This window comes from Lynx canadensis, chromosome E3 (assembly GCF_007474595.2).
Source record: "Lynx canadensis isolate LIC74 chromosome E3, mLynCan4.pri.v2, whole genome shotgun sequence".
Classification (NCBI taxonomy): Eukaryota; Metazoa; Chordata; class Mammalia; order Carnivora; family Felidae; genus Lynx; species Lynx canadensis.
In genome coordinates, this window is record NC_044318.1 from 40,583,274 (window position 1) to 40,700,590 (window position 117,317).

Sequence of the window (117,317 nt, forward strand, 5' to 3'; positions counted from 1 at the left end):
AGGACAGGTGAGCAGGGAGGACAGGTGAGCGGAGGACAGGTGACTGTGCACAGGAGAGTGTGGGAGAGGGGCACAAATATCTTCTGTCCCTTCAAGGCCTGGGTTCCCTGTCCCTTCTCCTGGTATCTGGACCACTCTGTGGCAAGGGTGGGGTCCCCCAGCAGACTGAGATGAGTTTCTGCCCCCACCCTGCCAGAATGGGGGCAAAGCGTGGTTTGGGCAACAGGAAAATAAGGACAGTTCCGTTTTCTGCAGGTCTGGGCTTACAGATTAGGAAGTCATGGGGGGGGGGGGGCGCGGGCTCTGCAGGGCTCGGTAACCTCGTGGACACCGGGGGGTGGTGGGAAGAAATTAGGATGACCCCCTGATTTCCCACTGGGACATCTGAAGGAAATCGGCTCACCTCTACGTCTGGGCCCATCTGGCCCCCTCTTCTGGCCCTGACTTGGGGCCCTCGACCCAGAGAATGGGTGCACTTGCTGGAACCAGTACGCTGCAGGCTGTGTAGCAGGAACACGCCAGGTGTGAGCAGTGGGGGGCCCGGCCGTGACCCTGATGCCGCCTCAGCTGCAGCCAACCAGGGTGCAGGGGAGGGGGGTGAGGAGGTGTGGGCGGTGGGCGGCGGAGGGCGGTGGTCCTGGCCGGCCGTGGGTTTGTCCAACTCGAGGCCCTCCCGGGCTTGGCCAAGGCGGGGAGGGAGGGGGGGGGGTGCAGAGGTAAGCTAGGGGCGAGGGGACACCCGCGCGGAGAGGCCTGCGGTCGGGCAGAGGGAGGCTCGCCGCGGTGCCGGAAGTAGACGAGGTGGGGGGCGGGCGAGGGGGGAGGGGGCCGGCCGGGAGCCGGGGGCGGGTCGGCGCGGCGCGGGGGCGGGCGGAGGGCGGCGCCGCTGCAGTGCGGGGACCCGCTCGCCCGCCGTCCCCGCGTCCGCGCGCAGCCGCCTCGGGCTTCGGGCGCCGCGCAGGCAGGTACGCGGGGCTGCGACGGGGTCTGCGTAGGGCCCCCCCGGCCTGCGCGGGCTGAGGGGTGGGCTGGGCCGGCCGCGGGGCCCCGGGAAATGTGGGCCTGGGGAGCCCCCGCCCCCTTGGCCGCACCTGGGCCCGTCGCGCCGTCGAGAGGGGCGCGCGGGCTGGGGGCTCAGGGCGGGGGCGCCGGGCCTGGGGAAGGGGTGCGGGGGCCCGAGGAGGTGGGGCCTGGGGAAGGGGCACAGGGACGGGGTGGGGGAGCGCGGGGCTCGGAGAAGGGGCGGGGGGCGCAGAGGTGGGGGGAGGGGCGCGGGGCCTGGGGAGGGGATGCAGGGGCCCGAGGAGGTGGGGCCTGGGGAAGGGGCGCAGGGACGGGGTGGGAGAGCGCGGGGCTCGGAGAAGGGGCGGGGGGCGCAGAGGTGGGGGGAGGGGCGCGGGGCCTGGGGAGGGGATGCAGGGGCCCCAGGAGGTGGGGCCTGGGGAAGGGGCGAAGGGACCGGGGGGGGGGGGGTGGGGGGGGGCGCGCAGGGCTTGGAGGAGGGCCTGGGGCGCAGAGGCGGGGGAGGGGGCGCGAGAGGCCTGTGGGGGGGTGCGCAGCCTTGGCACCTTCCTGGGGTCCCCGCGAGGCTGGGGGGGGGGGGCGGCTGGCGGGAGCTGTGCAGCCCCAGTTCCTGACCTGTCATTGTGACTTAGCCCCCAGCGCCGGGCTGAGAACTGCGCGGCCCTGCCATTGTTCCCCATGTTCCATCCTTCCAGAAGGCCCCTCAGCTGGCTTTCAACTGTTTTCCTTGTTTTCTTTCTGTTCCTGCAAAGCAGGCTCCTCGACCCTGTAGCAGCACCCCTTCATGTCCTCGGTTCACACAGCTGTCCCTACAAAGGGGGGAGGGATGGTCGCCACTCAGGTTCCCAGGGCCCCCACTTTCCGCCTTCAGGTTTCTCGGAGACCAGGGGTTTGCTCATCTACAAAATCTGGTTGATCCTCCCCCATGCCCACAAAGATCTTCGCGGTAAGGCTTTGTGTTGACGACTCATCCAGCTCCTGAAAAGGAAGACCTGTGACAGGTGGGGGGGGGGGGCACGTCTGCGCGTCGTGGGGTTGTTGGATTTGACATCGACACACCCCAGGTGCCTTTCAGATGCATGTGTACAGTGGCCTGGGTTTTCTTCCCCAGGAGGCCAGAAGTGGGGCCACCATGGCGTCCCCGTCCTCTTGCCCGGCGGCGGAGGAGGACGAGAGCCTGAAGGGGTGCGAGCTGTATGTGCAGAAGCATGGTGTTCAGCAGGTCCTGAAGGACTGCATCGTGCACCTGTGTGTGTCCAAGCCGGACAGGCCCATGAAGTTCCTGCGGGAGCACTTCGAGAAGCTGGAGAAGGTCAGTGCCGCCCGGTGTCCCCCTCCCCGCACAGGGGTGCTGGGCCCACCTGCTGGAGCTCGAGCTCAGGAGAGTGCCCCGCGGCTCTTCCAGGGCCCAGCCCGGGAGGCTGACCTCACCTGATTCATTCTCCTGCTCCGAGGTCCCAGCCACCACCTCCCTGCCCCCCTGCCCTCCCAGCGGTTCGGGGTCTGCCAGGCACAGCGCCTTGGGGAGAACTGACTGGGAAGATGGCCTACGGGGCCCACTCACAGTTTTCTTTTTTCACGTTTATTTATTTTTGAGGGAGAGAGAGAGAGAGAGAGAGAGAGAGGGCGCGCGGGAGCCCAAGTGGGAGAGGGGCAGAGAGAGAGGGAGACGCAGGATCCGAAGCAGGCTCCAGGCTCCGAGCTGTCAGCACGGAGCCCGCCGCGCGGCTCGAAGCCAGGAACCGTGAGGTCATGACCTGAGCCGAAGTCGGACGCTCAACCGACTGAGCCCCCAGGGGCCCCTTCGGGGCCCACTGAGTTTTCAACTAGGGGGACAGAGACGGGGACTGGGTGTCGTTATGGGTGCGTTGACATTTGGGATGAAAGGACGTAGGTCTGAAGTGCACGTGACCCTTGATTCTGTAGCAGTCTGCCTCTGGGAGGAGGTGGGCGCCCGCAGAGGGAAACGCCCCTTAGGCGCATGCAGCGTGGGGAAGTGCACACGACCCACGCCTCTCTTCTGAGGAGCGACCCTGCCACCCCCTGGCTCATTCCTCCATGAACGGTCTCCCTCACCTCTTCCTGGTCCATCGGTGGGAGGACGGGCTCGGAGCGGGAGGGGGTTCCCGAGCCCCTTGGCGACCTGCCCTTCCGTGGCGGGCTCCTTCCTCTGACTTCCCACCCTGAACCCTCTCCGGGGGGCACCTGAGGGTCCTCCTCTGGGCCCCTTGCTCACAACCTAACTTAACTGTCCCTGCCCTAGTCTCACAGGGTGGATAGAACCCTGGGGTCAGACTCAGGTCTGTTTTTTTTTTTTTAATTTTTTAAAATGTTTATTTTTTGAGAGAGGGGGAGAGAGAGTGAGCAAACCAGGCAGGGGTAGAGAGAGAAGGAGAGGCGAATCCCAAGCAGGCTCCACACTGTCCGTGCAGAGCCCCATGCAGGGCTCGAACTCATGAACGGTGACATCATGACCTGAGGAAGCTCAGGTTTGCTCTTAAGCCTCTCTGAGTCACCACCCCCCCCCCCCGGGGCCTCCTGTGACCCTTAGCCCCGACCCAAAGGAATTCCTTTCTTTCCTTTAAAACAGTCTGTTAGTGGCACCTGGGTGGCTCAGTCATCTGACTCTTGATCTCAGGTCATGATCTCACTGTTCGTGGGTTCTGGCCCCTCGTCAGGCTCTGTGCTGAGAGCATGGAGCCTGCTTAGGACTCTCTCTCCTCCCGTCTGCTCCTGTCCCACTCTTGTCCTCTCTCTCTCTGAAAATAAACAAACTTAAGAAAATTAAAACAACCTGTTAAACATTTTCGAGTAAGGCCTACCTTTAAAACAATTTTTTTTTTAATGTTTATTTTTGAGAGAAAGACACAGTGCGAGCGGCGGAGGGAGACTCGGAATCAGTCGGAAGCGAGGCTTCAGGCTCTGAGCCGTCAGCACAGAGCCAGACTCGAGGCTCAAACTCACGGACTGTGAGGTCACGACCTGAGCCGAAGTCGTACGCTCGATTGACTGAGCCACCCAGGTGCCCCAAGTAATGCATACCTTTTAAAGAAAGTTTGAAAGGTTCAGAAACAGAAAGAAGGAGTAACAGTCATACGTGGCCCCCCTCCACCCAGTTGCCCCCTCTCCCCACGCTATCGTGTCATAGATGCCATTTTATATCGCGTACTTGTGCTTTTCACGGACCTCACTCGGCTGGGTGTGTGACCCTATGTTGAAGTTTTCTCAACACTGTCCCTCATGACGAGACAACTGAGTTGTTTGTGGTTTTCTTCAAAGTTGAAAACAACGCCACACCAACACATCTGTACGTGGCCTTTTCCCCCTGTGTGTGGCATTGTTTGTTGAGTGCAGTTTTTGGAAATGGGATTATGGAAATTCCAGATGGCATTGTTGAGCGGCTACGGCTTTGTTGGGTGGAGGAGGCCCCGTTGGGTGGCTGTGGCCTTGTCGTGGCAGCTCACGTGCCCACCGCTGACAGAGTTTGGCTGTGGGTCTGCCCATCGTAGCCGGCTTGGGCAGTTTTCATTTGAAAGGCTGTCGTTCCCAGTTGACGTGCAGCAGTCCTGTGGCCCTCATCCACTTTGCTTCCTCTTGAGGTCACGGTTGTGGAGCGGTGCCGTGGGTGTGAGTGTTGGCCACCAGGCCCACCCGCAGGTGACGTGCCTGTCCCTGCGGCCTCCTCCCTTGCCTCAGACCCTCACTGTCAGGGCTGCAGTCATTTGCTGGGGTTGCTCCCAAGTGGTGCCCGCCAGGCGACGTGTCGCGGAGGTGTGGCTGACGGGCATCGGCGTGCGATGGAGAGGAGGTTCTCCACCGGGGACGGTTGGCCCCCAGGGGACGTGCGGCGATGGCCGGAGACGGTTGAGCATCTAGCGGGGGGCGGAGGGGAGGCAACACGGCTGTCAGTTGTGGCTCAGTGCCCAGGGCTGGCCGGCAGAGCGGACGTAGGAGCGGGGCAAGAGGCTTTGGCGTGGACCTGAGTGAATGGCGGTGCCACCTGGCAAGAAGGGGACAGTGGGAGCAGACGGGCAGGGCGGGAGAGCGGCGACAGCGCGAGTCGTCAGGAGGCCGTGAGCTCGCGTTGGGGGTGGGGGGTGGCCGGCAAAGGGCAGGGGGCGGGAAGGTGCTCTGATCATACTTGCCCTAGGAGGTGACAGGTGAGGACCGGGCTCTGGAAGAGGAGGGTGGCCTATCACAGTCGGGAGAGGAGACTGAGCACTTTCCTACTACTTGACAACGAGGGATTCGTATCCTCGCCAAGTCATGGTCACCGTAGCCACCACGTCAGCCTGCCGGGGCCGCCGGGTCAAAGCACCGCAGGCCAGGCGGCCACACTCGGTCCCGGAGGCTGCGGGCGCGGGCCCGGCCTGCCCCAGACGCCTCCCCCAGGGTCAGCCTGCCGTGCTCCCGTCCCGACCTGCATCCACCCTCACACGGCCTTCTCTCTTTCCATGGGGACACGTCACCTTGCCTGAGGGCCCACCCTGTGACCTCATTTTAATGATCACATCCGCAAAGACCCTGTCTGCAGATGAACTTACGGTCTAAGGTCCTGGGGTTGGGAACCCGACAGCTGTGCCCTGGGGGGTTGCAGTCCGGCTGCAAAGGGCTGCTTTGCTTAGACCGCGAGCCACTGGTAACGGGAAGAGCGGGTGACCAGCCTTCACGTCTTTGTCAAAGGCAGCGCCAGACGAGCTCCGAGGTGTGTGACAGACGTGGACAGAAGCCGGTGCCTCAGGGCCCGGCTGCGGCCTGTTGTCACTTCTCCACCACAGCTAATGCGCTCGGGTGCTGGGGGGATTTTGCGGGTTCTCCGACACCACGTGCATGCTTTCACGTGTGGGTGACTCTACTAGGGAGTCCGTCCCTGGTGCCAGATCTGAGACCCCTGCCTGAGGGCGTCCTGAGGTCCCACGGGAGTCTCACTCGCTCAGCCAGCGTTCGTTAATATGGGAGCAGGAAGGCTCTTTGCCCGTGGCTGGGGGAGGGGTGGAGTCCCAGGCCACCTGCTCCCTGCAGAGACCTCCGTGAGTGGACAGCAGGCAGACGCCCGCGGAGGGGGAGTTTTCTCGTGTGACGAGCGGGCAGCGTGTTTGTGCGGCCCGAATAAAGGCCCGGCACAGGGCGGCGAGGATGGCCCAGCTCTCGGGGCGCTGCCCTGGCCGGGCCTCGGGCCTCGGTGAGTGACTTCATCGCGGGCCATTTAAGCAGGTGCTTCTTCTAAGGTCCAGACTTGAGGGGGCCAGACGGTCCTTATGCACTGACGACACGGCCCCGAAGCTTCTCCAAGATGTTGTCTTTCAGAAGATCGTGGGCGATGAAGTCGTTCGTTCTTTCCAGAATGGAGTTTAGACGCTGTAAGCAAGAGTTCCCTCCATAAAGATACACCTGTTACCGTTCACGTACGTACCAACCCTGCGTTTTCACGAGGACTGTTCCCGCTGTGCGGCAGACACGTGCACGTGCAGACGTGGGTCGTTGTCACGTACGTGCACTTTTGGTTTGACTTTTTGTTAGGGTTCTTTTATTGTAGTAAAATGTACGTGATATCAAGTTCAGTCTGTTGACCATTTTATTTTTATTTATTATTTTTTAAAATGTATTAAACATTTTTTAATGTTTAATTTTGAGAGAGAGAGAGAGAGAGAGAGAGAGGAACACAGAGCATGAATGGGGGAGGGACAGAGAGAGAGGGAGACACAGAATCGGAAGCAGCCTCCAGGCTCCGAGCTGTCAGCACAGAGCCTGACGCGGGGCTTGATCCCATGAGTCATGAGATCGTGACCTGAGCCGAAGTCGGACGCTCAACTGACTGAGGCCCCAAGGTGCCCCCTTGAACGTTTTAAAGTGTCCATTTTAGTGGTGTCAAATGCGTTGATGTTCTCAGTAGCACCGTTATGGCATCTGTGGCCATAAGATCACGTGGATGTCGTGGCCTTTGTTTGCATTGTTTCGTGTTTGGTGGTTTTCAGTTTCTTTCTTTTTTTTTTTCTTTTTTCCTTCAGAAAACAGCTTTGTGCCTTTGTGCTGCAGTCAGGGCCTGTGCTCTGGGGTCTGTGTGTCTGCGTGTTTTTACAGCTCTAGAGCCCCGTTCCTGGTTTACTCCACAGAATTAGATGAGTTTGTGGTTTCCCTAACACGCGTGGCTCGTGCCAAATTCCCAGATCCTCACCAACATTGGCTTCTATGACCGTTGTTTTGTGCTCATCTGTGGACATCGATACCTCTCTGCCGTGCCTGCCCCCCCACCCCCCACGCCGGATACCGGTTCGGCGGTGGTGACACAGTCCGAGCGGCCAGGCTCACTGCTATGTCTTTAGTAAAAACTAACAAGTCACGCGTTTTGCTTTTGGAAGGAGCGGACACAGCTCAGAAGGGGCAGCTCTCCTGGGAGACATCCGTGGCAGTAAATGGCATCCCACCCAGACACCCGCTCCTGAGGGCGGTGGGTGGGCGCTGGGCTACGGGATGGGTCTCTGGTCGCTCAGTTTGGAAGCTCAGCACGTGCTTCCCGGTGACCGGCGCCATTCTGGTGGCGCACAGAGGCCCTGACGGACGGACTGCTTCGTTGCACACCCGGGGGACCCAGAGGGGCAGGGTCGCCTGGAATCACGACCTGCCTGCTCCCCGGCACTTAGAGCCGCCAGGCCTTCCGGGCTCCGAGGTGACTGCTGCCGTGCCCAGGGACGAGAGCGGTCGCGACAGCACCCGTACCGTCAGTTAAGGCCCCGCGTCGGGCGGGGGACAAGACAGCTTCTCAGAGCAGGACGCCCTACTGGATGCACGTGCCAGTGAGGCAGCCCAGAAAAGTGATGTGCGTATGGCACAGAGTCAAAGGTGTGGAAGCTAAAAGTCTCTCACCCCCACCGCCCCTGCCACCCAGAGCCCACCTCTGTTGGTTCTGTTGCCTGAGATTTCTCGGGAGGATGTTACGCATTTTGGGCAACGTGGGTGCGATTTCTGGGCTGAGCTGCACGTGGGCACGCTGCCCTGAGCCTGGCCCGTCCCCGCCGACGGGTCACTCGAGGGGACGCTCCACGGCAGCACGGGTAAGCCCGCTCCGCTCACCTGTTAAAATTCTCCTTGAATTTAAATGCCCTGAAGCTCGTGCTGTGTGCTGTGCAACCACATGAGCTCTGACCGTAGTGTTCCTGCCACCGTAACCGAGGCCCAGACCTAAGGTGCCGCTGTTCTCTCGTCTGCCCCCCCCCCCCCCCGCCCATTTCTTTCTGCCCGTGCTGGTCAGACCATCCCCCACCTGTAACCCTTGGCACCACTGGAGTGTCCGAAGCTCTGCATTTTCAAGAATGTTCCGTCAGTGGAGTCCTACGTGGCATGTGGCCTTTCGAGGAGCTTGGGTTCTTTAACTTAACGAAGCGCCTCTGAGATTCCTCGAGGTTTTGTGAGTGTCCTGAGTTTGAGTTATTTTGCTGAACTGCACTCCGCTGTGTAGACGGAGCACAGTGTGTTCATCCTTTGGCGGGTTGCATTCCCACCAGCGGTGGCTCCTGGCCCTCACGTGGCCAGCACTTGATGTTATCAGGTTTCAAAGTTTAGCCATTCTAATGGGCATGGGGTGGCCCTTCAGGCCACTGTTGCATTTCCTAATGACCAGTGTCGCTGAGCGTCTTCCCGTGCTCTTCCTATGCCCTTACTTGCCCTTGGCCTGTCTCCTCACTGAAGTGCCTGTTCATGGCTCTTGTCCATTTTCTTTCTTTTTTTTTTTTTTTCCTCGTCCATTTTCTTACCAGGTCCTTCTCTTACTGTTGGGCTTGGAAACTCCGTGTGTTCAAGTCGTGCCCTTCTGTGCATGGATGCAAGTCCTGCGTCAGGTTCTGGTTTGCAGACACCTCCTTCCAGTCCGTCCTCAGCCTGTCTGCCTGGTTTTCTCACTAGTGTGTTTCACAGAGTGGAAGTTCTGGTTTCTGAAGTCTGGTTTTTCAAGGTATTTGTTTTAGTGGATTGTGCTTTTGTGTTTAGGTTTGTGTGAAGAACTCTGCACTGAATTTGGGCAGACCTTTGACCTCATCAGCTGGCCGTATGTGCTGGGGGCATGTCTCTGGATCGTTCTTTTTTTTTTTTTTTTTAATGTTTTATTCATTTTTGAAAGAGAGAGAGGGAAGGGGCAGAGAGAGAGAGAGAGAGATAGAATCTGAGGCAGGCTCAGGCTCCGAGGTGTCAGCACGGGGCCCAACGTGGGGCTCGAACTCATAAACCCTGAACTCATGACCTGAGCTGAAGTCGGACACTCAACCGACTGAGCCCCCTGGCGCCCCTGGATCATTCTGCCGTTATGTGAAGATCGAAGTCGGGTAGTATGAGCCTCCCTGCATTGTTCTTTTTCTCTTCTTCTTCTTCTTCTTTTTTTAAACGTTCATTTATTTATTTTGAGAGAGAGAGAGAGTGAGAGAACGATTTGGGGAAGGGGCAGAGGGAGGTGGAGAGAGCGAATCCCAAGCAGGCTCTGTGCTCATTGCTTAGCGCAGAGCCTGATGTGGGCCTCGGTGTCACAACTGTGACATGACCTGAGCCAAACTCCAAGAGTCGGATTCTCAACCGACTGAGCCACCAGGCGCCCCTGCATTGTTCTTTTTCAAAATTGTTTTGTCCACCCCGGTTTCTCTTCCTTTTTAGGCGTGTTTTAGCGTGATCTTGGTGACATGGACCAAAAAATTCTCTTGGGATTTTGAGTGGGTTCACGTTGATACGTAAATCAGTTTAAGGAGAATAGACAACAATCTAGAATCTTCTAGTTATCCTGCAGCTAACTTTCCAGGATAGGTCTTCGTTTATCTAGGTCTTTGATTTCTAATGTCAATGAAAGAAAAACTTGTATTTATTTAACTTTTATTTATTTATTTTTAAGGAGAATAGACCACAATCTAGAATCTTCTAGTTACCCTGCAGCTAACTTTCCAGAATAGCTCTCCGTTTATCTAGGTCTTTGATATCTAATGTCAATGAAAGGAAAACTTGTATTTATTTAATTTTTACTTATTTATTTTTATTTTAGAGAGAGAGTGGGTATGTGCAAGTGGGGAGGGGGCAAAGAGAGAATCCCAAGCAAGCTCCACACTCAGTGCAGAGCCTGACGTGGGGCTCGATCTCATGGCCCTGGGATCATGGTCTGAGCTGAAATCGAGAGTTGGACGCTCAACTGACTGAGCCACCAGACGCCCCTTTATATTTTTAATACACAGCTCCTTCACGTGTTTGGTTAGATTTACTCCTGTTTCGTTTTTTATTGTTATTTAAGTGGTACTCCTGTTTAATGGACAGGTGTTATCTTGTGGGAGCAGTTTTAGGGCCGCAGGGTTCCCGCGCGCCCCGCTCCGTGCGGCTCCCCACTAGTCCCGCTGTGTCAGTGGAGCGTGTTACAGCTGGTGAGAGCCGCCGCCCTCGACTGAAGCCCGGAATTTATATCAGGGTCACTCCTTGTGCCCCACAGTCCTGTGGCTTCTGACAGATACCTGATGTCACATATCTGTCAAAGTATCATTTTGATTAGTGCTGCTGCCCTAAAAACTCCGAGCTCTACCTATTCATGCCTCCCGCTTTCCCTCTGAACCCTTGATCTTTAACCGGCTCCCTGGCCCTGCCTTTCCCAGAAGGCCACTCGGCTGGGATCACCCAGGGTGCGGCCTCTCCAGACCGGCTTCCTTCACGCGGTAACCTGGATCGAAGGTGCCTCCGCGTCGTTCTTGGCTTCGCGGCTCCCTTCTTTCCGGGGCAGAGTAAAACCCCACCGCCCGGATGGAGCACGGTTGTCCACCAGCCACTGAAGGGCGTCCGGTTGCTGCCCGGGTTCGGTAATCACGGATAAAGCCGCTGCAAACCTCCGCGTGCAGGTCTGCGAGCACGCACGTTCTCACATCTTGGAACGTGACTGCAGGACCGCACGGCGAGACCGTGCTCGGTTTTGTAAGACACCAGCGTCCCTCTCGGAGCGGCCGCGGCATTCTGCGTCCCCGCTGCTCCCCGTCCCGCCAGCACCCGGCGGTGACGTGCTGTGGGCCGTGGCCCTTCTGACAGGCGGTGGCGGCCTCTCCTTGCTGTCTTGCTCCCCGTTTCCCTGACGGCACACGACGTGGAGCACGTGCCCGTGCGCGCCTGCCCTCCCACACGCGTTCTCCCCCGGCTTCTGCTCAGATCTCCTGCCTGGTGTTTAACTGGGTTGTTTGCTTTCTTGTTGACCTTATGAGGTTTCTCGAGCATTTTGGACACGAGTCCTTAGCGGATGTGCGTTTTTGAGTATTTTCTCCTAGTCTGTGGCTTGTGTTTTCATTCCCTTAACTGTATGTAATTTTGACTCCTGCGTTTTTTTTTTAATATTTATTTTTGAGAGAGGGAGAGAGAGACAGCGCGCGCGCGTGCGAGGGAGGGGGCAGAGAGAGAGGGAGATACAGAATCTGAAGCAGGCTCCAGGCTCTGAGCTGTCAGCACAGAGCCTGATGCGGGGCTCGAACTCATGAACCGCGAGATCATGACCTGAGCCGAAGTTGGACGCTCAACCGACTGAGCCACCCAGGCGCCCCTGTGATCATCTCTGTGACCGTTAAATGTTACTAAAAACATGATATAACAGGCCAGAGTATTCTATTACGTAGATATTTCTAAATTATTTAAAAAAAAATTTTTTTTAACGTTTATTTATTTTTGAGACAGGGAGAGACAGAGCATGAACAGGGGAGGGGCAGAGAGAGAGGGAGACACAGAATCTGAAACAGGCTCCAGGCTCTGAGCGGTCAGCACAGAGCCTGAGGCGGGGCTCGAACTCACAGACCGCGAGATCATGACCTGAGCCGAAGTCGGCCGCTTAACCGACTGAGCCACCCAGGCGCCCCTTACGTAGATATTTCTAAATTGATTCAAGCAATTTCTTGCTGCTAGCTGGATTAAAAATTTGTTGAAACACTGCAGAGAACATTCTAGTACAGATATCTCTGACACCTCTCATTGCTTCCTTTGGATATATTTTAAGAGATAGATTCATGGGGCCTAGAAGTACCCATCGATTTGTGGTGACAGTTCTCCAAAAAGGTTTTATTCACTTACTCACTTAGTCGACAGATGTTTATTGAACACCAGCTACGTGGCAGGTGCCGTTCTAGGTACCGGGCCGGATCTGGGAGCACATCAGGAAGCCCAGGACTTCCCCGCTGTGCCGCCCTGGGCGTGCACGCTGCCCTTCACCCAACTGCACGAGGCAGCAGGGCCACGGCTGGTCAGGGCCCCAGGTCGGCTCTGCGCCCTTACTGACTTACGTTCTTTCTGGGACGCGTCAGTGTGTGCTCAGGCAACTGACGAGATCCTGGAAAGGGGTGTGTAAATCAGAATTTTACAATCAAGTACATCCCCCGATGAGGTCAAATCTTTTTCTTACTCAAAAACCATATTGTTTGACCATAACCCAATAAAGTTGTTTCACTCTCATTAATAAAGTGCTTAACCGGGAGAAAACGGAGGAAGCCAGCCTCCGCATACGCTTGGAAACCAGTAATGAGCGTTTGCGTAATTTGTGGAAGAAGATTGTCATAGTAAAAAATTACGAGATATTTAGAATTAAGTGACATTTAAAGCATCCCAGTTGGTCTTTTTTTTTTTTTTTTTTAACGTTTATTTATTTTTGAGACCGAGAGAGACAGAGCATGAACGGGGGAGGGGCAGAGAGAGAGGGAGACACAGAATCGGAAGCAGGCTCCAGGCTCTGAGCCATCAGCCCAGAGCCCGACGCGGGGCTTGAACTCACGGACGGTGAGATCGTGACCTGAGCTGAAGTCGGACACTTAACCGACTGAGCCACCCAGGCGCCCCCCAGTCGGTCTTTAGAGGGGAAATTATTGCTTCACTGGACACTGAGATTAGGAATGACTGAACCATGTGTCTCCAACTCCTATAGCACCAGGGCAAATCCTCACAGACTGGGGGGCCGCGAGCAGCAGGAATTTTCTGCCCCACGGCTGGGAGGCCGGGAGCCCAAGCTCAGAGCTGCAGCGGGCACTTCCTCCTGGTGGTCCCGACACGGGTCCGTCCCGGCCTCACGTTGCTCTCAGCCCCTGACGTGCAGACACATCACCCGGCCTCTGCCTCTGTCTTCACGGTGAGATCTGCCCTGAGCCGTGTGTCCAGATCCTCCTCCTGTTACGAGGACACCAAGACCTCATGTTCACCTGTGTCTACAAAGGTCCTGTTTCCAAATAGAGCTGCCCTCTGAATTTTCGAGGGAGCCTATGGAAGCCGCTACGGTGTGTGGCCTGGGAGGTTGGAAAGAGGGTGAGTGACAGAGCCACACGGTGGAAATAACAAGGATAAAGCGGAAGTTAATGAAACGGAAATGGAGGAGGTGACGGCAGACGGTAAAGGAGGTGACTCTGGGGATGAATAAAATGGACATCTGGGAAGGTGGCTGCACAAAGAAGGGACCGTGTAAACGGGAATCTGCCACAGGTCCGGAGAGGGCACCTGGGGAGGTGGGGGGCTGAGCTCCCAGCCACCCACGGTGTCCCCTGGGTTCGGCCTGTCTCATCCGGGCGGGCTCAGAAGGCCCCTCCTCCAGGAAGCCCTCCCGGCCTCCTCCTTCCCAGGGGTGGCCTAGGAGCCCCCTTGCCTGCACAGCCCTTGTATCCAGCCCTTCATGGCTCAGCCCGTTTCTGTGTCAGACTTGGACCCATCTTTCCTATTAGATCGAAACCTTCCGTGACAAACCGTGCCTTTTTCTCTGTATGAGGGCTGGTATTCCGAAAGTGCTCAATAAATGGCTGAAACTGCACCTTTCTCTCCTCTCTTTGCCACTGAAGGTCGAGTGCCCCTGGACATGCCCCTTGCACTCTCCGGGCCTCGGTTTCCTTGCCTTGTAGGTGGGGATGGCTGGCCTCGGGGCCTGCCTCGTGCTCTGAGATGCTGCAGCCCTGGGAGGGGGCTTGTGGTTGGTCCAGGGGTGGCACCATGGACCCCTGTCCTGGACGCCGCAGGTCCCCAAGTACCACGGCTCTCCCTCGGTCGGAGGGGACAGGGAGGCAAGGGTCAGTCCCCCTGGGGGGAGGTCCAGAAACGCCAACTTGGCCACCGCCCGGGAAGCGGCCCCTCCTCCTGCGGGGTGTTCAGGACCAGCATGGGCAATCAGGCTGGCGTGGTCCGCTGCCCCAGGAGGCCTCTCAAAGGGACCGGCAGGCTGTGTCCTCAGCCAGAGAGGGGGAGCATGGGGTGGAGGGGATGACTCCATCATTGCCGGGTCCCAGGCACGTGGGCTTCTCAGCAGCGTCTACTCAGTTCCAGAAAGTCTCCCGACATCCCGCCTCCCGACATTCAGAAGAGAATGTCCTCTCCTGAGGCCGCAAGGCCGCATTTTGCCCCTCGTGCCGGAAAATCATGGTCAGAAGACAGTGAACGTCATATGCGGCCTGGGGAGAACGTGGCCCCGGGGCAGAGCAAGGACGGTCCCTGGGGCGGCGTCAGGCATTTCTGGGGAAGGTTCTGGCCGCAGAGCTTTCTGGAATCGCCGTTCCCACACTGTTGTGAAGATTCCTCTGACCTCCTGCCCTTGACCATCCTGCAACCCAGACAGTTCATCTGCGTGAGAGCAGGAGACAGGAAGGGGGCTCTGGAAAACCAGAGGCTTTCCTGGAATCCCGAGGAGGAGGGGAAGGGGTGCCGTCCAGAAATAACGGTCCCGTTTCCGCCCAGCGCCTCCCCGAGTGGCCTTGCGTTTGGAAGCCCCTGGATCCATGGAAAGTGGCTGGTGCCAGGACAGCGATGCCCACGGCCCCATGGAAGGGGGGGCCCTGACAGTGCTTCCCTTGAGGAGGTGGCCTCTGGCCGGTCTCTTGCGTGCAACCCCGCCCTTCCCGCTTGGACCCCCCTCGCCGCACCCGAGCCTCTCAAGGGGGCCGCAGGGCTGCCGAGATGCACCCGGAGCCTGGGCCCTGAAGGGCGCATCCCTGGCCCCGGCCCCACGTCAGCCCCTGAGCTCTGTGGCCAGAGGCTGGGGTAGCCGAGTGGTGCTTTGTGGTCACAACGGCTCATGTAGCTTGAGGACATGGGGCTCGATGTTTTTTAAAGGTCATCTTTTAGGAGGCACATACTAAAAGGTCTCAGATGAAATTCATGGGACGCCTGGGTGGCTCTGTCGGTTGAGCGTCCGACTTCGGCCCAGGTCATGATCTCGCGGTCCGTGAGTTCGAGCCCTGCGTCGGGCTCCGTGTCGACAGCTCGGAGCCTGGAGCCTGCTTCGGATTCTGTCTTCCTTTCTCTCTGCCCCTCCCCCCTCACGCTCTGTCTCACTCTGTTTCTCAAAAATGAATAAATGTAAAAAAATTTTTTTTAATCTTTTTTTTTTTTTTAATTTTTAATATTTATTTATTTTTGAGACAGGGAGAGAGACAGAGCATGAATGGGGGAAAGTCAGGGAGAGAGGGAGACACAGAATCCGAAGCGGGCTCCAGGCTCCGAGCTGTCGGCACGGAGCCCGACGCGGGGGTCGAGTTCGTGGACCGCGAGATCATGACCTGAGCCGAAGTCGGCCACTTAACCGACGGAGCCACCCAGGCGCCCCCCAAAAAAGAAAACTTTTCAATGAAATTCATAACATCCGGGATTTGCTTCCATCTCCCGTGTGTCAGAGGAGTCTTGTGTGTGTCTTGTATACACGTATGTGTTACACGTGCAGAGCTGTGTACGCATGTGTGTGTATATGTCGTGTATGCGTGTCTGTGTGTGTTGTGTGCGTGTACATTGTATGCGTGTGTTATCACAGGTGCATGTACCTTGTATACATGTTGTCCTAGGCACACGCGCACTATGTGTGTGCTACGTATGTGAATATACTGTATACGTGTGTTACGTGTACCTGTATTATACGTGTGCATGTTGTATGTCTGTCATATGCGCGTTCCATGTATCGTGTATATATCGTGTGTATCATGTGCACACATCATCGGGTGTCACGTGTGCATGCATGTATACGTGTGTGTTGCACACATGGACACGTGCACGTGTTACATGTGTGCGTGCGTGCGTGTGGAGTGCGTGGAGGTGAGCTGAAGTAGGTGTGCCCTGTTTTGATGATTGTTGAAGATGTGTGATGGGATTTTGGTGATCGTCTGTCACTCCCTCTGCTACCCTACGGACTTGAGGGTTTCCACACTGGGACGTGAAAAGGGGCGGTGGTAGGAAAGGAGGAGCTCACCTCTGCACACCTTTCTGAGTTGGGGGGTGGGGTGCCGCGCCCCAGGGTGTGGCTCCCTACGGACCCGGTGGCCCTTGCTCCCCAGGGTGTGGCTGCCCACGAACCCGGTAGGCCCCCCTGTCTGCCTGGAGGCTCCCTCCCTGGATCCGGGGCCCTGTTCCCTGCACACCCTCCGTGTGGCTTGCTCTGAGTGCCAGGCAGCTTGCTGTCCTGTTTTCCAGAGACCTGTGGAGGCATGCCCCGTGGTCCTCACCGTGCGGACTCACCTCCACTCAGGCTTTAATGTTACCATCATTTAGGGGAGGGGGGAGGGAGGATGCGTACCACCCATCTGCTAACCCTTTTTTTGGAGGTTCTATAAAGATACTTTATTCTTTTTTTTATTTTTTTTTATTTTTTTTTTTTTTGTTTTTAACGTTTATTTTTGACACAGAGAGAGACAGAGCATGAACGGGGGAGGGTCAGAGAGAAGGAGACACAGAGTCTGAAACAGGCTCCAGGCTCTGAGCTGTGAGCACAGAGCCCGACGCGGGGCTCAAACTCACGGACCGTGGGATCACGACCTGAGCCGAAGTCGGCCGCTTAACCGACGGAGCCACCCAGGCGCCCCTAAAGATACTTTTAAATAGCTGCGTGAAGTCGCTTTCAACAGTCCTTGATGGAGGCACAGAGAGGTGAAGGGATTCACTCAGGATCGCACAGTGCCTTCCCAGCTCAGTGTCCTGCCCGCTGGGCACACGTACCTTCCAGGCTGTCCTGACTGCTGGTGCTCTGCCCGCCCGTTCATCTTCTCTCTGTCTCGTTCCCTCCTCCCTGCAAGGGGCAGGATTGCACCTGGGGGGAGCCGGGGCCTCTGCTTCTGCTCTGAGCTCAGGCTGCAGCAGGTCATGGGGCACAGGGGGCAGCTCGTGCGTGGAGAGCTACGGTGCCTTTAAAGGCCTTGAAATTCCCCGCAAGGAGCCTGGTTTGTGGGCCTCACCGGAGGGGAAGTAAGGGAGCAGCCGCGGGCCCGCGAACACTGGTCTTGGGCCCAGGCGGTGGCCGCAGGCGGGCGTGTCCTGTGGTCCACGCCACCAGCGTCCCCCACCCGGGGCACAAGTGCCACGTAACGTCCCACAAAGCTGACGTGCGCCGTGTCGAACTTTCGCTTGGCTCTGTATTCTTTGCTTGTTTTTAGTGGAAGAAATAAACTTGTTTGAGGGAAAAGCAAAACCCCGACAACAGCACCTAGCATGCGACAGGCGGCCCTCCTACGAGGAATAATGGCAGAACTGTGTTGGTTTTGGGTGGACGACAGCTTCTTGACTTTCTTTTTCCTGCGGGTTCCCAGTCGGAATACCACACCTCCCGTTTGAACTTCAGAGTCCCGTCTGGGGTCTTTTAAAACGTCGTCTTTAGAAAGTACAAGCCCTCTGGGGGAAGAACGCCTCCAGAAGTCATTTACACTGTAGTATGAATTAGGATAGCTTCAGGGTTCTCTCAGGGTTCACGGGCTGCCTGGGAAGCAGGGAGGGGTGCTTTGGAACGTGGGGCAGTGGGAACCCCTGAGGAACCGTGGGTGGGACTCAGTTTCCTTCCTAACTTCATGTTTTTGCTGGGTCGCTGCCTGGTAAAGTCGGATTAATTGTTGTGCTGGGTTGACCCGGGAGGTTGCCGGGTGTGGGTGTTCTGGGGAAGGTGGCCCTCACCGATGAGGGGACGGAGGCCTTGTCCTAGGTAGGTGGGGAGACAGGTGAGGGCCTGCTTGCCTTGGATCCCCACCTCAGTCTGTGCTGCCCCACCGGTCTTGAGACTGATTTTGGGATGTGGGGATGTGGTGGCTGGAGCGTCAGGTGTGGGGGCCTGCTTGTCAGTGTGCAGTGCGTGTTCCTTTACACTTTTGGAATTCTGTGCCCTCTGCACGCACTCACAATTTGTAAACCATTTAAATAACTAAGGGAGGGAAGAAAACAAAACATTTCTTTTCCTTTTATGTATCCGCCCACCACTTCTTGCGTGTCTGCCCGCGTGGGATGCGGGGGTGCAGGGGTGAACGGAGCAGACGTGCCCCCCCCGCCCCCTGGGCCCGGCCATCAGGGCCGTGTGGGTGGGGGAGGGGGACTTGGAGGTGGTCTGGGCGCGGGGGGCTCTTCCCGGCCTGGAGAGGCCATCAGAGGGGAGCCCTGGAAGGTGCTGAAGGAGCAGGCTCGGGGTGAGCCCGCCCGCTGTCTTCCCCACAGGAGGAAACCAGACAGATTCTGACGCAGCAGAAGTCAGACTCCCACGACGAGGAGGTCTCCCCGACCCCGCCGAACCCGGTGGTGAAAGCCCGCCGTCGCCGAGGGGGTGTGAGTGCCGAGGTGTATACGGAGGAGGACGCCGTGTCCTACGTGAGGAAGGTGGGCCCCCTCCCCCCACCCGGCCCGGGCCCTCAGGGTCCCGGCTTCCGGCCACGCTCCCTTCTGGTCGGGGAGGGGCCGGTGTGATGGCAACGTCATGGTCAGGGTCACGGTCATGCCCGTGGGCTCTCCTGTGGGGTTTCCTGACCCACGTGTTCCAGGGAGGGATGGGACAGCAGCTCACAGGGTGTGGGTGGAGGGGCCCGAATCCCGATCCTGTGGTCCCTGTCCTCCTAGACTTCTTTATGCCCTGGAGGCTGGCGCCTGGCCTCGGAGCCGCCTGGTGGGAATTCCCTCCTCCATGTTGCTGTTCCTCAGTGTCCCTCCCTTGGGGACGGCGACCAGCAGGTGTGCCTGAGTCAGGACATGCTCTGGAGCACGAGGACACGTGGTGCCCCTGTGCCTGTTGGTGTGCCCGGCCCCCTGCCTGCCCTCCGACCTGGCCCCCTGCCCGGCGCCCCCTGCCCACCCCCCACCTGCCCTTAGACGTGGGCTCTGTCGTTTCCGTCTTGTGTGTTTCTAGCCTCAGTTTTAGTTTCTTTTCTTGGTATTTTTAGTTTCGGACCTTTTAGGAAATCTAATCAGGCAAATACACACAACGTAGCTTATTGTCTCTGTGAGCCTGCATAGCTGGTGCAAAGACGCTCGCTCACGGTCTGGAGGCTGGACGTCCGGGAGCAGGTGCTGGCTGGTTCTTGGTGGGAGCCGCTCGGCCTCCTGTGTCCTCGGGCATCCAGGGGAAGGGAGAGTGGGCTCTCGGGGTCTCTTGCCAGGAGGGTGCTGATCTCTCAGGGCCACCTCCAGACACCACGCACTGGTGCCTGGGCTTCAACACACGGGTTTTGGGGGCAGCTGGGTCCCGGGGCCACTGAGCACGTTCACGCTGCCGAGCGGCCATCCCCACCGTCTGCCTCCAGAACGTGCCATCCCCCTGCACTGAGACTCTGGCCCCGTTACATGCCCACCATCAGGGATGAGAAACCACCGAAAGTGTCGTTTAAAACCCCCAGGGCACTTCATTTCTGTCGTCTTCCCCCCCCACCAGCACCCCCTACCACCTCGAGAAGATCCCAGACAAACCCAGGTGGATGGACGTTCTGCAAAGTAACTGACCAGCACTCCTCAGACCCGTCCAGGTCATCAAACCAAGGGCGCCCTAAGCAACTGTCCAGAGCGGGGGGCTCAGGGTGCAGTCACTGAATGTGACCTGGGTGAGGCCCAGGGACAGGGTGAGCGGCTCGGGTGAAACTGAGGACAGGACGTGTTGCCAGCACGCACCGTGGCTGGTTCCGTGGCTGGTTCCGTGGCTGTGATGTGTTCCTGAGCAAGGTCAGGTGCCAGCAGTGGGGCCAAGTGGCTGCAGGGTACGGGCACTGCCTTTGGCAACTTTTCCCATAAGTCTGAACTATTCTAAATTTTTTTTTAATGTTTTATTTATTTTTGAGACAGAGAGAAACAGGGCATGAGCAGGGGAGGGGCAGAGAGAGAGGGGGAGACACAGAATCCGAAGCAGGCTCCAGGCTCCGAGCCGTCAGCTCAGAGCCTGACGTGGGGCTCGAACCCACAGACCGCGAGATCACGACCTGAGCCGAAGTCGGACGCTTAACCGGCCGAGCCACCCAGGCGCCCCAAGTCTGAACTATTCTAAAATAAAAGGCTTATTTTTTTTTTTTTAATTTTTTTTTTCAACGTTTATTTATTTTTGGGACAGAGAGAGACAGAGCATGAACGGGGGAGGGGCAGAGAGAGAGGGAGACACAGAATCGGAAACAGGCTCCAGGCTCTCAGCCATCAGCCCAGAGCCCGACGCGGGGCTCGAACTCACGGACCGCGAGATCGTGACCTGGCTGAAGTCGGACGCTTAACCGACTGCACCACCCAGGCGCCCCAAAAGGCTTATTTTTAAAGAGTAAATCTCTAGGGCTTGAGTCCCGTCTCTCAAAGTCCCTGGGTGAAGACCCATGGTATTAAATGTAAGGCGCACATGTGCTGGGGCCTAATGTCACCCCCCAGCCTGGCAGAGCTTTCTGGCAGCTGAGCTCCAAGAGGGGGTCACGTTACGGCCCAAATAGCCCTCCCACCGGTGTCTTTTATTTTGAGGGAGAAATCTTGGCGTTTGAGATGCTTGTAATGTGAGATGCAGGCACTTTGTGCTGTTCGGTCGGTGATGGAGCTCTTGGGCATGTGCTTACTGGGAGCTCTGGCCAGGCAGGTCTGCTGTGGTGGATGCTTCCCCGCGCCCAGTTACTGGCAGGGGCTGAGCCCCCCTTACTAGGCCCCCATAGCCATGCCGAGGGTCCTGAGCCCCCCCCCCCTTACTAGGCACCCCCCCCCATCACCACACCCAGTTATCAGCAGGGTCCTGAGCCCCCACCCCTTATAAGGCCCGCCCACCATCGGGCTCAGTTATCGGCAGAGCCCCCCTTACAAGGCCCGCCCATCACCGCCTCGGAGGGTGAAGGTCAGCCTTGGGTGTGGCTCCAAACTTGGCTCAAGTTGTGTTTTTTTTTTTCAGTCTTCAAATATTTACACAAGTGTTTTATTGCCTTAAAAACAAAGCCACTGAAATAAAACAGAAGAACTGATAATCCAGGGGACTGGAGTTCTTGTAGCATCCTCTAGGGGTCCCTAAGGCCCGCCAGGGCCAGTCCACCAAGGCCCCAAGTCCTCCAGGTTCTTAGGCCACCTCTCAGATCACCGTGTTTTCTTGTCCTCCCTTTCTTTCGTCATGTTGGTTCCAGCTGCTTACAGCGATGGTGACATACACATCCCATTCCGGGATCACACTCCGGGCTGTCTGTCTTTGCGGTCCTTCAGCAGTAACACGCTGAAGGCTGGACCGTTCTGTGTCCAGCCACGTCATGGTTTCTCAGGGTCCCTCAGGTGCTGGGAGGGGCCGGGCCCCAAGCCCTGACCCTCAGGGGTGCCCGTACGTCTGACTTCCGCTGGCTTCCCCTGCAGGTTATTCCCAAGGACTACAAGACCATGACTGCGCTGGCCAAGGCCATCTCCAAGAATGTGCTGTTTGCTCACCTGGATGACAATGAGAGAAGGTAGGAACCTGGGAGGGGCGGGGCTGGGATTGACACCCCTCCAGGGAGGCCTTGCTGGTCACCACCAGCCCTGAACCCCAGGGACCCGGTCACAGAGCATGCTTTTGGAAGCATGTGCTCACAGAACATGGGCGGCTTCCAGAAATAATGTGCCCTGTGCACCTGCTGTCCTTCTGCATACCAGGTTAGGATCTGCGGGTTCCATGTGACTTTGTCGTCAAGAGACACTGTGGGTCTCCTCGCTCTGACCACTGGGGGCCTAGTCTTCCAGCAACTTCTACAAGGATCTGCCTTGTTGGGCTGAGCTCACTGCCTGGTGGGGAGATGGGACTGGCAGGCAGGGCTCGGGGGTCCAGGAACGTGACTGACCAGGTGCTGATGTCAGTCACATGGTCTAGAAGGGCCGCAGGAATGGCCGTGGGTGGGGTCTGTCCAGGGACGGGCACCCGGCAGCTGTGACGGGCTGGGTGCCATGCTTGGGAATTAAGGTCCTACACATAGTTGGGAAAATCGGACTGGGAGCGTTTTGGGGTGATCCTTGAGGGTTTACTTGAAGTGTGCACTCTAATTCCGTGTTGTCACAAAATAGGATCACATTCCACGAGTTTGTCATGCTTACGAGGTCACGGACATCCCTCTTTGTCAGTAAAGCCTTTTTCAGGGCTCATTGTACGGATTTCTGTGGAGTTGCTATAACTTCCTTACTTCTCCTCTGTGTCTGTTTCTTCCTTCGAGCTAAGCTCCTCGGGGTGGATGAAAGGCTGTGCAGTGTTTTAATTCTCTTTTTTTTCCATTTTTGGTGAATTATGTTTCTTGGTTCGATAACCTAGTGTTCTGATGACAGTCCTATACAGAATCTAAACAACATGCAAACCCACAAAATAAGAGAACGTCCTCTCGCAGCCTCATTCTGTGACGCTGGTGGGTCCTTCCGCGTGACTGTCTGGGATGGTTAACATCTGCTGAGCGCCGCACCGTGCGGGGAGAGAGAGGGTCATTGGGAGGCTTGCGGTTCTTGGATGCCATCATGCCCCGGTGGACAGGAAGGAGCGGTGTTTACGCAGGATGGGCCCCCCACAGAGGAGCTGGGCCAGAGAGATGGGGCGTAGGGTCTCCGTAGGTGCCGGTGCGTTTTCCAGGGTTTTTGGCAACACGGCACAGGCTGGTCACCCAGGAAGGCCGCAGGGAAGGCCTGCCCACACCTTGGGCGCTCCCGGAGTCTCCGAGGTGAGGCCTGGCTGGCGCCGTGTCCTGGGAGTGTCTCGGGGGCATTTGAGATGTCCACCCGTCAGAAGCACGTGGGGGCGTGACGGGCAGGGCGGGAGGCCACTTCTCCACGTGGGCCCCCCAGCTGGGCTCACGCCCCAGGAGGGTTTTGACACGGAGAGGTGGTCCGGGATTCACCCTCCGCAGGCCCTAAATGCAGGCTCGTGTCCTTGCAAGAGGGGAGCATGGGGGGGATTGCTCCGAGGAGAAGCCCTGTGACTGCTGCTGCTGCTGCTGATTCTGGGCTCCTGGCCTCCAGAACTGGAGACAGTCCCCTGTTCTCAGCCTTCGTGGAGGTGTCCACCTGGCAGGTAGGTCCTCGGTCACCAGGTGGGACCAGATGACTCGGAGTTGTAGCTTTATTAACTTGAATGTAAACATCAAGAACTCAGTCCAGATTTAAACCCAGGCTCTGACTGGATGGTGCGTTCACACGGGTCGAAATTCAGAAGGTGCCAGGGGTCCAGAGTGAGAGGTGAGCCGTCTGGAGATGGCCCCAGGACCCTGGCTCGTCTCTGTGGACAGACTCCGCACCCTCGGGCAGAAGGTCAGACGCTCCCCACAGCGGCCACACAGACCACCGTCAATTCTTTTTTTTTTTTTTTTTTTAATGCTTATTTATTTTTGAGACAGAGAGAGACAGAGCATGAACGGGGGAGGGGCAGAGAGAGAGGGAGACACAGAATCGGAAGCAGGCTCCGGGCTCCGAGATATCAGCACAGAGCCTGACGCGGGGCTCGAACTCACGGACCGCGAGATTGTGACCTGAGCCGAAGTCGGACGCTTAACCGACTGAGCCACCCAGGCGCCCCCACCGTCCATTTTTACCCGGTTTCAGTCCTTAGGGAAGGGATGGACCGTGCCTGGGTCCATCGGGGTCCTGGCACTTTGCGGCCAGATCGGTGGGGGGGGAGGAGGCGCCGCTCTGGGTAGAGGAGACGCTGTGGGCACGCAGCTGCCGGGCGGTGCGGGGCGGACCTTGCTGCCGGAGCCCGGCCGGCGTGTGCACCTGACCTGTATGTGTGCTGCAGCCGCTGGCCCCGTCGTCACCGGGTCGGGCCCGTCCCCGAGTGTGGGGCGGGAGTTCCGGGGCGCCGTGATTTGGGCTGTCCCCCAAAACCCAGCTCACACGGAAGGTTGGTTTTGTTCTCTGGGCCTCGGTGTCCCGGTCTGGTCCGCATCAAGCACCGCGGTGGCGGTGACCGTCACCTCCAGGAACTTCTCCTTGCTCGTGTGTTTCCGGACGCAAGAGCAGCGCTAGCCTGGAGCCTGCGTGAGCGGTGGTGGGTGGGGCTGAGGATGGTGGGTGGGGCTGAGGGCGTGGCATGCGTGAGCTTTGCGTTCTCACAGGTCCGCGCCTGAGCCGTGGTGGGTGGGGCTGAGGGTGGTGGGTGGGGCTGAGGGCGTGGCATCCCCGGCCGCGTGAGGGTGACAGCAGGAGGTAAGGGTGTGAGCAGCGTGCCCTGGCTGCCGCCGAAGTCGACTTCATCTGAACCGGGGCACCCAGCTGTCACCCGTCATTCGGCCCCTGACCTGATAAAGTTGACGGTGAAAGAGGCGAACAGACGGAGGTCACCCCGAGTTTGTGTGTCCGGCTCCACGGAGGTCAGGGCGCGATTGCAGAGCGTGTGCTGGGCTGCGCGCAGGTGCTGGGGGCGGCGGAGCAGAGGACGAGGTCCTGCCTCACGGGGCCGGCCTCCCCCGAAGTGTCCGTCAAGGGAACGCAGACGCCCGCAAGTTTTGAGGCTGTGCTGGGACGGTCGTCCGGGGAGGCCCCAACGTGTAGCATGGGGTGACTGTCCCCAGGTAGGGCGCAGCCGGGTGGAGGTCGGGGGCAGGAAAGCTCGGTTGTGGCGGCCCAGACCGGCCGGGTGCCCCCTGTGCTCCGGACACTGCCGTGCTGGCGTCACAGGGCACAGAGGGGTGCTTGGCGTGTGGCCAGAATCTCGGGACTGTCCCAGGACTCACGGGATCGTCCCCTCCCAGGGATCCTCCCAGAACACTCGCCTGGCCTGGCCTGGCCTGGCCGCGGGGACGCCGCCTGAGGCAGGGAGGCTGCAGACGGGCTCCCGCGAGGCCGAGGTGCGGTCTCGTCAACGGCACCCACCCGACCTCCCCCAAGTGCGGCTTCACAGACAGACCCCCGGAACAGTCACACCGCGTCTGTCCTCTTGTGTCGGCTCGCACCCTCGGGGTGCGCCGGGTCAGTCCTCATTTCTTTCTGAGGGTGGGGGTTCTCACCGTTGCAGGGGGGCCACCATGTGTTTATCCGCTTCTCCGCTGACAGATGCTGGGGCTGCTCCTACCTCTTGGTCGTCGGGCAAAATGCTCCCGTGAACACGGGCGTCTGGGTCTTTTGGTTGCAAACCCAGAGGTGGCTCGCGGGGCAGATAGTGTAACTTTGTGAGGAACCCCACACTCAGCTTCCCTTCTGGCCCCACGGAGCTTCAAGTCCCCCCTTCTGTGGAGCCCGGGTGCCCCTTGGGGCGCAGTTGTGTTCGAGCCACGCCCTCCACACCCTTTGGTGGCCCCTTCCCCGCTCCCAAGCACTGGCTGGCCGGGGGCCGGTGTGGCCCGAGGACGCGTTGATCCAAGTGGTGTCTCTGGCCACGTGCGTCCAGGAACTGTCTGTGCCGGGGTCCTGTGTCCTTGGCCCTGACTTTCCAGACTCGTGCAGTTCCTACCGCCTCGGACTTTTCCAGATCTGGGAGCCAGGTGGACAGAAGTTCAGGAAGCAGATGGTTGGATTGAAAATTCCTCTTTGCGAGGCTGGCTTAGGAAGAGAGCTCTCTGTCAGGGGGTGTGTCTGTGGTTCAGATCTTTGTTTTGCCCTCAGGAAAGCTCACTTTCCATATTGAAACCCTGGGGGGGCTCCTCTTTCTGGCCTCTGAAGGAACAGGCCTCCGGGGGAGCTGGCGGCCAGAGACTCGTCTCTTGACCTTTCCCTTGATGTCCCCTGTGTGACATGCAAATACTTGGCTTTTTCCAGTTCAGGAGAAGGCGGGCTCAGCAGCTTGGGCTGTGGTTTGGGGCCCATTCTTTCCAGATGCGCGTCTCGACTCAGAGGCTGCCTCCCGCGTGAATCCCCAGGAGTGAGTCCGCTGGGGGCGAGCGCACCTTTGTGCTGAAAGACCCGCCCCCAGCTCAGGTGTGAGACCAGTAACCCTGTGGTCACGGGCTGAGGGTTTTGCCCTTGTCGGTTAACGACGGCATCTGTCCTTCAGTCTGTGTGCAGCTACTTGTGCTTGCGAAGACGTGAGCATTTTGTTCAAAATCTTTTCTTGAAAAGAGGGTGATGCAACATAGCCTTGGGGGAAGGGTCCTAACCCCCAAACCGCCACCTGTCTCCTAGGAGAGAGTGTCCGTCGAAGGCTCTCTCTGGGCCCCTGCCTCGGGCACCCCCTCCGTGCATAAAAAGGGGGTGTCTTTTGACCAGGGCCCCACACTTGTCACAGCAGAGCCAAGACTCCTGAGTCTTGGGGGCTCCGAGGCCATGCTCCCCCTCCCTCACTCCTCTGATGACAGGTCACATACACCTGCAGGAGGAAGGAACACTGGAGGGTGGGTGATCCAGACGTGGTCATTGGGGGGGTCCGCAGGTATCCTGGGTGAACTGGCAGTGGGGGATCTGGGGAGCCAGAGGGAGGACCAGAAGACCCCTGAACACGGTGGCAGCTCAGAGATTTCTTAAGCACATACACACCCCAACTCACACACACGTGTGTACAGACACAGGCAGGCATACTTACACATGCACACATGCACACATCCACGCTGCAGAATCCCACGTGTGTTAAAATGTCTTTTGGAAGGAGGCAGTTGAATCATGTCTTGAAGTTGCGTGACGACCTTCTCGGGGACTCCGTTTCCTCAAACGTGTCAAAAGTGTCAAATGGGAGGAATAAAACCCACTTCGAGGGTTGCAGTGACGGTGGATTGTAGTAACGTCCATGGGAGTGTCCTCCCGTGTTGTGTCGTCATCCCCATTGTCATCGTCCCTGTCATCGTCACCCACACCGCCACCGTCACCCCCACCCTCCTCCCCCTCCCCCTCCCCATCCTAGTCACCGTCGCCATCCTCTTTCCGGCAGCCCTTTGGCTGTGTGGAGGGCAGACTACGTCACCGGGCTTCTCCCTGCCCACGGCCGTGCTGCTCTGATGCTGGCCCCGACGCCCACACGAGCCCCACAGCCCGGCCTCACTCCCTCCCAGTGCTCAGTCCGTGGCCACTCCACAAGGTCATGCTCTGCTCCATCCTGGGCCTGAGGTGGGTCAGCTGGCTGCCGGATGCAGCGGGAAGGGCTGTGGGTGACCAGCTCATCTCCCACCCTCAGTGTACAGATGGTTTCGAGGCCCAGTGAGGGGAGGGCCTTTGTCCTTTGCTCCAGGTCACGGTAGGTGTCCGAGCCGGGGCCGGAGCTGGTATCTTCACGCCCCTCCACAGCCCCCCTGCTAAATTGAGTTACTCCGGGTGAGGGTCCTGGGGGCAGGGGGCAGGTGCAGGCTCCTTGCTTGGTGTCAGGTACGGTGAGCAAAGTCAGATCCTTTGTCCTTCCTGGGGGTGCTCGGGGCACGTACGCTGCTCAGGGACACAGGCGGCCTCAGAGGGCAGCCTGCGGGGCGCTCCACAGCCCTGGGAAGGGCCATGAACTGCGGCCTGGCCCCGAGGGTGCATCCCAGGCCTGAGGGAGGGAGGTGGGAGCCCCCGGGTTCAGTCGAGCACCGCCGTGCCCCTGGGAGTCGGGAAGCGAGGCCCCGTGTGTGTGTGTGTGTGTGTGTGTGTGTGTGTGTGTGTGTGGTGCTTCGGGCCTCGGCGGGGGCCTCGTTGCTGGAGCCGCCCGCCCCACGAGCGGGCGAGGGCATCTCACCCTGGGGCGGTCTTCCTGGCTGGCCTTGCTCTCTGCAGCTCTAATTAGAACGGGCCTCTGGCTGGAGCGCCGCACCGCTGGCCTGAGCGGCTGTCTCCTGCTACCTGCCGCTGTCCCTCTGCCTCCCGCCTGCGCATCTCTGCGGTCTGTTTTTCCACAGATTGGCTCGGGTTCCCAGGTGATGAGAAAAACACGCTGCGGCCGAGGCATGGCCTCTGCCTGGCCCTTCTCTCCCGTCTGGCCTGGCTCTGGCTTCAGGGCGTGCTGCTTCCCTTTCAGGCAACACAAAAAAAACAAAATTAGCATCTTGGAGAACGCAGGGCCTCATCTCAGGAGGAGCTTAATGGCTTGAACACGCAACGAATTTGGTTTTCGTCTTGCATAAAGCCTCCAGCTCCGGGCAGAGGAGACCTTGAGGACTGGAGCTTGCGTCACGTGACCTGTTCCGAGCTAGTCCCTGGACCTCGGGCCTCACGGGCACCGTCTCGTTAGAACAGCGCTGGCCGGCTTCGCTGCTGGGGCCTCTGATGAGGCGTAGAGGCACAGAGAGGTTAGGCAGGCTGCTCAGAGCCCCCAGCTAGGACTGGGAGAAGCTGGGCTTGCACCCCACCAGGACAGGGCTGCGCTGGGCCGGCCGGCCTCCGCGTGATGGTACCCCCCAGCTCAGAACCCCCCCAGGGAAAGAGAAGAGTTCTTTCCCTCGTGCCCAGAATTAGTCCAGCTGATGGGGAGTCGTGTGGTTCCAGAAGGAGAACAAGGCACAGCTTTGGGGTCTCTGTGGAGTCTGTGCTGAGAAGAGCTGCCCAGGCTTGTGAGCACAGAGCGGTTAGAGCCCGGCCCGTCTGTCGCCCAGCTGTGGACATGTGGCGGTCTGTCTGTGGTCTTGGTGGCTGGGTGCCACAACGCTTTGGATCTTCTAGCATTTGGCCGTGTGCCGTTCCCAGAATGCCGCAGACCCTCCTGTTCCCCTTCTCCCCACCCAACCGGCTCTCCTGCTGATGCCACCTGGCGAGGCCCCGTGGACGATGGGTTTGAGCTGCCCGATGTCTTCTGTCGCCAGTACCCGTTCCACGGGCGAGGGCGTGGGGGCCCAGAGAGGGGTGGGACAGCCTGTTGCCCAGGGGCAGGGACTGGGGCCGTTCCTTCAGCACCGAGTCCCTGAGGGCCGCTCCGCAAGATGCCCCCTGGCGGTGAGCGGGCCCACTGCACCTCTGCCCCCCACCCCCAGGGGGCGACGCGGCCCCAGGAAGGGGGCAGGCGCTGGCTTTGAGACCCAGTGGGCGCCTCGGGTCCTGGCTCCGCTCCATTCTTGAGCCGTGGTCACTAAACATGGGTGAATTGCCTGCCGGCTGGGGTGTGAGGAATTCACCAGCTGGCTGGGGTCAGAGCGGGGATTGTAGGGAGAGGCCGGGGTGAAGGGCAGGTGGCCGAGAGGACTGTGGTCACCCACACTTGTCCTCATCTCCAGGGGGACTCCGTGGGGGCCTGGCCAGCTTCCCCGCTCCCGTTTGTAAAGGCGGGAACATTGAGGCCCGGAGGAGGCGGGTGACTGACTGGAGGTCACGTGGGTTCCTTGGGGCAGCACCAGTCTTCCCGAGACAGTCGTGCACGCGCGCGGCTTCTGCAGTGAGAAAGCCTCGGGTATCTCGGTGTAACTTTAGGTGATGCTGCGCTCTGCATCAGGGCCCTGGGTCTGTCCCGACCCGCACAGCTGCCCCGTGAGAGTCAGTGATGGGGTCACCTGTGCTCCAGCCGAGGGCGAAGCCGCTTGCCCTGGGTCCCACCACCCGCGACCAACCGTGGGGATTCCCGGTCGAGGCGCTGTGTGGTGCGTGGCCGTGTGCCATCAGGACCCTGCCCGCAGCTGTGCCTCCCTCCTGCTGCGGGCTCATCCCAGTGGGGACCTTTCTGGGAGGAGGCTGCCCTGTGCCTCAACGCTGTGGGCTCACAGAGGAGGGAAGGACCCCATTCTCCCTGTACTTCGGGGGGGCTCATTTACCAGAACCAGCGACCCTTGAGCCCGGTCTTCGAGGATGGGCAGAAGAGAGTGGGGAGGGCATTCGAGTGTTGGGAACAGTGTGGGCAGGCGGAGGCAGCAGCAGGGGTGGAGGAAGGGGCTGCCGGAGCAGATGCTGAGTGCAGCTGGGGCCACGGCTCAGTGGGGAGACGTCTTCTCCGACGCAGAGAGGGACAGAGGGAAGCAGGGAGGCCCGCGCTGGCGCCCCCCTGGGACACGGTCTTTGCTGCCCCCACAGCCCTGCCTGATTCCCGTCAGGTGTCTGTGCCCTGGGGTCAAATGGAGCCGGCTTCGCGTTTGGAAGGTGTGGGAGGAGGCACCCGCCTTCCAGTGGCCCAGCTCTGCATGCGGCGCCCACGCCTGTGGCTTCCCGCCTGGCACGTCCACCGGGAAATGGCACCTCTGGTCACTGCGGCCGCCGCTCCGGAGGCGCCTGCTGACCCTTTCATGATCCGCTGTCCCCGGAGCCTCGTCTCCGCCAGGGGCCCACGCGGCCCGCGTGCAGGGGACCCTCCAGGGGAAGGGATTGCGCTGCCTCCGCCTGGTTTCTGCCTTTCGTTTCCTGCAAACTCGCGGCAGTGGGTACTCGGTGCGTGTTAGAGTCTCTCCTCTGTCTTCAAGGCTGAAATATTAATATTCTACTGGACGGACCAGGCTTTGTTCGCCCGTAGATGGGAGGCTGTAGGTTTTACGCTGGCAGATTTCCTCTCCTTCCTTGATGGCTTCTGATGTTCTTCTCAGAACGCCTTCCAGACTTCAAGACCATAAGCAAACACACTCGTGATCTTTTCTAGAACCTTCCCAGATTGCCTGTGGCTTGTTTTTCTTTCAGTGATGGAAGGATTGATCCACCAGGAATTTTATTGTGGTTTAGGGACGTAAGTACATCGGATCTTCCCAAAAAGCCACGCGTGCTGACACGGCCACTGAGCGGAAGTGTCTCTGTGCCTACTGATCCGACAGAAACCGCGTCCCTGTCCGTGTGGGGGTCTCTGCCAGGTCTGCGCGTTCACTGAGCACCTGGGGGGGGGGGGCTGGCCCGGGCCCGCGTGTTCTGAAGGCCTCCCCGCAGGGGCGTGCGGGCCTGGAGACCCCAGCAGGCTGTGGCCCCTCTCTGGGTGGGGGTGGGGCGCTGTGAGGGCGTTGGGGGGTCCAGGAAGGTGTGCTCAGGTTTCCCCCGTTGTGCGGAGCTCTCTGGCGGGTTAGGGGAGCACAGGCCGGGGGTTCAGGTTGGCTCTGCTGAGGTGGGGCGCGGACGGATGTCCCCGATGAGCGTGTTGTGTGTGCACGTGGCGAGTGTGACTTCTGCCGCTGGTGTGGGGGAGTGCGTTTGGGTGACTGTTGCTGGAAACGCTGCGGGACCCTCTGTTACAAGTTGTGTCGCAGAGAATGGCAGGCGTGGGCGGCAGGGAGGGGGCCGTGCTAAGGAGCCCTGGCCGCCGCGGTCCCACCCTTCCTCCCCCTGCCCACGGACCCTCAGCCGTCACTCGGTCTCGCTGTTGATACTTCGCGAGGCGAACGTGTCCCCTGCTCCCGTCCTCCACATTTGGTGCGCAGTTGGGACAGGGTGGCGCTCGCTGGGAGGTGGCGCCCAGAGCTGCCGCGTGTAGCCTCGCGTGTCCAGATGGGAGCGCTCCTTCCTGCGTGGGATCAGGGCCCCCAGACGGTCCAGGGGCCGGTGGCGCACCCTAAGCGTGTGGGCGGCCAGGAGCGGAACGCAGCAAGGACCCTCCGGAACTCCGACAGTCGGGGGCGGGGCGGTGTCCCGTCCGCGTGGCTCCTGAAGGGCCGGCTCCCCGCGCTGCGACCCGGGGGCGACAGCTGGTCCCGCCGCCTCCTTCAGAGAGCGCAGCGGCTGCACAGATGTGCTTTGACCTCAGGAGCAGCTGTGGGGGTGGGGGGGACACGGCAGGCCTCAGACCTGCCTGCAGCGGGGCCCTTTCACCCTTCGGGGCCACCGACACCTCCTCCCTCCCTGCCCGCCCCCACTTGTGTCCCACACTGAGATCAGGCCTCTGGCCATTGGCACAGAGCCCTCTTTTGGTGCAGGCTAGACCGGGGCTGTTGGGGGACCGGAGGCCATTTCTCATTCATTCGTTCATTCTCCTTCCCTTCTTCCTCCAGTATCTGTTCTCGTTCACTCGTTCATGCGATGTGATCCGGCCTCATTCATTCATTCATTCATTCCTGTCATTCATTCATTCACTCGTTCACTCCCGTGATCCAGCCTCATTCATTCATTCATTCATTTTCATTCTCCTTCCCTTCTTCCTCTAGTATCTGTCCTCATTCATTCATGCGATGTGATCCGTCCTCGTTCATTCATTCATTCATTCCTGTCATTTATTCATTCATTCACTTGTTCACTCCATGTGATCCTGCCTCATTCATTCATTCCTGTCATTCATTCATTCACTCGTTCATGCCATGTGATCTGGCCTCATTCATTCATTCCTGTCATTCATTCATTCACTCGTTCACTCCATGTGATCCTGCCTCATTCATTCATTCCTGTCATTCATTCATTCACTCGTTCACGCCACATGATCTGGCCTCATTCTCCCACTCCTTCCCTGTTCCCGCTCGCTCATTCACTCCGTGAGATCGTCCCCATGGATCCATCCTCAGTCACTCCTCGACCATCCAGGTTCCCGTGGCTTTTCCTGACCTTTCTCTGGCCTTTCAGAAAAGACCGTTTTCCAAAGGCTTGTTCCAGTGCTTGGCGGGGGTTACCCCTGCCTCAGGTGTTGGTTTTGCCCAGTGGCTCCCAGTCGTCAGCGTTGGCTTCATCTGTGCTGTGTACCTGCTGAGCACCGGGCACTTGTGACCTCATTAATCTCTCCCAGCAGCCGTGTGTGTGTGTGTGTGTGTGTGTGTGTGTGTGTGTGTGTTGTCTCTGATGTTTAGGTGAGGAAAGTGGGCTCATAGGTGAAAGGGCTTGTGTGTGGTCCCAGAGAGGCCAGGCCAGCATCCAGCCTGGCCTGTGTGGGCACGAGGTCCCCTCTGCAGACTTCAGGGCCGTCGGCCCCAGTAAGCTTGGCTGTGTGCGCTGTCCTGGGCTGGGTGCGGTGGGGAATCTGGGCAGGGCAGCAGAGCTCTGGCCCTGGCCTTGAGAAGTGCTCAAATTCTGGGCCTGGGGGAGTTTCAGCACTGAAAAGGGAGGAGCCTAGGGAAGCTTCCAGAAGGTGGAGGGCCTGGAGGACCCTTAGAGTGGTGGCCGTGCTAGAGACCGTTTTGTTTTGTTTTTTTTTTTAATTTTTTTTTTTTTCAACGTTTATTTATTTTTGGGACAGAGAGAGACAGAGCATGAACGGGGGAGGGGCAGAGAGAGAGGGAGACACAGAATCGGAAACAGGCTCCAGGCTCTGAGCCATCAGCCCAGAGCCCGACGCGGGGCTCGAACTCACGGACCGCGAGATCGTGACCTGGCTGAAGTCGGACGCTTAGCCGACTGCGCCACCCAGGCGCCCCGAAACCGTTTTTTTTTTTTTTTAAGTTTATTTATTTATTTTGAGAGAGAGAGAGAGAGAGAGAGCGCGCGCGCGCTGGGGAGGGGAGGGAAAGGGGCAGAGAGAGCATCCCAGGCAGGCTCTGATCTGCAGTCAACACAGAGCCCAACGTGGGGCTTGATCCCACGAAACCTGAAATCGTGACCTGAGCTGGAATCAACACTCAGACGCTCAACCGACTGAGCCCCCCAGGATCCCCCCCGGGAGCCCCAACACTGTTTTGTTTTTGTTTTTTTTTTTTAATTTTTTTTTAACGTTTATTTATTTTTGAGACAGAGACAGAGCATGAACGGGGGAGGGTCAGAGAGAGAGAGAGACACAGAATCTGAAACAGGCTCCGGGCTCTGAGCAGTCAGCACAGAGCCCGATGCGGGGCTCGAACTCATGGACCGCGAGATCATGACCTGAGCCGAAGTCAGACGCTTAACCAACCGAGCCACCCAGGCACCCCAACACTGTTTTGCTATCAAGAGGAAGCTGTGTCAGACAGGAGAGCCAGAGGATGACCCTGGGCGCCGGCCTGGCCTTGCTGCGGGCTGGCTGTGTGACCTTGGAGGCAGGAGCTCTCTCCCGCTCACTCGCTCATCGGCATGTGATTCTGTGCTTTCTAGGGAGGGTGGGGGCTTTGTGGGAAACGCACTGGGAGTGGGCGGGGAGGGTCTGTGCTGGACACGGAGCTAGAGACGGCCTTTCGCGGCGGGCCGAGGAACGTTTCAGCCAAGACCGGAAAGCGTGGGGATCGGGAAGCTTGTTTCTGGTCTGAGGGCCAGGGGCAGCCTGGGTGGTCGGAGGTGACCAGGAGGGATCCTGTCAAGGCGGAGAGGGTGACCCAGACCCTGTCCTTCTGAGGGCCGAGATCTTCCAGCATGACACACAGACCCTGGTGTGCAAGCCCTTCCACGGGCCACTCAACGGGGTCAGAGTCCTGGGTTTCAGATTCCAGATTCGCACTTGGGACCGAGCAGTCGAAGTCACCTTTCCCCGACTTTTCCCCGACCTTTCCTGACCGTTCCTAGCCCTTACTCTTAAAAAGTTGACCTCCTCCACTGTCAGAGGGGCGGTCTTACCTGGGTGGGTTGCCCCGAGGTGCAGAAGCCTCAGGGCCACGAAACGGTAGAACGAGGCCTCTTTCTAAATAAGGTGCTATAAATCAGTATAAATACAAAAACTCCCAAGTGGTGTATTTCCGGAACGTCATAAACTTTCAATGTAATAATTATCAAAAATGTTGATGTATTTACATTTAGTCAGCCAATATAAAAAAAAAAAAACTTCTGTATCTTAAAAAAATGATGATAAAAGCTCCAGAAATTCCGTGTATCTTGTACAGAGAGGTGTGGTAGGGTGATGGAGGAGACAAAGCATAAATGCTCTTATGTTTGGGTATGTTCTGCGCGGAAAGTTCTGGAGACAAGGAGCCATGTGAACATCCAGCGCTCAGTAACGTCCCGTTTTTTTTTTTTTTTTTTTTATTTTTTTTTTTCAACATTTATTTATTTTTGGGACAGAGAGAGACAGAGCATGAACGGGGGAGGGGCAGAGAGAGAGGGAGACACAGAATCGGAAACAGGCTCCAGGCTCTGAGCCATCAGCCCAGAGCCCGACGCGGGGCTCGAACTCACGGACCGCGAGATTGTGACCTGGCTGAAGTCGGACGCTTAACCGACTGTGCCACCCAGGCGCCCCAATAACGTCCCGTTTTAAGTAGCTCGCGAGGGGCCGGTCACAGCATACTGGATTCTCTGGGGAGACGAGGCCAGTGGGGCGCAGACATACCTGAGGCATTTGGTACCGGAGTCGGGTCGTGTGGTTGTGGGGGCTGACCCAGCAGAGCCCGCTGTGTGCTCTGGGCTGAGTCTGAGTGCCCGGGACCCGGGAGCCCTGCTGTCTGGGGGCAGGAGGACGTGATGTTCCAGCTTGCACAGAGAGCCGACTCTCCTGCTATCCCCCCCCCCCCCCCCCCCCCCCCCCCCAGGCCCTCCGGTCCAGGTGCCCAGCTCCTCCAGAAACGCCCACACGCACCTGGAAGTAACACTTCTCCGTCTGGGCATCATCGGGGCATCCCGTGGCCTGGGCGGTGGGCACACGAAGTCTCCTTCGCACAAAGGGTTTACGTTGACCGTATTTGCAGAAGGACAGAAGGACAGGTGGCAGGCTGTTGTCTTCAGCGGCCAGAAGTCACTCCCTGTCCAAGTATGTGAACACACAGTGCAGCATTTTCGTTGTCGGCTTAGAAACACCCGAAGGGATGTGGTTTAAGGGTACTCATGTGCGGGCATCGCGACCACGGGCGTAGTCACAGGAAGGGAGGGACTGTGGATGTAGCCTGGGTGCAGGGAGGCTGCCAGCGGCCTTACATCCGGAGAGGCCGGTTGGAGCAGCCCGCTGGGCACTGGAGGGAGGTGTCATGTGCCCTAGGTGCCCTCACCGCTGCCCCGTTCCTGCACGGCGTGTGCTCAGCCGATGGCCTTTCGAATTGGAACCGCCTTCCTGTTATATTCAGGCCAGCGGCCAATTTCAGCACTTAGGTCTTGGTTTTCATTGAGTTTGTTGAACACGGCTCGTTCTTAATTACCCCTGCCGCGACGGCTCGTAGTTCAAAGCTAAGCGTCTCTCAGGGCGATTAACTCGTAATCAATTTTACGTGGCTCGTTGTGAGTTCCTGGGTCCGGGCCGAGAACAGAGCCACTTCCGAGTGATGCTTTCGTGGCGAACAAGGTTTAATTGTGTGGAAATGATGATGATTCTGCAAGCAGCTGTGTTCCTGGAGCATTTTGCTCCTTTCAGCCACGTTGCAGCTGTGGTTAGCCGGGGTGCTGGCGGAAGGACACGGTGTTCTCGTGTCCTCTGGGCTCCGTGGCCTTCGGCACTTGGATTTGCAGAACCGGAAAAGTTCACGAACATCAGACTTCCCACGTCTTGGAATCTGTGCGCCACCTGGCCAGAAACATTGAGAGTCTTCTCCTGAAGGGGGAGCACGAGGTTGAGATTTGGGGCGGGGTGCAGCGCCTCAGAGCCAGGTTCTCAGGCCCCTGCCTCCCTGGGTCCAGTGTGAACTTGAGCGTGGCCGCCCCGTGTCCAGCCTTTCCCAGATGGATGTCTGATCTTGCCCCCGCCTGTCGTACGGGGCCGTGTGGTGACATCACGGCGTCCAGCATCGGGTGCGAAGGAGACGGTGGACATAAGCCCACTCACGTCCGGTGCGCGGTGCCCTCCACATGCAGAAGCTGCGACCGCGTTTCCTGCCATCGGGTCACCGCGGTGTGTCCTATCACGTTGCCATCAGGTGCCCGTGAACTCACTGCTGTGTTCAGCTACAGCATGCTGGGGCGCTGCGGTGGGATACGAGACGCACGGGTGGCCCCGCCCTTGCCCCCCGGCCCGAGGGAGGCCTTACTGGAAGTAACTGCATTGGGTTTCCTAGGGTGAGCCAGGGCCCCCATGTTGCACTACACTTGACCGGTGTCTCTTTCAAGGGTTCTGAGCCAGCCCGATGCTAAAGCCATGTGTGGACGTAGGTCTGACTGAGGACGTGCACCCGAATTCCACCTGTGTTCTCTTCCTGCGGGTTCTCTCTGCAGCCTCTGTGTTCTCGGAGGGGAGGGCACGTGGGCCTGGGGACGCTGAGCGACCTTGGGCAGGCACTACTTCCTCTGGCCCCCACGACGAGCGGGGACGGTGCGGGCAGGGAGGGGCTCCAGAGACACGTCTGCTCCTTTCTCATCTGTGTCTCTCAGTTAAGGATCTCGAGTGAGTCACGGGTCGCAGGACAAGCTGCACCTCGTTTACAGAGGCTGAGAGGCTCGGTGTGCAGAAGACGCCTGTCCTCACTCACCCTCACGGGGTCACGGCTCTTAGACGTCTCGAGAGAGGACCGCCCAGGTATCCAGGGGGCCCTCCACATGGGGCCCGGCCGTGCCCCTGTGGGGACCCTCGGCTCCAGGGAGCCTGGTCTGGGCCCCCGAGGAGTGAATTCTGTCCCTAGTGCGTGGACCACCTCCCCCTGACCGCATGGGCTTCCGGAGCTCAGAGGTGGGTGATTTGAACAGAATTTTAAGAGATCTTTGACATCTCGAGATGCTTTGGACAAGGGAGCTGCTCTGTTAGCCCAGGGCTCGCTCTCGGTGCGGGTAAATGCACACGAGCCCACTTTTCTGCAGACGGGCGGGGGCACCGCTGCCCCCTGCTTGCCCACGTGCTGCAGACCGAGGCGCAGCGGCCCCCCAGACGTTGTGGCCTGAGCGGTGGCCGTCCGTCATGCTGGTGGGGCCCGGTGGGGACGGCTTCCGAGCCCCACGAGGCCGGGGACCGCAGCCAGGAAAACACAGAAACAAGGAGTTAATGAGGGCTCTGCACCCCAAGTCTGGTGCCGGGCTCGGCCGACTTGAGGTCTAGGCCGGGCTGGTGCCTGGAGCGTGGTGGCCTCGGCCCTCGGACTCCCTTGTGACGGATCGGGACTCCCGCAGAACGAGGTGGAAGGAAGCCGAGTGACCAGTTACGACCGAGCTGCCCCACAGTGTCCTTTGCGAGGTTTTCAGTCACCAGTCTTGCTCCTCCTGGGGTCCCAGTCAAGTGTGCGCCTGGAGGCCATTGGGCACCAGCGCGGGAAGAGACGGGACCGTGTTTTGGCCCAGGATCGTGCACTCTCGAGCCACGCCGCTGGAAGCCGCCTGAAAGAGTGACCATATGTCTGGAAGTTTGAGGTAAAGCTTCATTTTCTTCTTCCTCTTTTGCACCAGAAAAGTTCGGTTACGTTCCTGCTGAACAGCCCTCTGCTCGGAGCCAGACCGCTCGGCACCTGCCCCATGCTGGGGGCTCCGCGTGTGTCACCGCTCGCCGTCTGGGCGGTAGGGGTGCGGCCTGCCTTTTCCTAGGGTGGAAGCAGGCTCGGAACGGCCGGCAGGACCGGGACCTCGCCGTCTCCCCTGGGTGTCCCGTCGTGACGCCAGCCGTCTGGCGTTTAGGAACCAGGGGCCGACCCGGGTCCTTGGAAGACAGGTGTTTTCCCGTCTCTCCTTCTCTCTCTTTCCGGAGCCGCTCGGTCGGGGTATCGCACACGTACCGTACCGCTCGCCCAGAGTAAGCGTCCGACTCCGTGACTCCTGCCGACGTACGTCCCCGGTGTCTATCTGCCATCCATCCTCTCCACCGCCCTACCTCACCACGACTCTGCACACCTTTTCTGGACGCTTGAAATGACGGAAGCAGACCCTGCATGGCCCTGTGTTTCTGGCTTCTTTTACGTAGAACGACGTTGGCTCGCCTGTGCTTGGATTGCCGTCAGCCTCGCGGGTATCCCACGTGGCTTCGCTTTGCATTTGCCTAGTGACTAATGAGACTGGACGGCTTTCCAGGTGCTTCTTAGCCATTTGTACGAAGTCTTTGGCAAAGTCCTTAGTTAAATTTTTTGCTCATTTTTCAATTGAGTTCTTGGTCTTATTGTTGACTTTGCAGCACTCTTTACATATTCTGGACGTGGATTCTTTATCAGATGTGTGTTTGCAAATCTTTTCTTCCCACTTGGTTTGGCATTTCTTTCTTTTTTTTTAATTTGTGTAATGTTTGCTTATTTTTGAGAGAGAGAGAGAGAGAGAGAGAGAGAGAAAGCTGGGGAGGGGCAGAGAGGGAGACAGAATGTGAAGCAGGCTCCAGGTTCCGAGCTGTCAGCACAGAGCCCAACATGGGGATTAAACTCACGGACCATGAGATCATGACCGACCTGAGCTGATGTCAGACGCTTAACCCACTGAGCCACCCAGGCGCCCCGGTCTGTGACCCATTTTGAGTTACTTCCTGTGTGGAGGAACAAGGGGTCCAGGGGTCCTGGAGGTCAGGGTCCAGGAGTATTTCTTTCCTGTGGATTCCCGTTGTCCCAGCGCCTTCTGTTGAAACACTGCTCTCCGTGTTGGACGGGAACCTGCGGCTGGAAGTGCGAAGGCTTATTTCTAGACTCTCAGTCTGTCCGTTGCTCCGTGTGCTCGTCGTGGCACCGAAGGCCGTGTAAGGCAGGGGGGCTCTGTCGTAAGTTCTGAAACCAAGCTGTGCGAGCCTTTCATTTTGTTCTTTCTCAAAACTGTCCTGGTTGCTATGGGGCCTTTGCTTTTCCATGCGAACTTTAGGTGGTTTCTCTTTTGAAAGTCTGCATTGAACTTGGAGAACGGTTTCTTTAAAAAAAATTTTTTTTTTTGCACTTATTCATTTTTGAGAGACAGAGAGAGACAGCACAAGCGGGGGAGGGGCAGAGAGAGAGGGAGACACAGCATCCGGAACAGGCTCCAGGCTCCGAGCCGTCAGCCCAGAGCCCGACACGGGGCTCGAACTCACGGATCGCGAGATCATACCTGAGCCGAAGCCGGATGCACAACCAACTGAGCCACCCAGGCGCGCTGGAGATCGGTTTCTTACAGAACTGGTATCTCGTCAGTGTCACGGCTTCAGAGTCCCGGACGTGAGACCTCCCTCCGTGTATTCAGATTCTTCGTTTCTCTTCACAACGTTCTCTAGTTTTCAGTTTCAGTCTTGCATTTCTCTTGGTAGATGTTCTGTTCTTTTCGACGCTACTGTGAGACAGACCTTGTCCTCGGCAGGGTGGGCCGGCTTTGGCCTGGAGGCCTCTGTGGGGCCTCTGGTGGGCAGGCGTGTGGCAGGCCGGTCCACCGCAGCGGGCTGCCGGGGGACTTTGGCTGTGGCTTTGCCTCATCTCTGCTGGGCCCAGGGACAGCTGCTCAGTCCCCACCAGGTGGAGCTGGGTGAGGTCTCCAGATGGGGTTTAGTTATGGGAAGTGTGCCTTTGCAAGTTGACTCTGGGACCAGTTAGGGGGAGAAGCTGTTCCCCCGCTCCACATTCGCTGCTCTGGGCATAGGCTGGCATTTAAGTTAAAATGTGCCAAGTCCCGGGGACTCACAGACATTCTGAAGATATTCCAGGCCTTTGTTCCACAGGTTCATTCCAGGGCATTTATTAAATGCCTGCTGTGTACCCTCGCTGGCCGGGCATTTATTATGTGCCTGCTGTGTGCCTTCACTGGCCTGTGGCACTCAGATGTTATCAGTGCTTGCGAGGCCGGCAGCTGCCAGGGCCCCCCCAGGCCTTCTCTGGGCAGGACGAGGCCTTGGAACAGAGCACAGCGTGAACAGAATGGGCTCTTCCTTGCCCTGAGCTGAAGAGACTGCAAGAACCAGCTGCCGGCATCCAGGGACCCCAGCATGGGGCTCTGCCCCTTCACGAGCTGGGGGGGGGATGCCTGGGGACCCCAGCATGGGGCTCTCCCCCTTCACGAGCTGGGGGGAATGCCTGGGGACCCCAGCATGGGGCTCTCCCCCTTCACGAGCTGGGGGGGGGATGCCTGGGGACCCCAGCATGGGGCTCTCCCCCTTCACGAGCTGGGGGGGGGAATGCCTGGGGACCCCAGCATGGGGCTCTCCCCCTTCACGAGCTGGGGGGGATGTCCAGAGTTCCCAGCACTGGGCTGTGCCCCCTCCAGCATGAGGTATGTATGCCTGGTTCTAGCTTTCCCGATTCTCATTGTTTTCTTCTTTACTTCTTTATTTTATTTTTTGTCCCTATAACATTGCTGAAAGTCTTTATTTAGGAATTTACAGTCCTGTATAAAAGGCTTTTTTTTTTAATTTAATTTTTTATTTTTTAAAATTTACATCCAAATTAGTTAGCATATAGTGCAACACTGATTTCAGGAGTAGATTCCTTAGTGCCCCTGACCCATTTAGCCCATCCCCCCTCCCACACCCCCTCCAGTAACCCTCAGTTTGTTCTCCATATTTATGAGTCTCTTCTGTTTTGTGCCCCTCCCTGTATTTTATATTATTTTCATTTCCTTTCTGTTATGTTCATGTGTTTTGTCTCTTAAAGTCCTCATATGAGTGAAGTCATATGATGTTTGTCTTTCTGACTAATTTCACTTAGCATAATACCCTCCAGGTCCATCCACGTAGTTGCAAATGGCAAGGTTTTATTCTTTTTGATTGCCGAGTAATACTCCGCTGCATATATATATACCATATCTTCTTTATCCATTCATCCATCGATGGACATTTGGGCTCTTTCCATCCTTTGGCTATCGTCGATAGTGCTGCTATAAACATGGGGGTGCATGTGTCCCTTCGAAAGAGCACATCTGTATCCCATGGATAAATGCCTAGTAGTGCCATTGCTGGGTCGAAGGGTAGTTCTATTTTTAGTTTTTTGAGGAACCTCCAGACTGTTTTCCAGAGTGTCTGCACCAGTTTGCATTCCCACCAGCAGTGCAAAAGAGATACTCTTTTTCTCCGCATCCTGGCCAACATCTGTTGTTGCCTGAGTTGTTAATTTTAGCCATTCTGACAGGTGCCAGGTGGTATCTCAGTGTGGTTTTGATTTGTATTTCCCTGATCATGAGTGATGTGGAGCATTTTTTCATGTGTCGGTTGGCCATCTGGATGTCTTCTTTGGAAAAGTGTCTGTTCATGTCTTTTGCCCATTTCTTCACTGGATTATTTGTTATTTGGGTGTTGAGTTTGATAAGTTCTTTCTAGGTTTTGGATAGTAACCCTTTATCTGATATGTCATTTTCAAATATCTTCTCCCATTCTGTCGGTTGCCTTTTAGTTTTGCTGACTGTTTCCTTTGCTGTGCAGAAGCTCTTTATCTTAGTTCATTTTGTTTTTGTTTCCCTTGCCTCCGGAGATGCGTTGGGTAAGAAGTTGCTGCGGCCAAGATCGAGGAGGTTTTTGCCTGCTTTCTCCTCGAGGATTTTGATGGCTTCCTGTCTTACATGGAGGTCTTTCATCCGTTTTGAGGTTATTTTTGTGTGTGGTGTAAGAAAGTGGTCCAGGTTCATTGTTCTGCATGTCACTGTCCAGTTTTCCCAGCACCACTTGCTGAAGAGACTGTCTTTCTTCCATTGGATATCCTTTCCTGCTTTGTCAAAGGTTAGTTGGCCATACGTTTGTGGGTCTATTTCTGGGTTCTCTGTTCTGTTCCATGGATCTGAGTGTCTGTTCTTGTGCCAGTACCATACTGTCTTGATGATTATAGCTTTGTAATACAGCTTGAAGTCCGTGATTGTGATGCTTCCTACTTTGGTTTTCTTTTTCAAGATTGCTTTGGCTATTCAGGGTCTTTTCTGGTTCCATACAAATTTTAGGATTATTTGTTCTAGCTCTGTGAAGCATGCTGGTGTTATTTTGATAGGGATTGCATTGAATATGTAGATTGCTTTGGGTAGCATCGACATGTTAACAATATTTGTTCTTTCTTTACTCCTTTAAAGTGTGTTTTAGATTTACATACATCAGGAAGAATGCCATTTTCTTTTTTCCTTAGTTTAAAATTTTTCCAGTTTTAGAGAGAGAGAGGGACAGAGCGCGTATGCTGGCGGGGAAGGGGCAGAGAGTGAGAGAGAATCCCAAGCATGCTCTCTAGTCATCACGGAGCCTGATGCAGGGCTCGATCCCATGATCCTGGGATCACGACCTGAGCCGAAATCAAGAGTCGGACATTTAACCGACTGAGCCCCCCCCCCCCCCCCAGGAATCCCTTAAAGAAGGTATAATGCATTTTAGTGAAGTAATTCTAATGGACCAAACTGTGCGGGTTAAGAACCAGAAGAGTTAGCGTCCGTTCTGGGGACTCATTCCCTGTAACGCTTGATAATTTTACCACCTATGTGTACTTGCCCGAAGCATGCGTTCTTGTTCTGCCTGTTTTAAGTTTTGTATGAATGGAATCATTCTCTTTGTTATTTTCTTTTCTGTCTTATTTTCTGTTCAATGTCCTGTTTTGAGATTCATTCATGGAAGAAAGCAGCTGTCATTTATTCTTTTTTTTTAATTAGGGTGAAATTCATGTAGCATAAAACTAACCATTTTTAGAGTGAACACAGCGCTCTAGTCACAGCACCGTGCATCCACCCCACCATCTTGTTCTGGAACCTTTACACCACCCCACAGGGTACCCCGTGCCCACCGGTCATTGCTCCCCATCTCCCCGCCCCACCCCTGCAACCAGCAGCCGCCTCTGTGCGTGTGCCCGTTCTGGGTGCTTCATGAACACGGAATCACTCAACATGCGGTCTCGACGAGGCTGGCTTCTGTCATGTAACATAATGCCTTCCAGGTTCATTGTCGCTGCAACATAGATGAGAACTCCCCTCCTCTTTGTGGTGGAGTGGCGGCCCACGGTATGGCTAGACCACGTTTGGTTTGCCCGTTCGTCTGTTGGTGGACGTCAGGCCGTTCCCACAGTTGGGTTCTTGTGAATAGCACTGCCGTGAACATCTACACGCATGTATTCACATGAGCACGCTTTCAGTCCTCTTGGGCACCTACCTACCAGGGTCTGTGGCAGCTCTGTGTGTGACCTTTGAGGAGCTGTCCCGTTTTTGTTGGGTATAGTGTTTGATTGTCTGAATATTCCATGGCTGACCTGTTCCATAGTTGACAGTTGTTTGGCCAGACCCTGCTTTTTGGTGGCTCCAAACAAAGGAGCATTTGTGCCTCCTTTGCACATGGACAGGCATTGTCCACGGTACGCACTCAGGTGTGGCCCTGCTGGGTTGTCATCCGCGTGTGTCTTCCGTTCACTGGGGAAAGCTGCGTGTGCGGGCCCCACTTCCCCACGCCTTCACCAACACTGGGTATTGCTAGGTGGTGGTGGGCTTCTTGGTTATTTTGGTGGCTGTGTGATGCTGCCTCGACTGATTCGATTAAGCATCTTTTCATATGTTCATTCCCTGTGCGAGTCGTTCACCCATTTCGGTATTGGGTTGTATGTCTTTTTCTAATTCTTTTTTTTTTGTGATTAAAAAAATTGTTTTTAAATGTTCACCTATTTTTTGAGAGAGAAAGAAACAGAACATGAGTAGGGGAGGGGCAGAGAGAGAGGGAGACACAGAAACCAAAGCAGGCTCCAGGCTCCAAGGTGTCAGCACGGAGCCTGTCGCGGGGCTCGAGCTCACAAACTCACGAACTTCGAGATCGTGACCTGAGAGGAAGTCAGACACCCAGCTGACTGAGCCACCCAGGCGTGCCTGTCTTTTTCTAGTATTTGCACATTCATCCCCCAGTTTGTGGCTTGTCCAAGGTAGTCGAATGTACTACTTTTTCCTGTTAAGGTTAGTGTTTTTATGACTTGATGAAGGATAAAGAAATCCTGTCCTTTCCTGAGACCATGAAGATGGTCTCCTAAGTTATGTTAGGAACCTTACAGTGTTTTCTTTTGTAGTCAGGTCTCAGGTGTCCCTGGAATTGGTGTTTTCTGTGGTATGAAGGAGGGGTACAGTTTGACTTTTCCACAGGGACAACCAGGTGTCCCAGAAGCACCTGCTAAAATTCTGCCTTCCTTGCACTGACCTGGAATACCGCCCCGATTGTGTATCAAGTGCCTTTCGTCTCTGGACGATTGGACTGCCTATCTCTCCCTGACCCAGCACCACCCTGTGTCAATCACCATAGCTGTAACAGGAGTCTTGGTTTGTGATTAGGAAGATGCTCCCTCTTTCTTTTTCGTTTGTTCTACTTAAAATAATTCTTTTTCTGCCTCTTTGTTCTCCATCTCTGTCTTCTCTTCAAGTTGCAAGCTACATCGTATACGCAGAAGAGCGCACAGAACATTTACACGTGTGTGCACACGTGCACTCACAGGGCTTAGAGAGCGCATATAAAATTTTTTTTTTTTTTCAACGTTTATTTATTTTTCGGACAGAGAGAGACAGAGCATGAACGGGGGAGGGGCAGAGAGAGAGGGAGACACAGAATCGGAAACAGGCTCCGGGCTCTGAGCCATCAGCCCAGAGCCCGACGCGGGGCTCGAACTCACGGACCGCGAGATCGTGACCTGGCTGAAGTCGGACGCTTAACCGACTGCGCCACCCAGGCGCCCCTAGAGAGCGCATATAAAATGAGCCCCCGTGTAGCCACGATCCGTTTGTAAGTGGCTGCACCTCGGGGCCTCCAGTGTGCCTCTCCCGACCACGCTGCGTGACTTCTGCAGTCACTACTCTCCTGCGTTTCTTTTTAGTCCTCGGGCGTGCACGCAGCCCTAACAGGGCAGTGTGGCTTTCTCTGCCGCTACCCGGTTTGGAACTTCATATGAATGGCGTGAATGTGTATGTTTTTGTGTCTTGGATCCCTGTCCGACTTGGTGAGCTTTTACTGGTGCTGGAAGTAACTGTTCCCTTCATTTTCATCACTGAATAGGCCTTTGTGTTTTCCTCACAGTTTGTAATCAGCTTGTCCGGTTCTCCAGAGTCGCCACTTGGGGTTTTGACCCGTATTGCACTGCGTTCTGCATTTATTCGGTGAGAATCGACACCTTTCCTATGTAACCCATGAACGTGGTGTCTCTCTTATCTAAGACTTCAAAGAATTTTCCAACAGTTTTCTCCTATGAAGGTCATAAAACCTTCTGTTCAATTTGTTCCCAAGTGATTCACATTTTCATGTTTCTATACATGGTATTTTTAAAACATTTCAATTTTTGATAGCCTGTTAGGTTATATGCTAATGCAGTGGGTTTTGATAAAATGGTCTGGAGCCCACAGAGACTACAATTAGCACTCACAATTTATCTGCAGACCCTTCATATGATTTCCCCCTGTAATCTGTCACCAGGATGGGTTTACATTCAGTGATTTCCCACGTTAAATCAACTCTGGGCTAAACCCGAGGAATCTACAGAAATTCCCAGAACTAATGCATGAGTTCGGCACGACCGCAGAATGCAAGGTCAGCTTGCAAACACCACCTGCATTTCCACATACGAGCAATGTGCTGTGTGAACAGAAATTAAAGATGCAGTATCGTTACAGCCACTGTAAATACAGTGACCTCCTTCGGTACAAACTTAACACGTGCAGGATATGCGTGCTTAGAATTACAAAATGCTGAGGAAAGAAGTCCAAGAACCCTGAATACGCAGAGAAACATACCATGTCCATGGATGAGAAGACTCCACCTTGGAAAGATGTCACTTGTCCTCAGACTGATCCCTGGGTTTAACGCAGTTGCTACCAGTATCTCAGCAGGTGTTTGGTTAAAATCTGCGTGGGAGTGGACAGAACCCAGGGCAGCAGAAACGACATTGCAAAGGAATAACGAGTTAATAAGGCAGGAGGCTCGCTGTGTCCCTGCGGCAGCCAGGATGCGGCTCACAGGCCTGTGGGACAGAACGGAGCCACACAGCTGTGCCCAGCCGACTTCTGATGGGACCGGGAGGGTGAGGCAGCGGAGGGGGATAGGCTTTCCACGTAGGGCCCGGAAAGCGGCCTCGACCTCAATCCTGCGTCTTACTCAAAACGGAACTCGAGATGGGTCGCAGACCTAGCACGGCTGTGAAACTTCTAGGGAATGTCTTCGGGCCCCATGACTGACTGGGACTGAGCACTTTGATGGCAAGACTGTGATATATGAAAGGAAGATAGACAAACTGACTTCTCAAATTTAAGGTGTTTGCTCCTTGAAGGGCCATGTGCAGAGGGTAGGGGACGGGCCTAAGGTGAGAGCACACGTCCCCCAGCCACATGCCCGAACGAGGCCTAGTGTCTAGAATATAGAAAGACCTCCGGAATCTGCTACGCAAAGCCAAACTGTCTGCTTAGATATTGGGCAGGAGACACGGAGAGACCCTTCCCGGAAAAGGAAACGCAGGTGGAACACACGCAGGGACAGATGTCCAGACCGTCAGCCTCCAGGAACCCTGACTTCTGGGGCCCCGCCTCCAGCCCCAGGAGCCCCGCCTCCAGCCCCAGGAGTCCCGCCTCCAGTCCCGGGAGCCCCGCCTCCAGCCCCAGGAGTCCCGCCTCCAGCCCCGGGAGTCCCGCCTCCAGTCCCGGGAGCCCCGCCCCCAGCCCCGGGAGCCCCGCCTCCAGCCCCGGGAGCCGCGCCTGTCGGGTCTGAAATAAACGGCAGGTACCCCTCCTGAGCCGTGGAGGGTGTGGAGACACGGGTTGCTCAGCCCGGGTGGGGGGCGGGGCGCAGATGCCACAGCCCGCAGGGCACTTTGGCAGCTTTTTAAAGACCTAAAATTGATTCTGCCGAGTGACCAGCACTCAGTTGCCTGTCCCGGAGCAGCGGTGGCTTACGTCCCCGCGAACACCTGTGCGTTAGTGTTGCTCACGGCAGCTTTATTTGTGATAGCCCCAACCTGGAAACGACCCCGACGCCCTTCAGTGGGTGCAGGGTGGAGTAAAGCGGGTGCACACGCACTGTGGATGAGGCCTCGGCCCGAACAGGGAGGGGACCTTGGATACGGCAGCAGCTGGAGAGTATCTTGGGGGCTGTGCTGAGGGAGACCAGCCAGTCCCTGGGGGTTACATCCCGGTGCTTCCGTTGAAGTACGCGCTCAAAGTGTCAAAATTGGAGAAATGGGGAAGAGGTTGGTGGCTACCAGGGGTTGGAAGCTGGGGCAGAGGAGGGAGGGATCGGGAAGACGGGGTGGGTGTGGCTTTTAAAGGACAGAGTGAGCCATCCTGGTGGCCCCTGATGACCCGAATCTGGGTGTATCACCGTGGGCACCCTGGACGCTGCCACCGTCGTGTAGATCGTTACCTTTGGGGAGAGGGTGTCGCGGGCACATGAGCTCTCTATTTCTTTCTACTGTTTCTGCAGATTTAAACCTGCATAAGGAGTCCGCAGTGGTATTTTCTTTGTGTTTCTTTGTAGTTAGTGAGGGTGTCCACTTTCCGACCCGGTGGCTCGTTCTGTGGGAGCTGATGCTCTTGTTAACTCACCTTCTGGCTGGAGCAAAATATGGTTGCTGTTCCATTTTCTCGTTAGATTGGATTTTTATATATTGACGCGTTTGTCCAGTACGGAGTACCGCTTTCCTTTTTTTTTTTTTTAAAGAGAGAGAGAGAGCGCGCACGCGCCTGAGTCTGAGTGGGGGAGGGGCAGAGAGACAGAGGGCGAGAATCCCAAGCTTTGCTGACAGCACAGAGCCCGACGCAGGATTCGATCTCATGACTATGGTATCATAACCTGAGCTGAAGTCGAGTCGAACACTTAACCAACTGATCCCCCATGCGCTCTAATGCCTGGTATTCTTTTTTTTTAATTTTTTATTTTTAAAAATTTGCATCCAAATTAGTTAGCATATAGTGCAACAGTGATTTCAGGAGCAGATTCCTTAGTGCCCCTGCCCCATTTAGCCCATCCCCCCTCCAACACCGCCTTCAATAACTGTCAGTTTGTTCTCCCTATTTATGAGTCTCTTCTGTTTTGTCCCCCTCCCTGTTTTTTATATTATTTTCATTTCCTTTCTGTTATGTTCATCTGTTTTGTCTCTTACAGTCCTCATATGAGTGAAGTCATATGATTTTTGTCTTTCTGACTAATTTCACTTAGCATTACACCCTCCAGTTCCATCCACGTAGTTGCAAATGGCCAGATTTCATTCTCTTTGATTGCCGAGTAATATTCCGTTGTGTGTGTGTGTGTGTGTGTGTGTGTGTGTGTGTGTGTGTATGGATGCCACGTTTTCTTTATCCATGCATCCATCGATGGACATTTGGGCTCTTTTCATACTTCGGCTGTTGTCGATAGTGCTGCTATAAACATGGGGGTGCATGTGTCCCTTCGAAACAGCACCCCTGTATCCCGTGGATAAATACCTGGGAGTGTAATTGCTGGGTCGTAGGGTAGTTCTGTTTTTACTTTTTTGAGGAACCTCCAGACTGTTTTCCGGAGTGGCTGCACCAGCTTGCGTTCCCAACGGCTGGTATTCTTGCACTTGACTTCATGGTTCTGATGAGCAGGGCGGTGTGCACCTGTGCATGTGGGTGGGTCACTGAGAAACACCTCAGGCGTGTGTGTATAATGAAGATTGCATGCCAGGCAGTTTGCTAGGACCGTTTAACCTCACAGAAACCACAGAAGGCTGGTGGTAGTCGACCCCACGCTCCAGGTAAGGACACTGAGTCCCAGAGTGTGAGGTGGCTTGCTCAGGGCACACAGCCGTGACAGCACAGAGCCAACTTAAGTCCTGTTCTAAGGACTCCAAAGGCCACAACCGCTGACAGGGCCTTCCCAGGGGATGGCCCTGCCCAGCTGAGCCTATGGGGCGGGAGGGGGCTCTGGAGGGCTGGGGTGCACCTTCTGACCGGCAGGAAGAGTGGCCTTGGGGGCATTGGGGAGTGGGGCGGGAGCGAGGATGGGGCCCAGAGTGCAGATGTCAGGGCTCCTCTCCGGGTGGCTTTGGCACATCCCTTCCTTCACACGGGACCGCTTGGGCTGTGCTCAGTGAGAGTGGGATCTGAATCTCCCAGGACCAGTTGCGTGCGCATCGTTGGCCGAGAGGCCGTTTCGGCCTCCTCCGAGCACGGTGCCCTGTGACCTGGCCTTGGCGGGGGGCGTACGGGGGTCCCTGAACCCTGTGAGTTTGAGGCAGAGTGCGTGGATGTGCGTTCTGCTGGGAGAGTGGTGTGGCTCCTCTGGGGTCTCAGAGGAGCCGGATGGCTCAGAAAAGTAAGAGTCCTTGTTCACGGAGCCTCTAGGAAGCAGGCCTCCTGATGCTGGTAGCTGACCAGCCTGAACTTAGCTCCTGGCTCCAAGGCTCAGGTTGAGTCCAGCTCCTGAAGCGGGGGGAGTGGGGGGCGGGCAGAGGGCCTGGAGGGATGTCCCTGTCTGCCCTGGCATCTTATTTGCCGTGGGTCACGTGACAGCAGCAGGGGCAGTGATGACGGTCAGTCGTCATATATGCATCCTCATTTGTGACGTGCCCTCTACGTGCTCTTTACTGAGTAACTCAACAGCTGCCCCTTGACACTCACTGGGTGCTGGGTGCTGAGTACAGCTCCAGGGGCTGGGTGCTGGGTGCTGGTGCAGCTCCAGGGGCTGGGGGCAAGGTGCTGAGTTGAGTACAGGTCCAGGGGCTTGGTGCTGGATGCTGGGTACAGCTCCAGGGGCTGGGTGCTGGGTGCTGAGGACAACTTCAGGGGCTGGGTGCTGGGTGCTGAGTACAACTTCAGGAGCTGGGTGCTGGGTGCAGTTCCAGAGACATGGTGCTGGGTGCTGGGTGCAGCTCCAGGGCCTGGGTGCTGGGTGCTGGGTACAGCTTCAGAGGCTGGGTGCTGGGTGCTGGGTTCTCCTCCAGGGGCTGGGTGCTGGGTACTGGTGCAGTTCCAGGGACGTGGGTTCTCCTCCAGTGGCTGGGTTCTCCTCCAGGAGCTGGGTGCTGGGTGCAGTTCCAGGGACGCGGTGCTGGGTACGGCTCCAGGGCCTGGGTGCTGGGTGCGGGGTACAGCTTCAGAGGCTGGGTGCTGGGTGCTGAGTACCACTTCAGGGGCTGGGTGCTGGGTGCAGCTCCAGGGCCTGGGTGCTGGGTGCTGAGTGCCACTTCAGGGGCTGGGTGCTGGGTTCTCGTCCAGGGGCTGGGTGCTGGGTACTGGTGCAGTTCCAGGGACATGGTGCTGGGTGCTGGGTGCAGCTCCAGGGCCTGGGTGCTGGGTGCTGGGTGCTGGGTGCAGCTCCAGGGCTGGGCTTTCAGCAGCAAATGAGGACACTCCCGGCCCTCCAGCGCGTCTGACATGCTTCCACAGGTATTTCGGGAGGCCGTGTCCTTGTGGGCTCTGTTGCCAGACGGACCAGAGCAGGGAGGTGGGCAGCTCGGCCCGGGCTGCCCAGCCCGTCACGGATCCGGGATCCCCAGCCTTCCCTGTTACTCTGACTCCTGCGGCCTGACCCACTGGCCCACCCTGCAGGCCGGCTCCCCACCCCCAGCAGCTTTGGGAAGGGGGGCCTGCCATTGACGGCCTCAGGGCCCGGGGAGGGTGACCCACCTTCCTGTCCCCTGTGCCGTGCCCACTTGGTGGTCTCGGCCGTTGGCGGGAGCTTCTCCGGACGAGGGGGTGAGGCAGGGTGGCGCCCGCCCTGTGCCGGGTGGAGAGACCCACCCGCACCGAGCAGTGCTGCGCAGGGTCCCTTGTGACGGGAAAAGCTCGGCGTCCGCTTTCTGTCTCGTGAAGCCATCGGTGGGGAGGTGCTGGCCACCTGGGGTCACTGTGCTCCAGCTGTCGGAGAGGGCGGGAATGGAGCTGACCCCCATCCCTGCTGGAGGAGCCTGGGCGTCCCCTGGGAGGAAGGCGGCCTTGGCGGCGGGGGACAGGGGCCTCTACGGCACCCCGTGGAGCTCGCTTCCCTCTGTGGCGTCGTTTCCAGCTCGGGGAAGCCGAGACTCAGCCGGGCCCGCGGCCACCCTGCTTGCCACAGATTGAGACACGTTGGGATTCTCTTCCTGACTCCAGGGCCCGGCAGCCTCACGCCTCTCTGCGCGTCTCTCCACCCTGCTGCACCACGCCCGCCTGCTGCGTCCTGGTGGCCGAACGGTGGCGTCCCGGGGGCCTTGGAGGCAGCGTTCCAGAGCCCCCGGGCCTGGCCAGACTCTCGGGGCTCCGGTGTGCGGGTGCTCGACATCCGTGCGCTCGGCGTCCGCCGAGGCCCCGCCGAGCCCGGGCCCCTTGGTCCCCGCCCAGAGAGGACACCCTGGGGCCGGTCCAGAGTGGCGAAGTTCCCGCCGGCAGGGCCCCGGCTCGCCAGCCTGCGCCCTGGTCTCTGTGCCCCATCGGCCAGATCTCAGCTCTGTGCAGAGAAGCTCAAAGTCAAGGTTTTTGTGTACTCGTCTTTTCCCTTTTGACTTAAAAAAAAAAAAAAGTTTTTTATTTAGTAAATTTTTAAAAGTTTCTTTTGTTTATTTATTGTTATTTTTTATTTTGTACTTTTCTGGAAAGTGTCTCAAACAGAAAAGTTTACAGGGAGCGTGTGCCTCCCCCGGACCTGCCAGCTGACGCCGTCCACGTGTCTCTGCCTCTTAGTTACCCCCGTGCCGCTTGAGACTGAGTGACCTCGGCACGTCCCCCACGAGTGGGGCCCCTCGGAGGGTGATGACCGCAGTCAGGACTCTCTCACGGCTGCGGGTTCCTCACTAACCCGGTCCGGGCCCGGCACCTGCCCGGTCTCTCAAGTGCCCGGAGCGGCCTTACGGTTTCTGGCCCGGCTGAGTCCGCTCATGACTAGGTTCAGGTTATTCACTTCGGGCGGGAAAGCCACCGCGTCACATCCCTGACTCATTCAGGAGGGGGCAGCTGACTTAAGCAGGGGTGTGTGGAGGGTAGGCTGGGACCGCGACCCGGTTTCCTGTCCGACTTGAAGAGGAGGCTCTTGAGCTCTAGAATCCTCCGGATTGGGGTTGGAGCCCAGCTCCACCGTGGCCTGGCTGGGGAACCTTGGCCAGATGCAGTTTCTCAGTCAAGCCAGATGTCATCACCCCTAGAATGGCGGGGCCCACGGGGCACGGACGCCCGGCTCCAGCATCCAGGGAGGCCGCCCTGCCGCTCGCTCGCTCCTTCCTTCACCTTCTTCCCTCCCTCCTCCTCCCTTCCTCCCTCCCTCCCTTCTTCCTCCCTTCCTGCCTTCCCCCTTCCTCCCTCCCTCCCTCCTCCTTCCTTCCTCCCTCCCTCCCCCCTTCCTCCCTCCCCCGTTTCCCCTCCCTCCCTCCCTCCTCCCTCCCTCCTTCCTCTCTCCCTCCTCCCTCCTTCCTCTCTCCCTCCTCCCTCCTTCCTCTCTCCCTCCTCCCTCCTTCCTCTCACCCTCCTCCCTCCTTCCTCTCTCCCTCCTCCCTTCCTCCCTTCCTCCCTCCCCTCCTCCAACCTTCCTCCCTTTCTCCCTTCCTCCCTCCCTCCTACCTTCCTCCCTCCCCCTTCCTCTCTCCCTCCTCCCTCCTTCCTTCCTCCCTTCTCCCCTTCATTCCTTCCTCCCTCCCTCCCTCCTTCATTCCTCCCTCCCTTCCCCCTTTCTCCTTTCCCCGCTTCCTCCCTTCTCCCCTTCCTCCCTTCCCCCTATCCTCCCTTCTCCCCTTCCTCCCTGCCCTCCTTCCTTCCTTCCCTCCCTGCCTCCCTTTCTCCCTTCCTCCCTCCCTCCTCCCTTCCTCCCTCCCCCTTCCTCTCTCCCTCCTCCCTCCTTCCTCCCTCCCTCCCTCCTTCATTCCTCCCTCCCTTCCCCTTCCTCCTTTCCCCCCTTCCCTCCCTTCCCCCTTTCCTCCCTTCCCCCTTCCTCCCTTCCCCCCTTCCTCCCTCTCCCCTTCCTCCCTCCCCCCTTCCTCTCTCCCTCCTCCCTCCTTCCTTCCTTCCTTTCTCCCTCTTCATTCCTTCCTCCTTCCCTCCCTCCTTCATTCCTCCCTCCCTTCCCCCTTCCTCCTTTCCTCCCTTCCTCCCTTCTCCCCTTCCTCCCTTCCCCCTATCCTCCCTTCTCCCCTTCCTCCCTGCCCTCCTTCCTTCCTTCCCTCCTCCTTCCCTCCCTGCCTCCCTTTCTCCCTTCCTCCCCTCCCTCCCTGTCCCCTTCCTCCCTCCCCCCTTCCCCCATTGCTCCCTCCCTCCTTCCTCTTTCCTTCCACACAGACCATCCAGTCCCCCGTGCCCAGCCTGTCCTGAGGGTGGCGTCACAGACTGTTTCCACTGACTGGAGTTGTTCAGGGTTGTATAGGGGTGGACGGGAGGTGTGGGGTAGAGGGTGTCATCCAGCACCAACGGGAGTGGTACACGGAGGGCTTCCTGGGGGAGGAGGCGTCTGTGCCGGGTCTGGAAGCCTGAGCACAGCCAGGAGACGAGAGGCCTGAGACACATCAGCCCCCTGCAAGCTCCTCCTTGTCCCAGAGAGTAGGATGAGCCCACAGGGAAACCTTCCTCCTTCGGATTTTAGGGTGTGGTACCCCCAGGGAGTTTCGGTGGCCCTTGGATCTGGCGTGGCTTGGCAGTCGCATTGTGTCTGTGTGACCTGTGACCCACGGTGGTGCCTCTGAGCCTCAGTGGCCCCCTCTGTTTGATGGAGGGGGCACCCGGCTGTGGCCTCTGCACGCCTTGAGACCCCGTTTCCCACCCCGGGTGGCCAGAGCCCTAGCACTCCGCACACGGCTCGTGTCGAGGGCTGGGCCGAGTGAGACAGCGCGAAGACCCCTGAGCAGTGTCCCCGCTGCCTCAGACGCCCGGCTGTGCCCGCAAGCCCGCCTCCGGGTCCCCCTGCCTCTCTCGGACTGCTGGGGCCCGGGGCTCACGCTTGTCCTGGCCGTCACACGGCGGGGACGGCCTGCCTTTCGTTTCTGCCCTTGCGGGGGTGGAGCGTAGCCTCTTACCTGGCAGAGAAGCCCGAGCGCACCGTGTGGTTCTGAGCGGCTCACCTGGCACAGGTAGGGGAGGCCAGGTGTGGGGGGCACGTCGCCTTGCCTGGGCCGGGCTGACGGTTCCCGGGGGTGGCCGGGGCTCCGCTTCTGCACCGGCTCGGCGTCCTGTCCGTGTCTGTGGGGCACCTGCCCGGGGCTCCCTGCTCGTTCCCTGGCCGGAGCCCACGTAGGAGAACGGGCCCCAGAGCGCCAGAGCCCAGCCCGCCCTGCGGCCTCACGCCCAGCGCGTGGAGCAGGCGTGGGCCCAGTGGCCCCGACGGGAGAGGCCTGCGCAGGGCGGACAGGCGAGGGGCGTGCCCGGTGGACATCACCGAGCTGCCTCCCCGCTCCTCCGCCCTCCAGGTTAGCGTGGGGCTTCCCGAGTCCGGCTCTTCCCTGGTGGCCCTTCCTCTGCCGGCCCCCGACCTCGGCGTGCCCTCGGGCCCCTACCGCCGAGGGGTGCTGGGACTGCCCCGCCTGCGGCCCACAGAGCCTCCGTGAAGGCTCCTCGGTCTCTGCTGTGAGCCCCTTCGTTTTTGCCATTTTCCTTGCTTTCTGGTATTTTAGGACATTGTAGGCTTGGCTTGTGTTTTCTGCCCCAGACCTGAAGTCACTCTTTCTCCAAAGAAAAAAGTGCCACTCTGAGTTGTCATTCTTCCAGGCTTTTTTTTTTTTTTTAAAGTTTATTTATTTTTGAGAGAGACAGAGACAGAATGCGAGTGGGTTAGGGGCAGAGAGAGAGGGAGACACAGAATCGGAAGCAGGCTCCAGGCTCCGAGCTGTCAGCACAGAGCCCGACGTGGGGCTCGAACTCACAAGCTGTGAGATCATGACCTGAGCCGAAGTCGGACGCTCAACCGACTGAGCCACCCAGCCACCCCCTTCCAGGCTTTTCTGTGGACGGAACCAGGAATTTTTTCAGGATAAAATACTTGTGTGTTCACGTGGGCTCTTCAGTTCCGCTTCAGGGCGGCAGGCTTGGGCTCTTATCTTCCCCGTAGCACAGCTCGATGGGTGCCGTGCATGTGTCTCTCCTCCCGTAAGTGCCAGATCTAAACGACACCCGCTGAAGATTGCTCTGCTTTATTCCAGCACACGCTCGCGCCCCGTGTTGGGGTGACGGCACCCTTAGCCCCACCTGCCACCAGCAAGGGTCCGTGACACTCACTTTGTCCCCAGGTACCGTTTGGGGGCAGTTACGCTATCATTTGTTGCCGTTTGCTTTTTGTAAGTATTGCCTTTCCGATCCCGGCTTTGTTTTTATAATCGTGCGGAGCAGTGACGTGTTTCCGAGGCCGTGCCCGCAGACAAGGTGTCTCCCCTCCGCACCTTCTGCCCTCACGGTTTGTCTCTGGTTTCAGTGAGCAAAAACGCACCCACGTCCACGTCTGTCCCCGCCTTCCTTGCAGACACTGCCCCTGCCCCTCCACGTGGACCCCCACCTTGCTTTTCTCACATAACCCTGCGTCCTGGCACAACCTGGCTTCCCGGCCCGGCCAGTCCCAGGGCTGGGGGGGCGGGGGGGGGGGGGGTGCGGTCTGCCTGCAGCTGGCCTGGGGGCATGGCCCCGGAGCCCCGCCGGTTGCCCCGGAGCGGGCACAGGTACGCGTGTGTCCAGGTGTGGCCGGCTGTGCACAGGGAACCCGGGCAGAGTCCAGCCCAGCGCGTGAGCGCGAGAATGACCCGGGGTGCACCCGGCCATGCCCTTTGCTTTGGCTCACTAAGCCGAGGGCGGGGGGCGGCGTGGAGAATCAAGTGTAGGCCAGCATCGTGGGGCTCTTGCAGCAGGGAGAGAGCCTTAGCCCAGAACCAACCAGAAACAGAGGCGCTGCACCTCTCAAGATTGTTTAAAACTGATGATTCGTAATCAGGTAACAGATAAACACGAAACACCCTGGCCGGGTAGGCGAGGACAAACAGACCGCGTCCCAGCACCTTCCCCGCGGCCCGGAGACGCCCCCGCTGCCCTGTCGGACACGCGTCGCTCCGGGGTTGCTGCCTTGCACACGTGCGCGTGTCTTCCGATATGACGAGCTGTCTTGTCACACGCTCTGCCCCTCTGGGGTCGCCCCGGTGACCGTTGCGGATCAGCACGGAGGCCTCCCCGTCCTCGAGTGACTGCCCAGCAAGCTGCCCCTGGTGACGGGCGCGCCGGTGGTTCTGTGGCTTTTGCCGGTGGCTTTCCGACGGGCATCCTTGGTGCCTCGGCTGGCCTTGTTTTCTCCCTTCCTAGTGCCGGGTGCCGGTATGAGGCGCGGGGACCCTCGGGGCCACGCGGCCGGCTTCAGGCAGAGCTCCTCCTGGCCCTGGACCTGGTCTGGCCAGTGACAGGCTTCACACGTTCTTGTTCTCCGCACTGGCCTTGGTGGGATGGCAGAAGTGGGGTGCCGTCTGCATCTGGCCACAGTCATGTTCTTTTTGACCAGCGGGCGCTCTTAAAGTCAGAGTCCGCCCTCACCGTCGTGTGGGACACAGGAGTGTTACTCATCCTGGGCCCTCACTGCGCTCCGGTCATGGGCTCTCTGCAGGTGGGGAGTGCGCTCCTGGCCCCTGGGCCTGCCTGGGCCCACAGGGGGCTGACTCCGTGAGCCCTGGCTGTCTCCACAGTCCCGGTGGCCCCTCCGGCTCTGAGAGCAGTAACCCCCTTGCTGGCGTGCTCATGCCTGGTGGCCTGGGGTATGTCCCTCGGGTGCCTTTGACATAGGAGGGTCCGACTCAGGGCCAGCCTTGTAAAAGCTGTGTGTTTTCACTCAGGTTCAGAGTAATAATAGCAAAGTTAAACGACTCTGAGTTGGCCACATTTCCTCTCTGAACAGGAGCCTCGGGACCCTAATGGCATCACTAGAGACCATCCACCCGGGGTCCACGCACCTTAGCTGTGTGCTAACTGGGCACCCCCTGGCGGGACCCCCACGCCCCCTGGCGGGACCCCCCTGGCACCTCCTGGCGGGAACCCCCTGGTGGGACCCCCCCCCCCCACCTCCTGGTAAGACCCCCACGGCACCCCCTCTCGGTGCCCCCGGTACCTCCTGGAGGGACCCCCGCTGGTACCCCTTGGCAGGACCCCCACACCCCCTGGTGGGACCCCCACGGCACCCGCTGGCGGGACCCCCACGCCCCCTGGCCGGGCACCCCTGGCACCTCCTTGTGGGAACGCCCTGGTGGGACCCCCACACCCTCTGGTGGGACCCCCCTGGCATCCCCTGGCGGAACCCCCCTGGCATACCCTAGCGGGACCCCCACACCCAGGGCAGTTTGTTTCTCCTTTGGGCAGCTCCGGCTTTTCCCGGGACGACCGCCGGTCCCTGACCCCGAGTGCTGGTGCGTCCCGGCTGCCCACCTGTTGGGAGCCTGGGTCCCGCCGCCAGGCCGGCCAGCTCGTGACCCACCCTTCCACCTCAGCCTCCGAAGCACCCTTCCACCCCGCCTCCCTGGCCCTGGGTGCCTCTGTGCCCACCCTGGGAAGTGGCCCGTGAGCAGCTGATTGGTTTAGCAGCCGTGGAAAGAAAGCACACGTGTCCCCAGCCCACGGAGCCCCGGTGGCGGTGTCTACAGACAGGCCGCTGCGTTCTCCCCTCCCACGTGCTTGGAGCGGGCTCTGCGGTTATGAGGACACCGGCTGCCTGGATCTTGTGACCGGGCCGTGGGCCCTCTGGTTTAAAATAAGCGAGATGCCTTTGACCCTGGAGAACACGCCCGCCTTGCGAGGTGATGGGGAGGGGGAGGGCAGCAGAGTTCCTGGGTCGTGTCCCTGGCCGTGGACGTGGCCTGCAGAAGGGCAGCTGGGAAGGGGGGCCCTCTTCACTGTAAGCTTTCACACCGGGGTCACCCGGCCCTGTGAGGATAGCGCAGGGCCGCTCAGGGCTTCTGAGACCCGCGTCCCTCCAGGATTAGCACTGCCACGGGCTGCAGAATGCCGAATCTTGTTCCTCAGGGGCTCAAACCACCTGCTCTACAAACGGGCCTGAGAACCAAGGAGCCCTGGCTGGTGTGGGGGGGGGAGGAATCCCAGGGGACTGCTTGGAGGAGGTGAGGACAGTAGTGTTCAGGGGGGAGACAGACGAGGCCGTGGAGCTCCGCAAACCTCAGGTGGCTGGGCGAGGATGCCCCACGTTGCTCCCGAGTAGTCGGGGCCAGAGGGCAGACTTGCTTGCCCACTGCCTGGCCGGCTGGCAGGGAGGCTGCACTGACCCAGGCTGAACCTCAGACGGACTCCCGCCGGCTGGCTTCTCTGCGCATCCCCTCAACCCTGCCGCCCGCCACAGCTCCCCCTGCACCACCCCCCAGCCTGCCCCGGAGCCGGATGCCCAGCCCTGGCTGCCGGCATGAAATCCTTGAAGAAAGATCTAGAATCTGAGTCTCAGGAGACAGGCTCTTGGAGGTGACTCCCCTTGGCTCCCAGGCACTGTTTCTGAGCCCGTCGTGCAGAGGTGGTGATGAGGTTTCCAGCCCAGGCTTGGTTACCATGTGGGACGGGTCCTGACCCGGAGCCTTCTGTGCCCGTTCTCTGTCTCTGGTTGATCTGCCGTAAGTACCAGAAGCTGCTTCTGGGGTGTCCTCCCCACTACTGGGCCCCCAGGCCGAGGAGACCAGGGCACTGCCGATGTCTGTCCACACGGGGCATTGGCGCCTCTCCTCTCGCATGGTCTTTGCCCAGTGGCAAGCAAGGGATTGGCTTTCTTACCTGCGCTCCGACCACGGCCTGAGGCCGGCAGGGGGCTGACCTGGCATTGACCCTCTGTGTGTTTGTCGAAAGGCGACAGCCGGAAGGCCCCAGCTGTTCGGCACCCACCCCGTGTTGCTGCCACCTCTTGAGGCACGGACTGCGCCTGCCTTGTTCTCCACGGTCTCCCGGTGGGTGAGCCAGACCGGGTGTGGTGCTCGAACCCCCCTGGGGCTGCTCACCCTCGCCCAGAGGTGCCCAGCAGGAGCCGGGGTTGATGGGGCTCTCAGTCGGGTGGCCCCTGGAGCCTCCGCTACCCCCTGGGGGTTCTTGGTGCCCTCCGAGGACGGATGGCTGCACGTGTCCTCTGTGGTGCAGCCAGGCTTCCATCCGGGGGGCCTTGGGTGCTGCATCTAAAAAGTCGTTGTCAAACACAAGGTCCCTAGACTGTTTTCTGTGTTATCTTCTAAAAGTGTCGGGGCGCCTGGGTGGCTCAGTCGGTTGAGTGTCCGACTTCAGCTCAGGTCATGATCTCACGGTCCGTGGGTTCGAGCCCCACGTCGGGCTCTGTGCTGACAGCTCAGAGCCTGGAGCCTGCTTCAGATTCTGTGTCTCCCACTCTCTCTGCCCCTCCCCTGTTCATGCTCTCTCTCTGTCTCAAAAATAAATAAACGTTAAAAAAATTTTTTTTTTTAAATAAAAGTGTTAAAAAAATTAAAAAAAAATTTTTTTTACATTTATTTATTTTTGAGAGACAGAGCACAAGTGGGGGAGGGGCAGAGAGACGGGGAGACCCAGAATCCGAAGCGGTTTCCAGGCGCTGAGCTGTCAGCACAGAGACCAACGTGGGCCTCGAACTCACCAACCGTGAGACTATGACCTGAGCCAAAGTCAGACTGCTTAACTGATTGAGCCACTCAGGTGCCCCTAAAAACATTTTTTTAATGTGTATTTATTTTTGAGAGAGACAGAGTGTGAGCAGGGGAGGGGCAGAGAGAGAGAGGGAGACACAGAATCCCAAGCAGGCTCCGAGCTGTCAGCACAGAGCCCGACCTGGGGCTCAAACCCGTGAACGGTGAGATCATGACTGAGCCGAAGTCGGACGCTCAACCGAACGAGCCACCCAGGCGCCCCTGTGTTTTGTGATTAGATGAGTTAGTTCTTGTAAAGGAAGTAAAGTCTGGGTCTAGACTCAGCGTGTGGACATCCTCTTGTTCCGGCTCAGTGTGGGGGAGACTGTCTTCGCTCCTTTCTCGAAGGTCGGTTGACTGTATTCGGGGCGTTCTGTTTCTGGGCTCTCCATTCCGTTCCCTGGGTCTATTATTGGCCTGTACTCTTGCCAGCACCACACTGTCTCAATTATTATAGCAGCCCTCTGGCAGGTCCTGACGTCCGGCAGTCCGCGCTCAGACTTCGATTCTGTGCAGGCTGTTCGGCGTCATTTGCTTCGATGTGTGAACCGTAGGATCGGTGTGTTGATCTCTACACAATGACTTGTTGGGATTTTTATCGGAATTGAATCTGCAGATCAAGTGGGGATCCAGTTGACAATTTGTATTTGTTACTTAATGTTTTTTTCACCCGAGTTTTGTAGTTGTCCTCACATCGATCTCATGCATATTTTGTTAGGGTTATGCCTGGGTGTCTCATTTTGAGGGGTGCTACTGTAAACGGTGTTGGGCTTTTCATCTCACATTTCACTGTTTCATTGCTGGTGTGTAAGAAAGTGACCGGCTTTTGTATATTAAGCTTGTGTCTTGCAACCATATCTTGAGATAGTGGTCTGTGATTTAACTTTTTTTGTAAGGCCTCTGTCTGGTTCTGGTGTTAGGCTAATGCTGCCCTTGTAGAATGAGTGAGAAACTTTCCTCTGCTTCGGTTTTCTGGAAGAGATGGTTGGGAATTGGTATAATTTCTTCCTTAAATATTTGACAGAATTCACTCATGAGCCCTCTGGGCCTGCGGGCTCTCTGTTACGGAAAATTAATAATTATTGATTCAACTTCTTGCATATATTATCTATTCTTGTCAGTTTTGGTGGGTAATGTCTTTCAAAAAAACCGGTCTCTTTCATCTAGGTTTTCACATCGTCTGTGGTGTTCGTAGCGTTCCTTTATCCGACTCTTAGTGTCTCTGGGACCTGCGGGGTTCCATCCTCCTCTTCCCTCACTTGTGTTTGCTCTCTCCCCTCTCTCTCTCAGCCTCACTAGAGGATTGTAGGTTTTTATTCATCTTTGCAAAGAACCAGGTTCGGTTTTGTCGATTTTCTCTGTTCACTTCGTATTTTATTTTTATTTTCATTTCATTAAAAAAAATTTTTAATGTTTATTTTTGAGAGAGAGAGAGAGAGAGAGACAGAGCATGAGCGGGGAGGGGCAGAGAGGGAGGGAGACACAGAATCGGAAGCGGGCTCCGGGCTCCGAGCTGTCAGCACAGAGCCGGACGCGGGGCTCGGACCCACGAACCGTGAGATCGTGACCTGAGCCGAAGTCGGACGCTCAACCGACTGAGCCCCCCCAGGCGCCCCTCCACAGATTTTAATAAGCTGCATTTTCATTTGTGTTTAGTTAGAAACACTCCCGGTTTCCCTTGAGCCTTCTTCTTTGCCCTATGTGTTATTCAGTGTGTTTTTCAACCTGCAAATATTAGGACTTTCAAGCTCTCTTTTTGTTACTAATTTCTGGTTTAATTCCGCTGTGGCCCAGGAGGAGACACTGTGTACCATAGTCTCTTAAATGGGTTCAGGTGTATTCTGCGGTCCAGGATGTGGTCCATCGTGGTAAACTCCTGCGAACTTGAGAAGGATGTGTGTTCTGCTGTGTTTGAGAAGGAGTCCTGTAAGCGTCAGCCGCGTCTGCTTAGCCGATGGTGCTTTTCAGCTCAGCCGCGTCCTCGCTGGTTTTCTGCCTGTGGAGCTGCCGGTAACTCACAAAGGGGTGTTGAAACGCTCCAGTCTAATTTGGGATTGTTTGTTTCTCCTTGCACTTCCGTCAGACTCGTTTTGCGAGATGTTTTCTATTTAGCAGACCTGTAACGGACGCCCGTGTTCCGTGCAGAGGTGCGTCTGCAATGCCCTCGCCTGGTCCGTAATTAGTAATTTAGTTAACCGGTCCCCAGCCGTCAGGTGTTCCAGATTGCCGTGACTGCAGACAGCGCGGTCCCCAGCGGCCCAGTGGGTGCACCGCGCCTCGTGTGTTTAACTGTGCCTCCAGAGTGAGCGCGGGAGGGAATAGAACCTCAGCGGCCCTGCGGGGTCAGAGGGCACATTCTTAAGAGAAAAGCTCCCCGGCCTCAGCCTACACCTGCGGGCGCCGGTCTCCATCCAAGGTGCCTTCTGACTCGGCAGCTCCGCTTGGCCGGGGCCTCTGGGGGCGCGATGGACGGCAGGGCTGGGGCTGTGCACTGGCGATTCTGGGCTGGAGATCCCGGCCCCCACCCCTTCCCCCGAGGCCCGGCCCCCGTCCCGGGTGCTGCGGACACACTCCCCACCGGAGTCCCGGGCGTGTGTTCGTGCGCCCCTCTCCAGGGCCCGGCGTTTGTGCGTGGGGAACCGCTGCAGACGAGGTGGCACCAGGCCCCCGGGGCGGAGGCTCCCGTGCTCCTGGTGCTCCAGCACCGCGTCTCCAGAGGACACGGCCACGCCTGAGTTATCACTGTTTACAGAGGATTATTTGGAAACTTGCAGTGGATGGAGAAACATAGTGAGCTCTCACCCAAACAGTGGAGAGGCCTAAACACAGCCCGGGGCCACTGTCACTCGGGCTGTGACAGGCAGCATAAAGCAGGATGTGGGCACCAGAGCTTTTGCCTGCGGGTCCCTGGCGCTTGCTTCCCTGGGTGACATGGGCCAAGTCCAAACAGTGGGACAGAAGTTCTCCCGTGGCCGAGGCGGCTGGTTTGGGTCCTTCTGAACCACTTCTGAAGGGGACGGGCCAGACATCCCGTCTCTGGCATCACTTTGGAGTCAGGAAAACACGCTCGTGTGCACCGGGACGTGCTTTCTGCAGCCTGGGCGGTCTTTGTTCTTGCGTTCTGTTCACATCACTCGCGCCTCCCTTGTGTTCTTCGTGGCACACGGACGTGCGCTTCTGTGCACGGCCGAGGGGCTGCCTTCTGCTCTTTGGACATTGCCAGCCGGAGGCGTAGCACATCCCCCTCCCACATCCGCGTCCCCTCCGTGCTTCTGAAAGTTTGACGTTTGTCCGAGTAAGTCGTTTAAAGAAGTAGAGATCCAGAAATGTTGAAGGCACTGATGCGGTCTGCTTTCCTTCTTACTGGAGGCGACCCTGTGGCCCGTGCCCTGGGGCTCCCTGCGTAGATCCCGGGAATGCCCTCCACCCGCCAGGGTTTCCAAGATGCAGCACCGCGGGTTGCTGGAGCTGGGGAGGGGGGGGGTCCGTGTGGGACCCTGTCAGTCCCACCCCGCCGCGTCCCAGCACTGGAAGGAGGCCGGGTGCGTGGGCCCACGTGCAGGGCTGGCTGCTGGGTGCCTCCTTCCAGGCCCGTCCTGCTCAGGGAGGCCTCGCTCTGAGAACTGGCACGGCCTGTTTGCTTCTGCAGCTTCGCAGGGGTGGGGGCAGGCCGCCTGGGCTGCGGCTTCAAGTATGTTGCAAACGTGAGCCGGCAACAAGGGGTACAGAAGCCGTGCTGGGTCGTGAGGCTGGCGAAGACGGGGGTGCGACGTGCCCCGGCTGCCTTCATCCCCGGGGGACCCTGAGACACGCGTGGGCATCTTAGCAGGGCCGTGTGGGGGGGATCTGGAGCTGGCAGAAACGGCCACGGGAGCTCCTGATGGCGGGGCTCATTCTGCTAAGTGCTTCACGAGTGGTTACGTGCCCCGTGGCCTGTGAACATGCCCATGCCTGCCCATTCTCCGGATGGGTTAAGTCCTCGGAGAGTCCGCCCCTGGGGTCTCTCCAGGCAAGTTGAGGAGTGGCACCGGGTTCCTGGGTTGCCATCAGAGAAGCAGTTGTCACAGGACGACCCCCTCCCCCCGCCATGATGAAGTCCCACGTGTGCGGCTCCCCACAACGGGTGCAGGGGCAGGAATCCGTGGCCTCCTGGGGATGGTGGCCAAACGAGAGCATGTGGTCTGACCAGGGTGGAAATGGCCTGAGCTCTTGCTGTGTGAGAACACAGGCCCCATGTAGCTAGAGCTAACTTTTTTTTTTTTTAAAGAAAAGCCAAAAACTTCGGTTTTTGTAACTCTGTCAATTTTTAAACGTTGGGAGCTAACTTTGAACGTGCAGCTAACATTGGCACGTGAAGAAACAGTTAAGTGTGGAACGATCAATTCTCTCTCTCTCTCTCTCTCTCAAAAATAAATGAACATTAAAAAAAATTATAGGTGTAGTACATGTTCTGTGAACGTGGATGCAAAAACCCTAAGTAGCCAAACAGATCCAACTTGATTTTTGAAAACCACACATCCAGATCAGGTAGGGTTTATCTGGTTTTCAAAAACGGTTTGAGCTCAGAACACTGTCCATGTGTCGCCGCATTGACAGATCCCAGGAAAAAGATCTGTGTGGTAGATCACGTAGGTGTGGGAAGAGAATTTCATACAGCGCAGCACCTATTATAAAAATTCTTAGCAAACTAGTCCCAGGAGGAAAATGTTTTAATTTAGTAAAGGCCACACGTGCCCATCGCAGACAAGCATCCTGACGTTAAGGGACTTTGCTTATGTGCCGGGTCACCTGGTTTGCAGTCTTGCACTCCCACTTTCTGGCTGTGTGACCCCAAGCAAGTTCCTTACCCTCTCTGTGCCTCAGTCCTCCTCTCACCACAACGGGGATGACGGTGATAAATGCCACAAGGTTATAGTGAGAAGTGCCTGAGCTGAGATTTCACCCCAGCAGGGTGAATGCGCCCTCTTCCTCCTGGGAGAGACAGAGGGGGTTCCTGTCCACACCCCCAGGGGTCAGCGCCCAGGGGTTGTTTTCTGCTCGGATAGAGGAGGAGATGGGGGCTGGCCTGAGGTGACAGTGACGTGACAAAGGGACTCCTCACACCCGGGAAGTGTCTGGTGGCCCCCAGCCGGCTTGGTTTCATCCTGCAAAGTCTTATTTTCAGGGTCGAGACAAGTAACTCAGCAGGAGGTCATGTTCTACATACTGACTTGCGTTTGGACTGTTTGGACTGTGTATGGGGTTTAGACTGAAAACAGACAAAAACCCGAGGTTTTCTATGTCGTGGGGCTTAGCTGTGGCACGTTTACACCGCTTTATTTGGTGGGGATGAGCTTCCGAGATGGGCCAGGAGCTCTTCCCTGAAATACCTTAAGTTGGGGTTCATTGGTGGCATTCTGACCTCAAGGCTGGGACCTCATTTTGAATTTGTCTTTGAAAACATGACTTCACGTGAACCCCCTTCCCCCGCAAGAGAGTCAGGCTTGGGGGTAGGGTCACCCCCCTGCAAGGGAGTCAGGAGTGAGGGGGAGGGGCACCCCCCCCCCCAGGGTGTCAGGCGTCGGGGGGAGGGTCACCCCACCCCCCAGGGCGTCAGGCGTGACAGGTGGTCTAGGCTTTGAAGTTGATGCCCGCTGATGCCCTGTGGCCTTGTCGCTGGAACCAGGGAGAGTGCAGCTCTCAGGACGTGGCTCTCTCCGGGGCTCAGTTTTCCCGCCTGGGAACTGGGCACCCGGTGGGATCCAGGTGGCAGCCAAGTGTGCCTGGAAGGGCAAGTGTGACCGTAGGCGGGGGGGGGGGTGATGCCCTGTGGTCCGTGCAGGGTCCTGGCTGGCATCCAGCCTTCCTGCCCTGGGAACATCTCCAGGAGGCCAGACCTCGGAGTGGACCCACCCCACGAGTCGGGGCCTGGCGCCTGGCCAGAGAGAGCAGACTCCCCCGCCCTGGTTGTTCTTCTGTGCGTCCTCTGCAGCATGAGTGAGTGGGACCTTGACGGGGTGGTCAGCCTTACTGCATCCCAAACCAGCTGCGTGACTGTGGGTGAGTCACGTAGCCTTTCTGAACCTTGATATTCCTGTCGGTAGAGTGGGGACAGTGATGGGAGCCAATGTCTTTCCATGCTTGTGAGGTTCAAATGGGAGAAGCTTAATGAGGCTTTGTTTTGGGTCGAGGGTACTGGGCTCCGCCTGAGGAATGTAGGTCGATAGCCACCATTTTCAGTGAATGGCCTCAGGAAGCAGGGACTTTTGTTACAAGACCCACACCATGTTCTAGTTGATCTCCTGTCTTGGAGCTGCCTTAACAGACAGCTCGTTCTCCATCTATCTTTCCTTCCTTCCATCCATCCGTCCACCCCCCCATTCACCACCCACCCACCCACCCATCCATCCAGCCACCCACCCATCCACCCACCCATCTGTCCATCTATCCATCTATCCATCCATCCATCCATCCACCCATCCATCCACCCACCCATCCATCCACCCATCCATCCATCCATCCATCCATCAATCCATCCATCCACCCATCCACCCATCCACCCATCCATCCACCCACCCATCCATCCACCCATCCGTCCATCCATCCATCCATCCATCCACCCATCCACCCATCCACCCATCCATCCACCCACCCATCCATCCACCCATCCGTCCATCCATCCATCCATCCACCCATCCACCCATCCACCCATCCACCCATCCATCCACCCACCCACCCATCTGTCCATCTATCCATCCATCCACCCATCCACCCACCCATCTGTCCATCCATCCACCCCCCCATTCACCATCCACCCACCCATCTGTCCATCCATCCATCCATCCATCCACCCACCACCCACCCATCCATCCATCCACCCACCCATCCACCCACCCATCTGTCCATTTATCCATCCATCCATCCATCCACCCATCCATCCATCCATCCACCCATCCACCCATCCACCCATCCACCCATCCACCCATCCATCCACCCCCCCCCATCTGTCCATCTATCCATCCATCCACCCATCCACCCACCCATCTGTCCATCCATCCCCCCCCCATTCACCATCCACCCACCCATCTGTCCATCCATCCATCCATCCATCCACCCACCACCCACCCATCCATCCATCCATCATCCATCCACCCACCCATCCACCCCCCCATCTGTCCATTTATCCATCCATCCATCCATCCACCCATCCATCCATCCATCCACCCATCCACCCATCCATCCACCCACCCATCCATCCACCCATCCGTCCATCCATCCATCCGTCCACCCATCCACCCATCCACCCATCCATCCACCCACCCACCCATCTGTCCATCTATCCATCCATACACCCATCCACCCACCCATCCACCCACCCATCTGTCCATCCATCCACCCCCCCATTCACCACCCACCCACCCATCCACCCACCCATCTGTCCATCCATCCATCCATCCATCCACCCACCCCCCCACCCATCCATCCATCCACCCACCCATCCACCCACCCATCTGTCCATCTGTCCATCCATCCATCCATCCATCCACCCATCCATCCATCCATCCATCCACCCATCCATCCACCACCCACCTACCCATCCATCCACCCACCCATCCACCCACCCATCTGTCCATCCATCCATCCATCCACCCATCCATCCACCCACCCACCCACCTACCCATCCATCCACCCACCCACCCATCCACCCACCCACCCATCTGTCCATCTATCCATCCATCCATCCATCCATCCATCCACCCACCTACCCATCTACCCCCCGCATTCACCACCCATCCACCCACCTACCCACTCGCCATCCACCAGCCAACCTCTGTCCTTCCAATCCATACCAAAGACCTGCTCTGAGTCAGACCTGGGCTGGCCATGTGTGTCAGACTGCAGTGAGGTGGTCTTCATTCTCAGAACTCACAGTCAGCTGAGGGATATGGGGTCAGGAAACCATCCACAGCAGGGGGAGGAGGGTGAGAGCTGAGCAGCCCAGGGAAGGAGGGGCACCAGGACAAGGAGTAAGTCAGGTGGGAACTTCCATGGGCTCTGGTCTCTGAGCCGTAAACCCCGCAGGACCTGGGACCCAGCACTCCGCAGGCCCTGAGCATCAGGGGCCAGGCCCGGCTGTGGCTGGGGTCCAAGTCTGCCCATTCCCTGGCCACCACCCTGCCCCAGCTCCCTGTCAGCGGTGCTCTGCTCCGGGTCCCAGCACCCGGCACGGACGGAGGTAGGAGGCCGTAAAGGGGTCCGTGGACTTGGTTGGGAAAGCCGCCGTCCGACAGTCACCAGCCCACTAAGGCTGGCGTTTCCTTCCGTTGTGCACCTGAGCGGTGCCTGGGATGTGTTTCCGCACCCATCCTGGCTGTTGCAGATCGTCTCAAAGGAGGCTCATGCTCGTGGCTCCCTCACCGTCGGGTGCTCCCTAGGCCCCTGCTCGCTGTGATGCAGGCAGGTGTGCGAGTGCCTGGGCCGGTCTGCTGCAGACCGCTTGTCTGGGTGCTCGGACCCCTGTCTCCGTATCGTTGACTTCGCTGGTTTTTCTGTTTATTCTGCTTTTCTGGAAGGCGTGCATAAACACAGCTAGAAGCCGAAGACATCCACGGCGCAGCGGGCCTGAGAACCAACCTTGGCCTCAAGTTGCCAGAAACCATCGGTAGCAATAAGTAGTCCTAATTAAAACAAATGAATAGATAATGCCTCTGCCCCCACCACTCCTGGTCAAACCCTGAGGGCCCCTTCGCTGCCCTCGAGCGAGGTGAGTTCACCTGCTTCTGGCGAGAGGTGCCCGCGGGGCCACATGGACACGGGGCCAAGACCAGCAGGCACCCCTTCGTCGGCTGCTCCCCGCTGTTGAGGGAGTGGCGACCACTCTGGCCTGGGGACCTCTCAGGAGCCAGAGGACCCCACCGTCGGGCCAAGATCGGGGGAGGGCAGGGTGTGCCTGTGGCTTCCCCGGGGCTGGCGGCCAGGACCCTCCACCACCTGCTCTCTGAGGGCACTTCCTGAGACCGGGAAGGCCCCGTGCCCCCGAACACACTGGGAGGCCTCGCTTAGCCCCGGGCGCCCCACAGAGCCCTGCACAGGAAGGCAGGGGTGCGGCCTGGCCTCACCTCTTCCCAGCTGCTGACCTTGGCAGAGTTACTTAGTGTCTCTGGTTTCCTTGTCTGGACGAGACAGCCGCAGGTCTGACCTCGGAGCAAGCGGGCGGATGGAGGGCACCCGGCCAGCGTCCTTGGGGAGTGAGGGCTGTAACCTCTTCACGTTTCTGTGTCTCCACGGCCGCGAGGGCTGTGTCCCCGGGCCTGGCTCAGGCCCCCACCCAGGAGTTGCCAAGCCCAGTTCCGGAGCCTGGCGGGGGCCGCGGCAGGACCCGGTGTCAGACGCTGAGATGCAGGCGACAGCTTCAGTAAAGGTTTCCAGAGGTCACTTACAGATTAGAATAGAAAACCGTTTCTCTTTTCATCAGAGCCTTTTAATGCCATTAAGTGCTAAGAGGCAGGAAGGATTGGGTCTTGTTTGAGAGGACGCAGAGGTGGGGAAGGAGGGGGGCCTCTCGGCGTCCGTCCCGCACGCGGCCTGTGTTCCAGCCTTGGTGACGGGCTGGGGGGCTCTGGGGGCGTTAGCTTCTTCTGAGGGAAAAGGGGGAGGGCGGCCCTTTTTGGTGCGTGGGGCTGGGCTCTCCGGCCTCGCTGTTCACAGATTGGGAGTCATCGCTGCTTCTGTACCTGGGGAGGCGCCTGTGTGGTCAGCGGGGCGCTGGCCTGGCCTCGGCAGGACGGCCGCTAGGGGATTCTCCATCTGGACACACGTCACGAAGCACAGGACAAAAACTCGAGTTACAGCCGTTACTTCTGTGTGAACGACAAAGGCACCAAATCGAGACAGGCTTTTCCATGGGCTCGTCCGCGTGGAATGGAAGTCCAGGCCGCGTGTGGGGTGGGCGGTGGGTTGCGGCCCTGCCCTGGGGCTTGACCGCTGTCCCAAGCACCTGCCCCGGCTGGGTGGTGACGGGTCCCGGGGTTGGCTTGATTACTCCTGGCATTTGGGAAAATGTTTTACCATTGCCGTTGAGAATTTTTTTAAAAACGAGGCAGGAATTGTAGAATCGTTTCTTCAACGCCAGCTCACTTTGAGATCCCTGATGCTGTGGTTTTGAAGCAATGCAGTTTGGACAACTGACCAGACCCTTTAACGTTTCCTGGATCCTAGAGACAGCGGAGCACAAGGCTGTTGGATCTCTGGTTTCGCGCTTGCCCCTGGGGGGTCGTGTCCAACTCCCGCGAGTTCCTCTGAGGTTCACTCCCCTGACCAGTCGGGCGAAGGTTTCTCGTTCAGCGGGGGGAGAGGAGGCAGGCCCCCTGAGCCCTGCCGTGTGCCCTGACCACACAGGGGCCCCAGCTGCCCGATTCTCCTTTGGGACCCCTGGGTGGGTGGGCGCGGGCTCCTGGGCGTGGCCATCGCGTTTGGGGAGCGAGGCTGACCTCTGACGGTGCATTCTGGATGCAGTCCCGCGGAGATGAGGGTCCCACGCTCCACCTCCCCCCCGCCTGTGTCCTGCCCGTTCGGTCCATCCGACAGCCACTTTAGGAAACTTAACGGCCAGGCCGCCCTTTGGCACGGCCCGCGGGTCAGGCTCCGGTGGCCGGCCAGGCCGCGTAGAGGCCCTGGTTCACTGCCTCGGGGATCTCGGGACACTCCTCGAGGGAAGTGTGCAGGAAAGCAGGCCCACAGGACGTTTCCTGACGCGAGGAACAGCCAGGGTCTGCCGTCAGCTCGTTTTGTGTCTGACGCAGTGCGAGCGGGTGTGATTCCGTTTCTGTGGAGACCCAGACCGAGAACCCCGTGGATCCCGGCTCGGACACGGTCCGGAGGCTGGGAGCTGTTGCCCGGACGGCAGGGCCACGAAGGGTCACGATGTCCTCCGAAGGCGGATTTTTCCGTTTCCCCGGAGGGGGGGGGGGGGGGTCCGTGCCCCGCGCTGCCGCAGCCCCCACATTGCCGTGTGTGTTCTCTTGCAGCGACATATTCGACGCCATGTTCCCCGTCACGCACATCGCCGGGAGACCGTCATCCAGCAAGGTATGTTTCCTGCTTCCCTGAGCCGGGGCGCCGGGCCGCGGGCTTCCCGTGAGCACAAGGCCCGCCCGCCTGCGAGAAACGTCACGGCTCTCTGCACGCCAACCCCACGTCTCCGTGACGTTCCACCAGCGAAGCTGGACCCTGAGACGGGCCAGGCGGGGACCACAGGGGCCCCACCACACACGAGGCATGGGGGGCCGCGCGAGGGGAGCGTGCCCCTGTGGGTCAACCCTCGTGTCGCGCGTACGAGTTTTATTTAACAAACAAGACATACCCGGCGAGACCAGGGACCTTGGCCTCTGTGAAGCTGGGGCAGGTCCAGCTTCCGGGGGGACGGAAGCGTGGCCCCCAGTGCCCTTCGCGGTGTGCACAGCGTGTTTCTCTCCTTACAGGGGACGAAGGAGATAACCTTCTATGTGATCGACCAAGGAGAAGTGGACGTGAGTATCTCTTCCCTGCCTCGTCCGCGGTCCGGTCAGCCCAGGAGCGCGTTTCATCCGGAGGCCGGCGTAACGCACCTGAGCGTGGCGCGAGTAAGAGGGTGTGCGCCCACGGACGGTGGTCCCCAGGGTCCCCAGCGCCTTCGCAAAGCGGGCATGGAGCCGAGTGTTTACAGACCCCAAGGCCCTGGACAGCTTCCTCCTGTTCCCGCTCACCTTCCTCTGTCCACCTTGCTGGTCCGGGGCTAAGGGAGCCCCCCACCCATTGTGGACCTGTTGGGTGTGGCACAGACACATCCCTGCAGCCACCCCCCCCCCCCCCACTCAAGTGCTGAGGGCATCCGTCCCTCCCTGGTCCCCAGGCTGCCGTCCACACGGGGCTGGCGGACAGCGTCTCCAGGAAAGCCTTCGAATGGGCTTCTCTCTGACTCAGGCCCAAGTCCCTTAGGTGACCCGACGATGGGCCCACGCCCCCACCCCCCAGCGGCTCTGTCTTGCTTCCTGGGGTCCCGCTTCCTGGGGTCCCTGCTCTTGGGGCCTGCCCCCCCCAGCGGTGCCCTCTCGCTTCCTGGGGTCCTGCTTCCTGGGGCCTGTGCCGCCCCCCCCAGCTGGTGCCCTCTTGCTTCCTGGGGTCCCGCTTCCTGGGGTCCTGCTTCTTGGGGCCTGCCCTCCCCCCCCGCCCTGAGCGGTGCCCTCTCGCTTCCTGGGGCCTGCTGGTGCTGTGCAGCCTCTGCCAGGACCCCTGCTGCCCTCTTGCTCCCGCTTCTCCCGCTCCCGTCCTCCCTGGGACGTCCCTCCTCCGCACGCGCACCTGGCCCCATGGTCGTCTGTGGCCGAGCAGCTCCCTTCCTGTGACTCAGCTCAGCTTGTGGTTACACACCCATGGCCAGGTTACACAGCAGGGCTGGGGTGCTCGGTGTCTCCATGCCAACCCCCTGCACCACGGTTCCCTGCCCGCGAGGGGCCCCCTCCTCCCCCGCCCGGCTCCTCGACCCTGTTCTCGGTCAGGAGCCCCCCCCCCCCCCACCTGTCCTCACCTTGCTCCATTTTTGGTCAGATGTTTCTGGAGCCCTGCTGTGTGCTGAGAACGCACTTGGGGGCACGTGGCCCCTGCCCTCAGGGTTTGCCGGTCACGAGGGAGACGGCGGTGCAACAGCACAGACCTCTGGGTCTTTCCTCTTTTCCATCGGTTCCTGTTTCTGCTGTTCCTCGCAAACTCCTATGCCCCTCAAGACCCCGCCCACCCAAGCCCGGCTGCCCCTTATCCAGGCAGAGCCACACCCAGCTCCTCTCTTGGGCTGCTGCGCTGATGACCCAGGACCTTCCCTGCCACACAGGGGGCCCGACCCAACCCAGATCTTGGCTCCTGCTTCTCCTCCCCTGGGATGTTTCCTTCCTCTTCTGTGTTCGCTGGAGCTCGTGAATCTTCTAATTCAGTCTGGAGACGTCTTCAAAGGGCTGACTCGAGTCGTGCCACCAGGGCTCAGGCAGCAACGAGAGCAAACCCCGGGACTCTGGGCACACCCGGGGTGCTGCTGGGGTGAGCGGGTGCGGGACGCGGGGGACCTTCTCCCAGAGTTCTTGCATTTCTCTTCAGGAGCCTGGAAAGAACTCTGGGAGAAGGTCCTCGAAGGACACAGAGCTCACAGACCAAAGGGAAGCAGTCCTCCCGATGCGGCCTCGCAGAGCCCGTTGTGGGGTCAGGAGGAGGCTCTGTGGACGTGGTCCCTCTTTCTACACTCCCCCCCCCCCCAAACCCCGCTAATCTGCTCTCTCTGGGCCACTGCGGCCACCGCCCTGGGCAGACCCCATCCCTGCCCCCTCCTGCCCGCACCTGCACCACGAAGAACCCCCGCCCCCCGCCCAGCTCCCCACCCCCAGCTCTGATGCAGAGAGTGCACCTGGCGGGAAGCGCTTGAAGGTGTGAGAGGCGGGTGCCCACCAGGACCTGCCCCCTGACAGAGGGTCCCCTAAACAGCTCGTGGGCCCTGCCGCCCCGGATGATGGTCCCCTGACGCTCAGCGTCTTAGCGTGGGCTGTTCCCTCCTCACACCCACCGTTACATCTGTCCGAGTGCCCTCAGGTCCCGCAGGATAGCATCTCCTTCCACTGCCCCCGGCCCCTTCGCAAGTGGGACGTGACGGGGAAGGGGCAGCTGAGAATCGGCTGGCTTGGCCTGCCCTTCCTGACAGGGACCCTCCACACCCCCAGGGGGGGTCACAGAGCCCAGCCCCAGGGCCCCTTGGGGTGGGGTAGGGGCCGACAGGCAGTCCCCAGCCTCCCTATGACGCGCCAGGGGTCATAGCTGGCTTTTCTTTAGGCCAGGGACCCGCGGAGGCGGTTTGGGGAGGGAAGAAGTGAGGTCACCTTCTTGCAAGCTGGTTCCCCAAATATGTTGTCTGGGCGGGGTCCGGCCCCGGCCTCAGAAGTTCAGGTACAAAGGTGTCTTTAAGGTGCCCGCCGCACCCAGGCTCCTGGAGCGGGATGTCTGGGCACTGTGTCCGGACAGAGTCTCTGGTTTGGGCCAGGCAGTGCCTCGTAGGGGTCCCTCTGTCAGGCCCTTCGGGTCCCCAGCTGGGCGGGCGCCGCTCTGTGATGTGGGACCCACCGGGCAGCACTGCAGTGTGGTTGAAAGCCACATGTGAGGGAATCAAAAGGGCTCAGTCAGGAATCTGGGATGTCAGCTGGCCGGCGTGCGGTATGGGGCACGGGGTATCGTGATTACTGCCACCACGCTCCCGGTGTGGAATCACACAGATTCTCTGTGGCCCTGGCACCACGCTGAACGTGCCCATTTCTGTGAGCCGCCCTCCAGGGCACAGGGGAGCGGCCTGGCCTGGCTGACCCGGCCCCGGGGTCGCCGAGCCTGGCTGTGCGGCCTCACGAGGGGAGGGGGGCCCACGAAGTCTGGAAGCCCCGAGGGCGACCCCCGCCCCTCCGGGCCCTCTTCCTGGCTGGGCTCGGCACCCTGAACACCTTCCCCTTCTGCGGCGTGGATGCTGCCCTCGGCCCAGCGGCGCCCTGGGGGGATGGCCAGGTGGCCGGTGCCCAAAACACCAGGTTCGGCTTCAATTATGGTTTTCGAGAGACACCACAGCATGTGTTGCCAAGAGCTGTAATCCATTTTTATGAGTTTAAAAATATCTCCCAATTTGTTTTATTCGTGGAACATAGCATTTCTACTTAAAAGGGTACTCCACTGCCGATTTTAGGGCTCAGGAACGTAGTTCTGTCTGAGGCCTGGCTCCTCCCTAATCCTGGGAGGCTTTCGTTATTTTCGGACCCTCTTTGTGCCGGGACCGCCCCCCCCCCCCCCCCCAGGCTCCTGCCCCGCCCGGTTCCCAGCCTCCAGGGGAAGCCTCTGAGCTGCGTCCCCCCCCCCCCCCCGGACAGGGCACCCCGGGGCATGGTCACTTGTTATTCAGCGTTTGCCTGGTGCTCTGTTTTTTTAAAGTTGGTAAAATACACACAACGTGAAATTTGCCATCTTAACCAGTTTCGAGCCTACAGCTCAGGGGCACCGAGCACATTCACGCTGCTGTGCGGCCGCCCCACCTTCCGGCTCCAGAACATCCCATCTCCCCACACTGAGACTCTGTCCTCATTACACACAGACCCCTACCCGCTCCGCCAGCCCCGGCCCCACCGTCTCCTCTGTGTCCGTGAGACTGACGACCCCGGGACCTCGAGGGAGTGGGTCCCGGTGCGTGTCCTTTTGTGTCTGGCTTGCGTCACTCAGCGTCACGTCCTTGAGGTTTATCCGCGTTGAGGCAGGGTCATAGTTTCCTTCCTTCGTGAAGCTGAGTGATAGATAGTGGGTTGTGTGGATGGATCGCGCTGTGTCTGGTCACGTCAGGGGACACGGGGTGGCTCCCCCACCTCTTGGTTGTCGTGGATCATGCCGCTATGAACGAGGTGTGAGTGTCTCTTCTAGTCCCTGTTCTCAGGGTGTCCCTGTTAATCAGTCACTTACTACGTGCTGTGGCCACGGCCTAGAGCTGGTGCTGATGTTTCTCTGCTGCATTTGGGGCCTTCCAAGCCATTTCGTCCACAGAGCACATCTGGGGCCCGCTGTGGTCGGGGGCTGCTTCGGACTCCGCGGGGTAATGACTGTCCTCTGGGACTGGGGGACGGTGAGCCGACCCGCCCCAGTGTGGTGGTGGCCGTGCTCCGCGTTTAGGAGGGGCGCTCCGGGGTCCTGGCGAAATCCTGCTCTGTGGGCGCCTAGTGTGGTCTGTGTGGGGAGGGGGCAGGAGGAGGCCCGTTGCCATGACAGATTTGGGGCTCCTCTGGAGGGGGCCGGCCGGCTCTCCACCCGGTGGAAACTGAACCCGCGTGGCCCGGGTGCCGCGGACGGGAGCGTCAACGCCCGTGCTCGGGGCGCGCTGTAGCGGCAGCCAGCCAGGCCGCCCCGTGGGCTAGAGACGGCCCGGGCCGGGTAGGAGAGCCGCGGGGTGTGCCCTGCCCCCAGGGCTCCTGTGGGCAACCGGCTGAGTGACCTGGACGCGGTGGGCCGACTCCGGGCGCTCCCGTGAGGGCCTGGAGGCGGGAGGAGACGGGCCATTAGCTTGTCCTTGCCGTCTGTGAAGGAAAACAACAGCGGGGCACGCGGGGGCCGCGCCAGGCCGGCCCCAGGCGGCGTGAGAAAGCGGGCGGGGCTGCGGGCACCTCCTCCCGCCAGACGCGCTCTGTCTCCACCTCCCAGATGGTTTCTGCTCTCTGGCGGTAGAGGCGTTGCACCGAGATGCCCGGTGCGGGAGGGCGGGGGGCACGGCCAGGCGGGCGATGCTCCCTCCCCTCCACGAACGGGCCCCCCTGCCCCGGGCTCTCGTGAGCAGGCCCCTGTGCCCCCCTGCGCGCCCCGTCCGATCGCCGTCTGGACCCCTCTGTGGAGCGGAAGCAGGCTGTCCAGCTTGTGGCACGCCACAGCCACCTGTTGAGTGGCCTCCCCACGCCTCCCCCTCTCCCCTCGGGCAGCCCCACACTGTTCTCCGCTCCCCAGCAGAGGGAGTGTCACAGTGTAAACCAGACGAGGTTCCGGAACCTTCCGTGGCTGCCTTTTGCTTCTAGAACAACATTGCAGCCCTTCCCTCCCTGACCCCCTGCTCCTGCCCCCGTGGCGTCTGTCCCTGCTTGGCCAGGCCGCGTCTAGTGTCCATTCCTTTGTGGCCCCAGGGACTTTGCACGTGCTGTCCTGGGCTTCAGCCGCCCTTCTCCCACGTCTTTGCTCGTTGAGCCGACGCTCAGGCCTGGCCTCAACTTCCCCTTCACAGAGAGCTCGCTGCAGACAGTCACTGCCGTGGTCGTTCTAGACCGCTCTCTTCACGCCCGGAGCACGTGTCACGACGAATGTGCGTTTGTGTGATTATTTGCCTGCAGCCTTTCTCCCGGCCGGTGGGTGAGTCCTGTGGACAGGAACCCGCTGCCTTCCCTGCTGACCGCCAGCATTAGAACGCGCAGGGCACAGAGGGTGCGCTCAGTCCACACCGGGGTGGTGGGACACACGGATGGGTGGGGGCTCCGGGTTCAGCTGGAGAGGCACTGTCAGTGGTGGGACCGTGCGTGCAGCCAGTGGGGCCCTCCCACCATTTTCTTCTAAAAGAAAAAGAAACAAAAGTGAAAACAAAGCAAGAAGTAGCCGTTGGCGTGCCAAGCTGGGGGGGGCCGGCGCTGTGCCGGTCGCCGTGACAGAGGCCAGTGTCCACCGAGAAGGATGGCCTCTTTGGCTCGTGGCCGGCCTGCAGTGTGGTCCTGGGCCCTCTGTGGCTCTGCACAATGGTTTTCTCTGACGTGGTCACAGGGAGCTCTCCCAGGCCTGGGCCTCTGGGCAGGGAAGGGGGTCCCCTTAGTCCTGCCCTGCCTTTGGGGATGTTCCTCAGGAAAACCGGGTCCAGGGACGCCTGGATGGCTCTGCTGAGCCCATTCTCTGTCCCTGGGTCCCTGTGCTCTTTTGTCTGTTGGGCGGGGCTGGCCCCTGCCGGCAGCCGATGGAGGCAGGTGGCTTCTGTGCCCCCTAAGGCCACAGACACAGGCCCACACACCTCCCCAGACTGTCAGCAAAGTCTCCCGACCTCCGACCCACGACCCAAGCCCGACATTCCCCCTGGAGGAGTCACAGGAACCATCTGTGTCCTGCAGGACGTAGTGCACGGCGAGGGCAGAGGCACGTGCCCCCGATTGCTTTCCCGAGGGGCCGTGGTTGCTGAGGGGACCTGGGGACGTATGGGGCGTCCTGGAGCTATGCAGCTGGGGTCCATGCACGTGGCCCCTGGGGGAGTTCACGCCTCCGTGGCCAGGAACTTCACCGCAAGGAAGCCCAGTTGCGGGGAGGGCTGGCCCGGCTGTGCCTGGGTCACCGGGAACACGATAAGTGGTCACTGCCCCCTCTCCATGGGCCCCGGGTCCCCTTTGAGAAAACCCAGGGTGCACGTTCTGGAGGATGTCCCTGCACCCTGACAAACTCTGCATCCCTGCACGTCCGTGGCAGAGCAAGGCGGGCCTGTTCCCTGCCTCGTGGGAAGGACGGGACGCTGTTCTCGTTCCTCAAGGGCCTCGTTGTGTGGACCCTGGCGCCTCTTCCCCCTGGGGCCCCGCTGCCCAGATTCCCTGCGGGAAGCGAGTGCCGAGCCCCGGCTCCTGGGCCTCACTGTGCCCGGGCCACGCCCACCCCTCTTGGTCGCTCGCACGGAACGCGGGGTTCTCACCTGCATTGGCGTCTCTTGCAGACACGCGCGTCGGTGTGTCAGTCGTAGGGCAGATAATGAGTCGTTGATTCCGGCAAGAAATCACGCCCGTGATTCACCGCAATCCATTCTTTCCCGACGCGCACCCATTTTGCCAATGGGAGCTGTTCTTAAAGCTCATTGACACGCTGGGGGATAATGCCCGTGTTGTGTCAGTTTATAGGACCAGATCGGCACCACATAATGGACAATCTCGCCATTCTTGTGCGGTCCGGAACGTGCAGGGTCGGTCATAGTGGGAGCACTGTGCCGAGTACGCACGCGGGCTGAAAGGGCCCTTCTCAGCACAGCTCGTCTCGTCGGTGCCCCAGCAGCGTCTCCACTGACCGCAGGCCCAGGGAGCCTGGCGCTGTCCGGGCAGGGCAGGCCCTGCCAACATTGGCTCCTTCCGGGCCAGGCCGGGCCCGCGTGCTGGTTGGAGGGGGGGAGCCGGGGCAGAGACCCGGAGGGCGTCCGGCAGGGGCGCCCTTGAGGAAGCCCTGAGTGTGCGGCTGGGGAGACAGGCCCCAAGGCCCACCTAAGGCGGAGGAGGAACCGAATCGAAGCTCGGCCAGGGACGCAGCAGGGCTCTGCTCGGACCAGGAGCCCTGGGCGGTACTTTCCCCTTCATCTCCGGCCCGTCTCACGACAACTGGGGCCAGGACTCAGAAGGTGCCATCGCCCCCGCCCAGCGCAGGGCTCTGTGCGGGGCCGGGAGTGCGACGGGCCAGCAAGCTGTCAGAGGTCCAGGCCGTGCCCGGGCAGGCGAGGTCCTTGCCGGGTCCCCTCTGGTGGGCGTGCAGGAGGGCTCCCGGTGTGGGACGCGCCAGCGTGACCCCACGTGTCCCCTGGGACGTCTCTGACATTCTCTCTCTGTCCCCTGAAGGTGTACGTGAATGGAGAGTGGGTGACGAGCATCAGCGAAGGGGGCAGCTTTGGGGAGCTGGCTCTCATCTACGGCACCCCCAGGGCAGCGACCGTGAAGGCCAAGACGGACCTCAAGCTCTGGGGCATTGACCGGGACAGCTACCGGCGCATCCTCATGGTGAGCGGCACCCGGCCACCCGCAGCCAAGCGTCTGTCGGGAACCCTAGCTTTATCCAAGGGGAGGGTGATAGATAAGGGCCAGTGGGGTGGGTGGGAAGTGTGGGAGAGATTCTGGAAACTTCTTACAAGGCAAGCAGGTAGCTGGGGAGGCTCCTTTGCCTTCCTTCCCTGTCTCTTTTTAGCTGTTTGGAATGGGGTCGTGATGGCTGGAGCTCTCGCTGCCACCCTGGATCATGAGGTGACTGAGACTAGAAACCCATTCACCAAGGGGGTAGAGCAAAGAGATCCAGGGGCCTGGCTCTGTGGTGGCCCCGGCACAGCGGGACCAGACAGATTGGCCCCCAGACATCCTCACGCAGGGATCAACCCTCAGGCGTTTTTGCCTCTCTCTCTCATGTGTAGCCACATCCACTCTTGGCTGGTGCAGGGTGGGCACAGGTCCCCTGTTGCACCATCAGGGGCATGGCAGATGCGCAGGGGGCTCCCAGAGGTGATCTGGGAGCTGGGGAGGCCCTGACCTGTGCCCACTCAGTGCCCGTCCTGCCCACATGTTCGTGGTGCTGAGACCCACCCGGGAATACCACGGGTGCCGCACCCGGCCTTGGGAAGCTTCTCCTCGTGCTAGTGGGGGAGTCAGGGGACAAACACACACCTCAGGTGATGACAGTTCCTCGAGAAGATAAAGCTGAGAACGGGGTGGGAGGTGACTGGGAGGCGCGGAAGGGCTAGCTGTTTTCTAGAAAGGCCCCAAGCCCCCCCTCCGTGATGAGGTGGCATTTGAGCAGACGTATCTGAGCAGGAACCAGCGTGTCCAGGAGAGGAGTGTCCGGGCTTGCCGTGGACAGAGGGAGCAGCGGGGTTACCACGTGGATGGGGACGTAGGGGCCCCGTGGGCGATGCGGTCCGTGGGCTCACCACCCCACAGAGCCCTCAGCTCCCACCCGAGTGTGCAGGGGGGCCCCCAGAGCGGCTTCCACAATGGCGGGGGCGGCCGTTTGCTGGGGGGCATGGAAACATCCTGACCCTGGGACGGGTGAGGGAGACCAGCCCCCAGCCTGGAGACCTTTGGTTGTCCCCCACGTGCCCTGCAGGGCTAGGCTGTGTCCCTGGGGGACGTGTGCAGCTTCCGGTGATGGCGTGGGGTGGGGGCTGTGACCTGGGGACGCTCTGGGGGAGGCCTGGGTTCGGTCCACAGGCAGTTTTCGAGAAGCCCCAGGCCTCAGTCAGATGGGAGCTGGGGTTAGGGCCGGCCCAGACTGCCCCTCATCCTGGGAAACACCCACGCCCCCGACCCGTCCTGGTCCCGCTGTAACCACCGGGTCTGCATGACGCGGGGAGGGTTCAGTGCCGTCGGGGGGGTCGTGGTCTGATCGGGCTGCGTGCGTGTGAGGAAGCGACCTCCGTGAACTCAGCACGCATCGACGGAGCGCCCCACCGCGTACGGGAGATGTAGAGCCCCGGATACGCTGGGAGAAAGCTGCACGTCCCTGCGTCCCGGAGCCCAGCCCGTGCTCTATGCTCTTGTCTCCACCTGCCGGCGCCTGTTTTCCTGGGAGAGGCCGGCCTGCCCGGTGGGGGAGGGGGGTGCCCCTGACCCCCCACCCTCACCCCGCCCCCTCCGGCCCGGGCAGGTTTGGGAGCGGACCCAGAAGCCTCTGCCCCTCCGCACACACCTTGGCCCGTGTTTGCATAAGCCGCTGTTTCTCACCATCGTCAGTGCGGTCCCTTCTGGGCTGTGGGATCTTTGTGGCTGGAAACCTTGTATCAGGGAAGTTCCCAACCACCCAGGCAGCTGGCGCTTCCTCTGTCTTCATTCTGAAGCCCCGTGTGCTAAGAATAGCCACAGCTGTGCTGCGAGTCTGCAGAGCCTCCGAGTCTGGGGAAGGAACATGGCAAGTGCCGGCCGCCTCGGAAGGGAGTGTCCTGCCGGAGGGCATCCGTTTTAGCGTCCGTCCTGGGTCTGGACAGATTGGGAGGCACCCATCATGCGGAGTGTCCCCGCCATCGTGCATCCGCTTAGCGCTGAGCTGGGACACGCCATGGGGAGCGGGCGTTGGGGAGGGTGCCGGTGGTGTCCCCAGGGATCCGGGACGTCTGATCTGGAAAGTTTCCCCGTGAGCGTCCCTTCCCTTCCCTCTGCTGCTCTGTGTGGTGCGGAGGCACGGACAGAGCTTGGGCGAGGCCAGCCCACCGGCCACCACCCACTGAGCCGGGCCGGGCTCTGTCCCCCCCATCTGCAGCGAGGGGACGTCCTGGTCTGCCGGCAGCTCCCACTGCGTGGAGAACGCGGAGGAATCTCCTTGGGCCACCGTGCACCCGGAAGCGGAGTCCACGCCAGCTCATCTCGCGCCGAGGGGTGCTGCAGACTCTCAGAGCTGCCTCCCGCTCAGCTGTGAACAGGCCCCCGGCCTCCCGCCCCACCCTCACCCAAGGTCTCCATCCAGCGGGAAGCCACCCCAAGGCGGGGGCGCCTCGGTCGGCCGCGCGGCCAGTCTCCTCCGTGAGCTGTCCTGCAGCAGGAGACGGCTGGACCAGCTACGCTGTGCCTTTAGTGTCGAGGTCCTGGGCAGAGTCGGGCCTGTCTTCCACTGGTGGCTCCTTGCTGGGAGGCTGTGGGAACCATCGGTGTTTTTCAGAAGAAATGTTTTTCCACGGCGGAGGCCGGCGAGGACGTCAGGTGGCCCGGGCTGAGCATCCACACCGGCCACAACGGCGGCCACGGTGTTGGAAACGCCCTGGGCTTCTGCACGGGCCGCCTGGCTCTGCGTCCTCGCCTCGGCCACCAGCCGCGGCCCGGCAGAAGCCCCTTCGGTGCTGTGTCGTCGGCAGGGAGGTGGACGGCTGGCTGGGCCCCCTGGCCCTGTTGGGGCCTGGCCGGATGGAGGGCCCCGGGGATGACCGTGGGCCTCTGTGTGGATTCTGAACTCGGGGCTTGTAGCCTCTGTGGTGCTGGGGAGGCCTGGGCTCCCGTCACCTTCACGGGACCCTCTGGGGCGGGACTTGTGCAGCCGAGGAAACAGGCCGGAAGTGGGAATGTTTGCCCGCACGCCTAGTCGGGGGGTGACGATCAGACCCGGGCTGTCCGGACGCCCCTCCTGTGTCACGTGTGCGTGCAGCTCCCAAGTCCTGGACGCCCTGAGCTGGGGAAAGGTGCACACCGCGGCCTCCGTTGGCCTGCCTGGGGCCTGCCCTGCCCCCCGCCCCAGCGCCTCCCACGCTCAGCACCGCCCTTCCCATCCTGGGCTCGCACCAAGTCTCCCACCTTCTCCTATGCGTCCCGTGTCTGTGTGGCCACGAGACACGGGGTGTCCGCCCCAGTGGACTCCCTGTGCTGGCCTCTTGGAGCGGCCTCCCAGCGCTGCCCTCGCCTGCCGTCGGTCCCCGTGCCCTGTGTCAGCACCGTGAGGTTCTCACTGCAGAATGGTAAGGCCGGGCCTCCAGTGCACCGACCAGGCGGGTGCAGAGCCCCGTACTTACCCACGGCTCCTGAGCGCACTCTGTGCGCTGGGGACGGGCCCTCCTGGTGTCAGCCTGGGCTGCCTCTGTCTTCAGATGTCAGGCCCTGCGGGGGGAGGGCCACCGGTCCCCCAGTTTCCAGCCCTTTCTGTGGGCGCTGAGCACCCCCCACCCCTACCCGAAGAGGGCCTGTCCGAAAACGACCTTACGCTCTAGGACGTTCTCAGCATTTCTTTGGGTTGAGCCTCAGGAGACTGTGGTGTAGTGGTGACCCCCTGAATTCGGAGGGCTGAGGGCCAGATGGTCCCGGCTCTGCTCAGCCACCGGGCGGCCTGGTGCTCCAGGGGAGGGGTGATGCCCAGCGTACCGCGGTCCAGGACCGCACGCAGTGGGTGCCCTCTGCAGGGGGAGGATGCCCGGCATGTCTCCATCTCTGTGGCGTGAACACCGGTTGTACATCGACATCCTGCCTTGACCCCGACCATGCCTCTCAGTGGCCACAAGCAGGTTACGACCTCTCCCTGACCTGCACACTCCCTGTAGAGTGGAGACTGGTGGCGACCCCAGGGTCACGGAGAGAGCTGATCCTTCGTGGCGCTGGTCTTAGCAGCGCTGGGGACGTCTGAGCTGAGCTCACCTCTTCCCAGATCAGGCGTCTGGGCAGCTGCGAGGGCCCGTTTGCAGAGGTTCCAGCCCCATCTCTGATGGTGGGGCGGGGGGGGGGGGGGGTCATTTCTGGGGCTGGGGCTGATGGCTCTCCCTCTGCGTCTCAGTGGGAAGCAGACGAGGAGCCTTCTGGGCTGAGGTGAGGATGTGGGCAGTTTGGAGGAAGGTAGGGAGAAGCCCAGGTCGAAGACACGGAGAAACGTGGTGCTGACCGACCGCTCTCATGTTGGGGAAACTGAGGCCCCGAGGTGGTGAGACTGGTCTAAGAGCATGGGAGGTTACGGGCGATGTGGATGTGGAACGGGACTCTCCCGAACCGCCCCATCAGCCCTCCACCCTCCACACCGTACTTGGCAAAGGTCATCACTGCTGCCCCCGCCATCGTCACTGTCCACACCCACCATCACCTCCATCACCTTCGCCACCATCACCACCGTCGTCACCAAGCTGTGGGATGTGTAGGACCCAGCCCGGGTTTCATTCCTGCTCCTGTGATCCCAGTCTAGGCATTTGCTTGCCCCTCGAGCCTGCTTCCTCGTCTGGGGATGAGGGTAACCGTGCCCTTGTCTCACGGGACTCTCGCGAGGTTGAGGTGGGTTTTGGGTTTCTGCTGCTGCCCGGGCCCGAGCACGTTCTCACCGCGCTGTCCTCCTCCCTCCTCTCTCCATACCAGGTGTCGGGTCTGTGGTCGACCCGTCCTTTCCGCGTCCCAGGTGATGGATGAGGCCGTTTGAATTTAACCAGACCAGGCTTGCTGCTCTGCCGGTGGAGAGCACGTCCCCGTTTTCTGAATGTGCAGTGCTTCACAGGACTTAGTGGTGGCGCAGCCATGTCCAGTTGTGGAGTGCGTACACTGTGCAAAGGCCCTGGGCAGCAGGCCAAGGGGATAAAGTCCAGACTGCTCTCTACCTGCCGGGCTGGTGCTGGCTGCTGGAAGTCTGGGCCGCCGCCTCCTTCACTTGGGATGCGTGCTTGAGGAAGCGGGTGCCCTTTTCCAATTCGCGTTCAGGTTCTACTTTTTGGAGTGGATTTTCATTTCTAACTCAGGCGGAGGTTGACAGGGCCCTGTCTGCTGGTTTTATCTTGTTCAGCCAGCACTTGGTTGGGAAAGAAGCAAGTCATTGGCCCTTCTCACCAGGCCCCAGGTTCAGGCACGACCAGCCCGGGGACTTGACCCATGTCGGCTACTCCCTCCCTTAGCGTATCACACACTCAGTTCTGCCCCCAGCCCCAGAGCCTCTCCAGGTGTGTGTGTGTGTGTGTGTGTGTGTGTGTGTGTGTGTGTGTGTGTTGGGGGGAAGGGTGGGGGTGCGGTGAGCCCGGCTCAGACAGTACCCCTTGCAAATCGCGCCTGGGGACATCTGCCTTGAGCACGGGAAACCCCAGTGCCGGATTCTGGTTGGCTGGGTGCTCGTCGTGTGGACCAGTCACTGGCCCGGGCTGGATGAGGTCGCTGTCGGCGGCCAGGGGAGGCGCAGCTGCCTGGAGGAGGTGCCGGCTGGGGTCTTTGAGGGGCTTGCGGGACATGGAATGGTCAAAGGGTTTCCTTTTAAGAGTTCAGAGTCATTTGGGGAAATTTGGAAATGTCAACATGATTCAGGCACAAAGACCCACGTTCTTTTCTGTCTTCTCCTTTCTCTGGAACAGGGCAGCACCCTGAGAAAACGCAAGATGTACGAGGAGTTTCTCAGCAAGGTCTCCATCCTGGGTCAGTGGCCCCCACGCCGTGCGCGAGCCTGTGCCGGTAGCTTCCTCCGGTCTCATCTGAGTCCTGCCTGCTGGGTCCAGCCATTCCCATGTTCCCCGTGTGCCTGGAAGGTTCAGTCCTCTGGGTGACGTGTGGGTTTGGGACAGGCCTACGTGTGAACCCTCACAGGCGTGGCTCACACGTATGCACCCACGCGGGCATGCTCGCACGCACGCTCACACGCGTGTGCACCCGCGAGGTACAGCTGCACACGTGCATGTGCGTATACTCACAGAGGCACGTTCACACACGTGTGCGCACACAGCCACACTCACACGTGCACGTGCGTGTGTCTGTCCACGTGCACCGAGAGCTCTGTGTCTGATCCGCCGGGCGCGGTCATCCTCTCCTGGGCCGTCTGTGCCCTCGTCCCGCGTGCTCCGCCTGTCCGTCCCTCTGCTTTCGGTGTCCCCGCCAGCCCTTCCTCCGTATCCGTCAGTTTCGAGACCCATTTCGTGTTCTAGTAAACGTGGTCCCCGGTGTCGAGCGTTCCCGGGCCTGATTTGTTCTTTTTTCCCAAGCGGGTTTCCCCTGGTGCACTCACTGCCCTTTCTCGCCCTGTGGTCTGATAAACACGTTGGCTGCATTTCAGTCGATTTCCAGCCCTGTCAACAGAACTCTCACCAGCAAGAGTCTTCAGTGTTTTGGAGTAGCTGTGACGTACACAGGGGGCCACCGTTTGTAGCCGGCCGATCCCGTCGGGGAATGGTCCTTTCTGCGTTGAGCGCTTGACCTGTGGCTGGTGTGCCCGAGGAGCCGCGTTTTAATTTTGTCCCATTTTAGTTAATTGAAATGCAAGTACGCAGGGCAGCACTAGCCCACGGGCGGGGCCCCGCTTGGGAGGGCGAGGGACAGCTGAGTGCCGAGCCTCCGGGAACCTCTGGAAACCACTGTCCAGCAGCAGTCCTCATGGCCTTCTGGGTGAGGATGGGGAAGAGCGTGCGGGGGCAAGAAAGGAAAAGAAGCAAACAAAACCCGCCGGGTGTGAGTCCGGCACTGGGGCTGAGGCTCGCGGATGAGGTTACAGGATCGGGGCGCTCCCCTCCCTGTGCGGCGTGAGCCCGTAGGGATGCCGGGCTGACCCGGCACCGGAGCAGCCCTGGCTCCCAGCTGGGCTCCCCTCTGCCCGGGGCCCGCTGTCCAGGCTGCAGAGACGAGGGTGGGGGGTGCCCGCCGCCTGCCCTTCCAGCGGAGGACTGGGGGGCAGGTCAGGAGGAAGCCCCACCCGCACCCCCCTGCACCACGCGTGGACGCGTCGGGGGAAAGGCCACCGCGGCCGAACAGACTGGGACTGGGATAGGTGCCGGAAGTACCAAGAAAAGCTGAGAGCCAGCCACACACGGGAGGAACCCAGTTAGGAAGAGGGCACGGCCACAGAATCCGAAATCAAATCCAGGACAGGGTTCGTCTAGGACACACGTCCGCCCAGAGAGCAGCGGCCTGAAGAGGGAAGAGCTGGAGAGACGCGTTCCGGCCCAGCCTCGGAGGCCCCGCCCTACGGCCCTCGGGAGTCTCTCGCGAGGGCGCAGAGAGAGACCGCGGTGTTTGGCATCCAGGCGGTGGAGACGGCGTGAGGCCTGCCGCGTCCTCTGGGGTGGAGGGCAGTCAAGCGGGTGACCAGAGCTGCGGGCAGGCAGAAAGCTGCAGACGGTCCCGGCTCAGCAGGGCCTGCGAAGCCATCTTGCCAGGTCCTGGGACGTCGTAGCCGCGGGGAGGGAGGCGGAAGTCAGGTTGGGCGCCCTGCGCAGGGCACCGGCGTTTTATCGGTGATGCTACGGTCAACCACGCTTCACTGATAACAACCTAAAAATTTTAAAACCTTAACAAACGGATCTGAAGCAATCGTGACAAAACCTTCGCGTGATTTTGCGCAGGACGGATGTTGCTGGGTTACGTCACGTGCGCTACTGTCTCGGTAACTTTTTTTCCAAATGACGGATGGACGAGATCGAGCGCGGAGCAGGTCCCCGGGGAGGGCACGTCACCGAGCCCGGGGGGAGAGCGCCCGGGGGTGTGGCTGCTGCGGGCGGAGGAAGGGCAGAGCCACACGGAGGCATTCGATCGATCGAGGCAGGGCACGAGGCAGCCCCCGCCAGGCCCCAGGCCCCCAGAGCAGGAGGGCCAGCGCCCCGGAGGCAGGCTCAGAAGACCCTGGATGGGATGGGTGTGTCTGCTCCTTCTCAGCCCACACCGGGGAGCAAAAACCGACACGGGAGGGAGGCCACACGGGGCCACCTGTTCCCTCGACACGGAGCCTGCCTGCAGTTCAGGGTGTCGAGTCGAGCCACATGAAATGGCCCGTTTTTTGGGGCGCCTGGGGGCTCAGTCGGTTGAGCGTCCGACTTCGGCTCAGGTCACGATCTCACGGTCCGTGAGTTCGAGCCCCGTGTCGGGCTCTGTGCTGACCGCTCGGAGCCTGGAGCCCGCTTCGGATTCTGTGTCCCCCTCTCTCTCTGCCCCTCCCCTGCTTGTGGTCTGTCTCTGTCTCAAAAATGAATAAACATCAAGAAAAATTGAAATGGCCTGTTTTCTACCCCTTTGGACCCAAAAAGTGGGCGTTCCATCTGCATCAATGTGTGTGAAACCTGACCACTGAGTCAGTGTTTTTTGTGATCTCTTTTAGGGGAATGTTTTGGAGAAGAAAGTATCTTACCTCGAAAGAGACAGACTCTTGGTTTCTTTGCCTGGTGTTAAATTCAGGCAGAGTGAACTTTAAGACTTTACGTTGGAAGCGCCTGGTGGTCATGTTTGTAAAAGCATCCGTGACCGTCTTCTGTCCACCCTCCCGTCTGGGTCTACGACCGGAGAGGCACTCGGCCAGGCGATGTGACGTAGGGTGGCATTCGGCACTTTTTCACATTCTTTACGCTTCGTTCCGTTTCTTGAGTTATTTGTAGCGAATCTGAGTAACTTAACCAAAAACAATGAAGCAGGCCTGCCAGGGAGGGCGCCGCAGGACGTCTGACCCCGGGGTTGGGGCGCATGCCACGGCGCGACCCCACGCCCTCTGAGGTCCCGCGAAACGAACAGAGAAGGGTCTCGTTTTCCTCGTGCTCCTGTGGTACAAGTGCATCCGCTGTCCCAGAGTTTTTCCCTTCGGGGCGTCTGCACTCAGGGTTGTGCCCCCACCCCCACTCCCTGGTTCCAGAACCTTCTTGTCACCCCCGGGGGAGGCCCTGTGCCCACGAGCCCGTCTCTGCAGGTGCCTGGTCTGGGCGCGTCCTACGAAGGGGTGCTGTGCTGATGGGTCAGTGTCGCACTCGGCGACACGAGACTCGGCAGCCTCGTGGGCGGGTCCTCTGGGTCTCACGGAGGCTGGGAGGAGGGGTGTTTTAGCCCCACGAGAAATCCCCGGGCCTGGGGCCCCCTGGTCCCTCACCGTCTCCCGTTCCCTCGGAGCCCAAGCGCCCCGGTCGCCTTCCGATCCCTCCTGCTCGTACTGTGTGCCAGGTGTGCTTGGTGCTCAGCTGCACGGGGAAGCTTTGTTCCCTCCGATGAACCCACTGCCAGCTAGCGCTTCTCCGTGGCCGTCGGGCAGAGCGACCCCAAGACTGACCCCTTGGCCCTCAGTCACCCAGCTGCACGGAGCCCTCCGGCATTGGAAGGCGCGGGGGCCTTGGTCTCGGCAGCCTGCCCCCGGCAGGAAGGAGCATGGGCGGCCACGGTGCTCCCGGGGCCCGGGGGTTCTGGTTTCTGCGCACGGACATAGGAGTCGGCCCCTGGCGGGCACTGAACGTGGCGGAACCCCGGGGGGTGTGAGCGCTGAAGCCACCGCGGCCTCCCCATGTCCTGCTTGCAGGCCACACGCCTGCTGGCTCTCGGTCTCCGGCTGCAGGACGTCTGTGACAGCAGAGGGACGGACACCTGCCTCTGTTTGCATCCTGTGCGGGTGCAGTGTTGACCGTCGCACTCGGGAAAGGGACCGTGCTACCTGGAGGGTCGGGCTGCGCACAGCAGCAGAACCACTCCCGGGGCTTGTTTCCTGAGTTGCCTCAGAGAAGAGCCCGTTCAGTAATCGGGGCCCAGAAACCGCCGTCTCCTGGCGTCTTCTGACGGGACGCAGCTTCGCGAGTCGACGTTCAGGCCTCGGAGCGTCACCTTTCAGGTGTAACGAGGAACTTGCTGAAGAGACACGCGGGGACAGATGTCCCCCCAGCAGCGTGACTCGTGGCCCTCGCTCGGAACCCACGGGCAAGACCTCCGCGTTGGCCGGCCGGCCTGCCTGCGCCCACCTCCGACGAGCACCCCTCGTGCCGCTCTGAGGCCGCTGCTCTGTTCGGTCCCCGGCGGTGGATGTGCGGGGCTGCGTGGGAACGCCCGGCTTCTGACTCCCCAGCGGCCCCGCCGGCCTCGCAGACCTTTCCAGGCGGGCCGGTGGGGCGCGTGTACTGACGGCTCCCCGAAAGCCGGTCCTTTGCTACGAGAAGCACTGGCAGGCGTCTTAAAGTGGAGAAATCCCGCTCCTAACCTAGTTCTAAAATAAATGCTTTGCTTTGTATTTTTAGCCGCTGACCCACTTAAGCAGCATCTGAGGAGTCTAGGCCGGGAAGGTTTCTTCTGCCGAGAAAGAAATAGTTAATCAGGCAGTCGTTATTTTCTTACAGAAGGAGCGTATGGGGCGTATTGGGTGTTTTTTCCCTTCCTGAGGGCTAGGGATGGACAGTGACCAGGAAGGGGAGGTGTGGGGAGGGGCGGCAGGGGACACGGAACTTGCAAGCTGTGCCGAGAAGCGTGAGTTGGAATTAAGTGTGTTGACCTGAAATAACGGAAGGCGAGCCATGCCGAGCCTCGCAGCTGAGCGGTGACGAAGCGTCTTCCCAGCCGGTGGTGGTTCCGAGCAGGTTCGCGTTAAACTGCGTCGTGGCCTCAGTGCTCGGCGGGCGCGCTGGCTGGGGCCCCTCCTGGGCCCGACTTAGTGCTGCGACGCCCAGGCCCTCCCAGTGCACAGACGCGCCCCGGGTCCCTCGCTGCCGATCCGCGGCACTTGCTGAGCGAGCGCTCGGGTGCAGGGCAGGGGCGAGGCCGCAGTGACGGTCCCCTTGTCGCCCACTCTAGAGTCGCTGGAGAAGTGGGAGCGCCTGACCGTGGCTGACGCCTTGGAGCCTGTGCAGTTTGAGGACGGAGAGAAGATTGTGGTCCAGGGGGAGCCCGGGGACGATTTCTTCATCATCACGGAGGTGAGTGCCGCCCTCACGGGGGCTCCGTCCGCGTCGCTCCCGTGTGCCGACCCCGAGCCCCCCGGCCTCTGCCCCGCTAACGGCCTCACACCGTGCCGTCGTGTCTTCTCGCCCCGGAGAGTCGGAAGCGAGACTCTCCTCTTGGAAAACAGCGTCGGGCCCCCAGGCGTGCGGTGCTCCGGGAGGACGTTGTGCCGGACTGAACGCGAGCGTGTGCGCAGTTGGGGTGGAGAGTCGGAACCCACGTCGGGACCCTGGGTGGCGCGGCACCTCAAGCTCTGTGGCGCGTTGTCACTGGCGGACAAAGATGTCTGTGGCATCTCTCCGTGCCGTCTCTCACGACTATGCGCCCATCTACAAGGACCTCAAACGAAGACGTTGGTTTTTAAAAGAGGCTCCCGGTTCCCAGGCTGGAGGCGCGTGAGTCATTTTTACGAGGCCCGGCGACAGCTGGCGCTGGGGCCGTAATCCGTGTCGGCCACACTCGCGCCTGTCACTGACAGAGGCAAGCAGCTGCTGTGGCTGCCCGTCCCCAGGGCTGTGCTGGGCTGGGACCCCCGGGTGAGCCCCCACCCAGACGCTGCCCGGAATGAATGGGGGGCCCGCCTCGCGGGGGGCAGCACCGATTACGCGGGGCCACAAGTATGCCGCCGCCTGTTGGGCTCGCTTCCTCCTCCCGTGGCGCTCAGGGGCGGAAGGATTTCACGTTCATGCTCATTAAAACACATTCTCCAGCTGTGCATCTTGCCGCCGGAGAGAGGGAGGCCTCGGCAGGGCAGCGTGGGGGCCCGGCGCTGTCCGGAGCAGGCCGTCCACGCTGGGGTTTCTGCACGGCCAGCAAAGTACGCCCTGCTCGGCGCCAGTGGCCACTTTCTGGGTCCAAAACAAACGAAGGAGGGGCACCTGGGGGCTCCGTCGGTACGTCTGACTCTCGACAGCCGTTCGGGGCTGGTCACGGTCTCGCGGTTCGCGGGATCGAGCCCCGTGCCAGGCTCCGTGCTCACGGTGCGGAGTTTGCTTGGGACCCTCCCTCCCCCTCTCTCCCCGCCCCTCCCCTGCTCGCACACTCTCACGCTCTCGCCCAAAAATAAACGGTTTTAAAAATAAAAACAAAACAAGAGGGGACCTTGCCGGGTCGTCGGTCCCGGTGAGATGCGGAGCCCTCTCTGCCGGCACACGAAGCACGAACAGCACGGGTGAGACCTGGACAGGAAACAAATCTGGCTTGTGACTCCCGGGAGGGAGTGTCAGGGTCCCTTTCCGCCACCCGCCTGAAATTTCTGGAAGGTGGGTCTGCCAGGGCACCGGAGGCACAACCCGCCCCCCTCCCCAGGCCCCGCGCCCGTCCCAGCCCCACGCCCACCCACCGGGGACACATGGTGCCTGCGGGTGGGGGGCACGTGTGGCTCCTTCGCCCCAGGCTCCCTGGAAGCCGTGTGAATCTTTCTGGAGGACCCCAGCCCCAGCAGTTCTCGGCTGCGTGAGTCACGAGTCCTTCTGAAGGGAGAGGGAAGGAAGGAGAAAACGGAATGAATTCTGATTCTAGGTCGACAGCGAGTGGAGCCGGTCCAGGGGAGTGCCCGCCGGCTTCTTCCTCCCGTGATGAGCTTGGCGGGAGGGGGGGGGGGGGAGACCCTTGAGGTCCTGTCCTGCTCCTCAAAGGGGCTGGTGGGTGATGTCCCCTCTGCTGTGGCCTCGGACGTGACACCCTCTCTGGGTCTGTGTGGGCCTGGCATTTCCCAGTTAAGAACATGAGGTCCAGGAGGAGGTGGAGGGGGTCGCTCCAGCCACCACTTCGTTGGACCCCACCCCCAAATCTGCATTGGATGTGACCAACCGCAGGGTCCTCGCTGCTTCCTGGACAAGCGGGGTCTGACTCGCCGGGACACCCAGGCTGGTCGTGGGGGTGCCTCCTTCCTGGCACCAGCGGCCGTGCTGAGACACCCACACGGCTCAGCTCATCAGTGGGGCCCTGAGCTCCAGGCACAGGACGCCCCACCTTGGGTGTCCAGCCCACTGCACCTCCAGAGAGCAGCCGTGGTCCCCGGGCGTTAGCAGGTGCTTAGGTGAGAGCGGCCGGTGAGAGGGGGTCAGACCGTGGCTCTAAGTCACCAACCCCTGAAACCGCCTGTGTGTCCCCGTGAGGGGTGCACGTGTGGAGCCCCTCCTCTGATGACCTGGGACCAAGGGGAGGGTGTGGTGCCGGCTCGAAGGCACAAATCCTTTCCTGCCCTAGGTTTCAACTCACTAATAAGAAGCTGGTGCTCACGGGGCCACTTTGGCTCAGAGGTGCGTTTGTATTCATCTGCGTGGTGGTTTTTTAAAACGTTTGAATTAATTACCAGTGTTTAAAAATCAAGGTCTTTCTCGTCGCAGTTGGAATCTAATTTCTCTGTAAACGTGTGGCACCTAGCCACGATCGGCAGACTGGAGGGGTGGGAAAGGACCCCTGTTAGCCACAGTCCCCACCCGGCCCTTGTGTCTGGTCTGCCGGCCTCGCAGGCTTTGAGGTTCATGGTCTCAGGGGTCGTGGTCTCCGAGCTGAGGGAGTAACTGTGGCCAGCCCACACAATTGTCCATCATTTGCTGTGGACTAAGGCTTGGACCTCCCAGCCGGGTCCAAGGACACGGGTAAAAAAAAGCATTAAACGCGTGTGATGGGCACAGATTGGCGAGGGGGTGGGGGGCCCTCACACAGCTCCAGGGAGGGGAGTGGTCACCTGGTTTGTTAATCTGATGTCGTGAGCTGGGACTTTCTGAGCCCAGGATGCGCCGGGCGTTGTGTGAGCCCCCAGGCACCTGTCAGGGAGGCCTGGTCAGGGGCCAGCGTCCCTCCTGGGGCAGGGGAGGGCTGGGCCTCTGCCCAAGGCCACACAGCCAGCAAGCGTGCGCCCTGCATCCCAGTGGCCGGGGTCCTGCTCCTTGCTCCCGCGTGATGTGTGCACATGTGTGTGTCCCACAAGAGGGTCTGGGCACCCCTCATTCTTTTCTAGAATGGCACTGCCCTCTGTGATTCACACAGGGTGATGGGCGACGATGCAGAGGGACCTTTCTGGGTCTCGTGCTGTGCCCGGGGCAGGCCTGTGTGGCTCCCTGCGGGGTCTCCAGGAGAAGGTGCCGAGGGAGGGCGGTGGGGTGACAGTGACACTGGGCCCTGCCCTGGGGCCCCGTGCAGGAACGTCCTCCGTGTGGTTGGGGGCAGGGGCTCGTGCACCGGCTCTGGAATGTAACCCGACCCTCCTGGAAATGTATTTGAAGTTGTCTCCTTGGCAACTTGGATTTTTTTCCCCTTTTCCTCTGTGATCAACCAAGTCCGGTAGGTCCTGGTGGGATCCCAGGGTTCACGGGAATCGAGGCTCTCGGCCTGAAATGCAGCTTCCTGGGTGTTTGCTACACGGCCAGAGGCGGCCCGCTGGCTACAGCTGCCACACCTGGGTCGAGCCTGCCAGCCTCGCTCCCCCACAGCACCCAGCGAGCTGCCTGGTGGCTCCCTGGTCTGAGTGGTGCCTCGGGTGGGGAAGCCAGCCTCCATCTGACCCGAGCCGACCCAGACTGTCGTGGGACGAAGCAGGAGAAGGTAGTGTTATTCGTGTGTTTTGTTGGGTTGGCCGTTCTCCCTCCGATGGCTGTTCCGTTGGTTTAGACTTCTGGAAACCCCAGTGACCATCCCGTGGCCGATGTTTCCTTACGAGAAGAGACCCCCCCACCCCCCCAGGCCAGGCCTGGGGTGAGGCGAGGCGCGGGTGGCCCATGTTCTTGCGGAAGCTTTCGGGCGCGTGGCCAGTCTGGTTTGAGCTGTCCTCTTTCAGCTGGCGAACAGCACACGTACACAGTGGAGTGGGTTAACCCCCGGTTCCTGGGCCGCCTGTGAGCTCCCCTGCACAGCGGGGCTGGTCTAGATGGTGGGAAAGGGGCCCGGGCCCCGCGGCTCCCTGCGGTCAGGGTCAGTTTGATGGGTCGGCTTGAGCAAGCCGCGGTCCCGGGTGTCTAGATGTTTCTGCGAAGGTATTTTTCAGATGGGACTAGCATGGACATCAGCTGATGTTGAGTGAAGGGGTGGGCCTCAGCCAGTCAGTTGAAGGCTTTTCTTGAGAGAAGAAAGACCCGCGTGTCCCCCCGGGGGAGACACCCCCTGCCGGCCGGCCCTATAGATTCTGGCTCGCGGTCCCCACTGTGCTGTGAGCCAATTCCTGGACTCGACGTCTCTCTACACATATACGTCCCATTGGTTGTCTGTCTGGAGAACCCCGACTGACGTGCCTGTCGGCTTTTCTGGAATAGACAGGTGTCTGTGCAGGGGGTGTGGGGCCCCTGCGGCCCAGGCCCGGGTGCCAGGCAGGTGCAGGGCCCTGGGCGCCTGCAGACGCGGCTGCCGTAGGGAGCATGGGCTGGGGGGCCCTGGCTGGGGGCTCTGCGTGGCTGGCCTCCTTTCCTCCAGTCAGTAAGTGGGGCCGGGCCCCCGCCCTCATGCCTTTGCCTGGCTGAGTGTCTCCACTCCATTTTGGAAGATGGTCTTGGGGTTTGCTTATTCGTCTTCTCTCTGCTGGTCCCCGAGGTGTGGCCGAGGCTGGTGGAGACCCCCTGCCCTGCACAGGTGCGGGAAACGGCCCTACAGACACTTGGTGAGTGACGAACGCCTGCCGTCCGGTGGGAGCCCAGCCGGGAAGGCAGGGCTGGGCTGTAAGACCGGGGGCCTCGCCTGAGCCCTGAGGGTCTCTGTGCCGGAGCAGTGCCCCTCCTGGGCAAGGTGGTCTCCCGGCTCTGTGCGCGCACCTGCTGTGTCTGAATCCCCACGACACCAGACCCCCAGAGCTCTTGAAAACATCCTCAGTGGATGAGCGAGGTCGGCTTGGTAAACCCGGCCGACAGACCCGGAGAGTGCAAAGCCTCTGGGTCCTCCCAGGGCCTGACCCGTGGCTGCCGGTGGGGTGGGCGTGGCCCCGTGTTCTCTAGACCGCTTCCCTCCCAAAGAGCCGGCAGGCGCACCAGGTGGGACCCACCACGTCCAGGCCTCCTCAGGGATTGGGCTCCGGGCAGAGAGAGGGCGAGCGGGTGCAGAACTGGCCAGGCCCCCAGCTGTTCCAGACCTACCTCCCGGCTCCTGGTCTCCAGAACTGGCAAGGAGGTGGGCGGGCCTGACTTTGCATGCCCAGGAGGACCCTCTGAGGCCCACCGGCTGGCGGCTGGGGAGACACTGTCACGGAAACTCCAGATTTGGTTCATCTGCTCTCTTAGTAAGTTAATTTTGTAAACGTCCACAGTGTTGGAGCAAAGGCATAACCACTGCTCCCGAGGCCACGGTCTGTCCGGGGACTGGCCATGTTGGGCCCTCAGACACACGGACCAGGCTGGTGGGCACGCACGATTCACCGGGATCTTGGGGGATAGGGAGGAGACCTCCCCCGTGGGCATGTCCTTCTGTTCGTGGCTGGGCTGGTGCCATGCCCTTGCGTGCCAGGCCGAGGCGGGGCGGGGACAGCAGCTATGGGCGCTTCTGTGTTTACTTGCCAAGGAGGGAAATGGTCCCAGTCCGTTGGCACAGACTGGCCCTGGGTCCGCGTGGAGGAGGGCCGGGCCTCGGCAGGAGGGCCCCGTAGCTGGGGGCCCTGGGGCCAGGAGGTAGCAGGGACGGTCCCGCCGGAGAGAGGGTGTGCTGGGCAGGTTGGGGCGGGGCCTGAGGTGCAGGAAACGTTCTGCAGACAGAAACCAACAGAGGGAAGTGGCCTCCAGTCTGCATCCGGGGATAGCGATTGGCCCAGACGTTGTTCTGCGGGCCTGGCGCGGGGCTGCCCGAGGTCACGGGTGCTTTCTGGCTCGTCGGCCAGACCCCCAGAATAAGAGCAGGAGTTCAGAGAAGTTCTCTCTCTCTCTCTCTCTGATTTTGAAGATTTGATTTTTTTTTTAAGTTTATTTATTTATTTTGAGAGAGAGAGAGTGCTCTCACACACGTGAGTGTTCACAAGCTGGGGGGGGGGGGGCGGGCAGGAGAGAAGGAGAGAGAATCCCAAGCAGGCTCCGAGCTGTCAGCTCGATCCCACAAACCACGAGATCATGACTTGAGCCGAGCTCAAGAGTCAGACGCTCACCTGACTAAGCCCCCAGGTGCCCTGAGACTTCATTTTTTTAGGGTAGTTTTAGATTCACCGCAACGTTGAGCTGAACGGACAGAGATTTCCCGTAATTCCCCGCTCCCCCCCAGACTCCCCCGTTATCGGTGTCCCCCAGATGGTGGATTTGTCACAGCCGGTGACCCCACACTGACACGCTGTTATCACCCGGAGTCCATGGGTCACGGGAGGGTCCCTCTGGGTGGGTGCACGTTCTGTGGGTTTGGGCGAACGTGGGACGGCAGGCGTCCACCGTCCCGTGTCCCTCGCTCTGTTCGCCGCCCTAAAAGTCCCCTGTGTGCTCCCCCTGCTCCTCCCTCCGCCCTGAGCCCAGGCAGCCCCCGTCTTCTGCCTGCGCAGCTCCGCCTCTTCCAGGACGTCCTGTCGTTGGAATCAGACAGCGTGCAGTCCAGGTTATCGGTGATCGCATGCAGTCCTTTGTGGCGCGGAATCGCCGCCCCTCGTCTGGACCTGACCCCGCGTAGCCACTCGCCTGCTTAGGGGCAGCATGCTTGCTGTGGGCGTAGCCGCCCTGAACACCCAGCCGCAGGTTTTTGTGTGGCCCGGGGGCGCGGTTGCAAGGGGTTTGCTTCCACCCACACCGGTGCCCGCTCGGTGCCTGGTCGGCCTCCCTCCGACGCCAGGGGGGCCTCCCAGGCCCCGTCCCGTGCGGGCCGCTGTGATGTCTCCTTCCTCGTCGGGGGCCCGACGACCCCCTCGCCAGCTCACCTGCCTGCACACCTGGCCGACCCCTCAGGCAGGACCTGGCAGGCCAGGCCCTCGGCTCCGATCGGCCTCGGCACACGGACGTGAGGGCACGTACGTCACCTTCCGTGCCGCCGTGGGTTAAGTGCACTGTCGTGTGGCTCGGGGCCTTGGCACTGTCTGCCCCAGAACATTCTGGATCACCACACAAGTCAGCTTGCTGGAAGCCGAGGCTAGACCTCGATGGGAGCCTTAGAAAAACAAAACGTTAACAAAATCGTGCCACCGAAGTGTCACTTCCTGGAACAAGTCTGGTGACACAGAAACGTCTTTAGGAAAACATTGCCTCCTCCCCACCCGCCATCCCCCCCCTTCACCGCCGTCCCCACGGCGGCTCGTGCGCGTCCCTAAGTGCCTTCTCCTTGACGGGTTCTTCCTGGCTTCTGTTATCGGCGTCAGAGACGTGGTGAAAGTCTGGAAGTCTGCAGACGGTGGTTCCTGGGGACGGGGCTGGTGGCCGCTGGGCTCGGCTGAGCGCCAGAACCTTCGGACCCCAGAGCGGACTGCAGCGGGCTGCCCGCGCCCCCCCCCCCCCACCCCAGCCTGGAAGGAGCCCTGGGTGGTGGTCCCTCTCTCCTGCCCTCACTCGAAGCAGGGCGTGTGTGGCCAGGAAGCCTCGGACCCACTCCCCGGTGCCCCTGAGGCTGCGGGTGGCAGGGAGGAACCGGCCGGACGTTGGGGGCAGAGCCCGGGGGGAAGGGAGCCGTGGGCTGGGACCCGCAGGCCCCTCCCGTCATGCTCCAGGACACGTTTGGTGCGGCCGCCTGCGTGCAGCCCGGACATCGTGTGTGCCCGCTGGAGCATCGGTCGCCGGCCGCTTCCCCCTGCTCCTGACGGACGTCGCCTGACTTGGGGGGGATGAGACGGACCGTGGGTTTGGAGGAAGGACCGCCAGCAGCCAGGGCTCGTGGCGCCGCACGCTCTGGGGCCCCGGCCTCACGGGTGACCTTTGGACCCGAGCGCGAACCCGGCCGGGGTGTGGGCGGCCGCGGGGCGTGATGCCCTTGCCCCGTGGCTCTCCGCCGTGCCGCAGGGAGGGGGGACCGGGGCTCTGGCAGAGTCGGCCCGGCCCCTCGGGAGGAACAGAGAGGAGCTCGACGGGCGCCCACTCGCCGATGCAGGGGGAGCCTGGGGCTGTCTGCGAGGTGCTCTCACCCGCGGGCTCAGTTACTCCCGTGCGCGTGCAGACGCGCAGCACGCTGCCCGCGCGTAAGCACACAAACGCGGACGGCGGTGCGTCCACGGGGGTCCCCGGGCGTCAGGCAGGAACGGGCGGGAACGTCTCGTGAACGCCGCAGCCCCGGGCGGTTTCTGTTCCGCTTATTCAAGCGCCCACTGCCCTCACGGCCGCCTGTCCCGTCTGACGGGGCTGGGGCCGTTTCTGTAGTGCAGGTGGTCGGGCCCCTGCTCCGGGAGGCCGGACGGTCCTGTACCCATTCTTTGCAAGAGGAGGCTGAGGCTGGGAAGTGGGGGGGCCCCCCGCGGCTGTGGCCGGCGCTCCGCGGAGCTGAGGTCGGCCGGCTCGGGCTTCAGGTGGGGCCGGTGCGTCTCCCACGGCTTTCCAGCCCCTGCCTGGCGGCGCTCAGTTGTTCAGGGGCGCGTGCAGGGTCTGACGGACGCGGGTCCCGCACGAGCCTGTCGTCCGCCCCGGGTGGTGGGTCCAGGGGTCCAGGGAGTCGCTCTGCAGGCACTGAGCCCCCGAACGAGTGAGTAAAAGGGTGTGCGGCTGGGGTCCTGGAACAGAAGCTGCCCCCAAGTGCCCACCCACGTGCCACCCTGACAGGTCCCCCTCGCTGTGGGCATCGCAGCCGCCCACTGGAGAAAACCTGAGCCACGGAAATCTCGTCGGTTTTTAAAACTGAAACGGCGCCGAAGGAGGGAGTCATCTAGGAATCCCGCCCCTGCCGCCGGTGCTAACGCTTTTCTCCCGGGCCCTCCCGGGCCGCGTTCGGCGAGACCCGATTATTTTCGGGCCGGGCCTAGAGTCACTGAGAGAGGAATTTGACGAGTACGGTCTAGCCTTCTGGCAAGTGTTTCTCCGGCCCGGAACATTCCGGCTGGCGGTCCCTCGGGGGTGTCTGTGCAGCCCCGTCGGCAGCCTGGGCAGCGAGTCGTGGGAACCGCGGCCCCGCGGGCGCAGGGTCTGCACCCACGGCGTCTGCCGGCACCGCCAGGTCAGGAGACCCCGAAACCACACGCCCGAGAGCGCAAGGAAGCGTGTTCTCGTGAGCACGTTCTGGGCCGGGAGGTGGCTCCACGTGGCCCTGGGGCCCCCTCGCCTTGGCGCCCGCGGTCGACGTCACAGCCGCCGGGGGGGCAGCGCACGCCCTGTCCATCTGTCCATCTGGGAGAGGGCGGTCACATCTACCCACAAAGGAGGCGGGGGCTGCGGCCGGCGACAGTGGTGCTCCCCTGCCGTGTGTTTGCCGTGGGCTCTCCCTGCTTCACGTGTGACGACCTTGCTTCCGTCTGGCTGAGACGGTGACGTACCCGTGTGCACGTGCCCCCCAGCGTCCACGGTCGTGGCCTGCCTCGTCTCACGTGGCCATTGCTCTGTGCGCCCCCGGGAAGGAAATGCTGCTGGTCTCTCGGTGGATGGTGGTCCCCCGACCGGTGCTGGCCCACCCAGACCCATCCCTACTCCTTCCTGCAAACACCACCTGATCCTCAGCCCCTCCCACTGCTGCCCACCCTCTCGGCCGGGCCTTGGTGAGCGTGCGACTTGTTTGGGCCAATGCGGCGTGAGGGAAGGTTGCTGGGAGGTTCTGGAAGGTTTTCCTGCTGAGGAGAGAAGCTGCAGGAGGAAGCAGCGGGTTCTGTGCCTGCTGATAGCACGGGGAGACACTTGGTGACTCCCGGAGCCGCGGCAGCTCCTGTGCCACCGTGAGGGCCTGAGGTCTCCAGAGCAGGCCGCAGGGGTGAGCCCCGGGCCCTGACACCTGTCTGGGCCACTGAATCGGCTGCCCATCTTCTGGTTCCACTGCCTCACAGATACTGCAGGAGCCCTCAGGCCCCTGCAGCTGGCTTTGCATCTGAACGGACGCTCTCGGCCTGGAGTGTCACTGATTCTACACACACAGGATACATTCGGTTCCGCTGCTGGGGTTTTGAAAGAGGAAAACAATCCCAGTTGTAAAACGGAAATTGTGTAAACAGGAATGAAAGGCGTGTAGGTCACGTACATCGTAGCTATGGGACATAAATTTCAAAGAATTAGGGGGGCACAACGGGGCTCTGAGAAAAATCACGCCCATCTCAGCAGCCCAGGGCACGGAGGGCCCGGCCCGCACGCGGAGCCGGGGTGACCTTCCCTGTGCCTCCCTGATGATGTCGGAGCCCGTGAGTCCCCTCAGCCTTGCTCCCAGCCCAGGACTCTGTGCCTTCTGGGGTTGGGCAGGGAGCACGTGTGCTCCAGGCCCTGCCACCCTCGCCTCCCGGGCAGTGGCGGCATCGGTCTGCTGTTTAGACGTCTGGCTCCATCCATCAGCTGGCTTCATAAACACTCCAGACGCCCACGAGCCGAGCCGAGCGGCCCCGTGGCCGGTGCAGGGGTGAGCGTGGGGATCCAGCTGCCGGCGGGGGCGGGGGGGGGGGGGGGGGGGGGGCGGCGGCGGCTGCCGATCGGTGCCCGGAGATTCCGGGCACGGCGGCACCAGCAGGGTCTTCTCACGGCGTCTCCCCCAGCCCGCGGTGAGGCGGGAGCCGGCCTGGCCGGCGACCTGAGCCGGGTTAGCTGAGCCCCCCCTTGGATCAGGATCACGTCTGTCGGTGCTGCCAGGGCACGGGGCCGCGGACACGCCCGACGGGGCAGCAGAGGGTACAGGGGCCCTCGTCCACCCCGGGCCTCAGCCCCCTCGGCAGCGGTGAAGGAGTCGGCAGCCTGTCCCAGAGGCTCGGTTGCTCCGGAGGCCGTTCGGCCCGGCCGCGCGGGGCTCAGCTGCAGGAGTCCGCCGAGCAGGGCTCCGGGCAGTTTACAAAGCCTCGCTTCTGATCCTCACGGGGGTAGAGCCGGGGGGGGGCTCCCCACACAGGGGACTGGCCTGAGGCGCTTGGCAGGTGAGGGGGCCTGGGGTCAGAGCCCGTCTGCGGCTCCCCGCGTGTGAGGCGGCTCCCTGGGCTCCGTGTTAATCACTAAGCCTCCGCAGACCCCCCACCCCCCCTCGGGAGGGGCCCCCGCTGCTCCCTGGGGGCACGACCTTAGTCCACGCCCATCCCGCTGGAGCGCCAGTCCTTGGGAGCCGGCCCGAGGTCAGCCCGGGGCGCCCCCGAAGATTCTCCCCACTGCCCGGCCTGCGGTGGCCTCTGACCTCACACCCTTCTGTCTCCAAGGAGGAAACGCCTGACTTCGGTTTAGACGGGGAGCGGGCGGACGGGAGCTGGAGGGGGGGTTGGGCATGCCCCCTCGCCTGTGACCCCCCCCCCCAACTGCTGACCCTCACCTGTCCCTTGGCGTCTGCAGGGCACGGCCTCCGTCCTCCAGCGCCGGTCCCCCAACGAAGAGTATGTGGAGGTGGGGCGCCTGGGGCCCTCCGACTACTTTGGTGAGTGTGGGTTCCCCGCCCTCTCGTAGGGGAGCTGCGGAAGGGCCCTGAGGTGGAGAGCCGCGGGGGGCGCCCGTGGGGGGCGGGCCGGGACCCCCTCAACGGACGAGGCTGTCCCCAGGGAGGGCGTGGCCTGGAGCCCCGAGTGACCCAGGTCCCTGCGGGGAGGCAGGACGGTGCCCAGCTGTGCCCCAAGGGTGACGTGTCAGCGTGTGCGTGCGCGTGTGTGTGCCCTCGCGTGCGTGCGCGTGCGCGTGCTGGGGGCCAGCGGGGGGGGGCCGGCCGTCTGGAGAAGCCCTGGGGACCCGGCCCCCGACCGCCCGCTCGCCCGCAGGGGAGATTGCGCTGCTGCTGAACCGGCCCCGGGCGGCCACCGTGGTGGCCCGGGGGCCCCTCAAGTGCGTCAGGCTGGACCGGCCCCGCTTCGAGCGCGTGCTGGGCCCCTGCTCCGAGATCCTCAAAAGGAACATCCAGCGCTACAACAGCTTCATCTCCCTCACCGTCTGAGCCCCGCCGCCCCGCCGCCCCGCTTCTGTGTGCTGGCCTGTGCCCGCGTCCGCGGGCCGCGGGGGCGGGCGCCCCAACTGCGCCGGGCCGCCCCTTCCTCCGGACCCCTGCTTGGGAAAAAACGGTCACCTCGTGCGTGTCAAAACCAAACGGCCCTCGAGACCCCCCAGGCCTTCCCCTCTGCCGCACTCCTCCCCGAGTCCTGGGGGCGCGGGAGTCAGCTGTGGGCCCGGGCCAGCCCGGGGCGGGAGGGAGGCGCTGCGCTGGCCGGGTCGGGACGCGCGCCCGCCCCTGTGCCCCAGGGGCCAGGCCACCAGGGCTGCAGTCTGAGTGGGGTGCGGTGACGTGAAAGGGGGTGTCCCTCGGGGATCCTCTGTCTCCGGGGGGTCCTGTCGGAGACGGCAGGCAGGAGAGTGACCGAAAGCGGCCCCTGCCTCGGACGGGAGGGGGCCTCATCTGGCCGCAGGCAAGCCCCCCCCCCCCCACCCCGGGGCCCAGGCTCGCGGGAGCCCCTAGAGGAGAGATGTGGTCGAGTGTGCGTCCCCACCTTTCCAGAGACTCGCCCCTCGGGATGGCCGGCGTGCCAGACGGTCACCCTCGCTGGGCCGGACAGCAGGACAGGAAGGAGACATCAGGAGTTGGCCGCTTTCCACGACCCAGGGAGCACGGTTCTCTCAGAGTCAGGCTGGGGGCCGCATGATATTCGCTTCTTTGCAGAGCAGCTCCTTGGGGACCTTCTGAGGGGGAGGAGGGGTTTTCCAGACACGCTCTGGGTACGGTTGTGACGGCCAGGGGCTCCTTCTCACTTGTCCGGCGGGGCCCCACTGGACACGAGCCCTTGCCCCGGGAGACAGGTGCTTTCTGAATCTCCATCCTCCCGGAGCAGGAAAGATAAAAACCAAACAGGCCCCACACCGGCCCAGGTCGACGATCGATTGAAACCCCACTTCAGTGTGTTTTCGGTCCGCGTCAGCCGGAGCTAGAGAGGCCCGGGGGCAGGACAGAGAGCCACGGTGGCCCCCGGTGACAGACACGAGAACGAGGTCGTGCAGTTAGCCCGATTTTGCCCTTCCTGCGCACGTCTGGGAGGCCGCCACCGTGAGGCGACCCCGGCCAGCCCTGCCTTTGCCCGTGGATGTTCTGTGATGCCTGAGCCGCCATGCGTACCGTGAAGTTTCAACGCTGCATGTGTATTAAATGTGCCACGAAGTACCTCTTCCCACGTTGGGCTTTGGTCTGAAATCTTTAACACAGGAGGGTTTTTCTTTTGTTTTTATTCTGCAAAAATATACATAACATGAGCTTTACCATCTTAACCATTTTAAAAAATACAGGGCCGCTGAGCACGTTCACGCTGCTGTGCAGCCCTCCCCACCGTCCGGCTCCGGAACGTTCCATGTCCCCACCCTGAGACTCGGTCCTGTTACACACAGACCCCCACTTGCTCCCCCAGCCCCGGCCTCACTGTCTCCTCCGTGTATGTGAGTCTGACGACCCCGGGAGCACGCGTGAGTGGGTCCCAGTGCGTGTCCTCCCGTGTCCGTGAGTCTGACGACCCCGGGGCCTCGTGGGAGCGGGTCCCGGTGCGTGTCCTCCCGTGTCCGTGAGTCTGACGACCCCGGGGCCTCGTGGGAGCGGGTCCCGGTGCGTGTCCTCCCGTGTCCGTGAGTCTGACGACCCCGGGGCCTCGTGGGAGCGGGTCCCGGTGCGTGTCCTCCCGTGTCCGCGAGTCTGACGACCCCGGGGCCTCGTGGGAGCGGGTCCCGGTGCGTGTCCTCCCGTGTCCGCGAGTCTGACGACCCCGGGGCCTCGTGGGAGTGGGTCCTCCTGTGTCCATGAGTCTGACAATCCCGGGACCTCACGGGAGTGCGTCCTAGTGCGCGTCCTCCCGTGTCCGCGAGTCTGACGACCCCGGGGCCTCGTGGGAGTGTGTCCCGGTGCGTGTCCTCCCGTGTCCGTGAGTCTGACGACCCCGGGACCTCGTGGGAGTGGGTCCTCCTGTGTCCATGAGTCTGACAATCCCGGGACCTCGAGTGAGTGGGTCCCAGTGCGCGTCCTCCCATGTCCGTGAGTCTGACGACCCCGGGGCCTCGTGGGAGTGGGTCCCAGTGTGTGTCCTCCCATGTCCGTGAGTCTGACGACCCCGGGGCCTTGTGGGAGTGGGTCCCAGTGCGTGTCCTCCCGTGTCCCTGAGTCTGACGACCCCGGGACCTCGTGGGAGTGCGTCCCAGTGCGTGTCCTCCCGTGTCCGTGAGTCTAACGACCCCGGGACCTCGTGGGAGTGGGTCCTCCTGTGTCCATGAGTCTGACAATCCCGGGACCTCGTGGGAGTGCGTCCCAGTGCGTGTCCTCCCGTGTCCATGAGTCTGACGACCCCGGGACCTCGTGGGAGTGGGTCCTCCTGTGTCCATGAGTCTGACAATCCCGGGACCTCACGGGAGTGCGTCCTAGTGCGCGTCCTCCCGTGTCCGCGAGTCTGACGACCCCGGGGCCTCGTGGGAGTGGGTCCCGGTGCGCATCCTCCCGTGTCCGCGAGTCTGACGACCGGGAACCTCGCGTGTACTCAAAGTATTGCCATTTGAGCATCTTCTCAATATCAGAAAAGGCTCCTGAGAGATTCTGTGCTCCTCTGGGGATGCGGTCTTGGGCCCCGGCGTGCGTTTACACGTGCAGCGCGGCTCAGGGTGCACGCGTGGGGCGCCCGCCGGCCACGTGTGGCTGTGGCTGCCGGTCTGCCCGGCACGCTCCGTGTGCAGTGCCGACGTGTGCACGGCTGTGGGTCTGGTGCGACCTGGGGACGGCCTCCTCCTGGGCCCTGGCTCCCACTGCTCGGAACCGACCTGTGGGAATCGGCCGGATGTCTGTGACCTTCATCCACGTCCCCGGACCTCTGTTTATCTGTGTCAGCAGGGCCCCAGTGTTCTCCGCGATTGATTCTGTTAAAGTCACACATCTGACCCTGTGAGACGTAGGTCTATAAATAACTCTTATCTTCCTAAATCCATTAGAATGCCTCCTTGTCCTGTGGCTCGGCACGTGAAGGCCCTGGTTTGATGTCAGAGTGTCCCCAAGGGAGGCGGCCCGGGGGCCCCACGCTGGCAGCAGCCTGGCCTGGGGGGCTGGGTTTGGGGGGAGACAGCGAGGGAGACTGGGGGAAGGACCCTGGGCAGGGCGGAGGTGCGTGTCGAGGGACCCCCCTCAGAGGGTGGGCATTGGGTCCCAGAGCCTCTCTGTTCCCTCCTGCTGCAGAATGAATTCCCCAAGTTTGGCAGCCCCAGACATCGGGGGCCTCGGGGAGCGGCTTAGCTGGGCGGTTCTGGCCTGGGTCCCCCGAGAGGAGGAGGCCGGGGGGGGGGGGGGCTGGGTCTGCCTCCCTGGGGCCGCCCCCCAACGCCCCATGTGCGGGGAAGCCTCGGTCCTGGTGCGGGAACGCTCCCGGGGACGCCTGGGCTCCCCCCGCGAGTGGCCCGAGGGAGTGAGTCTGTCAGGACCTCGTCACCTTCAGTAGAAACGTGACTCCCACTCGTGGGGACATAGGGTGTCACTGCCCAGCGCGCGGCCCCGGGGTCAGGGCTCTGGCCGCTGGGTCCCGCTGGCGGCCGGGGCCGTGACGGGCGTCGGGGGCGCCGTGGCACGGGGCGTGTCCTGACCACCGCAGGCAGAGGGGCGCGAAGAACCCTGAGACCCCGTGGCGCAGATGAGCAGCTGGAGGCCGGGCACGGCGGCCGCTGCTCGTGGCTGTGTAGCCGCCAGCCCTCCTCCGCCCCCGTCTGCAAGGCCGCACCGAGCCGCACCCTCCCTCCGTCCTCTGGGACTGCTTCCTGGCCTGGGCCTGGGGCCACACTGAGCCACCGAAGGAAGGCACGGGCTTTGAGCCTCCAGGTCTGGTGTTCTGTCACAGCGGCCGCGGGAAACTCGAGCCGAGGCCCGGCTGGACGTGGGGCCGAGCCCTGTGCCCATCTCCAAGGCTAGGGTCGACCACCACCTGAGCTGCCCGGCACTCGGGCCCCTCCTCAGAGGCTGGGCCCTGCTGCCTGCCGCGGGGCCGAGGCCCCCGAAGCATCTTCCCCAGCTGGGCCCTGGGCCCGATCCCTCTGGCACCAGGCGGGCACAGACCCGGGCTTGTGGGCTCGTGAAAGCGTACTTTTGTGTGCCTGAGACAACAAGCTGGGCGATTGTTCCTGCCCCCTTGCGGCCCCCAGGGCGGTGCCAGGGGCTCCGTACGGCATCCACTGCCGGGAAGGGGTCCGAGCTTGTGTGGTCACCCCCACCCTCCGTGGCCTGGGGACTGTGGCCACGCAGACGGAGCCCAACACCGCCCCCCGCCCCCAGGTGCAGGGGCCGTGGTGGCCTCTCTGTCCCCGGTGGCCCCGGTCCTCTCTGCTCCTCTGGGGGCTGACTTGGACCCCGCGAGGCACGGAAGCGGTCAGGGCGTGGCTGGGGCCCAGCTGGGTGGACCCCCGGCCCCGATAAACACTGGGATACATACACAAAAGCACACCAACTGTTGGCTGAGGGAGGGAGGTGCTGGGAGATTCGGTCTCTGGCTGCCGTGGGCCAAAAACACTTCGACCCGAGTCTCACGCCTTCTACAAAAATTAGCTCGACACAGCTCACAGACTTCCACGTAAACATAGAAGGCTAAAACTTCCAGAAACACAAACAGGAGAAGATCCTGGGATCTCGAGCGAGCAAGGAAATTGCTCTGAGATCAGATACCCAAAGCACGATCCGTAAAAGGGAAATTGGATTACTTGGAATTCCTGAAAATTAAAAACATTTGTCCTCCAGCCGCCTCCGTGGGGGAAACGAAAAGGCAACCTGCAGACGGGAGAGAATTTTCCAACCACACGTCCCACAAAGGGAAGAAATCCGGACACCCAACGGTAAGACACAGCCACCCAGCGAGGGCGTGAGGGGGCGTCGCCCTGGAGAGAGCCGCACGGCCAGCGGGGTGCAGACCTCGGGGACCACACTGCACACCCATCGGGGCGGCCGGGGCGAAGGGTGGCGACAGCGGCCAGTGCCGGCAGCATGCGGGGCCGCGGTGCGGCCGTGCGGGAGACGGTGGCGTCTTTTTTTTTTTTTTTTTAACGTTTATTTATTTTTGAGACAGAGAGAGAGCACAAGTGGGGGAGGGGCAGAGAGAGAGGGAGACCCAGAATCTGAAACAGGCTCCAGGCTCTGAGCTGTCAGCACAGAGCCCGACACGGGGCTCAAACCCACGGACCGCGAGATCACGACCTGAGCCGAAGTCAGACGCCCAACCGACCGAGCCACCCAGGCGCCCCGACGGTGGCGTCTTTAAAAAGGAACAAACCACACGCAGCACCAAGCAGCACGTGGCACAGCCGTCACACGGCGGAGAGAGGCGGGTGTGTGCTCGCGGGATGCCTCACGCCAAGGCTCCCGCAGCCTCCCTCTGGGGCCCCGCTCGGGCAGCTACCCGGCCGTCCACAGGGGACCGAGCCACGGACTCCGCTCGGCCCGCGGCAGCAGGACCCCAGGCGCGTCTCCAGAGGACGGTGCTGAGCAGAGACGCGGCCCTCACGTGCCCTGTGTGGCCTCCTTGAAAGGACAAGACGAGGAACTGGCGGGGGGCGGGGAGGGAGCCGCTCGAAAAACGGCCCCCCCGGGCGCTGCGGGGGTGACGGGCCCATTGGCTGCACCCACATCAGGACCCTGCTCGTGGGACTGCGCTCGCGCTCTGCAAGACGTGAGCCCTGGAGGCAACCGGGTAAAGCATACGCAGATCCCCGGTATTTGGATTAAAAGGGAAAGACGGAGGCTGGGCGTCTAAGGGGCAGGAAGGAGAAGGCCAGAGGAAGGCGAGGTGGGGGCAGGGGTGGGGAGGGGCACAGACACCCCCGGACACCCTGCCGAGGGGCCTGGGTCACGGTCGGAAGCCCCCGGACAGCGTGGAGCCCAGGAGCCCCAAGTGCGGCGTGTGGTATGGAGGGCCCGGGGTCTGGCGGGACAGCAGGGAGGACAGGGCCCGGGGAGGGTCGGCCTCGCGAGCCCGCAGCCTCCTCCCGAGGCCTCGGGCAGAGCAGGAGAGGGGCCCCGGGGGGGGGTCAGCTCCCCGAGTCTTCACTTCGAAGCGGCACCCCCAGCCTGCCCCAGCCCCTCTGCCCACACGCCCAGAGGAAAGTCCCCAGAGCCACTCGTGTGGCCGCGGGCCAGTCCCTGGACCTCTCCAGGCCTTCCTGCCCCTCTCTGGAGTAGCCTGGGAACGCATCCCCTGCCCACAGTGGTCCAGAATCCCCTCCCTGACCTGGGGTGGGCTTGGGGGGCGGGGCTGGGGATCCAGCCCGGGATCGGAATGGCCCCGGGATCGCTGGGCAGCCTGGCCGGGCCAGAGTTAGAGGCCATCCTTGCAGTGACCACGCAGGTTCCTTCAGGAGTTCGTTCCTTCTGCGCCCCTTTCACTGTTCCCGGCAGTGGGGGTGGCTCAGCGCCCGCACAGACACCCTTTCCGGCTGTCTGGCCTGAGGGTTCAGAGGAGGGACCCCCCCTTGGGTCCAGAAGCCCCTCTCGCTGCGCGTGAGCGGCTGCGGCGGCTTTTCCGGGCCAGATGCGGGTCTTGTGAGCCTCAGCGTCCCCACCCGTGAAGTGGGGGTAACGACCCCCACAGCCCTGTGGCAAGAGAAGACCCCAACAAGCGAGAGGAGCCTGGCAGGTCCCGGGCGCCCTGCACACCCTGCTGGGGCCAGCGGGGGCCCTCCGTGCCGCCCGTGGCTGCGGTCCGCCCGGCCTCACCTCGCCCGGCTGGGCAGCTGAATCAGCCGGGCGGTGAGTCACTTTGAGGTCGGGCACTTCCCTCCCGGGGCCAGGGCTGCCGGGCCGTGCCTGGGGGAGGGTGACTCCTCGTCTGGGAGGCTCTCGCCCTTGGCGGTGGCCTGTCCGTCCGGGCCGACTTGGGGGTCCTGGGCCCCGCAGTTCAGAGGCTCCTGTGGCCGCTGCAGGCCACGGGGGCTCTGGTCCCCGAGACTCCGATCCAGACGGGGTCCCTGGGGTCTGGCCTCGCCTCCCCAGAGTGTGGCTCGACCCCACCCCCTTCCAGGAAGACTTTCCTGACGCCTCTGACCGCACTGACCTCGCTCTCCCCTCTTGGACGGCTCTTGCCTCCTGGGATGTGACCAAATTAGGAAGTCGATGACTCACTTCTCTGCCCCAGCCTACCTCCAGTTGGGCAGGGCACCCCCTGTCTTCTGGGGGTCAGCTAGTCTGGTTCTAACTTAAGCTCCAAGGGCAGGGAAACCTTCAATTAGCCTCTCCATCTGGGCCGAGTAACCTCAGACCCACGGCAGGCTTGGGGGCCACCAAGGCCCTCAGAACCTTTCCATGGGAATCGTTCAACAAAGAAAGACCTTGTGCGGGTGCACAGGGTTTTAAAGTCCACGCGTAGAGCTCACGCTCGGCCTCCCAGGTCGCGGGGTTGAATCTGCTCCTCCAGTGGGAGTCCGCTGCAGCTGGGGCTCAGGTCTGCCTCCAGGACAGAGCCCTGTGTCATCCCCCTGGACACCTCCCTTTCAGCCTCCCCGGTCAAACGTTCCTTTTCCCTTTACATTGGAGAAATCAGGCGCGTGTGTTTGGGGAACGTTCTGGGGAACTACCTCACCATGCCGGCGTCAGGGGAGCCTATGTCGGGCTGCGAACGCACGGTCATTAGAATATAATCCAATTTGCCTCGAGTCCTGGTCCCATTTCTTATGAGCCGTGGGGCACCAGGCAGATTTCTTCACTTGCCCTGTTCAGGGCCTCGACTGTTTGGTGTACAAAGTGGGGGTACGGGGTGTGATTAGATGTGCCATGAAATGGGGTCCTTGCGTGGACACCACTGAGCAGGCGGTCTGGAGACACCCTAGTGTGGAGTTACTGCTACACGGGACGTCCGATCGTGTCGCACGCACTCACGATGATGCGAGGCTCTCCCGCTTTACCCAGACGTGTGAACCCCAGAGCCTGTGGCTCCAACGGGTCTGGCTCCCGGCTACGGGGCCCGTCCCGCACATGCCAGCCGGACACGTGTCCTTCCTCCCCCTTCCTCTGCTCGTTGAGCTCCCCCCCCCCCCCCCGCTTCCGTCTCCCTGGGGCTGGCCCCTGAGGATGCCCAGATGAGGAACGCCCACCCAGCAGCTGCTCTGGGACCCAGCTTTGTGGAGGTCACAGACGTGGCCTTGCACACGCGACTCCTCCGTGTAGTGTCCCTCTGAGGCCCGGGGGGCCTGAACACCCACCATAGATTGTGCAGGTTAAGACATGGGGCAGAGCCCGGTGAGCGTGGCTTGTCTCTGCTCCCCGACGTCAGGGCTCGGGGACCTCGTGAGCAGGGGACAGCTGCTGAGGCGTTCCTCTGACCTTGTTCTGGGTACTCTGCTGGGCCCCGAGGACGGAACCCACGGCCCCTGGGGTGGCCTGAGCTTCTGCACAGCCGGCCTCCCTCCGTGGGCGCTGCACGGCCAGGAGCGGGGTGAAACGCCGGCCGGAGGTGCTCTTAGGCCCTGCTGTGAGGGTTGGGGGTCGTCACCTCTGCGTATTCTCTGCCGTCCAGCCCACCTGGACTCAGGGAGGGGACCCGGGCCCCACTTCCTGGCGGGGGAGAGTTTGAAGAACAAGCAGTCATGTTTCTGAATTGCCGCTCTCCCCCAGTTCCTAGGAACACTGGGCCCTGGCCGGGGGTCGGCAGACCACGTTGTGCTGGGCCTCGTGTCTCTCCAGGTCCTCAGGAGGGGGCCCTCCTGGGGCAGTCTTGGGGTGGCCGAGGCCGCGGGCCAGCTCATCAGTCTACACCAGGCCGGGTGTCTCCCCACACAGGGGCCCTCTCGGTCTGCTCCACAGCTGTCCCCCACACAGCCCCATGCGAACACGTTTGTCGGACGAACGCATGATCGACTGAACCCACACGTAAGCCCTTGCTGAGACCGCCTGGATCCGAATGGACTGAACTGCCTAGTCGAGGACCCCGAGGAGCCTCAGACGGGGCGGGGAGGCTTCACCAGCCCCAGTAGGTGCCAGAGCTGGGACGGGAGCCCCCGGGCCGCAGACCCCCCTGTGGTTCCCCCAAGCTGCCGGCTCAGGTGGAAACGTGTGGCGTTCGGCTCTTGGCTGATTTACAAATGCGCTCCGGCAAATGGTTCGTGTTTCTGAGGGACAGAGCCCTGGTCGTACCTGGAGACTCCTAGGAACACCCACGTCTCATTTTTCTAAGGACTAAATAGGTTGCCGGGAAAAACCCGACGAATTTAGGCAGTTCAGGTGTGAGTTCTCCACATCCGCTGCCGTCTGTGGTGTGTGCGTCTGTGAGTGGCCTCTCTGGAGGGGTGAGGGTGGCGGGGGACAGTCTCGGCAATCCGGGGCTTGGAGGAGGGGCAGGAGTGACCCCCGGGGGGGCCCTGGGCCTGAGACTGTGGCCACACCCTGGGGACCGTGAGCCTTGGTCCCAGGGGCAGGGGGGCCTCGCCCAGCCGGGGCTGCCCCCGCTGCTGGGCCCCGCCACCCCCACACATTCCAGGCCACCCCCAGTCCAGGCCTCTCTCGTGCGTCACCAGCCTCCCGGCAGTTCCCGGCCCCCTGCTTCCCTGCTTAGGCTCCAGCCCCAGACCGGCCCCAGGGAGCCTGCAGACCGAGACCAGCGCAGAGCCCTTCCTCTCCTGGTGCTCCCACCCCCAGACCCGGGCAGCCCTGGTCCCCACCTGCCCCAGATCCACACCCCTGCCCAGGGCTTGCCCCTCACACCCCTCCTGCGTCCCCACCTCCAATTCCAGTGACCCCCGTCGGTCCTGCTTCACAATCCACTTGGGCCTCGCACACGACGGCCGGTCCAGAGATCTCTGAGGCATGACAAGAACCACTGGGGAGTGTCTGGCCTCAGGGCGGGACCCAAGTTGGGACCCCCGGGGAGCTTCCGCGGGCCTGGGGGCACCCACCATCACCCTCCCAAGTGCTGATGCCTGGGCTGCGTGGGGCCAAGGGAAGTTCCTCGACTCCCAGCTCCCGGATAGAGCCGTAGGAGACGGAGAACCTTCCGGGATGGAATGCGGGCCGCCCGCGGGTGTTGAAGCTTCCTGTGCGGGAAGCTTCAGTCCTGGTCTCCGTCCCTCAGGGGCCGCTGCTCCTGAACTAGGGGGTTCAACTACGGGGCCCCCAGAGGGTCCTTGAGGTGCTGGGGAGGGAAAGGGATCTCGGCTGTGGGCCGGCCAAGGGGCAACGTGGACAAGACCGCCTGGCTTCAGACCTCACACTGACCCTGGGGGGCTGGGGACCCCCTCGCTGCCGCGGGGGAGCAGGAGAGGTCTGAGCGCCACCCGCGAGGTGCGGGGCTCCAGGCCTCTCGGGGACGGTCCTGGGAGACCTTGGAGCCCACCTCACGGGGGCTGACAGCAGGTGAGGCTGGTGCTTCGTGCCTGGCTCCCTCCCTCCCTCCGTCCCTCACTCGTTCATTCATTCGCTCAGAAGGCCAGTGCCCGCCAGGGCCGAGGGGGCTCCGGGGTGGGCGCCCATCCCCACAGTCCTGCTCCAGGCCTCCCCGGGCCCTGGGAGCCAACAACTCCCAAGTGCTTTTGCCTTCGAGGAGGGGCTGGCCCTGTGGCGGACGTGGCGGATGCTGCGTTGGCACAGAGCCACCACGCCAGCCTCACAGCCACTGCCGTGTGCCGAGGACCGAGCGTGTGCCAGGCGTGTGCTGAGCGACCAGGTCCCCAGCACAGAGAGCCCCCCAGCAGCCTGCGGGACCCACTGTCCCACTGAGGAAACAGAGCTCGGAGAAGGGCTGATGTCTGTGGCAGCCGCCTGGGGGCTGCTCCGTTCCCACTCAGGCGTGGTCTCCCCCACCCTGGAGCCCGGATCTGAGCCCGCCCCTGCCACCTTTCCCTGTCGCTGATCACAGACCCTCTGTGCACAGCCAGGCCGCCACCCCAGGGGAGCCCGCCGGCTTCCTCCTCCGGGGTCACCTTGCCGCCATGCGGGGCCGACACCAGGGCTGGCGAGGGGAGGCCGTGGGGTGCGGAGAGCAGTGCCCCCACGGTTCACGGCCAGCCCCCTCGTCTGGGCCTCCGCAGCCCCTGCACGGCCCTGGGCACAGCAGAGGCCTGTCCCTGGGGCCACCCGCCCAGGCACCTCAGCTTCTAGGCTGAGACCCAGGGAGAATGTGGGCCAAGCAAGGGCCCTGGCACGTCCCACAGACATTGTCAGGACCGGAGCCTCATGACAAATGGCCACGTCCTCCCCGGAGCCCCGACCTGGTGGGGCCGTGAGACACTACATGGGCGGGCAGTGAGTTCCTGTGTTCCATGAAGAAGACTTAGCCGGGTCACGGCTTTGATAGGGCTGGGGGAGGGGGGAGGAGGGGGGCGGCTAGGAAGGAGGGGCGGGGCTTTGACGGGGGGGGGGGGCCACTAGGAAGGAGGGGCGGGGCTTTGACAGGGCTGGGGAGGAGGGGCGGGGCTTTGATGGGGCTGGGGAGGAGGGGGCGGGGCTTTGACGGGGCTGGGGAGGAGGGGCGGGACTTTGATGGGGCTGGGGAGGAGGGGGCGGGGCTTTGACGGGGGGGGGGGCACTAGGAAGGAGGGGCAGGACTTTGACAGGGCTGGGGAGGAGGGGCGGGGCTTTGACGGGGCTGGGGGAGAGGGGGCGGGGCTTTGACGGGGGGGGCACAAGGAAGGAGGGGCGGGGCTTTGACAGGGCTGGGGAGGAGGGGGCGGGGCTTTGACGGGGGGGGGCAAAAGGAAGGAGGAGCGGGGCTTTGAGAGGGGTGGTGAGGAGGGGGCGGGGCTTTGACGGGGGGGGCACAAGGAAGGAGGGGGCTTTGACGTGGGGGGGCATTAGGAAGGAGGGGCGGGGCTTTGACAGGGCTGGAGAGGAGGGGGCGGGGCTTTGACGGGGGGGGCACAAGGAAGGAGGGGCGGGGCTTTGACGTGGGGGGGCATTAGGAAGGAGGGGCGGGGCTTTGAGGGGTGGTGAGGAGGGGGCGGGGCTTTGACGGGGGGGGGCACAAGGAAGGAGGGGCGGGGCTTTGACGGGGCTGGGGAGGAGGGGCGGGACTTTGATGGGGCTGGGGAGGAGGGGGCGGGGCTTTGACGGGGCTGGGGAAGAGGGGGCGGGGCTTTGACGGGGGGGGCACAAGGAAGGAGGGGCGGGGCTTTGACAGGGCTCGGGAGGAGGGGGCGGGGCTTTGACGGGGGGGGGAGCACAAGGAAGGAGGGGCGGGGCTTTGAGAGGGGTGGTGAGGAGGGGGCGGGGCCTGACGGGGGGGGCACAAGGAAGGAGGGGCGGGGCTTTGACGTGGGGGGGCATTAGGAAGGAGGGGCGGGGCTTTGAGAGGGGTGGGGAGGAGGGGCGGGGCTTTGACGTGGGGGGGCATTAGGAAGGAGGGGCGGGGCTTTGAGAGGGGTGGGGAGGAGGGGCGGGGCTTTGACGTGGGGGGGCATTAGGAAGGAGGGGCAGGACTTTGACAGGGCTGGGGGCTGGGGAGGAGGGGGGCGGGGCAGGACGCACAGGGGAATGGTAGTAGAGGGTGTCTGGGAGGTCCTGCTGGGGGCTCCGGGCAGATGTAGCCTGAGGGCAGAGTCACTGTTGGGAACAGAGCCCCCCCCCCAGCCTCCTCCTCCAGGTCAGCCCTGCTGTAAGCCCAGCACCCCGCTCCTGCTCCTGGGACAGGTGCAGAACCGAGCAGAGCGCCAGCCCCCTACTGGCCACCAAGGTGGACGCCTCGCCTGGAGGTTCGGCCAGGCACCCAGGTACATTTGGAGCCCCTCAGGCATGGCTGCTTGGGCTCGAACGGGTGCCCGCCTCCAGCTGGGAGGAGCCCAGCTCGCAAACACAGACGCAGGGGTGCAGGCACCCACCAGCCCCTCAGGTGTCTGAGCACGTGCGAGGAGGGCGCCGCCGGGGCCTGGGGGCTGACCCCACCCAGCCACCCTGCCGCAGGATTAACCTTGCAGGGCTCTGACCACCTTCAGGACACCTCCCGGGGTCAGCAGGTGAGCTGAGGAAGGGGAGGAAGGGGAGCTGGGAGAGGAGAGGGGTTGCCTTGGGAAGCACACAGGCAGCGCAGGGCTGCAAGGCCTCGTCTGGACTCTGTCCTGCTCTCAACCCCTGTGGGGCCACAGCAAGACACGGGAGCCCACAGAAGCCGGGCCCGAGCTACAGGCTCAGAGGGGCTGCTGAGCCGAGAGGGTGTAAGGACCCACAGGATGCTGTCTCTTCGAGTCCCCGCCACTGCTGGCACAGAGAGACACGCTGAGCTTCTCGTCCTCCACGTGCCCCCTCCTCCAGGGAGGCCACCAGGAAAGCACGAGGCCCTTGTTCAGCCGCTTCCAGAAGCCGGAGCCCCGTGAGGAGAGAACGAACGCTTGGGGTGCAGAGGAGACAGGGTGGGGACGTTGTGGGTTCGGCCAGATCTCTACCGGGGTCTGGCTGAGCGGGATGCCGAGAGCTGGCACGTCCCCCTTGGGCCAGAGGGTCTGGGGGCAGGTCCCCGAGGAGATCCCCCCCCCCCCCGGCTGGGAAGGCACCTCCTCCTTCCTGCCCTGGCCTCCAGGGTGACAGGGAGCCCTGGGGAGTCCCTGGCCCATCCTTCATCCTCGCGGCCTGGTGGCCGGAATGGTGCGGCTGGGTCAGGAAGGGATGGGTTGGCACTGGAGGCGCAGGACGGGCAGGAGGAGGATGGGGACGGCGAGGAGGGGGAGGGGTGGTGGGGGAATTGGAAGTGCATTCCAGACGGTTGACTCAGCACTGCAGCCGGGCTGGGGAGGGGAGCGGCCCAGCTGCCCTCCCGGGAAGGTCCCTGGGATCGCTCCCTGGAGAGGAGATAAGATGGGTGGGGCCCGGCTGGAAGGAGAATCCCTGGCCTGGGCAGCTCTGCTGCTGGCTGCTGCCCTAGGCTCTGCTCAGGTGCCTCCTCCTGGAAGCCTTCTGGGATTCCTCCTCTGCTCCTGGACCCAGGGGTGCCCTTGGGGAGCCTGGCTTTATTCAGCCTCCTGTCAGACACGGGCAGCGTCCAGGGGGGCCGGGGGGATCCTGGGCGCTGAGTGGGTGGATGTTTTGGGGGACCCTTCAGGAAAGTGCTAAGCCATGCCCCTAGGCACAGCCACCAACAGAAGGGATGCACCCCCTTTGCTAAACAAGGCCCCAACCCGCCCGCCTGGCTGGGCCCTGTTCACTGCTTCCCGCTGAGTCTGGAAGACCCAGGGGCCCGTTCTCCGGAGGCTGAGTTGGTGGAGAGGCCCCCGAACTTCTCCTGGGAGGCAAGGGGTGCGTGGTCCAAGAGCCCCCCACGCGCCTGTGGCGGGAGCTTGCCTAGCCCTGGAAACCACCCTTAAGCCCAGGGCGCCCTGGGGTCCCCCCACCCACGTGGGTCACCCAGAGGGTACTGTGGAGGACGGGGTGCTGAGGACGCTTTCTCTGGGGGGTCCCCCCGTGGGGGGGAAGCCTGGCGCCGGGTCGTGAGGACACATGCGGCCTGAGCAAGGACCGAAGTGCCCAGAGCCGTCCAGCTGGCTCAGCCCCGGGCGCCCGGCCCACGGAGACAGTGGGGTGCGTGGTCCTTGTGGTTCTAACCTCCTGGTTTGGGACTTGTTATGACTCCCGAGAAGCCGAGGCCCAGAGTGGCTCCACGACTTACCCACAGAACATGCTAGAAAGAGCGTGGATTTGGACCTGGGTTTTCCAGGTGCTGAGCTGCCCTCACCCCAGACCCCACAGTCCTCAATAGTCCTCGAGAGACCCTCACGGACACTTGGGGGCCTCTCGGCCCGGCCGCACCAGCCACTTGGAAAGGTGACAGCTGGGTGGTCCCAACTGCGGGATCTCGTGGGGGGGGGGGTGGGGGGCTGTGGGCCCCTGGCCCGGGCAGATCCCGGGTGGCTGCTTCCTGCCCACACACCAGCTTTGCCAGTGGGAGCCTGCACGGCGAGGAGAGGATTATTTATAACCTGTTATCTGTCGGGACAAGGCTCTGTAACTCAGGGGAGGGCCCAAGTCTCAGCGAGGCGGGTTCGGCGGCAGCAGTGGGCACGGGCAGTAGGGGCCATGCACCTCATTCCCGCCAGAGCCCAAT

At 60.9% G+C, this 117,317-nt stretch overlaps 1 protein-coding gene across 1 annotated transcript; it reads left to right on the forward strand.

Moving 5' to 3' along the window:
* The first annotated feature begins 1,885 nt into the window (after positions 1 to 1,885).
* PRKAR1B (protein kinase cAMP-dependent type I regulatory subunit beta) lies at positions 1,886 to 103,481 on the forward strand. Its single transcript, XM_032591552.1, is given in 13 exon segments — positions 1,886 to 1,969; positions 2,135 to 2,335; positions 18,430 to 18,588; positions 21,550 to 21,641; positions 71,024 to 71,064; positions 71,067 to 71,084; positions 71,477 to 71,493; positions 71,495 to 71,524; positions 79,133 to 79,291; positions 85,063 to 85,123; positions 90,218 to 90,339; positions 101,671 to 101,752; positions 102,087 to 103,481. Coding segments are annotated over 13 exon segments (1,176 nt in total). The 5' UTR covers positions 1,886 to 1,948; the 3' UTR covers positions 102,260 to 103,481.
* Positions 103,482 to 117,317: the final 13,836 nt, after the last annotated feature.